General features: G+C 39.5%; 2 protein-coding genes across 3 annotated transcripts; one reads left to right on the forward strand and one right to left on the reverse strand.

Moving 5' to 3' along the window:
- The first annotated feature begins 28,424 nt into the window (after positions 1-28,424).
- Positions 28,425-93,664, forward strand: Smarcad1 (SWI/SNF-related, matrix-associated actin-dependent regulator of chromatin, subfamily a, containing DEAD/H box 1). Of its 2 annotated transcripts, none has more exons than XM_041640575.1 (24): positions 28,425-28,549; positions 29,028-29,266; positions 45,705-45,879; positions 46,857-47,022; positions 48,155-48,221; positions 52,868-52,968; positions 57,037-57,138; positions 58,672-58,753; positions 60,212-60,600; positions 68,908-69,107; positions 74,842-74,932; positions 77,168-77,267; positions 78,104-78,163; positions 78,262-78,337; positions 79,969-80,104; positions 80,619-80,756; positions 83,269-83,364; positions 83,469-83,586; positions 83,951-84,072; positions 85,241-85,429; positions 86,094-86,212; positions 87,219-87,401; positions 88,596-88,705; positions 91,995-93,664. In XM_041640575.1, exons 2-24 carry the CDS (start codon positions 29,077-29,079, stop codon positions 92,054-92,056), a joined length of 3,072 nt encoding a protein of 1,023 aa, XP_041496509.1. In that variant the 5' UTR covers positions 28,425-28,549; positions 29,028-29,076; the 3' UTR covers positions 92,057-93,664. The 2 variants fall into 2 exon arrangements, with proteins under 2 accessions (XP_041496509.1, XP_041496502.1); XM_041640568.1 differs by lacking the exon at positions 28,425-28,549 and adding an exon at positions 28,645-28,780.
- Positions 93,665-97,260: 3,596 nt separating this feature from the next.
- Positions 97,261-139,051, reverse strand: Hpgds (hematopoietic prostaglandin D synthase). Its single transcript, XM_041644918.1, has 6 exons — positions 139,003-139,051; positions 124,257-124,398; positions 120,171-120,263; positions 108,320-108,429; positions 100,981-101,079; positions 97,261-97,484 (listed from the first exon to the last, which is right to left on the reverse strand). Exons 2-6 carry the CDS (start codon positions 124,387-124,389, stop codon positions 97,320-97,322), a joined length of 600 nt encoding a protein of 199 aa, XP_041500852.1. The 5' UTR covers positions 124,390-124,398; positions 139,003-139,051; the 3' UTR covers positions 97,261-97,319.
- Positions 139,052-144,179: the final 5,128 nt, after the last annotated feature.

A 144,179-nucleotide genomic window follows, 5' to 3' on the forward strand; every position in this document is an offset into this window, starting at 1 on the left:
TGCACCTCCTAAGTAACTGCTCTACCACTTAAGATGTACCCTAGCCCTTGACAGTTTACGTATCCCAAAAGGCATCCTTCCTGAGCATCCCTTAAGATTGTCATTATAAACCACCATTGTGGGATAGCAACAGTTCACCTGGAAATACCACATGCTCTAAGAACACTGAGAATGACTAAAATAAGTCATCAATTTCTTCACTAGTGGACTGACATCACCAGAAGTTATGGAACAGTGTTCAGGGAGTGGGGGTGGGGAGCAGCATGGGTAAGGGCTAGAAAGGGAAAGGGAACAGAGAAGGAAAACGACAGATGAGTAAGTATGGTTGGTGAAAGGGTCCTCACTGAACATGAGATTGGAAAGGAACCAGGTATTTTCTCCAGTAAGAAAACCATGGCCTGAATTATTTGTGAATAACTCCAATTCAACTAAATTCTTCAATGGCTTTTTGATTTAAACTCAGATCTTTGATTGTGATTTAAAGTCTAGCTTAAACTACAAAGGTCCAAAGCAGAAAGAGCCAGCAATGTAAATTCAAAATGTGAATGGTTTTTTTTTTCTTTTGCTCAGGTACCCAGAAAACCAAGCCCTACATACTTAAAATTAGGGGAACAAATGCATGAGGACAGAATAATGAGTTTCCTTTATTGCCAATTTAAAAAGAGATTTATTTTTATGCATTCATCATTTCTTGTTTGTTTGAGTGATTTTTTTTTTCCTGCTGTTTTGAAGCAGTATCTCACTATGCAGCCCTGCAGCCTTAGGTGACTCAGAACTGGCTATGTTTCCCATGCTGGCCTGAAGTTCATGGCAGTCCTCCAGATTAAGCCTCCAGAGGCGTGGGATTACAGGAGTGCAACTCCTGCTGTTATTTCTTTCTCCACCTCCTCTCTCTCTCTGTCTTTCTTCCTTCCTTTCCTCCTTTCTTTTTAAAATATTTATCTTGTGGTAACATTTTGTTGTCAAGCCTGCCTCTACTACTTAACAAGTTCCCCATCCACAGGGTCTACATCCTAACGTCCCTGTATCCAAGCACTATGACTACCCTGCGAGATGCACTGAACTGAGTCAGAAGCTGGGCATGGTGGCACACAGCTGAAAGATGGCCACTTGAATGCATAAAAACAAAATAAAATATTTACCATAAGCTTCACTTTCCCTAGGTGATGTGGGATTCGCTCTGTATGCTGTGAATATTATTGGTTAATAAAGGAACTGCTTTGAGCCTATAGCAGAGGTGGGAAAATTAAACTCAATGCTGGGAGGAAGGAAGCAGAGTCAGAGAGAAGCCATGTAGTCCCCACTGGACACGGACACCAGAACTTTATCTGGTAAGCCACAGCCTCACAGTGATACACAGATTACTAGAATTGTTTTAAATTAAGATGTAAGAGTTAACTAATAAGAAGCTAGAGCTAATGGGTCAAGAAGTGATTGAATGAATACAATTTCTGTGTGATTATTTTGGGGCTAAGTGGCTGGGAACAAACAAGTAGCCCTCCTTCAACACCTAGGACCTTAGGAATGATTGTTGTCTTTATTATTAAGACAGGTCTCACTATGTAGCCCTGATAGTCTTGAAGCTCACTATGTTAACAGGCTGACCTCAAATTTGCAACAATCCTCTTGTTCTGACTTCTAGTGGGATTACATATGGGCCTTGCCTTGCTTTGTTTGTTATAGAAGCCTAGATTGACCTCGAACTCTCTAAGTAGTTTAGGCTAGTCCTAAACTCCTGACCCTCCTATTTCCTTCTTCTATGTATTGGAGTTACAGGAATTTGCCAACATACCCAGTGTCTTAGTCATTATTCATTGTTGTGAAGAGAAATCATGATCTAGGTAACTCTTATGACAGAAAGCATTAAATCCAGGGCTTGCTTACAGTTTCCAAGACTTAGTCCATTACCATCATGGCAGAAAGCATGACAATAACGAGAAATAGCTGAAAGATATATTCTAACCTACAAATAGAGAAAGAGACTCTGAACTTGGCATGATCCTTTGAAAGGTCTAAGTTCACCTCCATGACACACTTTCTCCATCAAGGCCATACCTTTTAATCCTTCTAATCATTTCAAATAGTGCCACTCCCTGATGACTAAGCATTCAAATATATGAGCTTATAGGAGCCATCCTCATTAAAACAACCACACACTGGTGTTTTTTTTTTTTTTTCGAGACAGGGTTTCTCTGTGGCTTTGGAGCCTGTCCTGGAACTAGCTCTTGTAGACCAGGCTGGTCTCGAACTCACAGAGATCCACCTGCCTCTGCCTCCCGACTGCTGGGATTAAAGGCGTGTGCCACCATTGCCCGGCTTTGTTTTGGTTTTTCGAGATAGGGTTTTTCTGTAGCTTTGGAAACTGTTCTGGAACTAGCTCTTGTAGACCAGGCTGGCCTCAAACTCATAGTGATTTGATGGAGGAGTTACTTTCATTTAATAAAGAAACTACCTTGGCCCATGTGATAGGCCAACCCTTAGGTGGGCGGAGTAAACAGAACAGAATCCTGGGAAGCCGAGTCAGGCAGTCACCATGATTCTCCCACTCCAGACAGACGCAGGTTAAGATCTTCCCTGGTAAGCCACCTCGTGGGCTACACAGATTATTGAAATGGGTTAGATCAATATGTAAGAGCTAGTCAATAAGAGGCTAGAACTAATGGGCCAAGCAGTGTTTAAATGAATACAGTTTCCGTGTAATTATTTCGGGTATAAAGCTAGCCGTGCGGGCGGCTGGGGTGGCCTGAACGCAGCCCCACCACCACTTCAATAAAGATTTGTCTGCCTGTGCCTCCCAAACTCTGGGATTAAAGGCATGCACTACTATTGCCCATCCCACATACAGGTTTACTGACTTTTTGTTTGTTTTTGTTTTATAAAACAGGGTTTCTTGGAAACTGTCCTGACACTTGCTTTGTAGACCAGATTGGCCTCAAACTCACAGAGATGCTCCTGCTTATGTCTCCTGAGTACTGGGGTTAAAAGTGTGAGCCACTGGTGTGAGAAGTACTTCTGTATATGTGTTGCTTCTATTGGTTAATGAATAACCAATGAATAAAGCTGCTTTGGCCTATGGAAGGACAGAATGTAGCTAGGTGGGAAAACTAAACTGAATTCTGGGGGAAAGTAGGCAGAGTCAGAGAGATGCCATATAGCTGCCAATGGAGGCAGACACCCTAGAACCTTACCAGTAAACCACGAGCCTTCCATGAGCCTTGTGGTAAAACACAAAATTACTAGGAATGGGTTAATTTAAGATGTAAGAGTTACTTAATAAGAAGCCTAAACTAATAAGCTAAGCAGTGCTTTAATTAACACAATTTCTCTGTGATTATTTCAGGCCTGAGCAGTGGGAAATGAGTGAGCAGCCTCTACCTACAAGTCACCACTTCCTGGCTCTGTCTATTTTTGGGAACAAATTTTTTTCATGCAATATATTCTGATTACAATTTATTCTCTCCCAACTCCTCCCACATTCTCCCCACCCACCTGAATCCTCATTCTTTCTAGCTGTCTCTCTTTATGAAACAAACATGGAAAGAAAGAAAGAAAGAAGAAAGAGGGGGAGAAAGGAAGGGCTGGATGAAGGAAGGAAGGGAGAAAGAAAGGAAGTGAATAGAAGAGAGAAATGACTAGGGTCCCTATATAACTTCAAGGGGACATCTAACTGACCTAACCTTTTTCAACAGGCCCTAATTGTGGGTTATATCTTGATGTATATTTCCTATAAATCAAAATTATACTGATTACTGACAATTCATCTTACCACCCACAGATATATATATAACTGGTAGATAAAATACTTTCATGAGATAAACACACAAGCAGTGGGAATACACCCTAGGGATCCTTAGGGAATAAATGAAGTGACTCAAGAGAAAAAATACAGATAGAGACAAGCAGTTATCTACAGCCAATGACCTTACGGCCACATCAAGTGAAGCTCACCATCAGAGAATGTCTTGGACAGGGGTTTAAGGCAGTAGAAAATCTTTACTTGTTGGTCAATGACTACACTAAATGTTTGGTATCCCTGAGCCTTCTCAGTGTGAACTTTTAAGCACAAAAACCATGCCCTGCATTGACATACCTTAGATAACAAGAACGGTTATCCCGAAGCAGAATTACAGAGGCCATAAAGCAAGGTTAGTACATTGGAGACTTTCTCATTACTATGGACTTTGGTGAATTGGGTCTTTGTTTTATTTTTGGCAGATAGTACTGTCTATATGATGAGTTTTACAGCTTGGGTGGTACTTCCATCATGGAGTCAGTTGTGCTAAGGTCTCTGGGCCTACTAAGGTCTGGGGCCCTGCTATAGCCTATATATTATGGCTTCCACTAACTCCAAACAGATCCATTGACCAAAGCTTTCATAGGTGGGCTTTTGGTGGATATTTTAGATCCAAACTAGAGCAGGCACATAAAATAATTAATTCCCTAAGTTATTACAATTTGTCAAAATGGAAAAGTTACTGGTCCAGGCCAGTTGCTTTAAGAAAACTACATTGCTAAAATAAAATAAAATAAAATAAAAATAAAAAAGAAAACTACATTGCCCCCAATACAGAACAAGCCATTTTTAAATCACAAAACAAGTCAGCTTTCCTGGAAGTGATCAGTTTCCCAGGTTCAAAAGTATTTTCTTTCAGGAACAAGGAAATTCCAGTATGTTATGAAAAATTTCAGTGGAGTTCTGAGTACACAGAACCAATAAGGTATTTCACACACACAATGTTTAATGGCTATAGGCCAATGGTTTTACTTTTTCTAAAATTTTATTTTATTTTTTATTATACACATGTGGGGAGGGTTGCATGCACATGTGAATGAGAGTGAAATCTATAAGACAGCTGCAGATCCTCTGGGGTTGTAGTTACAGTGAGTTTTCCTACTAAGTGCTACAAACTGAATTCTGGCCCTCTACAAAAGAAGTATGTGTTCTTAACCACTGATCCATTGTTGATCTTTTTATATGTCTATTTCTTAGAATTTTATTGCTGTGAAGAGATACCATGACCATAGCAAGTCTTATAAAGGAAATACATTTGCTTGGGGTCCCTTACATTTTCAGAGGTTTCGTCCATTATTATCATGGTGTGGCATGGTAGCATGCAGACAGACATGGTGTTGGTGAAGGATCTGAGAGTCTTACATCTTGACCTATAGGCAACAGGAAGTGGTCTGAGTATCACACAGAGTAGAGCTTGAGCATAGAAGACCTCAAAGCTCACTCCCTACAGTGATACACACCCTCCAACAAAACCACATCTCTTAATAGTGCCACTCCCTGAGTTTATGGGGGCCAATTATATTCAAACTACCATAGTCTATTAAGGCAATCTGTTGAAGTTCCCTAAAATATTTTTAATATTGTGACCATCTGGCAACATATTAAACAGACAACTCTATACTTACAATAAAGCTTCTTCCCTCTGTATAATGGCTTAGGCTTGGATTTGTCTTAGGACATAAATTTAAATACTTATTACTTCTTAGGTTTCCAGAGAAACGTGTTATGTTGATGTGGGATTCCCCCCTGTATGCTGTGACTATGTTTTATTACCATTGGTTAATAAAGAAGCTGCTTTGGCCAGGCAGGGGTGACACACACCTTTAATCCCAGCACTTGAGAGGCAGAGGCAGGCAGATCTCTGTGAGTTCGAGGCCAGCCTGATCTATGAGAGCTAGTTCCAGGACAAGCTCCAAAGCTACACAGAAACCCTATCTTATTTTTTATTGGGTGTTATGAATCTATAGTCTAAGTTTTCTATAAAGCAGCTTTGTAGCACTGGATAATCTCAAACTCCTGGTCATCCTTCTGCCTCAACCTGATTAGTGTTAGATTGTAGGTGTGCCACCATCACTCCTGACTCATGGAAAGTTTTTAAAGTCAATTTTACAATTATTCATTTTTGTAACACTGGCAACTGAATCTAAAGCTTCATACTTGAAAGGCACATGCTCTAACATTAAGCTGTACTCTTTTTCTCTCTTTCTTTCCTTCCTTCTTTTACCTTTTATCTTTGTTTTAAAACAGTTTCACTGTATCTCAGCAGCCCTGAAAGTCATTATATAGTCCATGCTATCCTCAAATTTGTGATTCTCCTGTTTCATCATCGTGCATACTAGAATTATAGGAGTGTACCACTATGCCCAGTTACATGGTAAATTTTTGCTTGAGTTTTTAAATGATCAATTGAATAATTTTTTTCAACAGAATTTCATTAGTTCTGACTAGTTCAAACTTGTGGAAACCCTCTAACTTCTTCCTCATGAATTCTGGGAATACAGATGTGTCCTACTGTGCCCAGATTAAATTCAGCACTATCTTTTTTTCAATTGTTTTAGTTTTTGAGATTATAATAACATCACTTTCAACTTTACCTTCCTCCCTTCATTACTTCCTTTATGCCCACTCATTTGCTTTCTTTCAAATTCACAGCCTCTGTTTCTTTAGTTGTTGCATTTATATGTGAAAAGTGTGTGTGTTCCTAAATACAACCTGCTCAGATTCACCATTGAGTATTGGATAGCCAAATGTTACATTCTTCTCTATGGAAGTGTATTTCACCCAATCTCAGCTTTCCTTGATTGCCTGTGTTCTTGGTGTAGAGTTGAGGCCTCATGAGCTTCCACCTGAGTATGTCTATTAATAGCTTCCTTGTTTGGGTTACATTTAGGCAGCTATGTTGGTAAGACATCACAGGTGTAGTTTCTGACATTTCTAGGAGACAGTTTCATAGAAAATTCCCTCATACTTTGACTCTTACAATCTTTCTGCCTCCTCTTCCACAACAATCCCTGTGTCTTAGGTACCGGAATTGTATTGTAGATGCATCAGTTGGGATTGGGCTCCATAACTCTGTTGTGGTTTTCTCTAAACATCTCAGGCTGTTGCTGCAAAGAGAACTTTCCTTGACTAGGGTCCTAATGGGTATAATTATTAATATTTAGGTAGCATTATCTGTACTTTTTATTAGCCTTGATGAGTATGTGCATGATAGGTATGGGGGGCATGAACATGCCACAGTGCTTGTGTGGACATCAGAATACAACTTTGTGAAGTTGGAGAGGTTCTTTTCTGACAGAGACTGTGGGAGTACACAGCAGGTGATAACTCGTATTCAACAGGTCAACCTACCAGACAAAGAACTCTCTGATGGGGAGCCCCACTTGGAAAAGACTGTGGGGTCACTGACCGTAAATGATTGGTTGTCTCTAATTTTTCCATATGCATACATTCTTTTCCTAATTACAGCTATGGGTATTTTTCCCACTGCTTGCATATTAGCTCAGGAAAATAATTCATATACTGGCACACAAATAGCTGTGGATGGCCAGGAAAATGATTTCTGCTTATGTATAATTCTGATGCATAGAAATAATACTAGGATTTTTTTTTTTCATTACTTAGACTGACATTGAAAAGAAATAGCATTCTCAATCACAAAGACAGCTAATTTTAGACTTCAGAACAAATTCAAAACAAAATGTTTGCTCCTGGAGACAAAACACAAGGACAAATTCCCAGTTGTTTATTGCTGGTTCAAGGTCAGGTATAAAGCAACTTTGGTAGATATAACTCCCTGCTCTGCAGTAATGGACTTTCTCCATGTATTCCTAACCTTAAGGTTCAGCCCACTAACTGTTTATTATTTAAGTCCTGATTTCAATGTCACTTTCTATGTGGGAACCCTGACCACTTAGAGCTTTGTGTATGGCCAAGTGTTACTCACAGGCTGGTCAGTGTGACATTCCTATCCTGAGAGATACTGTGAGATCAGAATGGCTCTGTTTCTTAGTGTTTCCTCAAGAAGTACTGTATGACCCTGCGAAGGTGATTCATATTTGCCAGAGGCTTTGCTCTAGGATGAGAAGCATAAGAGATGGAGATGGAGAGAGAAGTGTTATGTATGTATATGGTAGATGTATGGAGGAGGAGAGATTTTTCAGAAAGGGATAATTTCAAGATAAAGTAAAAGAGGTTACCATCAGGAAAGTCTGTGCTTGCTCCTTGTTTTTGATTTTTATGTCACCATCTGAAATTATCTCAGGCTGTGGGTTCTTTTTATATCCACTGAGCTATCTTTCTGTTCTCAATCTAGCATTATTTACAACCGCAGCAGGGTAAATTTCCAGTATTAGCTCTGTCTTCTGTAACTAAAACATGGAATACGTCATTGGCATTTACTGCTTCCAAGAGTCAGTTGCTTCATTCAGAATATATAGAAATACTATCTCCAATGAGTCTTACCTGAATTAACTGAAATGATGTGTGCCAGTTTTAATTTTAATATTCTTTAATATTAAAGGTTTTTTTTTACTCTCTGAAAATGCAATATATATCTACTCAACTTCCCCCTCCTACATCTCCTGAATCTCCCTCCCCTAACAAAACTACTTCTCACCTTTACATGTCCCATCATCTTAAAAAAATAACCCACTGAATCCATTTAGTATTGCCAGAACACATATGGGTATGGGGCCATCTACCAGAGCCTGAACAACCTTCCAGCATACTCCAATGAAAATGACTCCATTTCCCCACAGATATTATTTGCTAATAGATCCTCAGCTAGAGGTGGGAATCTCACGAGCCCTTTCTCCAACCTTGTTAGAATGTTGACTTGCTTAAACTTAAGCAAGTCATATGAAGGTAACCACAACTGCAGTAGGTTCATATCCAGAAGAGAGCATTTTATTGCAATTCTCATCCTTCTCTTTTTGCATTGTCTCTACTCCCTCTTCCATGCTGTGTCAGAGGCCATGGGAGTATACAGCATGTGACAACTAGTGTTCAACAGGCCAACCTACCAGGTGATAGATTCTTTGATGGGGAGCTACTTGGTATGGCCATAGGGTCACTGACTGTAATATTTTGGGAATCAAACCTGAGTCCTCTGGAAGAACAGTCAGGGCTCTTAATTGCTGAGCCATCTCTCCAGCCCTCCCACTTAAGGGTTTATGACCTCCCCAGCCACTTAGAGTTTATGTTCAGGTTTTCAGTACCAGGCATGAATTCTTTTCTGTAGAGCAAGTCCCATATTAAACCAGAAAACAGTCAATTGCCCTATAACTTTCATGCCAATTGTGTCGGTGGCCACATCTTGCCTAGCAGGTCAGTATTGTAGTATGCAAGATTCACTGCTGGATAAGGGGATAGATGACTTTCTCTCTGAGTGTCATTCCATCAGTGGAATATATAAGGGTAACATTTATACAGTTATTCACTTTTTTATTTTTTATTTATTTTCTTCTTCCTTTGGTTTGATTGAGACAGAATATCACACCATAGCTAGGGTTGTATTCTTATTCTGTTCATGATTTCTCTGATTGATTGGGGTTGATTGCTTTAGCAGATCAAGATGTTTTATTTCTCTGAAAGAGGAATGGGGGGGTAATTTTATAGGTAAGGACAGGGTGGAGGTGGCAAAGCATTGTTTGACACTGAAATCACTTTCTGGATGCTTGAACTGAGGTAATATTGGATTATGTCAACCCCTTCTCACTCATCTTATGATAGGTAGTCAAGAGTTAGTCTTTGGATCAGAGGCTAGTATCTATAGTTATGCATCAGGAAGACTGTGGTTATTTGAATGTAATTGGCCCCTATGAGCTCATGAGGAGTGGCATTATTAGGAGGGGAGGATTTGTTGGATTAGGTGTAGTCTTGTTGGAAGAAGTGTGTCCTTGTGGGGGCAGGCTTTGAGGTCTCATATGCTCAAGATACTGCTCAGTGTCTCAGACCACTTCCTGTTGCCTTCTGACCAAGATGTAGTCAGCACCATGTCTGCCTGCATGCCACCACATTGAACTCTGTAGTGATAGGAGCGGTGGGCCGCTTCCCGCTGCCCGGGAGGGCTCCTGGCCACCGGCTAGCTTTATACCCGAAATAACAACACACAAATTGTATTCATTTAAATACTGCTTGACCCATTAGTTCTAGCACCTTAATGGCTAATTCTCACATCTTGCCTAACCCATATTTAGTAATCTGTATAGCACCAGTCTTACCAGGAAAGATTCAGCATGTCTGACCTGGAGGCTTGCTTCATTGCATCTGCCCTGGAGAGGGGCGGCATGGCATCTTCCTCACTTGCTCTTCCTCCCAGCATTCTGTTCTGTTTACTCCACCCACCTATGTTCTAACCTATCAGGTCAAGCAATTTCTTTATTAATTAACCAATGACCTTCCTCCATCATTTCCCCTTTTTCTGTTTAAACAAAAAAGGAAGGCTTTAACATAGCAAAATTACATATAACAAAGCAGTTATAAAGCAAGAATTACAGTTACAATATTTACATCTACTTTATCTTTTATCATAACTAAGGAAAACTATAACTAACCATTCTTCAACTCCATCAAAGACTCCAGAAGGATATAATATTACCTAAATAAACAAGAAATAAGCAACTTCCAAACTCTAGAAATGACAGAGACATCTTGCTGCCTCTACAGTCACCCAAAGTTCCTCTGTACCATTGGGGCATCTATCTTCTGCCTTCAGGCCCATAGTATCCAGCAGACATTTCAATGAAGCAGGAAAATTTTAAGACAGTTCAGTCACTATCTGCTGTGTCCTGCAGAATGTCTCAGACTCTTTCATGAGTCAGGAACCCTGAAAGATCATCTCACCTTTAGGCAAGTTTAGCAGTCCTCTCTCTGAGGGTTCTCTGTGTCCAGTTTATGCAATTGTCCAGGCAAGAGCAGTTTCTTGCACAAATGGCTATCCAACTCCATAAGGATCCTCTTTGATACCCATCTTCCTCTTGAAGTAAATTGGTGCTGCTAGGAGCAGACATGTCTCATTGTCATGAAAAGCCCTAAGTTATTAAAACATTACATAGCATATTCTGTAGTCTTTGAAAGATATGGAGAATGTCTATCTAAAATATATCTATGTATATCTAGAAAATCTAACTAGCATAACTACAAACTTGATTATTACTAATGATTATCCATTAACAACCTATATATATATATTACATTTTTAAATGAACTACACAATCACAATACCTTAATCAAGATCATAAATACATATACATATAATGAAATCAACCTTAACTTTATACCAATAAAGCAAAATTTATACCAATGTAAATTATTCATATCTATATCATATCCCCCTTTAAATGTAAAAGAACATTTATAAGCAATATTTTGGAACATGGGCGCAGTTTTTTCTCTCCAAACTGCTTCCTGCTGTATGGGTCGCTGTTAATCAGGTCTTTCATGGTATAACCTGTCTGCTAGGTTCATCTCAGTTGGCAATTGAATGAAGTAATTTTCTGAAGGTGTTCACAGCAACCTTTCAGGAGGGGGTGGTCTATCATACCATATTGGGATAGAAGCAATCCAGAGTCTCATCCTCTGTGAAAACAAAAAAAAGAAACTCCTTTCCAAAGCATCATGTCCTTAGATCCAAATTTTAAAGTCAAGGTATTTTCAAAATATCTATGTTGGATTAGCTCAGCAGCATTTATAAACAAATATCTTTTAGCAGCTGTTGCTCCTTCCTCAGCATTCAAACAATTCACAGAGAGCATAATAGCATACAGTATTAAGATTCTCTGTGTATTTTCCATCTTTGTGCAGCTTTGTTTTAACCTCTATTTCATTTATTTTTACTTTTAACTTTTTGCTTTTTGAGACAGGTTCTCTGTATATCTTTGACCTGGAATAACTCTGTAGACCAGGCTGTCCTTGAACTCTCAGAGATCCTTCTGTCTTTGCCTCCCAGGCATTGGAATTAAAGGTGTGTCCTACCACACCTTGAAGCCACAGAGGTCAATCTACCTCTGCCTCCCAAGTGTTGGGATTAAAGGTGTGTACCACCACACCCAACTACTCTCTTTCTTCCTTTTTTACTTTTAAGAACTTTAACTTTTAGCCTGCATATATTCTTAACACACTGTAAAACATTTAGAGATTTTTTTCGTTTTTGAATCTCTCTTCACTGTATATCTCTCTCTTTTTCTGACCACATGAGCCTTTAAATTACTGAGCAATATGGGTAGGATTAAAGGTGTGGCTTTGGCGGCTGGATCCAGCCCATTCCTTAGTTTTTCATCCTCAGGGCAGAGGTACCAGCTGTAGCCATTTTTATTGCCACAACTCTACGGCATTTCAAGGTCCTTGCCAGCAAGCAAGCTACAACACTCAAATGTTTTCTCTGAAGTTGGATCGCCTGCCTGAAAGAGTCAAAGTTTGCCCTGGCAAGACGGCCCAGAAAGCCAGCATTTTAAAATGGCAGCACAGCTTTTTTCCTGCTACGGCTGAAAACAAACAAGCATGCTTTCAGCTTTTCATCAACACCGTTTAAGTGTTGCGTGGCAGAACCTCTTAAAAGAGCTGCAAGGTTTGCAGCTAAAGCTGAGTCAGGAAGCCTCTCTTAAATGAGAGCACTTGCTTACCTCTAGCAAGCAGAGCAGACCCGAGAAATTGCTGCTACCAAGAAACCATGCACAACGCTTTCATTTTGTTCTAGAATTACTTCCCAAGCTGTCTCAGGCTTTATGTGGAAGCAGCTGTCCACGTGGCTACCCACTCACGGCCACCATCTAGCGTTATACCCAAAATAACAACACACAAATTGTATTCATTTAAACACCATTTGGCCCATTAGTTCTAGCCTTTTAATGGCTAATTCTCACATCTTGCCTAACCCATATTTAGTAATCTGTGTAGCACCAGTCTTACCAGGAAAGATTCAGCATGTCTGACCTGGCGGCTTGCTTCATCGCGTCTGCCCTGGAGAGGAGCGGCATGGCGTCTGCCTCACTTCCTTTTTCTCCCAGCATTCTGTCCTGTTTACTCCACCCACCTATGTTCTAACCTATCAGGCCAAGCAATTTCTTTATTAATTAACCAATGACCTTCCTTCATCAGAACACTGAATCTTTAAACCTTTGAAACTGCAAGTCACCATCTCAATTATTCCTTAATAAGAATTGCCATGGTCATGGTGTTTCTTCAGAGGACTAGAAACCCTAACTAAGACAAAGGTTTTTGTTTCTTTTATTTTTCTCTGAGATAGGTGTATTACTATGTAGTCCATGTTGGCCTTAAGTTTACTATAGTCCACAATAACCTTGAATTCTTAATTCTCCTGCCTCAGCTTCCTGAATACTGAGATTATAATTATTTATTGTTATGCATGCCCAACTTGAAAGATATTTTTTTGACAGAATTTTTAGAACTTGGACTAGTTTCAAACACATTATGTGGTTTAGGATGACCTTCACTATTTGAGGTTCCTACCTAAATCAAACATGCAGCCATAGTGATTTTATGAGGTTCTGGAGATCAAATCTAGGTCTTCACATATGCTAAGCAGGCACTAGCAACTGAGTTACACGTCCAGTCTATAATACCTGTTTTATTTATTTTTATTTTTTTTTAAGATTTATTTATTATGTATACAACTTTCTGCTTCCATTAATACCCATACGCCAGAGAAGGACGCCAGATCTCATTACAGATGGTTTGGAGCCACCATGTGGTTGCTGGGAATTGAACTCAGGACCTCTGGAAGAACAGACAGTGCTCTTAACCACTGAGCCATCTCTCCAGTCCCCTATAATACCTGTTTTAAATTCTTGTAATTAAATAAGATTCTTCAGGAGTTGCTTGTTTGTAGAGTTCTGGTATGCTAACCATGTACTCTTCCACTGAGCTGCACTCCTGACAGTCCAGAACGTTTGCTGTCTGTTTTTTCTATTTCTTTCTTTCTGTTTGTTTGTGCATTTTTTGTTTTTCATTTGTTTCTTTGTTTTTGTTTTGTTTATCCATGCTATGTATTCTCTGCATAGTCCTGGCTGTCCTGATACTCAGAGATCCTCCTGCTCCTGTTTCCCGGGTGCTGGAAAAGCCATGCACCACTACTGCCTAGAGGTTGTTTTTGCTAATGTTTTGAGACAGGATCTCAACATGCAGCACTGGTTGGAATTCACTATGTAACTAAGATTGCTGTACACTCAAAGATCTGCCTGACTCCCCTTCATGAGTTCTGGATTAAAGGCATGTGTCACCAAGCCTGGCATTTCCAGGGTGTTTTTAATGTGTTGTTTCAATCGATTTTTGCCCTAAACTCGTGTCTTTATGTCTTTCCCTTGCTGGTGAGTGAAAGCTCATAAACATTTTCTGTTTTTCTTTCTTCCCTCCCTCTCTCCCTCCCTCCCTCCCTCTCTCCCTCCTTCCCTCCCTCCATCTCTTTATTTTTTTTCTTCCTTTCTGCTTTGCATGTGTAAAATAACTCACACAAGTAACCCCAAAATAACTGTTCTGTCATGGCTCTGATGTTTCTTCTTCAAATCTGCCTGATTTTATCTTAGCCTATTTCCTCTCTTCTGGGGAAACCACATGAATGGTGAGTGTGTGTGTGTGTGTGTGTGTGTGTGTGTGTGTGTGTGTGTGTATGTGTGTGTGTGTTGGTTCAACTTGTCCTAAGGGCCTTATGAACATTAGGCTACCATTATATTAATGAAATATATCCTCAGATCTATAGAAATGATTAAAATATACTCATTTAAGTTTATTGATCTTATTTTGTGTGACTGACTTTTTTACCTGCCAAGTATATATGTAAAACATACATCTTGGAACCACAGAGTACAGAAGAAAGTGACAGATTCCCTGGAACTGAAGTTATCAAAGTTGAGCAATCTGCAAGAGCAATAGGTACTACTGAGCCACCTCTCAAGCCAGAGACCAAAGATTTTTATATTAAGAAATTTGTTAGATCTGCCGAAAGTATATTATATATTCACTTAGAAATAGGGATTTACAATGAAGCTCTGAATGTCCTGCATCTTTAAGGGATGCCCCTGCCTCTGCTTCGTGGGTGCTGGAATTCAGGGTGTGTACCATCACACCAGGCCTGAAATAAATATAAACAGTGAGCATCATCCTTTTTTTTCTCCCCCTAGTCTTCTGGTTCTTCATGGTGCTTTGTTTCTGATCCTGCCCCCTTTGGAAACAAGCTTCTACTAGCCTAAATGACATCTATATGAGAAATAGCAGACTCTGGGAGAGAAGCAAGTAGTCGAACTGTAGCTCATCACCTCTCCTTCACTCTCAATTCCAGCTCTGTAGTAGAGCACCTGCTTCAGTCACTTATGTTATGACTTACGTTCAGCCTGCTTTCTTATAGAGTCCAGGCCTGCCAGCCAAGGGTTGGCACTACTTACAATGGACTGTGTCATCAATTACCCATCAGTCACTAGGAACATGCTCTAAAGGCTGGCCCATAGCCCATTCTTATGGAGCTCTTTTCTTTCGTTTTTTTGAAACAAAGTTTCTCTTTGTATCAGTCTTGACTGTCCTGAAACTCCCTCTGTAGACCACGTTGGCCTCAAACACACTGAGATCCGCTTGTCTCTGCCTCCCAAGGGCTGAGACTAAAGGTAAGAGCTACCACCAGCTGGCTATTTGCATTTTCCTCCTCTTGGATGACTATAGTTTGTATCAAGTTGACATAAGTCTAGGCAGGACAGTATATATAAGTGCCTCTAAAATTCTACCAGAGAACATCTGCAGCTAATGAACAATTTCAGCAAAGTAACTGCCTACAAAAGTAACTTACAAAAATCAGTAGTCTTCATATAGACAAATAATAAACTGAGAAAGAAATCAGGGAAACAGCACCTTTCACAATAGCCTTAAATAATACAAAATATCTTGGGGTAGCTCTCTCTAAGCAAGTGAAAGACTTGTATGATAAAAACTTTGAGATATTGAAGAAAAAAACAGGAGAAGATATCAGATGATAGAAGAGTCTCCCATGCTCATGTATCAAGAGGATTAGTATATATTCCATACTTTCTTCATCCATTCTTCCTTTGAAGGGCATCTAGGTTGTTTCCAGGTTCTGGCTATTACAAATAATATTGCTATGAACATAGTTGAACAAATGCTCTTGTCATATGATAGGGCATCTCTTGGGTATATTCCCAGGAGTGGTATTGCTGGGTCCAGGGGTAGGTTGATCCCGAATTTCCTGAGAAACCGAAGCACCGATTTCCAAAGTGGTTGCACAAGATTGCATTCCCACCAGCAATGGATGAGGGTTCCCCTTCCTCCACAGCCTCTCCAGCAAAGGCTATCATTGGAGTTTTTGATTTTAGCCATTCTGACAGGTGTAAGATGATATCTCAAAGTTGTTTTGATTTGCATTTCCCTGATCGCTAAGGAGGTTGAGCATGACCTTAAGTGTCTTTTGGCCATTTGAACTTCCTCTGCTGAGAATTCTCTGTTCAGTTCAGTGCCCCATTTTTTAATTGGGTTAATTAGCATTTTAGAGCACTACGCTGCGGTAAAAAACAATGACTTCTCAAATTTTGCATGCAAATGGATGGAAATAGAAAACACTATCCTGAGTGAGGTAACCCAGACCCAAAAAGATGAATATGGGATGTACTCACTCATAATTGGTTTCTAGCCATAAACAAGGGTCACGGAGTCTACAATTGGTGATCCCAAAGAAGCTAAGTAAGAAGGTGAACCAAAGGAAAAACATATAGTTGTCCTCTTGACTATGGGAAGTAGACAAAATGGCCGGGGAGAAAATCGAGATCTTGGGGGTGGGGTGGGATGGTGGTAAGGGGAGATGGGGAGAGTAAAGGGAGAAGGGGAGAATGGGGGGAACTTGGGGAAAAAGGATGATTGGGATAAAGGAAGGTAGGATAGGGGAGCACGGAAGCACAATTCTTAGTTAAGGAAGCCACCTTAGAGTTGGCAAGAGACTTGAACCTAGAGTGGCTCCCAGATGCCCAAGTCAAGGTCCCCAGTTAGTTCCTTGGGCAGCTGAGGATAGGGAACCTGAAATGACCCTATCCTATAGCAATACTGACGAATATCTTGCATATCATCATAGAACCTTCATCTGGTGATGGATGGAGATAGAGACAGAGACCCACACAGGAGCACTGGACTGAGCTCCCAAGGTCCCAATGAGGAGCAGAAGGAGGGAGAACATGAGCAAAGAAGTCGGGACCATGAGGGGTGCACCCACCCACTGAGACAGTGGAGCTGATCTATTGGGAGCTTACCAAGGCCAGCTGGACTGTGACTGAAAAAGCATGGGATAAAACTAGACTCTCTGAGCATGGCAAACAATGAGGGCTGATGAGAAGCCAAGGACAATGGCATGGGGTTTTGAACCTACGTAATGTGCTGGCTTTGTGGGAGCCTAGCCAGTTTGGATGTTCACCTTTCTAGAAATGGATGGAGAGGGGAGGACATAGGACTTACCACAGGGCAGGGAACCCTGACTGCTCTTTGGACTGGAAAGGGATGGGGAGAGGAGTGGGGGGAGGGGGAGAAGGGTGGGAGGAGGGGGAGAAGGGTGGGAGGAGGGGGAGGGAAATGGGAGGCTGGGAGGAGGTGGAAACTTGTTTTTTTTTCTCCTTTTCTCAATAAAAAAATGGAAAAAAAAAGAGGATTAGTATAGTAAAAATAGCCATTTTACCAAAAGAAATACAAACATTAAATGTAATACACATCAAAACCACAATGTAATTCTTCACAAATCTTGAAAGGACAAATCTCAACTTCAATCATTTTTTATTAATAATTTTTTTTAAAAAAACTATCATATACACTAAACCTGATAGAATCATTAGTGGGGAATAGTTTTGGATTCATTGGCATAGGAAAAGGCTTTCTGAACAAAATACTGCTAGTATAGGCACTAAGTCCAATAATTAACAAATAGGACATCATGAAACTGAGAAGGTGAGGTTTTTTTTCCAATATAGGGGTTTTCTGTGTAGTCCTGGATGCCCTGGAACTCATTCTGTAAATAAGGCTGACCTTGCACTCAGAGATCTGCCTGCCTCTGCCTCCCTAGTGCTGGGATTAAAGTAGTGTGCCACTCCATCCCCCAGCTAAAACTCAGAAGCTTTTGCATGCAAAAGGACACTGTCATTTGGACAAAGTGGAAGCCTACACAAAGGGAAAAGAGATTTTTTTTTTGCCAATTCCACATTTTATAGATGTCTAATATCAAAAAATATAAAGAATTCAAAAAATAGATATCAAGCAAACAAAGAATACAATTTAAAAATGGAATATACATCAAAACTGAGAGTTCTCAACAGATGAAACTCAAATGACTGAGAAACTCTCAAAGAAATGCTTAACATCCATCAGGGAAATGCAAATCAAAACTACTTTGATATTTCATCTTATACCTGTCAGATCAGCAAATAAAGTAAGTGACAGCTCGTGTTGATGAGGATGTGGAGTAAAGGGAACACTGATCCATTGCTGGTGGGAGTTCATGCTTGTACATACACTATGGAAATCAGTGTGGTATTTCTGCAGGAAATGTGAATAGATATACCTGAAGATCCAGCTATACCACTTGTGAGTATATATTCAAAGAATGCTTCATCCTACCACAAGGACACTTGCTCAGTCATATTCATTGCTGCATTTATTCATGATAGCCAGAAACTGCAAACAAACTAGATGTTACCATGACCATAGCAACTTTCATAAAAGAAAGCATTTAATTAGGGCTTGCTTACAGCTACATAGGCTTAGTCCCTTATTACCTTGGAAGGGAGCATGGTTGCATGCAAGCAGACATGGTGCTAGAGAAGTACCTTAGAGTTCTACATCCATATCTTTAGGCAGCAGGAAGAGAGTCACTGGGTCTGACTTGGACTTTCGAAATGTCAAAACCCCTTCCAGTGATGCACTTGCTCCAACAAGACCACACTACTCCAGCAGGTCCATACCTCCTAATTCTTCTCAAGTAGTCCCATTCACTGATCACCAAAAATTAAAATTTATGGGGCCTATGGAGGCCATTCTTTGTTTGTGTGTGTTTGTGTTTTTTTGAGACAGGATTTCCCTGTAGCTTTGGAGCCTGTCCTGGAACTAGCTCTTGTAGAGCAGGCTGGCCTCGAACTCACAGAGATCTGCCTGCCTCTGCCTCCCTAATGCTGGGATTAAAGGCGTGCACAACCACCGCCCAACACTATGGGGGCCATTCTTATTCTCACAACCACAATGCTCCTCAACAGAAGAATGGATAAAGAAAATGTACATTTACACAATGGAATATCACTCATCCAATAAAACAGTGAAATCTTGAAATCCATAGTAATAGGTTTTCTGTATATTCTGATAATAGGTTTCTTTACTCACCCAATGAGCCTGAACAAGGTTAACTGAAAAGGTAAGAAAAGAGGTTTATTTGAGTAAAGCAACTCCCAGGTGAGTTCTCTAGTCCCAGAGATGAAGGCAGGATAAATCATACACCTGAACAAAAGCAGGGAGCTTATATAGCTTGGAGGCAAGGGTGATGATGTGTCTAATACCATCTGGGTTTGTTCTCAGGCGTGGTTAAAAGCTGAGCACTAGGGTGGAGACTTGGACTGCTGGCAACTTCAGCAGAGGGCGTACAGTAGCCATCAAGAATGCGGAACTGGGTGGTTTTTTTGTTTGTTTGTTTGTTTTTTTGTGCCTTTCCTTTGCTGGAGATTCTCAGAGAGGGCTGAGTTTGGAGTGAGGGGTTGGGGGAGAAAGGGGCTTTATGGATCAAGCAGGAGTGAGCTGGAGGTTCCAACTGAACACATAGGTAAAAATGGATGAAACCAGAAGAAACAAATTATCCTGAGGTATCCCAGTCCCAGAAAGACAAATATGGTCTGCATTTGCTTATTTGTAGATAGTATGTATTAAGTCAATTATAACCAAGCTACAATACGTAGATCACAAAGATTTATTAGAGAGTAAGGGACTAAGGTAGACAGATAGACCTCCCTAGGAAAGGGAAATAGAGTACATAATTACAGCTGAATAAGGGAGGGAATGGAAGGGAAAGATTTGCTGAAGACCTGCTTTGGCAGGGGGGTGGGGGTGGGATTTCAAGTCCCAAAGAGGAAGTGGGGATTTGGAGGGGGAGTGGAGCAGGGTGAATCAGGTTGGCTGTCAACATGTTTAATTGAGAAAAGATTACACCTTTTAAACTGTTTAGTTGCCTGTAGGATGAAATGGGAAACAGGAGCAGTGTGAGCTGGGCTGTGACTTGGAGGTCAGGGGTTGAGGCCTCAAGCATTAACCTTGACAAAAAGCACCAGTCTTAAGCTAATGGAAGGACCACAAGTTCCTTTTGCTAGAGATAAGAATGACTGCTTTATCGAGCAGGAATTTTCTTTAAGCCCCAAGGGAATGGAGATCCTTATCCAAATGCCTGACCTTGGGCAAAGGACTTCTTTTGGGGAACAGACACTGTGGTACAATTTCCTAGTCTTACTACTTGGGCCTGTTCCCCTATAATGCTCCTAAAAGGGAAGGTTTTATTATTTCCCCATTAAACTGTACTCTATTTATTAACTGAACTCTTGATCTTAGTGGCCGCAGGCTCTAGATCTGAGTTGTAGACATTTTATCCTTAGACTCAAGTATGTAGTAAATCTCTAACTTTTCTCTCCTTGGTGTAATTAGGAGGGCACAATGGAATTTCTTGTTTCCCTAGTGGCGGGATTTTTCCCCAAGAATTATTTTGCTTAGAGAAGTTACCAAAGTACACATTTTTATCTTTTACCAAAATCCACACAAAATTTCCCAAAGGGAAAGGCATTAATATTGAGAATCATTAAAAATGGAAGTAAAAAGTTGCTGGAGAGCCAGGCGGTGGTGGCGCACGCCTTTAATCCCAGCATTCGGGAGGCAGAGGCAGGCGGATCTCTGTGAGTTCGAGACCAGCCTGGTCTACAGAGCTAGTTCCAGGACAGGCTCCAAAGCCACAGAGAAACCCTGTCTCGAAAAACCAAAAAATAAAAAAAATAATAAAAAAAAGTTGCTGGAGAAGTGTGGTCTGCAATTTTGAAAAGCTGGAATTTTGTCAAGTGTCAACAGTCACCGTGTGATCCATGCCAAAGATCAAGTGGGTAGAGGGGGAGTACAAGGGGATGAAGGGGATTAAGGAACGGATATAGGGAGTGAGAGCTAAAATTAAGAACCATTTGAGGGACAGTATGGAAACCTAATACAGCAGAATCTTACACACACACACACACACACACACACACACACACACACACACAATCCAAATGAAATCACCAAATAATGGAGGAGACAGAGCCCCAACTGGCCATTCCTTTTCACCAAATAAAACTTCCAGAGAGCAGAGGAAATGGTTCTAAACGAAACACCCACCAAGTGGTGGCAATGAGACCAGTATCAAACTTTGGAATGCAAGGGTCCCCCCCACCCCCAAACACAAATAACTTTTTAAAAATACAAACAAGAAAAACCGCGACAAACGGGGCTGAAGGCTACTCGTTTCAAGGCATGTTCCTGGCATTACACACTGAGTCTAGACTCTTAGAGTTGAGGGAGGTGGCCACCCATTGAGACAGTGGAGCTGATCTACTGGGAGCTCACCAAGGCCAGCTGGACTGTGACTGAAAAAGCATGGGTTAAAACTGGACTCTCTGAACATGGCGAACAATGAGGGCTAATGAGAAGCCAAGGACAATGGCACTGGGTTTTGATCCTACGCAATGTGCTGGGAGCCTAGCCAGTTTGGATGTTCACCTTCCTAGATATGGACAGAGGGGGGAGGACCTAGGACTTACCACAGGGCAGGGAACCCTGACTGCACTTTGGACTGGAGAGGGAGGGGGAGAGGAGTGGGAGGAGGGGGAGAAGGATGGGAGGAGGGGGAGAAGGGTGGGAGGAGGGGGAGGGAAATGGGAGGCTGGGAGGAGGTGGAAACTTGTTTTTTTTTTCTTCCTTTTCTCAATAAAAAAAAAATAAAAAACAAACAAACAAAAAAAAAAGAAACTTCCAGTATTTGGTTTGGGCCACATCTAACTGAGTTGTTGCTTCAAATGGCCCAAGAGGACCCCCCCCAAAAAAAACCCAGTCCATTGCTAAGCCTGCAGGTTGTTCTCTACAGATAGTAAGGTCTGATTGCTGAAGACAACACCTACACAACTCACTGAACACCGAGTTGAGCTGGGGCCTACATAGAGCCTTCACCCCCACGTTTTAGTTTCTTTGATACAGGAAGATATGCTGCATGAAATGTAAACACTAAACCAGTCACAGACCCTTTGATCTCCTATGGTTTCCTGACAGATTTGCTAGTGCTATGGCGGAAAAAAGCCTGTGAGGGTTGCCATCCGATATCTGATCTGACTTAAGGCCTCCTCCAGGAGATGGAACCCATGCCCAATAATGCCTGTGTGACCAGACAGGGTAAAACCAAGTACTAATGTGCTCAAAAACTAAACAAACATACAGAAAAAAAACCCTGTGGCAATAACATAACTCCTAATGGCATTCCGATAAACTCATAGATCAGTGCCTTGTTCCACCATCATTCTTCTTCCTACAGTACATGGGAACAAATATGGAGACCCACAGCCAGCCATTATGCTGCCAAAGACCTTGGCACACTCAGCCCTAAAGGAGAAATCTTCATCATATCCCTTCCTCAGGGTTCAGGCAAACCTTCTGAAGAGGAGGCATAATGAATGTAAGACCCAAAGGGGATGGATGATACCAATAAAAGAAGACCCTCTAAGCTAACAGGACCAGAGCTCATTTGAACCTACAGAGACTGAGACAGAATGCACAGAGCTGGTACAGGTCTGTACCAGATGTGGTCCTAGAGCTGAACGGAGAGGTGGCCCCATCCCTAGCCCAAAAGCTATCTCTAAATAATATCTACTTGTAACCGGTCTCACTGAGGAAACAAACTACTTGTAAGGTCGACTGCATGCCCAGTCATGGATGCCAGTAGCAAACATACTCAACGGCACCTTTGGAAATTTCTTGTCTCATAGTATTGTGCCAGGGCTGCTGTATTTATTTATGTATTATTATGTTTTATGTCATCCTTAAGAATATTTATTATTTATTATTTGTATTTTTTATTTTTCTCTATTTCCATAAAGGTTCTTTGGGTATATATTATAGATTCCGTTTTTTTTTGTTTGTTTGTTTTTGTGGGATTTTCGAGTGTGAGAATGAGTGGGTCTCTGTCAATGTTCTTATATACCTTTTCATGAGCTCTTTCCCTTTCTCCCACTATACTCACATACTTGTTTTATTTTTACTATCTTTTATTATTATCCCTTGGAAGTCTGTTTTCTAATAGTAACAGAAAGGAGGTGGATCCAAATGGAAGGGGAGGTGGCTGGGGACTGGGAAGTGTAGAGGGAAGTGTTGCAGGATATTTTTATCACATCATGAACTCAGGGATTGTTTTATTTGCTGAAAAAAAAAACAACAACTGTTTTTAGTTGTGGTATGGCTCAGCCCTAGCACATAACTTTCATCCAAGAACTTTCTGTTTGACTATTGTAAACAGCATTAAATAAAGTCAAGAATAGGTTGAGAAGCAGACCAAGCAACCAGTTGACAGGAAGTAAACGTAGGATTATTAAGATAAATCACAGAGAGTAAGAGGGAATCAGGAAGATGGACAGAGACACACACAGGAAGTAGAAGGGAAGGACATCCCATTTGATGGTCTTGTTTGAGATGGTATAGAAAAAAAAAGGGCTTTGAAGATGTCACCTGAAGAGGAAGGTCAGCTGGGTGCTTTCTTGCCTCTCTCAGCTAGCAGGCTGTCATTCCAGCATCTGGCTCCCTAGTCTTCATTGGTAAAATCAAATGGTTGAGATTTTGTTAAAAACAACAGTGGGTGTTCCAATGTGTGACATGACCACACAGAGAAATCACACCAGTTGCGGGCAAACTGAGAAACCCACATTTAGTAAGACAGGTGGGAAGTCCTCAAGGAGAGAGTTAAGTAACACTAAAAGGAAAATTCATTCCCCCACTAAGAATGGGAAATACATTAGGACCCTGTATAGTGCTACTTTAGATGGTTTGAAAATAAAAGTAGAAAGTGAGTCGGGTGGTAGTGGTGCATGCCTTTAATCCCAGCACTAGGGAGGCAGCAGCTGGTGAATCTCTGTGAGTTTGAAGTCAGCCTGGTCTACAGAGTGAGTTCCAAGACAGACAGGGGCTACACAGAGAAACTCTGTCTCAAAAAAAAAAAAAAACAAAAACAAAAACACAAACAAAAAACAAACAAACCAAAGAAAAAGAAGAAAATAGAAGCAGAAAATGAAAATAAATGACTTAACTATGATTTAAATGAGACTGACATAATACTAATTATAATTACTATCAGCCTTATAATTCATACTTTATTCTTAATAGCCATAGTGGTATTTTGTGCCAAATATAAGAAGTGGTTTGATAATTGTGCCAAGTATGAAAGACAGAATGATAAGATACAAGCGTTAGATAGATCTATAAATGAATATAAGTAAAATACTCTGCAAATCAAAACAACTCTGAGATTCCATTTTACACCTGTAAGAATGGCCAAGATCAAAAACACTGATGACAACTTATGCTGGAGAGGTTGTGGGGAAAAGGGAACACTCCTCCATTGCTGGTGGGAGTGCAAGCCAGTACAACCCCTTTGGATGTCAGTGTGATGATTTCTCAGAAAATTAGGAAACAACCTTCCTCAAGACCCAATAATACTACTTTTGGGTATATATCCAAAGGACACTCAGTCATGCCACAAGGACATGTGCTCAACTATGTTCATAGCAGCATTGTTTGTCATAGCCAGAACCTGGAAACAACCTAAATGACCCTCGATCGAAGAATGGATGAGGAAAATGTGGTACATTTATACAATGGAGTACTACACAGCAGAAAAAAATAACAACAGCTTGAATTTTGCAGGAAAATTGATGGAGCTAGAAAACATTATTTTGAGTGAGGTCACCCAGACACAGAAAGACAATTATCACATGTAACCACTCATAGGTGGTTTTTAAACATAAAGCAAAGAAAACCAGCCTACAAACCACAATCCCAGAGAACTAAGACAACAATGTGGACACTAAGAGATACTTACATAGATAAAATAATCTACATGGGAAGTAGAAAGTAGAAAAAGACAAGATCTCCTGAGTAAATTGGGAGCATAGGGACCTTGGGGGAGCAGAGAAAAATGTAGAGCTCAATAAATATCAATAAAAATAGAAAAATGTAGAGCTCAATAAATTTTAATAAAATAAAAAAGAAAGAAGGAACTAAAGAAAATCTTGGAGCTTGATATGGTGTGGCACACCTTTAACCCCAGCACTGTGAAGGCAGAGGCTGATGGATCTCTGAGTCTGAGGTCAGCCAGAGAAAGATTTGCGACAGCCAAGCTTACACGGTGAAGGAAACTATGGAAACAAGAAAGCTGGAGAAGATGTGATTGAATGAGAGGCCATATTCCAGCCCCAGTATGCAGCAGAACTTGACAGCTTTGGACATGTTGTTAGTATTCAGGCATCTGTCCTCGCCTGCCCTTGGGTTTCTGACAGGCTATGTCCTCAGCTGCAGTCACTAAGAACATCTCCTGTGCACACTCTCTACATTTCCTTTTAAAAGGTGGGCCTTGCCGGGAGGTGGTGGCGCACGCCTTTAATCCCAGCACACGGGAGGCAGAGGCAGGCGGATCTCTGTGAGTTCGAGACCAGCCTGGTCTACAAGAGCTAGTTCCAGGACAGGCTCCAAAGCTACAGAGAAACCCAGTCTCGAAAAACCAAATAAATAAATAAATAAATAAATAAAAAAAAGGTGGGCCTTGTCCACCTCCTATCTCTTTTTTCCTCTGTCTGTTCCTATCTATCTATCTATCTATCTATCCGCCCCACTTCTCTGCCTGTCTCTGTCTCTTACCCCCTCTCCTTGCCTGTCTCTTCTCTTCTGCTACTCCTGTCCCCAGAGGCCAGTCTTCCCTCTCTCCTTCCCCTTTTTCCAATTCCCTTTCCTTTAATAAAGAGACAGATGGGAGGTGGGCAAGGGAACATAGTGAATGTACACAGGAGGTGCTATTAGTTGCTGTAGTTGAGGATATATCCTGTCAGGACCCCAAGGGCAGGCCAGTGCAGATGCCTGAATACAAACACATGTGGTCCAAGATTTAGAGTTAAGGACAGAAGAAAGGAGTTATGGAATAAAGACATTGAAGCCAGGCATTTGTCAGGGGTGTACCTGAACAGAGGCCTAGTTTAAAGGTCATTGCATGAAGCTATGAAATTGAAGCTTGGATTGCCTTGGAGAACCCAAGATGTTATATATGGCAGAGTTGTGGGAAACCTGCTGAGGAGAGCTGCTAACAGGTAGTGGAACCAGCCCAAGAGAAAGAAGTTTGTTTTAAGTCAAACAAAGCTGAACACAGTTGAGGATCTGAAGAGTGTTTTGACATCAGACACAAAGATGAAAAGTTTGGAGTTTGCCCAGCTGGTTTCCAGTCATGCTTTGGTCCAGCATTTCCTCACTATGCTCCTTTCCCTGTGTTTTGTAATGGTAATGTATATCCTGTGCCATTGTATGTTGAAAGTATGTGATCTGTTGTTTTATTTTGTTTTTTTAATATTTTTATGGTTTATTTAACTTTATTTTATGTGCATTGGTGTGAAGTGTCAGATTCCCTGGAACTGATCATCAGACAGTTGTGAGCTGCCATGTGGGTGCTGGGAATTGAACCCGGGTCCTCTGGAAGAGCAGTCAGTGCTCTTAACCACTGAGCCATCTCTCCAGCCCCTGCTTTTTTATTTTGATTTTACAGGGATTACAGTTAAGAGGTTGCATGAGTCTTAGAAGAGACTTTGGACTTTGAAACAAGTTTGAGACTGTTATATACTACAGGGACTTTGGAAATTAGACTGTGTTCATTTTTGCATTTTGTTATGGCTATAAGCCTTTGGGGTCCAGGGAGTGGAATGTGGTGGTTTGAAAGAAAATGACCCCCAAAGGGAGTTGCACTATTAGGAGGTGTGGCCTTGTTGGAAGAATTATGTCACTGTGGGGTCAGATTTTGAGATCTCTTTGCTCAAGTTTCCCTCAGTGTGACTGTCAGTCAACTTCCTGCTGCCTTCTGGTCAAGATACATAGCACTCTCAGCTCCAGCATCAGATAATCAGATATGCATGCATGCCTCCATGTTCTCCCCATCATGATGATAATGGATTGAACCTCTGAAACTGTAAACAAATCACTCCAATTAAATGTTCTTTCTTTTTAAAAAAGATTTATTACACACACACACACACACACACACACACACACACACACATTTCTGCCTGCATGTATGCCTGCAGACCAGAAGAGGGCACCAGATCTCATTACAGATGGTTGTGAGCTACCATGTGGTTACTGGGTATTGAACCTTGGTCCTCTGGAAGAACAGCTAATGCTCTTAACCATTAAGCCACCTCCCCAGCCCTTAAATGTTTTCTTTGTAAGAGTTGCCATGGTCATGGTGTCTCTTCACAACGATACAAACCTTAACTAAGACACGTGTCTTCGTTACTTTTCTATTGCTGTGAAGAGACACCATGACCAAGGTAATTTAGAAAGCATTTAATTGGGGGTTTGCTTACAGTTTCATGGGTGAATTCATGACCTTCATGGTGGGGAACGAGGCAGGCAATGGTGCTACAGCAGCAGCGTAGAGCCTTTATCTATTCCACAACCATTAGACAGTGTGTGCACAAACACAGGGTGGGGGGAGGGGAATGGTGAGGGCTTTTGAAGTCTCAAAGCCCACCCCCAATGCCACACCATCTCCAACAGTGCCACACCTCTTAATTCTTCTGCAACCCTGTCCACCAACATAGATCTATTAGCCCCCAACCCTCTATCATTCCAGAAGATTTTATGGAGAGACTCTCACAGAATTCTCCTTTCTTGCTATGTGTCACAAACAGAAGAGAAAATGCCAACAAAAACAAGGAAAATCATGTCAGCAGTGGGGAAGCGGCTCAAGCAAAGTCTTGAAGTCCAAAAGTATCAGATATTTGTCTCTTGCTCATGACTTAGCATTTGCAGGCCCCGGTATGTATGCATGAATATGCATGTGTGTGGGTGCGCTGTGTCACGGAGCACATGTGGAAGTCAGAGGATACCTTTCGCAACTGGTTCTTTCCTTTCACTAAAGGGCCTAGGTGATCAAACTCAGGTTCATCAGACTTAGCAGCAAGCACCTTTACTGGCTTAGCCGCCTCGCTAGCCAGGCCTTGGTTTTTTTTTTTTTTGATAAAACTATCTTGTAATGATTGAGGGTACCCAATTAAAACACTGTCAGGTCCAAAATGACAAACACAATTATAGTGAAAAATTATATTTCACATCTGACATTGTGGAACACAGGATACAAACTACGTATTAATTATACATTACGACGCCATTTGTTATCATTGTGTTGTTATTGTTCGATTAGCTCTGTAGCTAGCGTAAAGAAATGGAACCACGGAACAATCAGACCCCTAGAACCTAGCAGAGGTAGATACAAGTTACCATGACAACGGCGCGCTCAGACATTTTCTGACCACGCTCTGCTAGGAAGTACAAGGCCCCGGCGTGTTGCGTCATCACTGCGCGCTCGGTGGCTTGCTCGGCGCTGTCTGGGAAGGTCCCGGCCGGGCTACCGTCGCCGCACGCCAGGAATTATTTTGTTCTTTTTCACCTTTGTTACAACGCGGAGCTCACGAGGCCGTAAGTGTAGGCGGCAAGGCCGCCGGGCGGGCTCCCTTCGGTGGCGCGCCGGCCCGTCCGCTTCCTCCTCACTCGGGCCTCTCCGCGTCTACTTCCGGGCGGAGCACCGCTCCCCGCTCGGCCCTTTGTGTCCCTGCGGCGGAGGCGCGGGCCTGGCGGGCTGTGTGGAGGCGGCGGGCACTGGGTCCGGGCGACGCGGCGGGAAGGCGGGCGCGCGCCTCTGCGGCCCGGGTGAGGACCGCCGGGGTCGGGTCGTGGGACTGCGCGGGCCAGGGCGACGCCGCGAGGGCGAGACGAGCATTGGGCAGGGACGCCTTTCCGCCCGCCTCCGTGTGGCCTAACAAAGCGCAGCCGGAACCGGGCCTCGGCTTATGTGCGGACCCCCTTTCTCTCGGAGCCAAGTGTGGTGGCTTTGTGTTGTTTCTAGTTTTCACGGCCTCATACCCCCCTTTTTTTCTTTTTTGTTCCCTCCCTGCAGCTAGTTCATTGAAAGCTGTCAGCCCCTCAGGGAGCTGGTTTCTATCAATATGAATCTTTTCAACTTGGACCGTTTTCGCTTTGAGAAAAGGAATAAGATTGAGGAAGCTCCCGAAGCAGCCCCTCAGACCTCCCAGCCCGCTCCTTCATCACCAATTTCTCTTAGTGCTGAAGAGGAGAATGCTGAAGGGGAAGTTAGCAGGGCAAACACCCCAGACTCAGATATAACTGAAAAAACAGGTGAGTTACAATGTGACAAACTGGATAGAGCATCCAGAGGTGACAGAAAAGAGGAAGTGGTGGTGCTACCCAGACTGATAGATTATCTCTGGTTTTGCCCTTTGAAACACAGCCGGCGTTGGTACTGCCATAGGCACCAAGTACCTGCCAACCGAGCACATCTCCATTGTTATTTCACACGTAAGAGCTCTTGGGATACCGCAGCACAACGATGGACGCCGAAAGCCTAGTTTACAGGAGTCTTAGGTCAAAATGGCTACTCAGAGAGCGATGTAGGCAGTCCTGTTATGGGGTAGACCTTGGGGCTGTTCACTTGATTACAGGTTTTCATTCATTCTAATATTCCTTTAGATTTTTTTCCTACCTCTTTTTGCTTGAGGCAGGATCTGATTGTGTAGCTTTGGGCTGCTGTGAAACTCACATTGTAGACTGGGTGACTTTGAAATTGTGATCCTCCGGTCTCTGCCTCCCTAGGGCTGGGATTACAGCCACGTGTCAGCACACCTGGCATCCTTTTCCTGGCTTTTTGAAACTGGGTGCTTGCTGTGTATTCCAGTGCAGCTTGCTGTTCACTGTGTAGCCCGATAAGGCAGGGAACTCAAACAGTACCCCTGCCTCACTCGCTTCAGTGCTGGGATTTCAGCCATGGTTACAGGCTTGACCCACCTCAATCACCTCAGTAGTTTTTGTTACTCTTGGTGAGTAAAGCATTTTAAATGAGTGTCACAGGTTGTTAGGGACCATCAGCTGAGGAGAGTGAGTCCCAGATGAGGATTTGGGAACAAGGATGTAACCCACACAGCATGTTGTGGAGGTCAGAGAACAGTTTGAGGCATCGGCTTTCTCTGCATCGTGGTTCTCTGGGTGGAACTGAGGGTGCCAGTTTTGTGGGGCAAGCACTTTGTTTGCCGACCCAGCTCACTGGCCTCAAAATATTATGAACATTAATTTTTTTAGGTATAGTTAGTGGTGTTTCTCATTATGTCATTTAATAATCCTGTAAGGTAAATAGTCAGATTTTTGGAAAGGAGACCCAGGGAGGTTAAGTTTTAAGAGACTTAGTAGACTCTTACAAATTTACACGTTTGCATTGCTGAGAGTGAGCCACAAATCATATTAGGTACCTACCTTCCTTCCTCCGTCCATCCCTCCCTTTCGTTTTTTTTTTTTTTTTATGTTTGTTTTTTTGTTTTTGTTTGAGACAGGCTTTCTCTGTAGCGTGGCTGTCTTAGAACTTCCTCTGTAGATCAGGCTGTCTGGAACTCAGAGATCTGCCTGCCTCTGCCTCCCAAGGCGTGTGCCACCACTACCTGTTTCTTTTTCTTTTTTTGCCCAAGACAGTATTTCTCCTTTTAACAGTCCTGGCTGTCCTGAAATTCTCTTTTTAAACCAGGTTGGCCTTGAATTTACTAAGACCCACCCGCCTCTCCCTTCGCCTGCTGGGATTAAAGGCGGCACTGCCTGCTGCCACCACCACCCAGCTAGACAGTTTCTTAGGAATGTGATGGTAATCTTGGAAGTTTTAGTTTCTGTTTCAATTTCTGATGGCAGGCAGTATATCAAAAACTTTTAAATTAGTATGACCAGAAAGAGTGTTAGCATGCATTTTTACCCATTGTACTGGATGGTTTTATGCCAACTGGACACAAGCTAAAGTCGAGTGAGAGAAAAGAAGGAACTTCAGTTAAGAAAAATGCTGTAGATCAGGCTGTAGCTAAGCCTGTAGGGCATTTTTTAAATTTAGTGATTTATGAGGGAAAGGCCCAGTCCATTGTGTATCATACCACCCCTGGGCAGGTGGTCCTGGAATCTATAAGAAAAGAGGTGAGCAAGCCGTGAAGAGCACCCCTCCATGGTCTCTGCATTAACTCCTATCTCAAGTTCCCTGCCCTGTTGGAGTTCCTAGCCTGGCTTCCTTTAACGAAGAGTAATGTGGAGTATTGACCAAATAAACCATGTCCTCCCCAGCTTGCTTTTTGGTCTTGGTGTTTCATCGCAGCAAGAGAAATCCTAAGACACCCATGTATCTTTTTGTTTGCTAATCTTTCACTGGAATGGAACATTAATGACTGATTACAATTATTAAAATAACCTTTTCTTTTCTTTTTCTTTTTAAGACAGGGTCTTAGGCAGCACCTGTAGCCTTGAATTTGATAGGTAGTGGAAACTAGCCTTTCCGTGCTTTAGCCTCCCTGGTCTTGGGACTACAGGTGTGTTGGGCAACCCTCCCATGAAGCTTAGGAGAACATTTTAAAAGACTTGGATGTAATTGAAACTCGGTGGATTAAGAGTCAGATTTCTAAAGGCTTTGATTTATTTAACTGGAAGGATTTTAAGCCCAGAATTGGCAATTTTTCTTTTCTATTTTCTATCTGAATTGCATGAAAATGGCTGTATGTATGTATGTATGTATCTAATGTCTGATGTTCAGGTAATTTTCCAGTAGTTATGCCTTTTTTGTTTGTTTTTGTTTTTTTCTGGACAGGTTTTCTCTGTGTAACCCTGGCTGTCCTGGAACTCAGACCTAACTGCCTCTGGCTCTCTAGTACTGGGATTAAAGTAGTGCACAACCACTCAGGTATACTCAGTTTTTAAAGAAATAGCCCAGGCTGGCTTTGAACATATTTCCCTTACTATTATATTTATTTATTCATATACGTGTTTATTTTTTGAGACAGGGTTTCTTAGTGTAGGCGTGGCTGGTCTGAAACTCACTGTGCAGAACAGGCTGGCCACACAGATCTGCTTGCCTCTTTTGGAATTAAAGGTGTGTTTTAATTCCAAAACCCCATTTTGCTGTTTATTATTTATTTTTGAGACAACATCCTTTGTGTAGATGAGATTGAGCTTGTGTGTGTGGTGTTCTTGCTTCTGACATACATGCTTCCTGGATGCTTGGAGAACTGTGGGCCCGCCAGGGTTTAGGTTTCAGACTTTAGTGGGTCAAGAAAGAATTGGGTGTAAGTAGGACATTTTGTGCGCCTCTGCTTCATTTTAATTAAGTGGGCATTGGGTGAGAATTTTTAAGTCTCATCTCTGAAAGTAAACGTGCTTTGTAAACAAGATTTCAGTGCAGTGTTTTAGTTACTTATCAATACTGTTATATGTATGTATTTTGTGCTTTGCTTCCTTAAAACACTATTTATTTATTTATTTATTTATTCCCGAGACAGGGTTTCTCTGTAGCTTTGGAGCCTGTCTTTGGACAAGCCCTTGTAGACCAGGCTGACCTCGAATTCTCAGAGATCCTCCTTGCTCAGTCTCCCAAGTGCTGGGATTAAAGGCGTGCGGTACTACTGCCTGTGGTTTTGTTAAACTTTTATTTTATTGTTGGGGACTGTTTGGAGGTGAGAGTACAGTTTGCTGGGGTCAGTGCTCTTCTTCCATGTGTGTCTTGAGGATTGAAATTTGCTCCTTCATTTGCTAAGCTGTCTCACCACCCTCTTTAAAAAGGATTTATTTTTTTTGTTTTGGCTGCATATATATGTGTGCATCATGAGTGTCCCTAATGTCTACAGAAGCCAGAAGACGGCACGGCTCAGCAGGAACTGCAGTTACATGCGTGTTAGCCTCTTCTGAGGGGGAACTGAAAGAACAGCATGGCCTTCTAACATCTGAGCCATCGCCCTATCTCGCTCTTTTTTATTAATATATGAAAAATTTAATTTTTTTAAAATTTAATTGCTTCTTCCAGGGGTGAGGATGAAGCTTACTATTAACATACTTTATTTTATGTGAATTGGTATGAAGGTATCAGATCTTCTAGAACTGGAGTTACAGACAGTTGTAAGCTGCCATGTAGGTGCTAGGAATTGAACCCAGGTCCTCTGGAAGAACAGTGCTCTTAACCGCTGAGCCATTTCTCTAGCCTCCAGACCTTTGTTTCTTGATCTTCCTTGCCTCCACCTCCCAAATGCTGGGATTACAGACCTTTTATCATTCCTTATCTTTTAAAAACATTTATATATTTATTTGTATGTATAAACATGCTCTCTTCCCCTTCTCTCCCTTTTCCACTGTTTTTTCCTCCCCTTGGCCTTATGCTTGCTATGCAAGCACTCAGCACTGAGCTGCATTGCCTCATAAACTTTCTTTAGCATTCTTAGCTTTTGGGTGTGAAAGTGTTAATTAGTGGGTCTTGATTTCATTTATTTAATTTATTGTGCAGAATGAGCCCAGAACTTAAGAAATGCTAGGCAAATGCTTAACCATGACCTACAACCTTAGCCCTCAGGCTGATTTTACTGAGTGTCTAAGTTATTAATACTTAAACTTTTTTTTTTAACCTTTGGCTTTTATGAGCACAATGGGTTTGGTGGTATTAAAATAGTGGTAGATAAATTAAAAGAACTTGTTGTGTTCTATTTATATGCTAGAGTAAAATGAGTGGATTGCAGTCCTTGGGGAGTAGCTGGGAGAAAGGATGCTTAAATGTGTGCATTAAGCAAGTGCAATGTGATAATCATGATAGGGAAAAAACTAAGGAAAGTAAGCTGAAATCTGAACCATAGTTTCATAGCTATTAGTGTTGCAGTGTTGAGTAGTGTTTATGTTGATAGAGGGAGGAATTGAGAGGAATACAGTAAGCTCTTACATATTACTGAGAAGGTTCATGAAATGTCTCAGAAGAAATAACCTTTGGAGTAGACTAAACAGTCATCATGGAATCATTGTTGGATGAAAAAATGGATGAAAGTGTTGAAAATACATGTTGCCTTGAAACAGTTGTGATATGTTTTGTTACCTGTTAAAGAGGGTTAGGTAGCCTGAAGTAAAGAATGTAGTACAGAAGTCAGAAATGGTTGCACACATTCTTAATTCTAACTCTTCAGAGGTGGAGATGGGAAGATCAGGAAGGAGTCAGAGTCATTCTCAGTTATGCAACGAGTTTGAGGCCAGTCTAGGATACTTGAGAAACCAAAGAAATGTACATATACTAAAAAAGGCTATATAGTCTCTCGCCCATACTGTCATAGACTAGTTCTAAATAGCAGGAATTTAATCCTCATGTTGAAGATTGGAAATTCAGTTTATGATACCAGAAGACTCTGAAGTGGACCCACATCCTAGATGTCTTTTGGCTGGACATTCAATTGACGCAGGATGAGTCTGCCTGTTTGTTTTTTTTTTTTCTTTTTTCTGTTTTCTTTTTAAAAATCACTAATTTCATTTGTGATGGCTTTGAACTCACAGTTCAATGGCTGAGTCTCCAGATGCCGTCACCTCAGGTGTTAATTTTTTGTACATTAGCCAGATGTGATATCTGCCTGTTATCTTAGCACTGTGGAAGCTGACACAGGGCTTCGTAAGTTGGAGGCAGTGTGGCCTGTGCATTGGGACTGTTCCAAATACAACAGATTTCAGCGCGTGAGTGCTGGTGGGAGCACAAACATTTAGAACATAATCCTACTTGTGTACTATAGAAATTTGTTTTGTTTTGTTTTTCAAGACAGGGTTTCTCTGTAGCTTTGGAGCCCGTCCTGAAACTAGCTCTTGTGACCAGGCTGGCCTCGAACTCACAGAGATCCACCTGCTTCTGCCTCCCCAGTGCTGGGATTAAAGTGTGTGCCACCACTGCCTGGCTACTACAGAAAAGTTTCCTCTTGTGTCTAGGCTGAGCAAGGTTTCTCTTTATAGGAAATGGGCTCCAAAAAGCCAGGTCACAGAATCTCACTAATTTTTAAATAATCTATTTTTATTTTATGTGTCTGGGTGTTTTGCCGGCATGTATATCTGCACCATGTGCATGCTGTTTCTGAGTAGGTCAGAAAAGAGTGTCATTCCCTGGACCTGGAGTTATGGACAGTTGTGAGGTATGGGGTGAGTACTGGGACTCAAACTGATCCTTTGGAAGAGCAGCCAGTGCTCTTAACTGCTTAGCAATCTCTCCAGCCCCAGAGTTTCTTAGTTTTATGGCAAAATCATAATCCAGTGTATTCTGTATTTTTCTTCCCTTCCCTTCCCTTCCCTTCCCTTCCCTTCCCTTCCCTTCCCTTCCCTTCCCTTCCCTTCCCTTCCTTCCCGACAGGGTTTCTTTGTGTAACAGCCCTGACTGTCCTGGACCTAGCTCTTTTTTTCTATTTATTATGTATAAAATATTCTTTCTGCATGTATGCCTGCAGGCCAGAAGAGGGCACCATACCTCATTACAGATGGTTGTGAGTCACCATGTGATTGCTGGGAATTGAACTCAGGACTTTTGGAAGAACAGGCAATACTCTTAACTGCTGAGCCATCTATCCAGCCCCGGAACTAGCTCTTGTAAACCAGGCTGGCCTCAAACTCACAGAGATCTGCCTACTTCCTCCCCAGTGCTGGGATTAAAGGTGTGTGTTACCACCACCACCCTGTGTGCATATCTGTTTTTTTGCATATCATTGCTTTTTGAGGAACTGCTATATTATTCCCTTGTTTGTTTGCTGGCCGCCCAGCAACTCAGACCCTAAATAACTACATAGAAGCTGTATCAAATCACTGCTTGACCCATTAGCTCTAGCTTCTTTTTGGCTAGCTCTTACGTATTAATTTAACCCATTTCTAGTAATCTGTGTATTGCCACGTGGTTGTGGCTTACCTGGTGAAGTTCTGGCGGCTGTCTCCCCCCTGGGGCTACATGGCTTCTCTTTGACTTTGCCTCCTTTCTGCTAGCATTCAGTTTAGTCCACCGCCCCCCAACTCTCTACCTAGCTCTGCTCTACCCTTTCACAGGCCCCAAACAGCTTATTTATTACACAGCATACAGAGGGGACTCCCATATCACATAGTGGTTGTTCCACTTAACATTTCTACCTCTAGTACATGGATTTCAGTTTTTTCTGCTTTCAGGGGCTTTAAAAGTTTTACTCATTTTGTGTGTGCCGCTAGAAATTGAACCCAGAGTTTATGTGGGTTTACTTCATACACTACTACTGAGCTGCAACATGAGTTATTTTCTATTCTGGTGCAGTTTGTTTTGGGGGAAGAAAAATGGTTTTAAGTTTTGTTTTTGAGAGCTTCGTAGCTCAGGCTGGCCTTATTACGATCTTGCCTCAGCCTTCTCAGTACTGAAGTCACAGGCATGAATCAATAACATCTTGTGGATTTGGTTAGTTTTTGATAATAGCCAGCCTATGGAGTATGAATTGGTATATTTTGATTTTAATTTTAAATCTCATCCAGAAATAAAGGGTGATGACTTTCTCCTCAGCTCAGGATTTACCAGTTAGCAGCCACTTATTAACATAGCATCCTCACGTCTAAGGTCATGTTTGTTTGTGTCTGGGGTCAGTAGTCTTGTTTTTCTAATGTATCAGTTCCCTAGTATTTATGTTAACACACACATATATTCTAGAAGTGAATGTGTTTCTTTCCCTCTCCCACTTGAAAGTTGTTAAAAAGTGATTTATTTTGTTTCCTAATTAAAATTTCCAAGTGTCTGAAATTGTGTTTGCATTTTAGAAATACTTGCTACAATTAAATGTAGTTGATAGAACCGTACAAGTGAGGTTTGCTATAACATTTTTTATGAATATGTTATGTATTAATTGTGTCAATCCACTAATATTATTGAGATTTTCTTTGTAGCCTTAAAATATAATTACTTTTTACCAAAACTATAGGAGCTTGAGGAGAAGAAAATATTTAATTTTATGTTAACTAATATGTATTACCTCTTTTAACTCTGGAAAGCAAAAAGCTGAATATAATTTACAGAGGCTTAAAATAGTCACCAAACATTTTCTTTTCACAACATTGACAAGTGGTTTGTGGACAAAGGATGAAGGTTAGACTTAGGTCACTGCTGTGGAGTGAGGCGATCTAACACACAGACCTAGAATTCCTAACAGTGGAATTGTATGTACTGTACTAAATAAAACAAACTGAATGTACTCAAAACTATTTGTTCATCATTATTGTTGTTTTAACTCAGTGTGTACAACAGCACAGCAAGATGGCATAAATGATTTCAAGTCACAGTTTCATCTTTTTGTGACCTTTTTTTTTCTATTTTAGGTACTAGGGATAAAAAGTCCAAGGGCTGGAGTGATCACTCAGTGGTTAAGAGCATGATGCTCTCGCAGAGAACCTGGGTTCAGTTTTAAGCACCCAAATATGGACCAGTTCAAGAGATTGGACACCCTCTTCTGGCCTCTCAGTACCAGGCACACACATGCTATACATATGTACATGTAGGCAAACACCCATACACATTAAAAGAAAAATCTAAAACATAAGAAAGTCCAGGACCTTTTGTATCCACTAATCATTTTTCTTTTCCATCTACAACACACACAAAAAACCTTAACTGTTTCTTTTTTTATAATTAAAATTTATTGTATGTGTATGGGTGTTTTGCCTATATGTATGCCTGTGCACCACATGTGTCTGGTGCTGTAGAGGCCAGAAGCAGGCATCGGATACCCTGCAGTTGTGGTTCTAGTAGTGAGGTGCTTTGTTGGTGCTGGGAATTGAACTTTGGCCCTCTGTTAAGAGTAGCCAGTGCTTTTAATTGCTGAGCCATCTCTCTAGCTCGTTTGTTTTGTTTTTGGCATTTGGCTCATGATTTTATGCTACCCAGGTTAGCATAAACACATATAAATAAGATTGTCTTTGAATTACTGATCCTCCTGTATCCTCTTCGCTAGTTTTGATATTAAAAGCATGTGTCACCAAACTGGTACATGCCTAACTTCTGTTTGTCTCCCCCTCAAATACGTAATTTCATTCATTCTTTTTTTTTTCCATGTATAGTACTTCCAGGTAATATTTTATTTAGATCATGTAGGTATTGTCTCTATATTTCTGGATACTGGAGTTAGGGTTTTCTATGTGGCATTAAGTGCATTGATCTAAAGCTCTTAAGATATGACTAATATAAATGTATAAGCAAAATACTGGCTAAAATAAAAAACTTGAGTATAAACATTTCTTTTTTTATCTTCAAATACCTTGAGGATTTTTTATTTTATTTTTAAATTTATTTATTTATTAAAGATTTCTGCCTCCTCCCTGCCGCCTCCCATTTCCCTCCCCTTCCCCCAAACAAGTCCCCCTCCCTCGTCAGCCCAAAGAGCAATCAGGGTTCCCTGCCCTGTGGGAAGTCCAAGGACCACCCACCTCCATCCAGGTCTAGTAAGGTGAGCATCCAAACTGCCTAGGCTCTCATTCATTTATTCAGTCAGTCAGTCAGTCAGTCAGTCAGTCAGTCAGTCAGTCAGTCCTTTGTATGGTGGAGAAAGGAAGAATTGCACACGTGGTGCCACTGTGTACACGTGTCAGTCAGAAGACAATTTTGTGGACTTGTTTCTCATTGCCCTTTAGTGTGGGTTCTACCTCATGCCACCAGTCTGCAGCAGCAAATACTGCCCACCACCAGTCCTGTTTGTTCTTTTAGAAGGACGAATATGTAGTTTAATTGATATCCCAGGAAATTGTCTTATAAATAAATTGTTATGTTAGAGCAATATATGTAATTATACATTGAGAATTGGCCAGCTTTCATAAATCTACCTCATGGATGTAAAGGCTTGTTTCCGTTCTATGTTGAGAGAAGCTTTACTTATGGATTACTAGGAAATTTGAATTAGCTCTATGGATATTTAATCTTCCAGTAGTAATTTTTTGTTTTTGCCTGAGCCTTGGTGTTGGGCCACTTAAAAAGACAAATCAAAGTCAGGCTTGGTGTTAGGCACCTGTAATCCCAGCCTTTGGGAGGCCGATTCAGTCAGTCTGTGCTATACACATAAGACCCTCTCTAGCCGGGTGGTGATGGCACATATCTTTAATCCCAGCACTCAGGAGGCAGAAGCGGGCGGATCTCTGAGAGTTCGAGGCCAGCTTGGTCTATGAGAGCTAGTTCCAGGACAGGCCCCAAGCTACAGAGAAACCGTGTCTCAAAAAACAAAAAAGAACAAACAAACAAACAAAAAAAAAACCAACCAAAAAAAAAAAAGACACTCTCTCAACCTCCCCACTCTTCAACAAAAGAAAAAGACCAAACCAATGTGACCATGAACCTTTCTAGGCAGGGTCTCCTGTTTTTCTGGCTGACTATAAACCCACTATACATAGCTGATGATGCCCTTGAACTTCCTATCCGCTTGTTTCTACTCTATCCCCACCATGCTCTGTTTCACCTCAACTCTGAACTCTTACTTTGGTTCGTTATTCAGATACGAGAATGGGCATAAAAGAGTTTAAAATTTGCTTATAACTCTGCTTGTGGGAGACTTTCATAAGCATATGTTATAGGCTCCTATTTTGGTAATGATAAAAAGAGGTCTTGTTTAAAAAGCCATTTTATTTTATTTTTAGATGGAAAAAAGCAGGCTGTCCTCCCTTACTAATTTAGCATTTGGTTGAGTCTTTTATTACGTTTAATTGTAATTCGTGTATATGATGCTTTTTTATTTTTTTTATTTTTTATTTATTTTTTTTAAATTTATTTATTTATTATGTATACAACATTCTGCTTCACACACACCAGAAGAGGGCACCAGATCTTATTACAGATGGTCGTGAGCCATCATGTGGTTGCTGGGAATTGAACTCATGACCTCTGGAAGAGCAGTCAGTGCTCTTAACCTCTGAGCCATCTCTCCAGCCCCCTATGATGCTTTTTTAAAAATTGTTTTTATTGAGCTATATATTTTTCTCCGCTCCCTTTCCTTCTCCCCTCCCTTTCTGCTGTCTCCAAAGATCTCCATGTTCCCAATTTACTCAGGAGATCTTGTCTTTTTCTACTATTTGTATATGATTCTTGTGCCTTTTTTTTTTCAGGGCAAGTTGAACAATAACTTACCTTCTGTCCAGAACCTTTTGCATTCTCTATCTACTGCTATGGCGCCTTGAACACATTCAGGCATTCAGCTGTGAGTCAGTGCAAGGCTTCAGACTTGTATGCCTTCCCAGGATTTTGTAAATGCACGGCTCACTTAATATATCTTTAAAGAAACAATAAAAATATGCATTTAATTAAGTCTTGCCATAGTACGGTGACTATCTCTGAGAAAAGCAGTGGGAAATTTGTTTTCAGTTAACTTTTATAGGGCACAATATTATTTGGCTTTTTGAGGCATGGTATCACTTTTTTAAAAAAAAATTTTGTATGACCTTAAAAACATAACTGGCATGACTATAAGTTTATTAAGGTTACTATTAATCTGTATTTCTTTTTTTTTCCTTTTTTTTCCAAGATAGGGTTTCTCAGCTATGGAGCCAGTCCTAGAAATCACTCTGCAGACCAGGCTTGGCCTTGAACTCACAGAGATCTGCCTGCCTGTGCCTCCAGAGTGCTGGACAAAGATGTGTGCTACCACTGCCTGGCTAATTTGTATTTCTTCATTATACATTACATTTTTAAGTGAGTTGCATAAGCACAATACCCCAACAAGAGTAGAAATACATATACAGAATAACAAAATTAAATTTGCATTAATAAATCAAAATCCATACCACTATAAAATATTTAAGATTAATGATTGTTTTTTTGATTACAGTAGAATCAATAATTTACACTTTTACATAATATCTGTATCTCCTCCCCTTTTCTTTTTAGAATGAGATCCCTGAATCTAATCTCTTTTTTTCAGCTTTTTTTTCCTGACCATTACTAATAGTAACTTGTAATCAAACCTGCTTAAATGGTAATAAATATCCATGACTCATTTTTTGGGAATGGGGGTATAGTTTCCTAGATTGCTTCCTGTTGATTGGGTGTGCTGGTAATCAACCATGAGAAAATCAGGATAATTATTAGGTCTTGGCTGTAGTATTCTGTGAGGCTGGATCATCTTAGTCAGCAATCTGGGAGCTGTTTTGGATGCTGGATCACCTGGGCCATCCATTTTCATTGGCTTCTGGTCCTCTTGCTCTGAAAGCATATAAACTTTTAAAGGTAACTTACATATGTTCATTAATTAGTACAAGTATAGATTGTACGCAATTGTACACAAGTCAGTTAAAGATTATTTTTTTGTTTTATGTGTTTGAGCAGGTAAAATATCCATTATGTGTCTTGTAGTTCTTTTAGAATTCTTTTTTTTTTTCCTGGTATTTTTTTTTTTTTGAGACAAGATTTCTCTGTAGCTTTGGTGCCTGTCCTGGAACTAGCTCTTGTAGACCAGACCTCGAATCTGGCCTCGAATTCACAGAGATCCACCTGCCTCTGCCTCCTGAGTTCTGAGATTAAAGGCATGTGCACCACCACCTCCTGTTTTTAGGATTATTTCTTTATGTTTGTAGACAGGATTTTTAGATGGTCTTTCTCTACCAAACTTGATCATCTTTAATTTTGAATGAATCCACAATCTTTCACTTCCTGTGGAAATAAAAACAAAACCTCCTCCCCAAAGTAACATACCTTTTTACTTAAAATATTTTTAAAATATATAGGCTGGTTGAATCTAGGAGTTTTCACAATCCAGTGTCTCTTAGTAACCAAAAAATTCAAAGACAACACAGTAACATGCAGGATCCAGACTCTCTGCATATTTCTCATTTTTACATGGCTTTTTTCTCTTATATTACTTTACTCACTTTTTAAGGACTTTAATTTTTTAAAAAAAAACTATACTTTTAGTCTATGACTGTATATGCTCTTTCTTTTCTCTCTCCCAAGGCTATGTATGTTTATGAACATACTGTTATCAGTTTACAGGTTTTTTTCATCTGAATCTGTATTTACTATATTTCTATCTTTTTCTGATCATATGAGCCTTTAGACTGCTAAGCAGCATAGCTAGGACCAAGGGCATGGGGGTTGGGGGGGAGGGCTTTGGCAGCTGGCAATACCCTGCTAGGCTTCATGAGAGCCTAGCTTTATGGCCACGGTACCAGCAAGAGTCATGGCTACCTCTCCAACTCTGGTACTGTTGGGTTTATGCTACCAAGTAGTATGCCTCCTGCTGCCCATAAACAATATATAAGTATTGGGCAGCTGGGCCTCTTAAACAAGCCACCCATTTTTGCTGCTAGTACCAAGCCAGGAACCCATCTTTTAAAGGAGCTGCTCCTTTTCTTGCCGCCAGCAGACAAGTTAACCTGAGAAAAAAAACTGTTACCAAGAAGTCATGCTTGACTCCATTCTTGTGTGTCTAGAATCCCTTTTTAAGCTTTTGTCAGGTTTTACATGGAAATTCTGGTCCCACATTGGAACACCATATATATTTGGATGTTTTTCTCCAGCCTGTCAGTTTCCAAATAGCCACTCAGAGGCTTAATATTAGAAATGCTCGGCCAATAGCTCAGGCTTGTTGCTAGCTAACTTTTACACTTAAGTTATCCCCTATTTCTTATCTGTGCTTGACCTCATGGCTCATGACTTATTACCTAATTTTCTACCCATCCTACTTCTCGGTGGCTGGCTGGCATCTTCCTGTGACTCTGCCCTTTACTTCAGTATCCTCAGTTCATTGTCCCACCTAACCTTTGTCCTGCCTTGCTGTATAGGCCAATCAGCTTCTTTATTAACCAATGAGAGTAATATTCACAGTGTACAGAAAGATTATTCCACAGCACAAACAAGCTCTCTATAGAACTTTATAGAAACTTCTATAACATGTCAACATTAGGATGATGTACATTAATCAGCAAGTATATTCTAAATGACCATATGTTACAGAATAATACATAGATTAAATGAGTGATTGAAATGCAGAATGGGCCAGTGGTTTTAATGCTACATAATGCAGTGTTTTTGTTAGACATTCAGATTCCATACAGCATCTAGCCTTTTAGGTCAGACTGTTAAGCCAACACGATTGCTCAGAAGATGAAGAAAATTGCTGCCAAGACTGCCCTGGGTTCACCAGGACCCACATGATAGGAGGATAAAAAGACTCCCAAATGTTTTCTTCCACTGACCTCCACATATATGCTTTAATAAAATTGAGAAAGAAAGTATGGATTTAATAACAAGAACTACTCACAGAAATCAAAGAAGGTTGGAAAAATATTTCTATTTCTGCCTATACAACTGAAGCATGACTTTTTCCACAGAAAAATGAAGTATTTGGTTAACTTGTTTACATGGGGCTAAGATAGGGCTCCAAGGTTGTTTTCCTGTGTGAGGCACTGCCTTCAGTTCCTGACACTGCGTGGGGAATAAAGGAATGATTATAATGGTGGTTACCGGGATTCTAGAGTTTTAGAATATTCTAATTTAGACTTCCAGAATAAGGGGTAGAGTTGCTCTCTTAGCATGTAGGAAGAGATGCGTTTTTATTCTCCACTTTAGTTTCATTTACAAAATAGTGATAAACTCTGTGTCCTCAGGGTTATTGTTTATTATGGTTGAGGGCTTGATAAGGACTTAGGAAGTAGTTAATCCAATTACTAAATTTTTTAAAAACTGATTTTTCTATTTGATGATTTCATACATGTATATATTCTGATTACTCTCTTCTGCCTTCTCACCTGCCTCTCAGCCTTATCAACCGCTACCCACTCATCCCTACCAAATTTTTCCCAGATTCATGACTGTTGGTTGTGCTCTGTGACCCGTTTAGTTTAGCTAGGATCATCTGTATGACCCTTTGATTAGAACTCTCCACTGGAGGCGAGTGGGGTCATACGGTGGGGTATGTGGAGGCTCTGGGATCGCACATCTCTTCCCGAGTCTATCAGTAGTGAGGGGTAGTGATTCTTAGTTAAAAATAATTTTTAATTATGTGTATGTATGTTTCACTGGGAGTATGTACACATGAGTGCAGGTGCCTGCAAAGGTGAGTGCTACTGATCCCATGGAACTGGAGTTAAAGAAGGTTTCAAGCCACATGATCTGGATGCCGGGAATCAAACTGGTCCTCTGCAAGAATAGTATATGCTCTTAATGGCTGAGCCATTTTTCCAATACTAAGGTTTTTTTTTTTTTTTTGAATATTTAGATCTGCTTCACTAAAACCCCCAAAGCCAGTATCACCATGGTGTTCAATAACAGGAGAAATGATCAATATGAAATATAAAACTTATTTGCAATAACAGGAGAAATGATCAATATGAAATATAAAACTCTTTTGCGAGCTAGGAGGTGGTGCACATCTTTAATCTCTGCCTTCGGGAGGCAGAGGCAGGCAGATCTCTGAGTTCGAGCCCGGCCTGGTCTACAAGAGCTAGTTCCAGGAAGGCTCCAAAGCTACAGAGAAACAAAAAAAAAAAAAAAAAAAAATTAAAACTGTTTTGGGAATTCTTTGGAGTTCTTGCTAACCTTTGAGGCAGTCATTTTATATTAGCCCTAATTGACTAATTTTTTTTTTTTATTTTCTTGATAGTGACAAGAGAGCCTTACTACTCTGAGAGTATATTATGTAGTCAATGATTGATAGAGGAGGGGCAACAATTTCTTCTATGGAGTAGTGTCTAGTAAGGTACCTGTGCTAAGTGTAAACAAACCCGTCAGGCATGTGCCTATAAATAATCCTATTGAAAATCAGAATCTTCAAAAACACATGGTACTAGAAATGTGCCTGCTGGGGAGGAGGAAAGGAATCAGTGGGAGTGGAATGGTAAGGGAGGGATGGTGCTGGTGGATATAGTTGAAAACATGTATATGTGAAAACATCATGATGAAGACATTATTATGTATGGTTAATAATGATTAAAAAGACCACTTAAAAAGTTGTAGGAGAGCTGGGTCTTGTAGGAGAGGCTTATTTCTTCTTATCCCAGCCAGCACTTAGGTAACTAAAGCATGTAGATCTAGGGAGATTGTGAGTTTTGAGTTTGAGAACACCTTTTCTCAATGAAAAATAATGTCAGCAATGGTGGGTGCAGAGGCACAGCTTCAGGCTGTCACTGCTAGCAGTCTGAGGAGTTCCTGTAATGTTTTGGTGTCTTGATTCAGGTAAAACTGCATTCTTGTATTCCTGCCGAGAATAATTTCAGGATGAACCTGGGAGAAGCAGATTGAGGTTTGTTAAGTATGAGGGCTAAGGAAAAGTGAGTTGCTTGGGTAGAAACTGAGTCATCCCCAAAAGATGATGGTGGGTTAATAACAATGTAGGATTTTGGAAGCTTTGGTAATTAATTTCATTGTTCTGTGGATTTTTTTAGGCATTCTTCCCTTTCTTTATTCCTCTTTTGATAATTGAGATTATCAAATGTCTATACCAGTCGGCTAAGATAAAACTAAGCCACTAAATTTTCACAAGGGAGTTAAACCTTTTACTGTAAATCTCTGGTGAATTATTTAGAAAACTTCAGGTGTACAGTTGGGAAGAGAGGAAAATTTAAGCAAATACTGGTTGTTTTATGATTCTTGTTTCTCAGCTAGGAAGAGGCTCAGCCAGATTAGGGCTCTTTTCATGTCTTCATAGTTTTCCTGTTCCATTTCATGAGGGGAAAGCTTCTTGGTTTTAAAGCAGAAACAATGTACAAAATTGGTGATTTTCATATTAGCACATGAATGTAATTAATAAAAATTTACTTTAGGCTTGCTCAGAATATCTTTTTTCTTTTGCAGAAGATTCTAGTGTTCCAGAACCTCCAGACAATGAAAGTAAAGCAAGTTTATCGTGTTTCCAAAGTCAAAGAGGAATACAGTATATTGATTTATCTTCTGATAGTGAAGATGTTGCTCCAAATTGTTCCAGTACAATTCAAGAGAAAAAATTCAACAAAGACACAGTGATTATAGTGTAAGATACTTAACAGTTGTCAACTATGTTTGCACCTGTTACAGTTTTCAGAAATGATAAAAGTAGTTTGAAATATTTGAGTGATTATTTTTGACTTTATTCATCTGCATCTATTGTTTTTCCTAACTCTGCCTTCTGTTTTCTAGAATATGATTTTTATTAAAAGATTTAGTAAGAAAAATTTGATATTATTAGCTATCTATAGTGTAAAAACTCTTGACATCTGTAGAGATGTCAGTGAGGTAGTTAACTTGTGATATTCAAGATTTGAAAAGTCTAGGTTGTATATCCAAATTCTAGAGTCTAAAGTACACTCTGTCTACCTACTTACATCTCTATCTTTATTTGGTGTTGGGGATCAAACTGAGGACCTTGCCCATGTTAGGCAAGTGTTCAGTCAAATTTTACACTATATATTTAACATGTCAAGTATAGCAGAGTGGAATAAGATTAAAACTGTTTGTTATAGAGTAAACCTTCTTTGTGTAGTAAATCCTTTGTTTGCTTCGGTTTTGTTCCTGACAGTCAGTTGTACCTCTCTGATTTTATCACTATAATCCTGATAACCTAGCTACTTAGAGAAATATTTTGTACCTTTGTGTCAGTGTAGGTTTCATGCTGCCTCAGGAGCAGATGATCAGTATCATTCAGGATGCTGAGCATTAGCAAAATTTAGGAAGGGGAAGGTAGGAAGTCGGTAAATATGTATAGATATATCAGTGAGCGACAGGGAGTTTTCTTTGTTTTTTTTTCCTTTGTGGTCAGATTAATCTGAGAGCTCTTTCAGTGTGTTCTTGTATTAATAATATAGATTTTATACTTGACAACATTAATATGGCAAAAGTTCTTTTCCTTTGACAAATATTGATTACATTCCTATAAATGTTCTATTGTGTCATGTGTTTGCATACAGACAGCATGACAGAAAGCATTAGTGGGATGCATTAATAAGACTTTTCATGTGATAATATTTGTAGTTCAGAGCCATCTGAAGATGAAGAGTCTCATGACCTTCCTTCTGTAACACAAAGAAATGACGTTGCAGAACTGGAAGACCTTTCAGAATTGGAAGATCTTAAAGATGCTAAGCTTCAGACACTGAAGGAACTTTTCCCACAAAGAAATGACAATGATCTCCTAAAGGTTGTACTTTTTTAAAAAATTTCTTAAAGACTTTTTAAAAAAATTTATGTATATGCATGTTTGCTTGCATGTATGCACATTCACTGCTTGCATGCCTGGTACTGACGGAGACCAGAAGAAGGTGCCAGATCCCCTTACACTGGATCATGAACCATTGTATGCTGTCACATGAGTTCTGGGAATTGAACCTGAGTACTCTGCAAAAGCAGCTACTTACTGCTCTCAACCACCTCTCTCAACTGCTGTGTATGGTTTGCGTGTTGTCACACACACACACACACACACCCCAGTGCATACCTGTGCAGTCAGAGCCCTGGTTGTCTGAGCCAGTTTTCCCCTTTTACCGTGGTATCTGGGGAGTCATCTTCAGTCATACAGTGTGTGTGGCAAACGCTGTGCCTGTGTCCCCTGATGTATATAGTTACTTGCATCTGTAATGATAAAAAGAAATCTCTCCTGAGTTGGGTACTGTAGTTATAATACACAACCATTTATTTTGACACCTGCTGAGGCCTGCTGGGAACAGGACCTCTAAAAGGCAAGTTTATCTGGAGGATAGTGCTGCAAGCCCTTTATTGCTGGCTATAAGTGAGGCCCTCACAACCAGAGAGAGCAAATAGCTCTTCTTAAAAATTGAGGTGCTTATGCTGGAGGTGAAACTGAATTCTACTTAGGCAAGAGGTGTGCTTACGTGTGTAAAGCAAAAATCAACTTGGCAGCTCCTGGGGATAAACCACACAAAAGCAGAATATTTTGGGGAAATGTAACTCAGGCGCATGGAAAGAGTAGCATGGTTCATGCTATATTCCTAAATAACCTTCCTGCAAAACTGTTGGATACCGCGTCTGTGTAATGTTGTGTCCCTCATGGCTCACATGATAATGAAAAGTAAATAAATAAGAATGGATTGTGCTCTTTTAGTTTTTTTATTTATTTATTTTAAAGATATCTTATGTTGGAATTTTCAGTAACAAGTGTAAGCTCTCAAAATAAAATTTTACCATAGGGCGTAGACACTGATCACGTGCCCCCTTCTAGATGATGTTTCCTATGTTTGTTTATGATAGTGAGATCTTTGTGAAATAATTCTTCAGGGGTTCATTTTTAAACGTCTGCCTTTTCTTCTTGTTAGTTGATTGAATCAACAAGCACTATGGATGGAGCCATTGCTGCTGCCTTGCTGATGTTTGGTGATGCAGGTATGCTTTCTTTAGACTTAAGTTATCATAGATACCATCTATTAATGTTTGCTTAACATTTACTACCAACTTTGTGAGGTGTCAGAAGCTTCAGTTTCAGGTAGAAGAAACCAGCTTAGAAAGGTTAGGTAAATTAATGGATATCGTCCAGTTGTTTGGTGATTTTGCTTGGTTTTTGCAGATTAAATTCTATTGAAACTTTTGGAAGTCATATTTACTCAAATCTCCTTTCTGGTTGTGTGGTGATTTTGTTTATAAGTTTACAAACCTGAGTTAATAAAATAAATACATACTTGATGTCTTGTGGAAAATCCTATCTGGATTCTTTCATTGTGTAAATATTTCAGACTTCTGAGAGAAAACCAAATGAATTTGAAGGAGCTTACAATAGAAATGATCTTCAGTTGTTTAGCAGTTATGAGTTTCCTTTAATTTATACATATCAATATATATATATATATATATATATATAGCACCTGTAAACCTACTAAAAAGCATAAAAATTGATAAAATTTAGACTCTATTAACTACTTTTTAAAAAATGATTTGTTTTTATTTTGTGTACATTGGTGTTTAGTCTGCATGTATGTCTGTGTAAGAGTGTCGAATCCTTTGGTGCTGGAGTTACAGACAATTGTGAGCTGCCATGTGGGTGCTGGGAATTGAATCTGGGTTCTTGGAAGAGCAGCCAGTGCTCCTAACCACTGAGCTATCTCTCTTGCCACCTATTAACCACTTAAAATGTTAGGTTTGTGAGTGATTGTGTTTTGAGATAGGGCTTTACTTTGTAGCCTCCACGTTGGCTTTGAACTTTCAGTCTTCTGCCTCAGTTTCCAGAGTGCTAAAATTACAGGTGTTTCTTCCCCACTTCACCCAACACATGTTAGATTACAAAATATAAACTATTAGCTTACATTTATATATAGCATGATTTGCTTTATCACAAATAGCTACTCAATTCATCTAGGTTTTTTAATTTTAAAAAGGACTTCATGGTTTTTTATAGGATTGGTTCATTTATTTTTTTCCATTATATTTATTACTTATTATACCAGTAAAATATATCCTATATAAATCTTAGGTTATTCCTCAAGGATTAATTTTAGATTATGTTACTTAATCAAAAAGTATGCACTATTTTAATTGTTGTATGTACTTCTGTGTTACTTTTACTAGAAGTTGTACAAGTTTATGATTTTTCAACAATGCATGCCCATTTTTCTATTAAGTTTATCTATTTATATATGTGTGTTTGTGTGTGTATACACTTAAGTTTATATATAATATTTAAATATATATAAATTTTATGTAAGTGTATATATAAATTGTATGTATGTATGTATCTATATCTATCTATCTATCTATCTATCATTTTTTTTTATCCGAGATAGGATTTTTCTGTGTTACAGTTCTGGCTGTTCTGGAACTCAATTAATAGACCAGGCTGGCCTTGAACTGAATCTGTTCAAGAGACTGATCAAGGTATCATTCTGCTTCTGCCTCCCAAGTGCTGCAACAACTGTAGGTGTTTGCCACAATGCCTGGCTTTTTGATTGTTTGTTTTTTGAGAGAGTGTAGCTCTGGCTGGCCTGGAACTCACTTTAGTAGACCAGGATGGCCTTGAACTCACCTTTGTTTCCTGGGTGCTGGGATTAAAGGTGTGCACCACCACTGCCTGACAAATAAAAACTAATTTTTTTTTTAATCTTAAAGTACATACCAAGAACAGCCTGGTCTACAAGAGCTAGTGCCAGGACAGGCTCCAAAGCTACAGAGAAACCCTGTCTCGAAAAACTAAAAAAAAAAAAAAAAAAGTACATACCAAGAAAAAAACAACCAATGTAGTTTTTTCCCATCCCACAGACCTGTCATCACAGATTCAATAGATTTTCTCTTTCTTTCTCTCTCTCTCTCTCTCTTTCTTTCTTTCTTTCTTTCTTTTTTGACACAGGGTTTCTCTATCCTTTCACTGGAATGACTGGAGAGGATTCTAAGTATGATACCATTTCCTCCCCATTAAATACTTGTATGCCTGTTTGGACAAGGGCACAGTATTATGTGGGTGCCCTGTGCATAGAATATTGAGGATATTTTTGTAACCATATCTTTGGTGACCTGGAATAGTCCTGCCAACTCCTGGTCTTGGACTCCTTGGCAGTGAAGAGTGTAAATAATAGTGTGGAACTCCTTTTGTCTTAAGTAACATCTCAATTGATGTATTAATTTAACAGGTGGTGTTGTTATCTACTATTCAACTAATAGGTAGCACCTGCTATTTTAGGTACTGAGGATTTATAAAGAAACCAGATACCTACCCCTGCCTGGTGAAGTTTCTAATTACACTGAATCTTAACCATCTAGCTTGTTCCTTTTATCTTTGCCTGGTTTTTATTGTCACTTAATCATTAAGTGGCAAATTACAAATAAACAGGAAATTGGGACTTTCTTGTTCTTTAAATAACTTTCGTTTCTAAATCTTGGGCTGAACAAAGCAGTATATCAGACATTTTTACTTTTCATAGAATGCACTTTGAGATGCTGTGTAGAATGACAGATTTGTGTAAGCTGAAGATAAGCTTCAATATACTACCTGTCATTAAGACAACATTATTTTGGATATTTTGGGATATTTTTCTAACAAAAGGCTTTTCAGGTGCCTGTGAGTAATCTTAGATAGGTATACCAATCATGACTTTGAATACTTGGCTTTGGCACAAATTACAGTCTATAGATAGTATCACCCTTGGCCAATAAACAGAGGTAGTTTTTAAACTTAAAAAGTTTTAGTTATTCATACTGAGTTGTTTTTTTTTTTTTTTTTTTGTATGGCTGTTTTGCCTGCATGTGTGTCTGTGTACCACTTGTGTACCTGGTGCTCATGGGCCAGAAGAGGGCACTGGGTCCCCTGGAACTGGAACTAAAAGTGCTTATGAGTCATTTGGGATGCTAGGAGTTGAAGCAAGGCCCTCTGGAAGAGGGGCATTGCGCCTAACCACTGAACAATCTATCTAGCCTCTACAACTGAGTTTAAAAGACTATGCATAATCTCTACTTTTTTTTTTTTTATAAAGTTTTTTTAAGACAGGGTTTCTCTAGCTTGGAAGCCTGTCCTGGAACTCCCTCTGAAGACCAGGTTGGCCTCAAATTCACAGAGATCTGCCTTTCTCTGTTTCCTGCGTGCTGGGATTAAAGTCGTGCACCCCGACCACCTGACTATATCTTTACTTTTTACTTTATGGCATTTTAAAAAATAAGATTTTGTTGATGTTATCAGTGTTATCAGAGAGAAGACTCCAATTCTGTCTCTTTTTAGACAATAATTAAGCATTTTATGTTACATAGCAGAAACTATATTGAAACTTTTTGTAGTGGGATTTAATTTGTATTTTAATAAACAAAACTTGCCCGGGGATGAGAAAAGTAAAACAGCCACACTAGACAGCCTTACAGACCAGGCAGCCATAGTGCACACCTTTAATCACAGTGGTGCATGCCCTTAATCCCAGCCCTAGAGAGGAATATAAAATGGGACGAAATAGCTCACAGACACAGTCTCATTCTGAAGTTTCCTAGAGGCAGGAATACCATTTTCGGACTGAGGTTGAGGTGAGACCCAGTGGTAGGCTCCTTTGCTTTTCTGGTCTTTAGTTTGAACCTCACTATCTGTCTGAGTTTTTATTAATCATGCTTCAGCTTTCTTTTAATGAGTAAAATATTTACTATCGATACTTACATCTACTATATGTATGATGATGAAGTGGTTTTACTCTTTCCTTTTAAGAGTAGATGCTGAAAGTCAGTTGTATGTGCAGAAGGGGTATATTATGAAATGAAACAGAACACTTTGAGTATTAGTACTAGCATGATTGTTAGTTTATAGTAAACTAGGATTCATTTTTCTCTTGGAACCATCATATTGGGAAGTTTTAAACTTGAAACTCTAAAGCTGTCAAGTATATACTCACCTTGAATGAGTTAAAAACATGGGCCTTCATCCTAGGAGGTCCTGGGAGATGGCTCGGCGGTTAAGAGGCTGCTCTTACAGAGGTACTGAGTTCAATTCCCAACAACCATATGATGGCTCACAACCATCTGTAATGATATCTGGTGCTTTCTGGTGTAGGCAGACATACAGGCAGAACACTGTTTACATAAGAGAGAGAGAGAGACAGAGACAGATTATCCTCCCTCCAGTGCATCCTCATTCCTTCTGATTTGTGAAATAGAAATGTAACCCTTTTGTAGATTTGTTCTGAAAGTAAATGAAAAATAGTTTATACAAGGCCTTGCGTAAAGCCTACTGTGCAGTAGGTGCTTATTTACTGTTATCAGTGATGCTGTTCTGATAGCTTACTTTTGATGAGTAACATTTTTTACTTCTCAGCGGTTTGTCATTTGTGAGAACCCATAGTCTCAATATTATCTTGTTGTAGAATTACTTGGTGATTTAATATTTTATGAATGAAGTGTAACAGTGACTTCTTTGAAAAGTTGCAGTCTTTTTTTTCTTTAATTTACTTATGTAGCTGTAGAAGAATCATAGCCCCTTTGTCAAGTAACAATATTGGTATAATTAATACTTTTGATTTAAATTGATTCTTGTTATTTTTTGTGAAAATTCTGAGTGTGTTTTTCTCTTTTAAAAGGTGGTGGACCCAGAAAAAGAAAATTATCTTCTTCTTCTGAGGCATATGAGGAGGATGAATTGAATGACGATCAGTCTCTAAAGAAGCCACGAGTGGAACGTGTAAGTGCATTTGAATTGCTATATCAGAGTTAGAGTATGTTGAGTGTAGGACTAGTTTGATGGCTCAGAAGTTAAGAGCACTAACTGCTTTTCCAGAGGTCTTAGACTCAATTTTTAGCATGTTGTTCACAATCTTCTATAACTCCAGTCTCAAGGATCCAACGCTGTCTTCTGGCCACTGTAGGTACTGCAGCTGCAGGCATATGGTTCATACATGCAGGTGAAAAACCCATCATTCACATCAAATAAAAATAAATAAAATCTTTGGGCGGTGGGTGGCTCATGCTTTTAATTACAGCACTTGGGAGGTAGAGGCGGATGGATCTCTGAGTTCAAGGCCAGCCTGGTCTACAGAGCAAGTTCCAGGACAGGCTCCAAAGCTACAGAGAAACCCTGTCTCGAAAAACCAAAATAAATACATAAATATAGAATTTCAAAAGGAAGAAAAAAGACTGTGCTGAATGTGTAGATATTATACCAGAAAGTTCACCCAAGTAAATCAGTCTTCTGTTTTTGCAGCTCATAAGTGATTCTGCATCATAGTAGTTGTTTATGTTGTGCTGCTAGATGGTTCTAGTAATTAAGCCAGAGTTCTATAAACCATGTGTAAAGTTTTTTGTTTCTTTTATGTGGTCATAAACTACTTCCCATAGTGCTGTAAATACTGGTTGAAGAATTATGTGTTAAAGCCTGGGCCTGGACAACCCTAAGAAGCTAAACTCAGCCCTATCTTCAGTAGACCAACTGACTAAATAAAGACAGTAGAAACCTACAAACATGGCTTACAGAGCTTTTGCATAATCATTAGACCCATCCAGTGGTAAACTCCTGCTGTAAATAGCCCCACTAAAGCATGTTGCAGCTGGGTTGTAGAGTGTCCGTACAGTGCTTGCCTACCAGCACAAAACACTTGACTTTGATCCCAGTACTACATAAAGCTAGGTGTAGAGACTTAGGCCTGTAATGTCAGTATTCTAAAAGTAGAGGCAAGATGACCAGAAGTTCAAGGTCATCCTTAGCTACATGATTGGTTCAGTACTAGCTTGGACTGTGTGAGACTCTGTCTAAAAATAAAAGGCATTTGAAGAGAAAAAGGTTTCAATAAAGTCAAGGCATAACAAATAGCATTGAGACCATAGCTCAGTGGTAGAATGTTTATCACCCTATCCATGGCCATGAGTTTAAGCCCCAGTACCACCAAAATGTGTGGCTAGAGCACACACTTACCAGCAGCAGAAAGCAGACATTGGTCTTGTAAGTCATGAAGTATGGACCCACTCTATAGTTTAAAAAAATATATACTATATAATAAGTGTCTCTAATCCCAGTACTTGGGAGGCTAAGACAAGTTTCAGTTAAAACCTCAAATTTGGAATAGCAACTGTAGTTGGAATTATCTGATTTCTTTATATTGCTCTGAATAAATTCTCCAAAACCCATCCAGTTTTGCCGTGAGCCAAGTAGGTGTATTACTTTGGGCTGGAATGATAATTTGTTTTCTGCAATTCCCTCAGGAAAGTGATTGTGATTACTGCTTGAGTGAGAACGGCAATTCTTGGCACTTTAATGTGGTATTTCCTACATAATGGTCCATACTTCATGATTGACAGCCTAATGTGTGCTTTCTGCCATTGGTAAGCATGTTGTGTTCTAGTGCTGGAACCATAGGATTAATCATAACTTCTAGACCCACTCAGACAGATTTGGGTTCAGCTTCATATGGCTCTGTGGACAAGTGCCACTGACCCCTGGGGGTACTTTTCAGCTGACATTGACTACAGCTGATAAAAGAATGGGATCCTAAAGGTTGATAGCAAATGATAGGCACGTCAGCCACTGAATGCTGAGTCTTTCATTTGTGATGTCGTATGTTTCATTCCAAAAAACCATTTTCCAGAAACCTGTTTGTGGAGGTGCTTTCATTGCTATTGTTGGGTCTTAGAGATGTGATCCAAAGCCTTGTACATGTTAAGCTTATATTCACCCCAGCTCCATATTTTATTGAAGAGAAATGCACACAGCATAAAATTACCATTTTGGCATGGGCAGTTTAATACATTTAGGACAGCCCCAGTTTTGGGTATTGTGACCATGTATATCTAGTTCCGAATGTTTCAGATTCCATTATGTCAGGCTATGCACAAAAGGAGGGTCTCCTTGTTTCTTCATTTCCCCGGCCCATGGCAATCAGGAGTCTACCTTCTTTCTCTCTGGATTTGCATATTCTGGGATTTCTTTTATAAATAATACAGCCATTATATCCTCTGTGAAAGTTTATCCAAGATGTAGCACATATTTTTTGTTTATCTTTTGAAAGTTACACTGTAGTTAGTCTAGGCTCACATTGAATTCATGGAGTCCTTGTCGCTCAGCCCTCTTAGTGCTGGAATTAAATATTCTGTTTAGTGGCTCTCTCTCTTTCTCTCTCTCTCTCTCTCTCTCTCTCTCTCTCTCTCTCTCACACACACACACACACACACATGCACACCATGGTTTGTTTTTCCATTCTTTGTTGATAGGCATTTGAAATATTTTTAAGACAAAACTGAAATAAACGGAATTGTGGCTGCTAGAGCCTTTATTTCTATAGCTTTTGGGAGGTGGAGACAGAATAATCAGGAGTTAAAGGTCATCCTGGTGGTATAGCAAATCCAAGGCTAACCTGAGCTACAAAGACCCTATCTCAAGAATGGTTCAGTGCTTTATAGCAGATGATGCTATGAACTGTAATCTTTTAAAGAACCCAAGTTTGGTTCCCAGCAGTCATGTTGGGTGGGTCTCAACTGCCTATAATTTCAATTCCTAAGGATCTGACACCTCTTCTGACTTCCACAAGCAATCACACACATACAGCAGACACACTATACATAAATAAAAGTAATACAATTTGTTTGATTTTTGGTTTTCCAGGACAGGGTTTTTCTATGTAGCCTTGGCTGTCCAGGAACTAGCTCTGTAGACTATGCTGGTCTTGAACTCAGATCTAACTGTATCTCCCTTCCAAGTGCTGGGATTAAAGGCATGTGCCACCATGTCAGGCCTAATGCAGATCTTTTTTTAACAGATAAACCAGGGTGCTCTGAGAAAATGGCCAGATTGGTACAGCACTAATGCTTTCTACAAAAGCATTAGAAACTGAATTTTGATTTCTAGCATCCACATAAAAACTGTGCAGTGGTGAGCCTGTATAAACCCAGTAGCAAAGATTGAAACAGGCTAATCTTTGGAGCTTGGTGTCCAGCCAGTTCACTAAGAGCACCTTTGTGAACATAGGGTGCCTGAGGAGAACACTGCTGTCAGCCTGTGGCCTCCACGTGCACATGGCCGTCGGCATCCACATGTACCTCCATGAACACATAGCCTCTGGTATGACGGAGGTCTAGGAATGTGTTGTGGGAAAACACCTGTTTATTTGCCCTGTCACTTGTTTATGTTTCACTGTAGTCTTCAGAGTGCTTGTCTTAGAGACTTCGGTGTCCTCATGGAATGCGATGTTTCAGTTCCTTAATGGCCCATCAATTTTGTTTTGTTTCTCAGATGGTATGGCTATGTTCAGGGTCAGTAATGCTAAATGAAGCTGTTGGTATGAGTTTAATTTCTGAGGATTTTGAAATATTTTCTCCAAATACTATTGTTCCTCTGTTCAAAATCCTATTCTTCTGATGTTTCATAATGGAGACTTGTAGTCTGTGACGCTCACTGTACTCCAGCCCACTGCATCACATTTGGTATGAAATGCTTGCAGCTTTCTTCTTTCTATCCATATAGATAGATATGCTTATAGTTTGCTTTTACATTGTTGGTTACTCAACCCTGGCCTTGTGCAGCTCAGGTATGAACAGCCCCATACATAGGCTTTATGCCCCAAATAGGACTTGATTTGCACCTGTCTTTATAGAGTGTCAACTTGTCCCTCTGTGCCAGGGAGTAACAATCACAGCTAGTTATTTCTTTTTCGGCTATTAAAAGAGAACTGTAGCAGCTCAATTGCTAGATAATACAGATAAAGGAGAGTGGGGAAGACTTGATCTTGTCTGTTTTCCTCTCTCCCCCCCCTTCACCCCTCAGGGAGAAGAATCAAATGAGTCTGCAGAAGCCAGCAGCAGCTGGGAGAAGCAGGAAAGTATTGTATTGAAATTGCAAAAGGAATTTCCAAATTTTGATAAACAGGTAAGAAAGGTAGAAGTGTTGAAAAATGTAGTGTGTGCTACGTTTGTCTTACAAAGTAGTGTTTGAGTTAAACCATGTGCAAGCTCTGTATTATATAAATATTTTAAATTGTCTGTTGATTAGTTAATTTTCTGTGTTTACTAATTGTGGTGTCAGCATTATAAATGAAACCATAATAAACATAATTGTGAATCCTTAAGTGCAAAAGGCTGTCTTGTCTCCATCATGTTCATTCTTCAACTCTTTCATGAAAGTTTTAAATTGCAGTGCTAATTTCAGTGTCTTCATACTCTGTAGAGGTCATTCTCCTCCCTTGTTAATATAAAAATGGTCAGTGTCACTAATGTCTCATGTCAAACATGTCACTGTTTTAAAGATGCCTCTGCACTATCTCATTACTGCATATTGAAGAACATACTTGGTTTAACATTTGGAAAATGTTTACATTGTATGTATTCCATTTTGTGCTCAGTCAATCCATCTCAACTGGTGAACTGAATGCACAGTCTTGTTATTCTTGTTCTTTACATGTATTACATCTGCATGTTTTCTAGCTGGGGATATAGTATAGGTGGTAGTACACTCGCCATATTTACACAGAGACTAGGCTTCATTCCTAGAAACATGTATACTGCATGCCTGTTATCCAAGCACCAAAGAGGTAGGGCAGGAGGATCGGAAGTTCAAGGACATCTATGGCTGCATAGCAGACTGGACTACATGAGACCTTTTCTTACATTAAAAAAAAAAAAATGAATTACATGTTTTATACCAGTGTGGCAGTGAATTAATTTATAATTTTAGTAGGCAGGAGGATCAGTTGTTCAAGGCCATCTCTGGCTACATAATTCCTGTCTCAAACAACAGAAAACCCAGCAACAACAAAAGTTGAACCTCGTAGTTAATGAATGTTTAGCTCTACAATGAAATACCTGTTTTGGGGGGCTGGAGAGATGGCTCAGTGGTTAAGAGCATTGCCTGCTCTTCCAAAGGTCCTGAGTTCAATTCCCGGCAACCACATGGTGGCTCACAACCATCTGGAATGAGGTCTGGTGCCCTCTTCTGGCCTGCAGACATACACACAGACAGAATATTGTATACATAATAAATAAATAAATATTTAAAAAAAAAAGAAATACCTGTTTTGGTTACTTTAGTAGATTTTGATTTTTAGTGTTTAAAATACTTTAAAGAGAGCTAGAAAGTAAAAAAAAAAGTCACATGCCGATCCCTTTTGAAGACTGTATTTGTGAAGTTAAATTAGACAGAAAGGATTTATAGAGTAGCACTAAAACAATGACAGTACCAGGCGAGGTGGTGCACACCTTTAATCCTGGGACTTAGGAGGCAAAAGCTGATGGATCTCTATGAGGTCAAAGACAGCCAATGCAACATAGTGAGACCTTGTCACAAAAGACAGTGGTAATGATGATGAATTCTTTACTTTTTTGGTGATTGCATTTTAAAAGAGCACAAATATTTTTCCATATGCTAATTTTACATTTTTAATGGAAAAAAATAACTTAATTTCAGGAACTAAGAGAAGTGCTCAAGGAACATGAGTGGATGTACACAGAAGCCTTGGAGTCTCTCAAAGTGTTTGCAGAAGATCAAGGTAATCAGTAATGGGCAATGTGCATACCTCCCTGAGCCCTGTGTCTTCGGTAGAGGAGCAGAGGTGCTGACTTGCACGTGATGCTGGGAGTAATGATGTGAAATGTTCTACATAACAAATTCTCATATATTTTGACCTGTTCTTCACCATAATAAAAGTCAAAATAGTACATGACTTTTACACAATCTTTCTTGATTGTTAGGCAACCTTTAAGTTGTGTTATTTACATTTTGACATGTGTCAGGATGAATCTTGCAATTTATTAGCTTATTTATTAGCCTGTATTTGCATGAAGTTGGAAAGCATTGGCCTTAAGAACTCAAGACTATTATCACCCTGGAGGAGCAGATTCTCAGTCCATATGGAGCTCTGAACTGCAGAAGATGATGGAGGAGAGAGGTGCTCACACAAAGTTAGGTTGTACATATTTAGTAATGTTTCCACCCAAGAATCAAATAGACTCAGCATTACATAATTGTAAAGATGACTTCTAAAGTCTTTGATTTTCATTTTATTTAATTCATTTAATTAAGTTTTTATATGGACAAAAGCATGAACATATAATAACATAACTCTGGAAACTCTTTGAATAAATAGAAAATAAAAATTTTAAGTAGAATATGCTCCCTTCTTATTATCTGTGGATTTTTTTTTTAAGGACCTAGACTGATACTAACAATCAACTGGCACTCAGGCACTCAATTCCTTTAATGTGAAGTGGTGAGATATTTGCATATGACCTACACATTTTTCCATATGCTTCCAATCATTTTAAGATTACTTACAATACTGTGCAAGTTGCTTTTATCTTATGTAGGGAATAATTACACATATTCCATGTAGGTCCAATTCTTTTTCTAATATATTTTTATTGGCTTGTTGGATCCATAAATTTGGAACTCACAGATTCAGAAGGTCAGGGCAGATTTACAGATTAATTAGTGCCTATTTTATTATGAAAATCATGTAAGAGAAACTATACCTTTATTCACAGGAAGCTTAGAATTCATTGAGATACAGAGTAGTGGCACATTGAAGTGATGTATTTAGATAATGCATAAATGATGGTAAACTAATTAGGAGGCATAGTGACAGTGCTCTACTGCTTCCATCAGGGTGCGACGAGGCCTGGGCTCCTGTATGCTTTGGGGGCAGTTTGGGCACATGCAGGTCTCATCTGTATCCTAGCACCTTGGATAGAAAGCAGATGGATGTCTAAAAGGAAGTTATCACCTACTTTTGAAACAAGTCTATCTTATTGTTATCTTCACATTCTGTTTTATTGCTCCTAATATATGTTAAGATTTGACAGTAGGTTGTGGTTGAATTCTTCAGTGTTCACAAGGAAAGTGTAATGTTTATATGCTATACTTTCCTTATTTGAAGTCTTATGTTTTATATTTTTTAATTTATATATTTCTAAGTTAGTTACGATGTTTGTATTTTTTTTGTTCACAGATGCACAGTGTGCTTCACAAAGTGAGGTTACAAATGGAAAAGAAGTTGCAAAGAATCAAAATTATTCTAAAAACACAACTAAAACTAAAATGAAACAGAAAATTTCTATGAAACCACAAAATGGTTTTAACAAGAAACGTAAGAAAAATGTGTTTAATCCTAAGAAAGCTGGAGAAGATTCCGAGTACGATTCAGGTTCTGATGCTGGGAGTTCCCTGGACGAGGACTATAGCAGCGGTGAAGAAGTGATGGAGGATGGCTATAAAGGCAAAATTCTCCACTTCCTTCAAGATGCTTCAATTGCTGAACTGACTCTAATTCCTCAGTGTTCTCAGAAGAAGGCTCAGAAAATAATAGAACTCCGGCCCTTTAATAGTTGGGAAGCTCTGGTAAGGCGTGTGTGTGTGTGTGTGTGTGTGTGTGTGTGTGTGTGTGTTTGATTTACAGTACCGATTACAGTCAGATTGTCTTCAGCCCAGGGAAGCATAGATGGGTGGCCTTATCCTGTGTAGAGTCAAACATTACTTTCATTGTAAGCCAATAGTATTTCAAATAGTGTCTGTCATATGACCTAATTTTGAATGAATTAAGGGGTGATTTTCCTGAAAAACCCAAGCTGATTGGCTGGGTGTGCTGTCACTCATCCTTTTGCATAGAAACTTGGTTCATTTCACTGCAGAAGAAGAAATTAGAGCTTACTTTCAGGAAGCAGTTCTGATCTGTTACTGCTGAGACACCATACAGAACGGAGGAATGTGGCAGACATTTGACTACAAGACTGGAAGAGCAGTAGCAGCGGCCAGAGGCATTGCATGGCCCACATACCGGCCTAAGTGCTTTATGCTTCCCCACAAAGAAGCCGTTGTTTATTTTCTTTTTCTTCTAAATGTGACAGCTCAGTTTCTAACATGTTTCTCCTGGTTAAAGAACGTGGCCATTTGATGGAGTATAGCAGGCTGCAGCATTTTTAATTGGAAAAGTAGCAAAGTTGTGGAAGCATAGAATTCAAGTGTAGGAGAAAGAAGGGATGAGCTCTGGTGAGTACACTTTGCACGATCATGTTGTGGTGTTTGACTTCCTGTGAACGAGTGTTATCCAAAATACCTGTTTTTTGAGTTTTATGAATCAGTTCTCAAATCTTATTACTATTGATACTCTTCTGTTTTAGATTTTACTTCAACTTTTTTGAAAACGTGGGGCTTTATTCATGAGTTATGTGTAGGCCCTCCAAGCAAAGCAATATGGATGGTTGTTTATGGCTGTGAGAGATGAGGCGGCTCTTGCTGCTTTGTGGAGGTTTCAGAGTTTTTAATCCTTGTGCTGTGGAGTGGAGATGCATGTGTTTGTGACTAATTTTGTACCTATAACAAATCTAAATAAACTTGAGTGACTTCGGTAAATGTCTTGAAGTATTGATTAGGGAGGCTTCTGCACAACAGTTTTTAAAAGCTTTTTTGTAAACTAAGGTATTTCAGCATATAGAAAACTTAGTCCATTGCAACTTTAAGCACGTGCGCGTGTGTGTGTGCGCGCGCGCGCGCACACACACACACACACACACAAAACCAGACAAAATCTTTCGTTTTGCCCCAAGCGTATGCTTTTCCAGAGAACATCTGTCAAAGCAGATCCCTTTCAAAACTTGTTTGACTTTGCCTGAGTGATTATTTGTTGAGGTATTTGCTGAAGGGCTTTCTCGTTCTTTTCTCCCTTTTTATTTTTCTTTTAATCTTTAATGGTCTCCTGTGTTATGGGGTTGGATTGCTCAGGCTTGTTAGGATTCTAATTTATTTAATAAGGGATGTAGTTATCTGTACCAGTCTGTGTAGTCACTGTAAGCACTTGCCCAGATAGCTTATAATAAAAGCAGATTATACAGTTTTACCAAGGTATATGTGCCAGATGTTTAAAAAAATATTCAGGAACTTAACTTGGAGAAGACATATCTTCTTAATTAATTGGCAGAGTTTCTATCAGTCTTGACATGAATTTGGAGATTATGCACTACTTACTTAAGTCTCTTGACTTTTTTCCTTTCAAGAAGTGGAACATAAGGACTGTAGTGTTTGTCCTAGCCAACCCATCTTAATGCTGAACGTTTTATAAGATAGTGTAAAGGTACCTGAACAGTAGACAGTTTATTTCATTTCACTGAGTACAGTGTTTTGCTATCCTGAACAAAGTGTATAAATAAGCTTTTGCAAATCAATAATTAGACAAGTAAATCTGTAAGCCTAAAATTTATTTTTTTTCAAGCTTTTAGCTTCTACTTTCCAGGACCAGCATTTTGAATGTGACTATAAAGTAATTTATTACACTAGTGAAATTATCAGTGGAAAAATTAATATTATACACATTCCTATAAAAACTATCTAATTTACTCTATAAAAACCATCTAATTAGTGTGATATATCCAGCGTTGTTAATAACAAAAATATTTATCCTCCCAAACTTTTATTTTGATACCTGCTGCACTAAGAAATTACTATGGCAGTTGAAGTTTTAATTGTGTTACACAAAGCTTATTGAACTTAAAAGATATTACAGATTCAGGACAGTCTTTTTAAATCCTTTAATCCCTAAAATGATTATTGAAGTTTTGTCTTAAAGTTTATAAGACTGTTTACCAATGTTTGAATAAACTGTAAATTCATAAATATTTTATAGAAAATACAGCTTTTGTACTTGGAAACTTTAAACCAAACTTTGAAAAGTTCTAGAGGATGGGTTTTCTTTAAAGCATTAGATATTTAATGTACTATTAATCTGATTCACATACTATATAACATATTTGCTCAATATTAACCTTTTAATAGTATATCATAATAATTCCAAGTCCTGCAGTTTTCTGTGTTGCTCTAATTTTCTTTCCAGAGGATTTCTTTCCCTCCTTTCCCTCCTTAAGTTAAAATGTTTTTCAGTTCTCATCACCTTCATTTTATTTGAGGGGGGAAAAGGTTACTTAAAAGATGTAAATTGAGAATAATATTTCTATCTGTAGCTTTATTCATTCCTTTCTTTTTCCTTGTATTGTGATTTAAATAATGTTAGATTTCTTTTATGGTTTTTCTCTTTTACCCAAAGTCTTTTTTTTTTTTTTTTTGGTTTTAGAATCGCAATACTTTACATGCTAATATAAGGAAACAAGTATTAAGTGTATCAGTCTTTGAAATGTAGTGAGCCAAAAATGACATTTGTTTAAGTCAGTATTGTTACAGTGGTAAAAATGGAGTTTTTATTGGCAAAGTTCACTTTTGATGCCATCAGTTCACCAATTACTTGCTGAACTTTGGTCTTTCTAGCCTAGTATAAAATAGATTAAGGGTACTATTATGTCTGTATTGTGATTTTAATTTCACTATTATCTGCAAATTAGAATGTGCATTTATGGGGCTGGAGATATATATAACTCAATTGCCATAGGACCTGTGCAGCATAGGTTCAATCCATGGCACAAAATAAATCAGGCATGGTCGCATATATCTATAATCATAGCACTTGGGATCTAGAAACAGGGTAATCAGAAGTTCAAGATTCTTCTTGGCCATGGAACAAATTTTAGGCCATATTAGGCTATAGGAGACCCTGTCTGAAATAAAATAAAATACACTTTGTTCAAAAAGCATGTGTATTTATACGACTTAATATAGTATTTATGAATAGCTTACTTCATGAATGTTTACCTACCATCTTCAGATCTGTATCTTTTTTATGAATGCTGTGTTCCGTGTAGATGTGATTTAACATTGCCTGAGCAGGTTCAGCTCCTGTCCAAGGCTTTGTTCTGTCACTGTTGCTTTGTCTCAGTGAGTCATAGACTGGTGCCTGGCTTTCCCTTGTTTGACTCTATAAAATGCCCATCTGCCTTCCACTTAAAACACTGAAATAGTTATTTCTTCTTTGTGATAGAGTGGCTTCATTGATTTTATGATTGCTCTACTGGGGCTTTGTTTTAATTTGTACAAGTTAGATAAATTTCTACTTAAATTACAAAAATTACTTACTGCCAGATATATGGAATAATGAATAATAAATAATACTGCTCAAGCTACTTTTTCAGTAGGAATGAAGTCATTTTAGCAATTTGCTTTTAAACAGTTTTTCTCTTATAAAAATTCAAAAGTATTTGTTTTGCAAGAGTGACACGCTGTGGCAGGAGAGAGGTACTTCAGCTCCACTAGGCAGGTCTTCCATTCTCTTCTGTTCTCAGTACCAGACCTCAAGCTCATGCAGGTCCCTGCTCAGTCAGACTGTGCCTTTCAGAGAAGAAAGTTCTTGGGATGCTGCTTGAGTTTTAATGAAAGGTGCTAATCAGTGGCATGTGGAGAATCTTTTTACATGGAACTGTCCATTAAGTAGGAATTGTGGGTGTTCTTTATTGCCCCTAAATAAATATTGATTTTGAAGATGATTTTATTGTGTAAAGTTGAAGCACTATAGGAATGAAAAATGTACTTTTAAGAAATAATTCTATCAAAGGTACCCAGTACTTGAAAGTTTTAGCGTCAAACATTTTATTGATACATTTCATGCCATATAAACAAGATTCTATTTTCTTGGCTTATCTGTGACCTAGGTTTACTAAAAATTCTATTTATAGGGTGACTTTGTACTGCTTAAATTTGGATTTAAAATCTCTAGTAGTTGTTTTAACTGTTGGCTTTTGCTCTTTTGTTCAACTTTTCTGCATTATAAGTACCATGTTCTTTTGTTTTTTATATTTCCATACTCGGGACTAGAATTGAGAATTTCACACTAAGAATTTCAGCAGTCACCCTTCTAGTACATAGAATTATTTGAATTAAACTTTTTTTTTTTGCTTAATTCTTTTATGTGTATGGATGTTTTGCCTGCATGTATGTTTGTGCACCTTATGTGTACTTGGTGCCCATGGAAGCCAGAAGAGAAAGTGTTGGATTCCCTGGAGGTGGAGTTTCAATTGTGACTATTAACTGTCCCCTGCAGGTTCTGGGAATTAAACCTAGGTCCTTTGGAAGAATAGTGAGGGAATGCTCCTAACTGCTGAGCCATCTCATGAATCCCTTTTATTTTAATTTTTATTGTTTTAGACAAGGCTGTATGACCTCACTTGACATCAAGTTTTTGATCTTTTTGCTTTGGCCTCCTGATTGCAGGGATTGAAAATATGTATAGGGTCATTTGTAGCCAGTGCTGACCTTGGCGTATAGTCATAGTTGAAACTGGCTTCAAAGTCTTGATCTTTCTGTTTCCATCTCCCAAGGGCAGGATTTACAAGCATGTGCCACAATACCTCGTATTAAGTAATTTTTGGAAACACAAGAAACTTAGCAGGCTTAAAGCTTCTTGTGGTCCAGTTTTCACAGTGTTTTAAAATAAGAAATAAGAAATCTTAATCTTTTTGATTTAAAACTTTTCAATTGCTTTACAGTGTTCATCAGAATTGTCCTTTGTCCTATTCTACTCTCTTGTTGGAAACCATCTAGGCTCTTCTAGGCTCTGACATGTTGATCTTGTAGTTAAAACAGTTCTTTTTTTACATCTGGGCTTACTGCACTGAAAGGGCTTTCTAGATTTTAGTAGCCTGCTTGTGATACAGGCTTGCAAAATTCATCCTTTCTTCTTAGCACTTAGATTGTCTTTCCTAATAGCAGTAAACCCTGTGAGGAAGGAACTGTTTCTTTATAGCAGATACTTTGAGAGTTAGAGTCATGTTTGCTAAAGAACAAAACAAACAAAACCTGCTAAAATTTATGTAGTGGTAGTTGACTACAAAAAGGAATATCAAATCACATTAATGAAAAGAATATTACTTCTTTGAGCTTAAAAATTTTTTTACCTTTTTTTTCATGTGCATGCATTTATGACTTTTTGTATGTACATGTGTATGGATGCCTGCAGAGGTGAGAAGATGATGTTGGGTACTCTGGAGCTGGAGTTATAGGTGGGTTGAGTTAACCTGATGTGGGTGCTGAAAACCAAACAAAGCAGCAGTACTCTTAACTCTCAGCCATCTCTCCAGCCCTGGCTCCAGGTCTTAAAGTTATTTGAGCGAAGATTGTTTCCATTGAAAAAAAGCACAGACTTTGGACTTTTATGCAGCTTTATGATATTATAAATTTTATGGATCTGGAATTGTTGGATTTAATAAGTTGAGTAGAATGCACTATGTATTTTCTTGCACACAGTGTCTGTTCTATCTTAACCTCTTTCATATGCAAACTTCCAACAACCTGCACAGTAGACATGATGAGGGTTTTTTTGCTCTATTTTTTCATGATTTACTCTTATTATTGTTATTATGATGTCTTTTTACATCGTGGCTGCAGTTTCCCCTCCCTCCTGTCCTCCCAGCCCTTGTCTCTTTGTTTTCAGAAAAGGCCAGGCCCCCATGGATAGAACTAAATTTGGCATATCAAGTTGCAGTAAGACCAGGCACCTCTCCTTGTATTAAGGCTGGACAAGGCAACCCACTATAAGAAATAGGTTCCCAAAAGGCAGCCAAGGCATTATGGACAGCTTCTGCTCCCAGTGTAAAGAGCCCACAAGAAGACCAAGCCGCACAACTATAACATGTAGGTAGGCCTAGGTCAGTCCCATGCAAATTTTTTCTCTCTTTTTATTCTTTTGAAAAATTGGTGTTTTAATGAAAAAATTCCAGTAGAAACTCTTTACCTAATGATTGTGGACAATTTCCCCCTGAATGAACCAAGAGGGCAAGGGCTCACTGAGAGTATTTGCTTGACTATTGTTCCTGTAGAAATGTAATATGCAAACATCAGTATTTTGAATCATGGGACAGACATCTGAATGTTCAAGAACATTTGTGGCTCTTGTAAAAGATCTAGTTTTGATTCCCAGCATTAATATGGAATGTCACTGCTGTCTGTAACTCCAGTCCCAGGTTATATGATGCCATCTTCTGCTCTCTGTGGGCACTGTGCAAATGCAGGGCGCATACGTGAAGGATAAACACTCATAAACATAAAATAAAATCAAACATTTTAAAAATAAAGGACAAATGTATCAATGTTTCACAGTTACGTTTTGTGACATACTGGGCATGGTGGCACATGCCTTTAATCCCTCCACTGGGCAGCCAGTGGTAGGCTGATGTTTGTTTAAGGATCCAAGGTCTATATAGTGAGTTCTAGGCCATCCAGTTATACGTTGTGAGACTTGTCAACAACAAAATTCCAGTAGAATAGATGAGAGAGTTTGTCTCCTACCAACTTACTCTAGTATAGAAATGAAAATGTATTTTGTTACAAATTGCATTCTTTGCAAAAATAGCATATTTCAGAAATGTTAAATTTCTATTTGTGTGGGTTTCTTATTGAATTTAGAAATTCTGTAACCACAAAGATGACTTATGGTAACTTTGAAGTATATGGTAAATATTGCATGGTGATATGAAACAAAATGATCTGTTTTTAATCTAGCAGATGGCTGTGTGTTAGCTTTCTCTCTTCAGTTCTGGGCTGTGAGCTTTTCTACTTTTCTTCTCAGCAGGCTGTCAAGTGGTTTCTGAGCTTTTTCATCCTTTGCACAAGATAATTCAGCTTTGTTCTTCAGGGTGTGGGCTGTCAGCTATCTGTATGAAAAATTCAGTTCATGCTTTCCTTGGGAAGACATTCTTTAAAAATTTCACACAAAATCATTTACATAGGTGCTATATTATAGTTGGTCTTAATGAATTTTTGGTAATTATTAAATTGGTCATAATTAGCTTGTGTGTGTGCTGCTGTGATCAAGCCCAGGGTCTTCTACATGCTGCCAAATGCTGTACCACTGAGGCATATACTTAGATCCATAAAGTTATCTTTTGATTTGTGATACTTTTCTAATTAATACTCTCAGTTTAAAAGTAAGATAATAGGCGAGTGTGATAGGGAGGAAGATGGAAGGAATGGGAGGAGGGGAGGGAGTGGGATCTGGGATTGGTATGTAAAATGAAAAAAGTTTGTTTTCTTTTTAAAAAAAATAATATTAAAAAAAAGTAAGATAATAACCTGTGTCGTGATGCATGCCTTTAATGCCATCACTAAGGAGGCAGAGTCAGGCAGATCTGGATGAGTTCCAAGCCTAGGCCATATAATGAGAGCCTGCCTCAAAAACAAGCAAACAAACTGTTTGGTATGTTGAATGATAAATAACTGTTTTTGATACTTGTAGGGTTGTAGTTCTTATATATCTTAATATTCAATATTCTTAATATTCAGTAGTCACAGAAAATAGTATAAATGGAAGAGAGTGTAGACCCACAGTACATTTTGCTATTTACTAATGGTGTGAAGCTGTGCTTTGGTGGAAAAAATTAGTGGATAGGAAATATAAAAACAATATTTCTAATATAAGGAAACAGTTGCTACCACTATCAAATTGAAAATTGGAGATTATGTATTTTGTGTGGAAAGTGGCAGGATACCAGAGTGAACCACATAGGAATTGAGATGTGGATAAGAAAAACCAGTTCACTCAGTACTTCAGTAATAAGACTTTACAGACTTTTCTCCCTGTAAAGAAAGAAGCTGGCTGTCCATCATGGTTGTGCACTCTTGCACAGTGTTTGGAAGGCACAAGTGAGACTGTTACAGTTTTGAAGCTAGTCTAAGTCATGGGTGAAATCTTAAATAAACTAATTAGGTAAGTAGAAAAGAAATAGCATTCTGTTATTAGATTTGAACTGTTAAACTATTTTTCTTTTTATGTCGTAGTTTACAAAGATGTCCAAAATCAATGGCCTATCTGAAGATTTGATATGGAATTGTAAAACACTAATTCAAGAAAGGGATGTAGTTATAAGACTTATGAACAAATGTGAAGACATTTCAAATAAATTGACCAAACAAGTAACCATGCTCACCGGAAATGGAGGCGGATGGAACATAGAGCAGCCCTCCATTCTAAACCAAAGGTATCATTAATTAAACACATTTCTTTTGATCTTGTATAAAGTATCTGAATATTTTTTTGCATTGTGGCTAGAGAAATTAATTGTTATTCAGCAACTAGGGTTAGAAGAAAGCTCCCTGAGTTTTCTCAGTGGCATACAAGTCTATTTTCATTGATTGTCCCTTCCCCAGCAGGATATTTTATTCTGTTGTGTCATGTAGTCTTATATAACCTTTGTCTTCCTTATCTAGTAATAGATAGTTTTATGTATATTCTCGGAAGCTATAAGGATGGTTTTAGCCATGCTTGTGTAAACCAAGTGTTTTGCTCTTTGTGTTTCTTAACTAGTTTGAAAAGCCCAGATATTTCAGTCTCCTTGGGGATAGAAACACCTTACAGAGGACATGGCAGATAGTAACTCTACACAGTCTTCCAGATGCTACTCAATAAAATACCGTGCCAGAGCCCTGACAAAAGCTAAACCCACAGAACCATCCAACAATCAGTGAATACTCAAGTGGCATTTCGTAATTGTGAACTGCTTTTGTGGTATTGGAGGATTGTGGTAGGAAAAAGTACATTTTTAATTTCTTCTAATAGCTTACTTAATTTTAAGTAGTTTGGAAATGTAGAGTTGTTCAGAATACTTCCTTTTTGGGAAACATATGCAATTGCTTATTTGAATGCTTTCTTGGGCTTTATTTATTTATTTATTTTGGTTATTGAGACAGCCTTAGCTGGCTTAGTGCTCACTCTGAAGCCTAAGCTGGTCTCAAATTCATGGCAATCCTCCTGACTCACTTAGTGCTAAGTTTATAGTTGTATTCCACTATACAACTACCGTTGGCTTGTGATACTTTTTGTGGTGGCAGAACCATGAAAATAGCCCAGCTTCCTCAAACCAGGGAATAGTTGAAATAGATTATAGTAAATCAGTACAATGCAGTGTTACACAACCTTAAAAGCAAGTTAAAAAAAAAAAACAAGCATGATGCCTCCCTTATCCCTGGAATCCCAGCAGGGAGGCCAAGAAGGGAGGATCAACATGAGTTTTAGGGCAGCATTGGCCAAATTGTGAGTTCTAGGCTAGTTTGGACCATGGGGGGGGGGAGGGGGGCGGGACCTAACAATCAGAGACAGAGGAGGGAGGGAGGGGGAAGAGACACAGAGAGAAAGAGAGAGAGACAGAGAGAGACAGGGATTGTTTGTACTTTTATGGTTATGGAAAATATTTCTTACTTGTTTTTATTTTAGCACTAGGGTTTTGGCAAAATGTTTACCTTAGTTGTTGATTTTAGTTAGATCTGATACTTTTCTAATTTAATGATCAAAGCATGTTTGCTGATGATCATTTGTTAATAGTTCAAAATCATAGTATGAAACAAGCAGTAAAAGATGTGGTTATTGGCCTTTAATAGTAAGCTCGAATCTTTTCTGTACCCTTCTAGGGTGCTTTGTGGTGGTGTAGGGAAACGAGATGCAGCTTCCACAAAAGAAGCCCTTTGTGTGTTGCGTAGACAGAACTATGTCAGCAAAGTCATCTCCTAAGTATAGTTGGAGCTGCTGCTGCTGCTTGTTCTTCATCGTGGACGTGGGGAATTCTTCACTCTGCCAGACTTTCCCAGTTGAGTCCACTTTATCATAACTTGGAGTTCAAATTGAGTACTTGACCGCATCACTCACAAACTTTCAACCCACGTTCACAATTCCTCTTCTAAATAGTGTGGTCAGGTATTACTCTCCTTCCCTTAGACTAAGGAATTAAAGCCATAGTTTAATATAAATAGTAATGGGTTTCATTTTGATATTTTTATTTTTAATGAAATACTTAATAGATGAGAAATTAATTTTTAAGTTCTCGTTAGATCAAAGTCTTAGGTGAACCCTCCCTCCCACCATTTTTGCTCAGACTGTCCAACCTTTGTGGCTGCCAGTGTAGAAACATTTGGAGTTAATCCTTGCAGTTAATCGTGTCTAAACAGCAACTATCACACTTGCATCTTTATTTAGCTTTGATAGTTAGTGCTAGGGATAGAACCCAGCTGTTCCCCATTGAGTACAGTCCTGTGTTAACAGAACATGGCCTTTGTGTCATAGTATACAGAGAAGCAATCCTAAAGCTAAGTGTTTAGTTTCCAGTGCAAACTATTATGAACTGTAATAGGAAAAAATTTGCCTTTGGAGATACAGACATTTCAGAACTTCGTGTTATAAATGACATCAAGTATAGAGATGGCTCATCTGTTAAGAGTGCTTACTGCTGCTCCTCAGGACTTGAGTTCAGTTCCCAGCACCCACATCTGGCAGCTTACAAATGCCTGGAAATCCATTTTGTTCCTGTGGTTTGGTGCCTTTTTCTGGCCTCTGTGGGCATTCACATACCCCTCTCTTCCCATGCACATAAATAATAACAACAAATCATTTAAAAAATAAAATCTTTGTAGAGAAAAATAAAAATTGTCATGTGTATTTTAAAACTATTACATATTCAAACTCATTATTTTACAGTGTCAAACTTGTTTAAAGGTAAAATGTAATGATGCAAGGTGCAGTGGCATCAAATTTCACCTTAATTAGCTTAAATTTTAGAGTAAGCATGTTGGATATTGTTCCATGGCTTTTTCTTACTGTAGCTGTAGCCATCTCAAAGGCTTCAGTAGTTGATATGGAATTGACCGGTTTTAAATTCTCACTGAAAAGATTTCTAACTTGTTCAGCATATAGTATGTTGTCTGTCTTTTCCAAGCTAAATCTATAAAAATTCTTTAGCTTATTTGACAGGAGAAGCCTTCTGTCCTGTTTTTAAGTAGGAGTTGGGACCTTTGACAATAATATTAAAAAGAAAAATATCATGGTATGGTATCATTGACTAATATAGTAATATTTTTAGGAGCCATGACATGCTTAAATGATCATGAACTTTTGGTTGGATGGCAGATCTTGTCTTTGTATGGAACACTGTTTAAACAAGCTTCTCCAGCTCCACATTTTGAATTTCTCACTAATTATATGCAGTTCTGGCATCTCAGCTTCTGTCCTTTCTCTCCTTTGGAAATTATGTTGAAACTAGTTTTTCTCACAGCAGATGTAGACCTTACTTCATTTCACACTGAAGAATCATAATGATCAGGAGTGTTCTCCCCCCTCCCCCCCAAAGCAGAAAAGCTACTTCCAAATAATCCATTTCTTCAGGAGATCTTAAAGTAGCATTTTCCTTCATGGCAGGCAAGAGAATCTCCAGCCTAGAGATGTTTATCAGATTGTACATTTAGAGTTCTGAATACTTTCTACATTTTTATTAGTAAATGCATGGTTGGTATTGACATAGTCATTCAGATTCTTAGGAATGTGTCAAAATAAGTAGGAGGGAGTTTGAATATATAACATCTAAATAACAGGACATGCTAGAGAAAGAATGTACCTATTTCAATACTTTGTCATATTAAATAGAGTTTCTTCTTTCTTTTTAAAAAGTGGTATTGGGGATTTGACCCAGGGCTTCATCCATGCTAGGTAAGCGCTCTTAACAATTGAGCTATATCCACATCCAGTAAATATAGTTTAAATTTTTTTTTTTAACCTACCAAGGTCTTCGTTGATCTTTTTATGTGGGTCTGTTGGTGTTTTGGAGAAAGGATCTGTACCAGACAGCAATTTTGTCATACTAAGTAACACAGCCAAGTAGCACATGCATAAATATATATCCACACATACCTATATGCACACTTATATATGAGTACGTATTTGTGAAACAAATATTTCAATTTAATAAAACTATTTAGTCAAATAGCTAATCCTTAGCTAGGCTTCCTTGTGATTGAAAATAAATCAATCTTCCTTGAATGTGTATTTCCAAATAGTTGGTGCTATTCATTTACTACATTTAAACATTTGTGTGTAGGCATTTTTGACAGATCTTTTAAACCTATATTAGTGATGAAAACTTTTGTAATTTTGGTTGAAGAATATTCCTTGTTTTTTATGTGATAGATTGTGTGTTGGAGGGTTATGGCAGCCCTCAAATGCATTTATAAATGTTATAATCTCCTCTTTTACCAAAATCTTGTTTTCATAAAATGCCAACTTTATATAATGACTAAAGAAAGCATTGGTAAGGACTCAGTAATATTTAATAGAGAATTAGTTATTGACTTGACCATGGCATAGGTCAGCAAAAGCTTTTGGGTTTTGTTATTTTGTGGTTAAAGGGTAGGCTTTGAGATAGAGAAGTGGCTCAGAACTTAGAAGCACATGCTGCTTTTGCAGAATATCTGACTTCAGTTTCCAGCTTTTGAGCAACTCACAAACCACTTATAACTTGAGTTCTGGTCTCTAGGCATCAGGAGTGCATGTAGTGCAAAGATGGCCAAACATTTGTACACATAATTTTTTTTTTTTAAGATAGGTTTTAGAGTATGCCTCATTGAATCAAGTCTTTTCCCATTTCTCAAGGCAATGGTGTTGCATGGATAGGCTCATTGCCTTTGTAGGAGCACAGAAATAACATTGGAAACAGCATTCTCTTTTTTTTTTGAAAGAAGGGCAAATCACTATGATGACTTTAGAAATGTTGATATTTTTCTTCTTTGTATTGTTGTTACTTTTTAGTGAGAAATGTTTTTATGTATGGCAATCACCAAGGCTGAAACACAGATTCATGTTTAAGGTGGAGGACTTTCAACCCCACCTCACTGGAATGAAGATGCTTTGGTTTCAGAGTTGAACCCCATAGTCACTTACATTCATCAGCTTATGTCCAGACCTCTTTTCTGTATGTATGTAACTGAATGTATGTAGGAGAAACTAAGGGGGCAGAGTAAAAGCTGGGGAATATTATAGGCTTCCACATTTATGTGTGGTGAGTGCTGTCCTCCTAAATGTGAGAATAGGCTTTGGATTGAGTGTGACTTCCCAAATTAAAATCTGAGACTACATTTTGTAGTTGTAAAACCCAGATTACTGAATCTCATTTTTTCATCTGTAAAGCCATGACAATAGCTACTTTATAGTATTCTTAAAAAGTTAATAAAGTAATATCTGAAAAATGACATGTGTTCTTATTAGGTTTTCAGTAAAACGGTTGTTAATAATTTTAGTTTTAAACATTTAGGAAAATGTTTTCATCCATTATAACTCTCTAAGTTGTTCTTAGAGATTGATTTATTTACGCATTTCCAAGTTAAAAAGTTAAAAACACTTGCATATTACTTTGGTATTGATCAGTACCTAACAAATTTATATATGTAAATATATGCATATATGTGCATATATGTAATTCTAGAGCTACACAAAGCCATTATTAAGCAACCTGGCAAAAGAACAAAAATTTTTGTGGGTTTAGTTTTATAACTTTTAAGTTCTTTAGTCAATATAATCTAATCTACTTTCATCAAATATGTATGAATTTAATATTTATCATAATTAATATTGGATCATTTATGGAATTCGGCAACTTGGTCATCCGATGCGACCAAATATAAAAATGTTTTATGTAATTTGTGCTGCCAAAGGAAATGTCAGAACTTTGAGTACATTTTTATGAGATTTTAAAATTATTATGGATTATGTTTTAGATTTTCTTTCTTAAAATGTAAGCGTCAGGCTAAAAGGTAAGGCTCATCTAGATAGTTCTAGGTATTTTTGTGTGTGTGTTTATTATAACCCAAATGTCAGAAAGTTATATAGTCCAGAAAATTTCTGTATTAGTGTAGAAAATTAATAAAAGTATAAATCTGTGATATTTGTTTCTTTATCAGTTTATCACTCAAGCCCTATCAGAAGGTTGGTTTGAATTGGCTGGCACTGGTGCATAAACATGGACTTAATGGCATTTTGGCAGATGAAATGGTAAGTGTATACCGTTAATAGAATTTGTGATTCAGCATGTCATTTAAAGGTATGTTGTCATTTAAAGCATGGTATTTTCTCTTGCTGTTGTGGTTTTTGTTGTTCTTTGGTTATGTATTAGATTTGTTCAGAAATGAACAAATGTAATGCTGTTTCTGCATATTCACACTGTCACTTTAAACTTACTAAACATGCTATTTATTCAATATAAAAGTAAGTAATGTTTGAGGCATTTCAAAATGCTCACAAACATCAGTTGTAAAGCGCATGACAGTTGTATAAATGAACTTTGGAATCAGACCTGAACTTTGAATGTCAGCCTTACCTTTCATGGGCTATTAAGTTCTTACCAGATGACATAATCTCTCAGAACTAATATTAATAAAAATATAATTTTTATACTTAGATTATATTTGGTATTAGAAAGAATATATGGTGTGACCAGGTGGTGGTGACACAAACTTTTAATCTCAGCACTTACTTGCGAGGCAGATCTCTGTGAGTTCAGCCTGGTTTACAGAGTAAGTTCCAGAGCAGGCTCCAATGCTATATAGAGAAACCCAGTCTCAAAAAACAACCAAACAAAAACAAATAGACAAACAAAAAGAATATGTGATGTGAAGTTTATCCATAAAGTTCAAATTTGTAAGTTGTCTTAAATTTAAGTTTGCCAGGACAAAAATACAATGATCATACCCTACAAGTTTGTTTCCTGTGGTTCTGGAGGCTAAAAGACCAAGCTGGACATGCTAGCAAGCTTGACTTCTTTTAAGGCCTCTCTTCTTAATTTTGCAAGCAGTGACGTTGTTTCTGTATCCTCAGTTGTCATTGCCTCTTTGTGCCAATCATTGGTCTCTCTCTTCTTGAAAGGACATCAGTTTGAGTAAATTAGAACATCACCTTCAAGACTGCATTGACTTTAAGTTTCTTCCTTGTGGCCAGTCCTTTAACTACTGTATCCTTAAGTGTTAGGACTTTAGCATATGTATTTTGAGGGAAGGACACATTCAGTTCCTAATGGTTGGTGCTACTTAGCTCTCTTAAAGTGCTAGTTCTTTGACCCTTTGTGTTGTGCCTTGTTTTTGTTTGGAAGTAGGGTTTCATATTATTTTGGCTAAGACCAGCTTTGACAAAACTCATACGTTCCAGGGTGAGGGTTAGAATTATGAAGCAGAAGGAAAAGAGATATAAGAGAAATAAGAGACAGAAACACAAAACAGCATCGGAAGGGGCATTCACCTCGTTTATTCTCCATATACTTATATACTTCGCTCCAGAAGGTGAGAGGAGATGCAACAGACTTCATTAACATGATATAAGGAATCAACATGATATAAGGAATTAACATGATATAAACTAATTAACTACAACCTAGGCCAGAATCTCTTGATTGTAGCCACACCTGTTGTCAACAACTTTGAGAGAGCAAAAATAAGCTCAAACTCTCTGACCTCCAGTCAAGGTGGAAATGGCTCACAACTGTGGGTCCCCACACTAATTTCCAAGCCATCCTGGGACTTTCTGTACTGTAACCCAAGCTTTTGTAGTTAAACTGACATAGATCATCCTGCCTCAGCCATTCAGTTGTCTGGGATTACAAATGTGATCCCCCAAGCCTTGCTCTGTACCTCATTTCTGACATCTATCACCAGAGGCTGACCTCAGGCTACACTGTACAGTTTATTCCATCTGGCTCATTCAGTACAACATGATGCTACTGGGGTTCATCTACTGTCATTGTATTAGAGTTTGTTTTCTTTTTAATTGCCATGTGATCTTATCTTCTTATCTGTCCGTAAGAGTGAAATTGCAGAGTAATAGAGTTGGGTATATGTTTTGTTCTAGTTATGAAATATAGTTCCCAGTTTATCTAGGCTACAGTAGGTCCTGGGCCTATAATAACCAGAATTAGTCTCCTTCTAATACAATGCAAAAGTCTTTCCTGTATAAATGTGTGTCATATATAAACCAACTGTTAAGATTCATCACCCATGCCGCTCATTGAAATAAGTTATAGGTCATTTGTAGATTCTACATTTGAAGCCTACATTTGAAGGCTAAAAATGTAGACATTCTCAAAAGTGGAGTATGGAAAATGTAAAAATCAGTCCTGTCCAGAAATACTCCTTTTTTCTTTTCTGCTTCCACCTGTCTATCTGTCTGTCTGTCTGTCTATCTGTTTGTTTGCATTCATTTTAAATTTTCATATATTGTCTTTTAAACTTTTATTTTTAGGGTCTAGGAAAAACCATCCAAGCCATTGCATTCCTGGCATACCTCTTTCAGGAGGGTAATAAAGGGCCTCATTTGATTGTTGTTCCAGCATCAACCATAGGTTTGTAATACTGGGGACAACTCTTTCTGTGTTTGTGATGTTTTATATTGGTTTCTTATGTGGTGATGAATATTAATTTTTTGGCCTATTGTCTCTTTTGTGTAAGTGTATGTGTGCCGGGGGGAAGTTCATTGACAATATTTTCAAAGACATTGACATGGTCATGTCTTTTGGCTTCACAATTCTTAGAAATTACTTGTTAGAGTCAGAGGAGCTGGGTGTGGTGGCACACACCTGTAATATTAAGTACTTGTAGGAGGAAGTTAGGAGGATTGGAGTTCAAAGTCATCTTCATATGTGTAGTGAGTTTGAGGTCAGCCTGGGCTATACAAGGTCTCTGTGGGGGAAAAATATAGCTGAATACAAAAGATAAACAAAAGAATATGATGGGGTATTGAGAAAAGGTTTTTCTGTGTTGTCTATCCATGCTTCCATGAACTTTTAGACTTGGGTGATCCTCCTGCCTCAGCTCCTGAGTAGCTAGCTGGCATTACTACCCTGCCTATCTTAAAAAACAAAACAAAACAAAACTTTGAATCTAAAAGTATGTAAATTATTCCCTGCTTAAATCATTAATCCATCCTTTCTGAATTAATTGAATGGACAAGTTGGGGTGAGAGTTTTGTGCATAAAAAATAAAAACTGTCTCTCCTTGGGTTAGAATTATCACTTAAATAAAGTTGTCTTCTACCCCTTTCCCCTGACCTTGATGCCATTTCAGATCCTCTCATTTTAATCATGAGGGATAATATTCATAGTGCTGTTTTCAAAGCAAAATTGACTTAATTAACATAAATCCTGCAATAACAGATTTAAATAATCTCCGTGTTTTGTAGATAACTGGCTAAGAGAAGTTAACTTATGGTGTCCTACTTTAAATGTGCTCTGTTACTATGGTAAGTCATTTGGTTTTCATCTTCAGATTCTTCACATTTGAAATATATAATTAAATACAATAAATACAATCGATGTGTGCTTCCTTTTTAAATTCTAGGTTCTCAAGAAGAGCGTAAACAAATTAGATTCAACATCCATAATAAATATGAAGATTACAATGTAATTGTTACAACGTGAGTATTAAGAAAATTTGGAAGGAGGTAGAGTGAATTTGCATGGTCTTTTTTTTTTTTAAGGGTTGTCTTATATAGTCTGGCTGATGGAACTCTATATAGACCAAGTTGAATTCGAACTTGCCTGCCCCTGCTTCCCAAGTACTGGGATTAAAGGCATGTGCCACCATGCTCAGCTCGAAAACTGTCTTATAGTAGTAATGTGCAGGGGAGTTTATGCTGGGACTGTGCAACAGAAGTGATGGTGTGATTTATGCTGACAGTGAAGGCGTTTCTTTTTAAATTTTTTTGTATAAGGCTTTTTGTTTGAGTTTGTTTTATCAGCTCACTAAAAATGGGGGTGAAATTTTTGTTCAGTTGATAGCATAACAAAACTCAGTTAAGCTTAAGATAAAATTTGAGGTTCTACACCAGTAATTTATATTTCTAATTTGCAAGTAAATATTAATAACAAATATAATGAAATCTCAAAAACAGTCTCGATTAGGGCAGAGTAAGGATGATAAAGAAACTAATTCTTTTGGTTTCATTCACTTTTTTGACTTGGGGTCTCATTTAAGTGGGCTGGTCTTTAATTCACTTAACTGAGTACTTCCTTGAACTCTTAATCCTTTTGTCTACTCCAAGGTGCTGAAATGTTATGCTAGCACCACACCCAGTTTCAGTATAGCTTTGAATAGCCACTACGTGTTTGAAACTATTGAGTGTAAATATGTGGAGGAAAGCTTAATATTTTTATAGTGTATTTAAATTTTTATTACTGCCGTCTTCTATAGGAGTCCATTCTTGACAGTATTTATCCAAAACTTCCTTTTTCCTTTTAAGGATTTAAGATATTTCGTGTAATAAGCTTTTGTGCCTTAGTGTGTATATGCACCATTTGCCTATAGTTGCCAGCAGAGACCAGAGAGGGTTTCATATCCCCTGGATATGCGAATAGTTACATACAGCTATGAGCTGCCAGTATGGTAGTATGCCAGCTGGAATGGAACCTAGGTCCTCTGGTCAAGAGCAAGAAGTGCTCTTAACTGCTGAGCCATCGCTGCACCCCACTCCCTTTAAACAGATTTATTATTTTTTTCTTAAGTAAACATATCTAGTCTTGAACTCTTGGGTGAACCTGGTAGTTCTTTGACCTACTGTTCTGTTTCACTATTCTATTCTTAGAAAAATGTATGGGGCAAAGTATATAGCAGTGCTAGATTATCTCTAAATCATTCTCAAATTGACAGCTTCCCAAGTATGTCAGGGTTGTCTAATATTGTAACGTTTAAATTTCCTTTTGGTTAATACTGCATAATTTGGTTACATGTATGTAAATATTCAATAAAAATACACTAGTAATTGAGAGTTGACTGTTTAGTGCTCTCTCATTAGAGCCATTCGAAATGTAAAAAGAGAAATAATTGAGAGGCCAGTGAGATGGTTCAGTAGGTAAAGCAGTTGCCCCTGTTCTGACAGCCTGAGCAGGAAAGAACATGACCTTTGGTATCACACATGTACTTAAACAAGTAATAAATGTAATTAAATACATTTTTAAGAAAAATAATTTGGAAACCCACATTGTGTTCTAATAAGCTCTAAGCCCCTAAATAGCACAATCTGAAATAATTCATTTTCTTTGGCAACAGGTATAATTGTGCAATCAGCAGCTCTGATGATCGCAGTCTCTTTCGACGGCTGAAACTGAATTATGCAATTTTTGATGAAGGCCATATGCTGAAGAATATGGGCTCTATCCGCTACCAGCACTTAATGACAATTAATGTAAGAATGTGTTTTATAAATGGTTATGAAAAAATTTACACAAACACACACACACACACACACACACACACACACACATACATCAAGGAGCCAGTCTTTTTCTTTAAGGGTCTTTTTGCTTGGTGGACCCTGTTGCCATTGTCATGTACTTCTTGTTTTGTTTTTTGTTTCTTTTTCATCACTAATTTTTTAAAAATGTAAAAAAAAATACTCTTAGTACTGTGTTGCACATGACCTTCAATTTATATGGCATGCTGTTTATATCAAGTATAGTTTATCTTTTGCCATCTCATAGAAGTTAATTGAGGATACAATTACTACTTTCAAAATGTGACCAACAGTTTCACTTTCTGCCTGAAATATAATAAATGACAGTAACTGACATCAAATTTTTCAGCTTCTCTCCTATCACAAAATGATACAATGTTCTTGTATCCTTTACTGGAAACAGTAGACAAGAAGACAGGGAGAGACGCTTAAAGAAAACTAATCTAAGTTTTGTCTTCACTCTCAGGCCAATAACCGTTTACTGCTCACGGGCACACCTGTGCAGAATAATCTGCTAGAGCTCATGTCATTGTTGAATTTTGTTATGCCACACATGTTTAGTAGTAGCACCAGTGAAATCCGAAGGATGTTTTCTTCTAAAACGGTAAGCATGCATGTTTGTTTTCCCCAGATGTGAAGTTGTGCTAGACGCTTTGCTCTTTCCACTTTGACTGTTGTTTTCATGGTACATGCTCTTTCAAGTGAGCTTACATATTTGGTATACTATATGTAAAGATATCAGCCACAGTATGGAGGAAAATAACAAGCAGTTCTAGTGCTAGTATTCAGTAGTTTTGAGTTTTCAGTATTCCTATGAGAGCTAAATAATAGTTTAAAAGTGTTTGAGAGCTCAGAAATCTTGGGTTATATGTATATTTTTTTAAATGCATTCTTTTTTCCCCTTGTATATCCTTTATTCAGCCTCCACTAATTTTAATACGTTATGCAATTATCATTATCAAAATACCATTAGCAAGAGAAAACTTGTATAACACTGTCAACTCAAAAACAGGGACTGAAAACTAGTACTTAATACCCAGCTATTAAGGTCCTCCGTTTTGGAGATGGTGACTAGCCTTTCCAAAGGTAGAACTAGAGTCTTAGAGTTTAGGATTTCCAGATACCCAGTGGGTATGTCTTGTCTGCATAGTCACTGTCTTGGGAAGCTAGAGGCTTCTGGGGGTAGAGCTTAGAGGTCTTACCCAGAAGCATGATATTAACCCAGTGACTTTGTGACCTCTGCTTACATCTATGAATCTACCATGTATAATCTGATGAGAGAGAAAATAGTGTGTTCTCGGACTTCGATGCATTTCATAAGAATCTCTTGTGGTCCATGACTACAGAAACTATGGTTATTAAATTGTTATTTTAGTAGACATTATGAGCATGTGAAGATGCCCAGTGCTTTATGTAGCAAACTACATTTTACTACTTTATTCCATGGCTCTTCTTCTTCTCCACCTGCTGGAGAGGAAAGAGAGTTGACTGGACTCAGGGGTTTCTAGTTCTTAGCTGAGCGACCTTATCTAAGCAGCTTAATTCAAGTGTCTTGCTTGAAACTTGGGAGAACACCCACCCCTGAGATCTTTAAGATGGCCTTTACCTTTGTCTTTTCTTTTTGTGTATGTACTCAAGGTGCATGTGCACGTTCAGGCCAGAGGTTGACATGAGGTATCTTCTGTTGTTCTCCACCTTACTGTTTTACTATTATTAATTTAATCTCTGATAATTTCATACATGTTTATAATGCATTCTGGTCATATTCGGCCCTCTCTTAACCTCTTGCTATCTTCACCTACTTTCGTCTCACCAAGTGTCAGTCTCACTTTCATATACACTGGCAACCCACTGGTCCTAACCAAAGCTGCCATCCACTGGAGCCTATATAGGTAACTCACCAGTGATATTCATGATACCATGAATACAGTGACTTTGATTTACCTAGTAGCTCCCACTACTATTAGCTCCTCTGGACCAGGTTTAATGACTCCTGCTCCTATCTGTGACTAAATGTTTAGGTGCTCTGTCTCATGCATACCTGTAGGCAGCCTCCATCGCTGTAAGTTCCTGAGTGCCATGACATGTTCTACCCATTGGACAGCATTTTGTGGCCCTCTTTTCCATCATCTGACTCTTAAACTCTTTCTGTTCCCTTTTCCAAGATGGCCTGTCAGCCTTTCAGGGGGTGATGTGAGTGTCTTGTTTAAAGCTGAGCGTCACACTAATCTGCTGTCCACTGGGATGTACACTAAACACTGCTAGGTATCTGGGGCTCTATGAGTTTGTTCTGTAAACCTGGTTCATCTCTAGACCACTGGTCCAAGTGTTCACTAGCACTTGGTACCTCTCCACTGAGTACTATTTCTGCTAGACTGGAAATCTCTATTTTTTTAAAGATCGTTTCTCTGAATTGTTTTATTGCACATCATCTGTCTTTTTGATGTTTGCTGATTAATTGCTCCCACTTGATGTGTAACTATAGAAATAGACTGGGAGATTTTATGAACTACTCTTCCATCTCTAGTTTATGGGTCCAGAGGACCTGTTATGTAAAACTTTACAGTGTAATTCTTCAAATGCAGCAGCTTTGACTTGGTCAAATTACCAGCAGCTTTGACTTGCATCAAATTACATTGACTTTGGGGAAGACTTTTTTTTTTTTTTTTAACAAAGACATGGGTTTGTTGTTCTTTCTACCCTCTTACTGTCTCTTTAAACATGTGCACACATTTTTAATCCATGTGATTTATTCAGTCAGTAACTAAATTGGTTGGGTCTAAATACCAACTAGTCTGGTTCAGATTTATTACTTAAGTAAAATACATGATAATATATATACCATGAAACCTCAAAATATATATGAAACTTCAAATAGATTACAGCTCAGAATTTAAAAGTGATGTTCTGGGCCCGTAATTTAGTCTAAAGCATCTATCTGTCATATCTAAGGTCTTGAGTTTGACTCACTCCACTATGTATTGGAAAAGCCCAAACAGTCCAATGTATTTTCATCTGTGAATCGAGGGTCTGCAGATAGTGCATTTTGTAACATGGGATTGTTGTGATGATTTAAAAACATGATTTCTAAAGGGTTGTGTTTTTATTTTGCTTAGAAACCAGCAGATGAGCAGAGCATATATGAAAAGGAGAGAATAGCACACGCAAAGCAAATAATAAAGCCTTTTATTCTCAGAAGAGTCAAAGAGGAGGTAATTCTTAATTTAGGTATTTTTGGTTGCAGATTTTTTTCTTAAAAATTCTGTTTTCTTAGAATATTCTTAGAAAAATCATGAAGTGATTTTTTCTTCCTAAGGTTCTCAAGCAGCTGCCTCCTAAGAAGGATCAGATTGAGCTGTGTGCAATGTCAGAGAAGCAGGAGCAACTCTACTTGGGCCTTTTCAACAGACTTAAAAAGTCCATCAACAATCTGGGTAACATCGGACTTGCACAGTTTATGGAAAAATGAACTTAGACTAGAGCATATGATAATTAGGGGTTATTCTTTTTGAAGAGTTAGCTGGGATTTGAAGAATTTTTGTTTTGTTTTGTTTTTCAAGACAGGGTTTCTTTGGGTAGCCCTGGCTGTCCTGGAACCAGCTCTATAGACCAGGGTGGCCTTGTCCTCACAGACATAGGCCTGCTTCTGCCTCCTGAGTGCTGGGATTAAAGGTGTCCACTATCACCATCTGACTTTAAGACATATTTTTAAGTGTTAAAAATTGAGGTAGACTTTAATAAATAGCTCTGTTTCACCTTGATTATTTTTTTTAAAAATGTATACTCTTTGGATTACAGAAAAAAACACAGAAATGTGCAATGTCATGATGCAGTTGAGAAAAATGGCCAACCACCCTTTGTTACATCGCCAGTATTACACACCCGAGAAGCTGAGGGAGATGTCTCAGCTAATGCTGAAGGTAAGGGCTTGTTCTGTACTCTTCTGAGCTTTGCTAATAACACTGGGAAATGATTCAGGTGGTCTTAGGCTGAAAGTCAGGCAGCTAAAACATTGGGCATATTCATCTTTGAACCACTGCAGGCCTCGCGTATGCTATCCAAGCTCTCCGTCATCCATGCTGCAGCCCTGACCTGAAATACACTTTATAGGCAAAGATATTTGAGGGACAAACAAGAAAGGAAAGATGATTAGACCTAGCATCAGCAGACTGGGCCAATAACTCTTTTCTTGTTAGAAAACAAACACGCCCATTCATCTGTGTTTTTCTCTTAGGGTTTCTCACTGTGGGTGGAGCTGAGTAAGTACAGTATACTCCACTTTAACTACTGAGCTAAAAGAACTGTTAGTCAGTTGGTCCCTGGCTCTTTATGAGAAGAGTTTGCTAATTTCTCAGCTAGACTTTCATAATACAAATTTTTAAGTTTAAAAAAAAAAACTAAACCAAACTAAAAGATCCCTTATATTTGTGTCCTTGCTAATGGGACAGTTTTGTTTTGTTTTTTTTTTTCCCATTTTTTTTTTCAGTTTGTTTTTTGTTGTAATTTTCTCTTTGTCAGTTTAGTCTTTATTTTTGACTCATTCTTTCTTAACTCCTTATTCTTTTTGTAGATAAATCTGTGTTGAATGCAGTGAGTTATCTTTTAATTATTTTGGAATATTTTAAACACATAAAAATACAAAGAATTCCTATAACGGACCGCCTGTGCATGTTACTTGGACCCATTTTTACTTAGAATTCAGAATGATACTGCTCTTGTTTCCTATAAACCCCTAAATAGTTTTGCCAGGATTATTTTGAATTTTTTTATTCACATTTTTATTCAATTTTAAATTTCCAATTTGTGGAATAATTATTTATGTAGCGGGGTAAAGGATATTTTATATGTTAGTAATGGCAATCATAAAAAGAAATGTTCAGACAAAATAAGAGGAAAATGTGCTATTGAGAAGAGTTAAAAATCCCCCTTTTCTTATGATACCCCAAATTACTACTTATTTCTTATCCTTAATTTATAATACTAAAATGTCTGGTTTGAGTATTTTGCAAATGTGTAATGGTTTTATTAAATTATTCTCATCCTATTATAAATTGTGTATTATGTTTTATTGTGTTTCATTTTAAAAAGGAACCTACACATTGTGAGGCTAACCCTGACCTGATCTTTGAAGACATGGAAGTTATGACAGACTTTGAACTACATATACTTTGTAAACAGTATCGACACATTAATAATTACCAGTTAGACATGGATTTGATTTTAGATTCTGGGAAATTCCGAGCCTTAGGATGCATCTTGTCTGAATTGAAACAGAAGGTATTTAAAAGGATGACTGTCTTTGTATCTGCCTGGTTGAGTTTCTGAAACAGAAGATATTAGAAAGAATAACTCTGGTTTTGTTGTTGTCCCAGTCCAATTTTCTAAAGTTTAGTTTATGTTCTACGTTTTTCTAGAACCTAGTGTTTTGAATATTTGCTTCACATAATTTTCTTTATGTAGAATTTCAAAGAGAATATAAAAGTTAGATAAGATTGCATATGTTAGTTTTTAAGTATTATCATTTTGAAGGTGACTGATTTCTTCAAATGATACTGTGATTTGTATGAAATAACATAAATTTTCAGCATTAATGTCCAAATAGTGATTATGAAGCTGTTCCCATTAAATGATGCTCTTTTATTATGAAAAGGAAATAATAGTAAACTGTCTTTAACTTAATAACTGAGTTAAACTTCTGTTACTGAAGTCTAGAAATTAAGGTAATTTATCCATATATAAGAAAAAATAAATTTATCCTCAGTACTGTTACTTGATTTTTACTATAAAAATATTTATGGACACTACATAATTTTATCATGGGGAATTTTCTGCAAAGTTGCCAAAGGCTCTTTAAAGTGCTCCTTATTTTGTAGGCCTCATGGCTTTGGGTAGTGTAATGGTTTTACTTTCCTGTTTCTAATTCATGAATGTATTTCCACAGGGTGATAGAGTTGTATTATTCAGCCAGTTTACCATGATGCTGGATATATTAGAGGTTCTCTTAAAGCATCATCAACATAGGTACCTACGATTAGATGGAAAGACTCAGATTTCAGAAAGGTTGGTATTAGCTGCCAGACAGTACTCATTTGTGCATCTGCTAGCATTTTAAATGTAAGGAACATTTTATAGAAATTCCTTGTTTTAACACTTAGCCTATGTTATTTCAGATTATTTCCTGGGGGAGAAGAGGAGAATTTGTTTTACTTTCTTTTTCCCAGAGTTGTATACAAATATATTCTGGAAAAATTTGAGAATTGTATGCTTTTCATAATTTTGCCTTTTATTTCATGTTTTTATTTTTTCAGTATTAAGGATTAAACCCAGTGCTTTTCACATGCTAGGCAAGGACTCTATAACCATGCTATAGCCCCAACCCTGAAACTTTTTCTTTTTAAAAACTATTCAGTGTTTAAAGCATTTTAAGATTTTAGTCAACATTGTTTTTAGGTCAGATGTTCATATTTTGAAGGTTAATTGAACTTTTAGGAAAAAAAAAGTTCTTGTTTGGCAGGAAGATCTAACATTTGAGGCAAACCTAGGCTATTCAGTGAGACATTCCCTGTGCCAACCTTCTCTTTTCCAAATAGAAACAACCCTAAAACCAGTCTTTACAGGTTTTTGAAAAATTATTTACTTTTCTAAGTAATTGTTCTGGTCTGTTTGTATCTTGGTTTATTTTTATCAGCTAGGGTGATTTTTCCCCCCCACTGTATTAGTGTTAAGGGTCAAAGTCATGACAAACAAATCCTGGGATGTGATTAGATCATGCAGTTCTTGGTTCATCTGATGTGCTGCTGTCTACTGGTATAGCTTTTAAACTGGATAAGTATTATTTAGCTAAATCCAAAGTACCCAAGAAATAAAATACTACTTCAAAGATTAATCAAATGGAATGATTGAATTGAATTGAGGGTGTCCTTCAGACATAGGAGAGAAAAAAGTAGGTGTAGTGGGAAGAGCATGTATGTGTAGCACCTAGGTTTGCTTTCCATGTGAAGTTGTTGTTTTCAGTTCTATGTGTTTATCATTTAGTGAAATTGAACCTAATCCATTTGTCTTATAGGATTCATCTAATTGATGAGTTTAATACAGATATGGATATCTTTGTATTTCTCTTGTCAACCAAAGCTGGTGGATTAGGAATAAATCTGACTTCAGCAAATGTTGTTATACTTCATGACATTGATTGCAATCCATACAATGACAAACAAGCAGAAGACAGGTGCCATAGAGTTGGTCAGACTAAGTAAGTATTGTCAGTTGAAATCTAGTTTTTATCAAGTTCTGGCTTGATTAGTATAGAATAGTAAAGAAGGTGTGCTGGATACTCTGTTAGCTTTTACTTCTTCAACAATGTGTAGCTGCTGGTTTTTTTTTTTTTATCAGTGTACATTGATGTTGTCTAAAGTTCTTTGTTCTCACTTATTTTCTAGTAATTAAACTCCAACTTCCATAGCAAGTAGTTCTATAGTTTATGAGACATATATATTATCAGTAATGGTAGTTCATGCCTATAATTGCATCACTTGAGAGGCTCAATCAGAATACTACAAGGCTCAGGCCAGCCATCTTGACCCAACAGAGCAAGTTCTACGTCAGCCTGGGCTCTATAGAGACCTGGGCTACAAAGAAACAGGAAAATATTGTATTAAGGCAATCATGCTTGTCTAGCAAATACTTCATCACCATACTCTATCTCTCCACTGTAATGAGGTTTTATCAGTAATTTTCAAAGCACACATATTTTTCTGTTCTCTTGGATCACTAGGAAAGGATGGATATCTGAATGTTTTAATACTTCTAAATGCCAATCTCAAGTAGTTTGAATGCTTGGGAGGCAGAGGCAGGCGGATCTCTGGGAGTTCGAGGCCAGCCTGGTCTACAAGAGCTAGTTCCAGGACAAGAACCAAAAGCTACGGAGAAACCCTGTCTCGAAAATCAAAAAAAAAAAAAAAAAAAAAAGAAGAAGTTAATTATGGGTTTGTCTTAGTCACTGGTCTATTGCTGTGAAGAGACACCATGACCAAGGCAATTCTTGTAAAAGAAAGCATTTAATTGGGGTCTTGCTTACAGTTTCAGAGACTTAGTCCATTGTCATGATGGTGGGAGCATAGTGTTAGAGCAGTAGTTGAAAGGTCTTTATTCTGATTCATAGGCAGAGAGACACTAGGCCTGTGTGGGCTTTTGAAACCCCAAAGCCATCCCCGTGACACATTTCCTCCAAGTATACTTGTACTTACAAGGAGTAAGACTATACTCCTTAGGCCTTCTAATCTTTTTCTGGTGGTGACTTAGCATTCAAATATATGAGCATATGGGGGCCATTCTTATTCTAACCACTTGAATCATTTACTTACTTTGCCTATTATTCATATTGAAGTGTTAGAAATATGTATCTAAATTACTTTAGTGACTTGTGGACTTGTGTGTTTATTTTTAGAGAAGTATTAGTTATTAAATTAATAAGCCAAGGAACCATTGAAGAGTCCATGCTAAAAATTAACCAACAGAAGCTGAAACTAGAACAAGATATGACCACAATAGATGAAGGTAAGCTGTTTGTAAACAGAAATTCTGAAATTTATTAAAGTACAGATTACCAGAGTTCTTAACTAGTGTGTTTAGTATGGAGGACAAACCAGTTTGTAAAGCTATGCATACTTAATGTCACATACAACAGTAAGATTTTTTTGCCAGATTGATAAAAAACACCTAGATTTTGAAAATATCTCTTCTATCTATTATAGTGGACTCTAGAATATCGCCAAAATAAAATCAAGTTTGAATCAATACCTTCATTCACAATTTCATGATTTGTTCTCTAAATGAGTAACACTATCAACTCAAAAAATTGAAAACGTATTTTATGGTGTAAATAATTTTTTTTTCCTGGTTGCCCTGCTCATATCTGCTGACTTGCTACTGGCCAATCAGTATTTTAGTAAACCAATATGAGTATTTTATTAAACCAAAATGAGTGACAAATCTTTAAAGTGTAGGAGATTATTTCCCACAGCAGTGTTGTATGTGTAGTATATATGCATATGTGTGATGTGTGTGATTGCAGGTTAGAAGTTGAAATCAGGTCTCTTCCTCGGGGTTTTTTTTTTTTCTTCTTCTTTTTTTTTTTTTTTGAGTTTAATTTTTCCCTGCTCCCCTCCCTCTCTCTCCCCTCTTCCCTTCAATCTTCCCCAAAGTCCCCATGCTCCCAATTTACTCAGGAGATCTCGTCTTTTTCTATTTTTTACTTCCCGTGTAGATTAGATCTATGTAAGTCTCCCTTAGTGTCCTCATTATTGTCTGAGTTCTCTGGGATTGTGGTTTGTAGGCTGGTTTTCTTTGCTTTTATGTTTAAAAATCACCTATGAATGAGTACATGTGATAATTGTCTTTCTGTGTCTGGGTTACCTCACTCAAAATAATGTTTTCTAGCTCCACCCGTTTGTATACAAAATTCAAGATGTTATTTTTTTCTGCTGTGAAGTACTGTATTGTATAAATGTACCACATTTTCTTTATCCATTCTTCGGTCAAGGGGCATTTATGTTGTTTCCAGGTTCTGGCTATGACAAACAAAGCTGCTATGAACATAGTTGAACACATGTCCTTGTGGCATGATTGAGCATCCTTTGGATATATACCCAAAAGTAGTATTATTGGGTCTTGAGGAAGGTTGTTTCCTAATTTTCTGAGAAATCACCACACTGACATTCAAAGGGATTGTACCAACTTGCATTCCCACCAACAATGCAGTAGTGTAAATAACTTTCAGAGCTCTAATACTTACATAATTTTATTTTTAATAGTAAATATCAAAATAAAATACAGTAAAATACACTTAAATTTTTTAATGTCAGTGTTTCAGATCGAATTACTTGTGCCTTAGAAATCTTAAGTAAATAGTTCCTTTCTACCTCTGTTGGAGAAGATAGTTAAGTTTAATAAGTTTAAATGATTTATTTATGTGTATAATTTTTAGCAAGTAGTATATTCACATAATTTAAAACAGGGGCCTGGAAAGGTGACTCAATTGTTAAGAGTGCTTCTTAAACTCAGGAGTCCCTCCAAGCACAGCCCTTTTCTTCATCCTCCCTTGGTTCTGTTTGTTGTTGCTTGCCCAATAAAGATCACTGTTCTTCATTGAAGCAAATCAGGAAAAGAACTCAAATAGGACAGGAACCTAGAGGCAGGAGCTTATACAGAGACCTTGAAGGGATACTGCTTACTGGGTTGCTCAACCTGCTTTCTTTTAGAATCTAGAATGTCATGGTCTTAAACTAGGCCTTTCTACTTCAATGGCTAATCTTGCCTGATTTTATGGAGGCATTTCCTTTCTTCCCTTCTTTTCTTTTCCCAAGGTCTCAACATTAAAAGCATAAATAACGTTAAAGTCCCAGTCTTTACAACTTGAGTTCAGTACAAATTCTTGAAGTAAGAACGTATTTAACTTTATTTTGACTTGTACAGAAGCCCACAGTTGAGATTTTTTACTACAAAGAAGGATTCTTTCTTAAAGTAACTGGTTACTTACTCTATTGAACTTTTACTACAGAAATTTTGATATAAAAATGTTGAAAACAAAAAACAACAAAAAAAAAAAAAGAAGAAAGAAAGAAAAAAAGCCGGGCGATGGTGGTGTACGCCTTTAATCTTAGCACTCGGGAGGCAGAGGTAGGCGGATCTCTGTGAGTTCAAGACCTGCCTGGTCTACAGAGCTAGTTCCAGGACAGGCTCCAAAGCCACAGAGAAACCCTGTCTCGAAAAACCAAAAACAAAAAACAAAAAAACAAAACAACAACAACAAAAAATGTTGAAAACATGGTATGAAGGAAAGCTTTGATGGGTACAGTCTCTGTTTACCTTTGCTCTCCCAGCACCGGTGCGAAGTTAGTTTCAAGAATGACAGTTCACACTCAAGGATTTTAGATAAATATTTTCTGAGTTGCTGCAAACAAGTGACTTTCATATATGATCACATTTCCTACTCAGATTTCTCCCTGTTGTCCTTTTAATATTTTTTTAAATGAGATTCATTTATTTTGTTACCTGTGTAGGTATTTTGCCTGCATGTGTTATGCACAGTGTTGTGCACTTTACACCGAGGCCAGAAGAGGGCATCAGATCCTCTGGAGATGGTTGTAAGGCATCATGTGGGTGCTTGGAATTGAACCCAGGTCCTTTGGAAGAGCAGCCAGTGCTCGCAAATGCTGAGCCATTTCTATCTCTAGCACCCTTTTGAAACTAGGGTCCTATTAAAGTTTACACTTTAGATTTTATTTTGTTGTCTGTAGTATCTTTAAATTGAAAAGACTCTATTCTTTGTTCTCCTTGCATTTTTTTTAATGTGTTACTAGTTAGTTTAGTTTAGGACATGTGTTAATTTGGTACCATGGACTGTCTTCAGGTCTGTTGAATAAGCTTGGAGGGAGAGGTATCTGGGTACCTCTTAAGGGTTAGCCAGAGTTCTATGTCCTGTCCATGTGACTTTTACCAGAGAATACAGCAGGTGAGAGTGTTCTTATAGTTTCGATTATGTCTGAGTATTTGTGAGAGAGATAATTTGTTGTGCTTCATTTTGGCTGTATACCTCAGAAAGCTGTTTGTAATTGATGGCTGAACACATCAGAAATGCTTGTGACTTTACAGCTATGCCGTTGCCACTGCCTGAGAAATTAATAACTCAGTTGCTTATGTTAGGGCAGTTTGTTGATGACAATGAAGCAAACTGGGAATGAGTTATAGGTAGGAATTCACCAAAAAAAGAAAATGTTGAGAGAAAATATGTCTCAGAAGCCCAGATATTTCTGCTTAACATTTCATATTATTTTCTGACCTGCAGCTGATGAAGGAAGTATGCCAGCAGATATAGCCACATTACTAAAAACATCGATGGGCCTGTGAGAGGAGAAATCCGAATTCCTGACTAATGAGGAAATTCAACTTGGTGCATTCAAGGACATTCACATCATAGTGACCATGGGGTTTATGAGCATTTGTAACTTTTTATAATTTCATGTTGCATTTCTCATAGTATGGACAACTTTTTGCCACTAACTGGATTCTCCATATATTCACATCCTGAAGATGTTGAATAATCATTTTACAAAGCAGTTTTCTGAATGGGGATTAGTTGGTGATTGTTTGTAACAAATATGCTAATGCTTTAGAAATGTCAGTATTTTTGTAATTATTTCTACCTCCAAATATATATATATATATTGTCTTTCACTGGATAATGTGTGTAGATTTACATGTGCCTTATTTGACAATGCTTATGTCTTGTTTTTACCTGTCTCATTTGAAGTTTTTATTTTGTTAAAGAATGAAGCAGTATAGGTTTTTTAGCCTTCATTTTATTGCTATTTGAAGCAGATGTTCACCAATGTCAGTAAGAACTCAGCCTGAATCGAAAGGTGGCTTTCCATCTACTAACATCCCCAGGTCCTCTTCCTACTTCTGTTAAAATACATTTGTTTGGCTAGGCACTAAGTTGTTTTCCAGTGAGTAGTAACTTAAGTCTTTCTCCTGCTCTGTGGCTCAGTTCCCTTTTTCATTTTCTTACTGAACTTCTGTGCTCATTAAATCTGCCTATTCTTGTGTGTGTTACCATCAGTCTCCTCTCCCGCTTCTCTTCTCTGAACTGGTTGTCCAGTCCCTTCTGCTCCAGTTCTCTCGTATATGTCCTACAACCATACCACAGATCAGCAGAGGCTGGTGACGTGTCTCTAGGCCAGCAGAACAGATTAACTTAAAGCTACTTCACTTCAAAGGAGACTGGATGTGACTCCATACGAAGGCAGCATCAGGTACTGCATGGAAATAAGTCACTAACTTTAAATTCTTACCAAAACATAATTATCAGTTCCCAGGATTTCCAATACAAGACCACCTGAAGAGAAGCCATTGTTCAATTCCAGTTCAGTGTGGGTGACAAAGTGAAATTTAGAAGTAAAATTGTCTTTGAAATTTCAGTCTTTATTAACTGTTCCTTTAAATTTTGCCTGTCAGTCTATATTGCTGTTTTTATTATACGCCAGATTCTTTGTACAACTTGTGAGTTTTGTGTTTTGTTTTTATTATGTAAATATCATTATAAATAAACTTATTTATAAATGAGAGGTTTGTTAATTATTGGAGCTCATACTTTTCGAGACATCCTGACTACGAAGGTGCTAGGTAAGCTATTAGAAGGTTGATATGCTCTCACAACTCCAGACTCAGTAGTATAGTTTGCTGCTAAATGAATATATTAGACAGACAGCAGCAGTACAGAGCTACCAGGAATCTGCAGGTGACAGTGCTACCTCCTCCTGATCACAGTACCCAGGTCACTTAGCAAGTTGTTGGGAAGCGTACCTCTTAAAGCCACAGTAAACTTCTCTTAACTTTTCTGTATGAATGTATCTCCCACATAAGGCATTTTTGTTGTGTTGTTAATATTTCTTCTAATGAAATGTAGTTGGATTCTCCCTGTAATAGTCTATTATTATGTCTTGGGCTTAATAAAAATATTTGCGATCATTAAGTTGTATTTCACACCCTTTGTAATAGATTCTAACTCTCTTTCAATCCTTTCCCATAGAAGTAGATAGTATTAAGCAGAAATGGGGTTGTCTTGTGCTCAAGAAATTATTTGGCAATTAATTGGCAGTTAATTGTGATTTGTTACTTAGAATGAATCCTCACTTGTGCCTTCATTGGGTTGGTGCCATTAAACATTACAAGTCATTAGCAGAAAGCATACAAAAGCTACAAGTTGTTAAGAATAATTGATGCAGGTGTTTTGTTTCTTTGTTTTTGGTTTTTTTTAGACAGGGTTTCTTTGTGTAGCCCTGACAGTTCTGGAACTCACTCTCTATTGACCAGACTGGCTTTGACCTTGGGGATCTGCCTGCCTCTTTCTCTGGAGTGCTGGGTTTAAAGGTGTGTGCCACCAATGCCCAGCATAATGTAAGTCTTATTTTTCATTTTCTTACTACAAGTCACACATGGATAATAAGTGTGCTTTATATGTGTAGGACAGGCAGCTCTGGCCAGTAGGAATTCCAGAGTAGAGGTGTGGATAGGTCAGAAGATGCTTTCCATTGGTACAGCTCTTAAGCAGCCATAAAGGAGAGATCTAACTTCACTGCTCTTCTTGACATTTAAAATATGTTAAATATTGTCCTATAGAACATGCAGTGGTTACATTTTACACTTGAATCATAGAAGTATGTAAGACTATCTTGCTAAGAGTTGTATCCATTGCTTTTCCTAAATTTTATTTTCATTAAAGACTAGCTTTATGGAGTGGAATATGGAGGGAAATACCTAGACAGAAGCACTACCACCTGCATTAAAGCATTGCTTGAAGATTTTTTCTTTTACTGTAGATTGTTTCAGTCACATGATAGCTACCTGTGCAATGAGATTCTGTTTTGTTTCATTAGCAGCCACCAATAACAAAATTTTACCCAAAAGATCAAGTTCCTTAGTTTTTGTGTATAACATACATAATAACATACAAGCCCCCCCTCCCCCCCCCCACATACAGAAATCAGAGAACACTTCTAAGGAAAGAACACACCTAGCTAAATGAGCACACCTAGCTAGACATGTATTTCTTTTTTCACTTTACTCTCCCTCCCCACCCCTCTATTTTGCCCGTTAGCAATGAAGTTCTCTCTCCTCTGAACCTCATAGAGAACATAAGACCATCTGCTTCATTAGTATTTCCATGTATGCTGCGAAATACCAAGTAAACATTTGTCATGCCAGGGTATAAAACAAAAGTCTGCTTTCCAACAATTTAGTTTAAAATAGGAATTGAGGCATGGCAGCAGAAAAACAGGAGGCTTGCAATGAGTTTCAAGGCAGTTTGGGCCAGATAGTGCATTCTAGCCAGCTTTGAGATACCGAATGAGACCCTGTCTCAAAGCAATACAAAATAAACAGTCCTCAAGGATAATTTAAAGGTTCTTTTAAGGAAGGTTACTGACTTTGGTTTTTTAAGATGTGTGTGAGTGCACAGGCCACAGTGCCTGAGGGTAGGTCAACAGGTACTAGGTAGAAGTCAGTCTTTTGCTTCCCTTATGTAGGTGCCAGGGGTTGATCTCAGGTTTTCAGGGTTGGCTGCAAGTGTCTTTATCTGTGGAGCTATCTCACTGGCCCACAGAGGATTGTGCAGGGAATTACTTTCCATGTTTTGTCTCTTGCTTCCCAGCCACCATGAGGTAAGTAAGCAGTCATTTTGCTACACACTGCCCACCATGATATTTTACTTCTCTACAGATCTAATTCAAAGGAGTCAGCCAATCATTGGGCTGGTCTATGAGATGGAGCCACATAAATCTTCCTTCCCTATAAGCTGTGTGAATCTATTATAGTTTGTCAGTGACAAAAAGCTAACTAACACAGATTTTGTTTTGTTTTGTTTTGTTATTTTTTTCCAAAGAAGTTTCATGTTCACGGCAGCACCAAGGAACAGTCTGGTATCACTTATCAACGTCTGGTCTCCTTTAAGTCACAGTTTGCTTTGCAGCTGACTTTTGGTGTCCTGTGTTCTTAGTTTATAAATGTAAGAGCATGCACCTGCCATGACAGACAGCATCACACAGAACTGTCCATCTGCCACCAGTTTTGTCAATGTCACCAGTGCCATGGGCAGTTTCTCAACCTCAGCTGTCCTCATCATCTTGCTTTTTCCAGCATTATATGTAGTTGGATCCTTTCTGTGTAGGCTCTTTCTCTTTAGCTGTATCTGTTCATGGCTCTTCCATATTCTGTTCATGGCTTATTAGCCCTGAGTAGCCATCCCTGATCTGTATGCACCAAAATTTCTCTCTCTCTCTCTCTCTCTCTCTCTCTCTCTCTCTCTCTCTCCATTTTTGGAGGTAGTTTCCGAGACAAGGTTTCTATGTATAACCATCTTGGTTGTCCTGGAATTTGCTCTGTAGACCAGGCCGGCCTTGAACTCACAGAGATCTGCCTGCCTCTGTCTCCTAAGTACTGGGATTAAAGACATGCACTGCAACCTGCTGAACAGTTTTTAAGTTTTGATAGCTCTATGGAACACTCAGCATGTATGTTCAAGCTTAATGTGGGCATGCTTTTGGGTCATTTGGGTGAAAACCACAGAGTAAGACATTTTGTTTTGTGGAAAACTAGGCCACATAGTGCTAACTTGTGCATTCTGCTAACAGTTATTCCTACTTCCCATTGCTTCACTGCCTCTCCAGTGTTTCTTTGATGTCTGTGCTGCTATTCTAATTCCATGAGGCTGTTGTATTGGTGCCTCTTCACATGCTCGTGGCCACCTGTATATATTCTTAGGTGCCAGATTCTTGGCTGACATTGTAACCAGGATATTTATTTCCTTACTATTAACTTTTCACAGGTCTTCGTTTTCAGGAACAATCCTTTATTAGTTGAATGTCCTGCACACACTTCCTCCCAGTCTGTGAGTTACCTTCTCATTCCACTGATGCTCATTTTTGTAACCCACTGTCCCTTGTCTCGGCCACCAAACTTTCTATGTCACATCCTGTGTATTTGCCAGTGAGCTGATAAAGCCCCTTTGTCTACAGCCTCCTGAATTGTGGCAGTGCTGAATTCACAGTCAGCGTTCATTTTCTGTAACTCTGCTTCTGTTGGATTTGAATTAAACTCTAATGTCTGTACTTAAATCTTTAGGAATTCTCTTTTTTTAGTACCCAATTTGTGGCATGTCAGACACGTGTATTTTGGGGAAGCAACCTATACATTTTGGTGTATACCTGAATAACACAGTGGTGACCAGTGACATGGTTGGCCACTGAGCATTATCGGCATTGGTTTTTAGTGTAGCGATTTGTTGATTGAAGATCTACCTTCAAAATCTTTATTTCACCTCATTTCTTGTAGTTAAAATGATATTCTAATTGACACACTAGCCAGAAAAGTAGTATTTTTACTAAAGCATCCATGCATGTTGATAATCAATACAAAAGAATATGTATTATGAACTATTTCCAATTATAAAAAGTACAAAGTTCTGAAAAGAGTAAAATACTGTAAGCTGAATGCCTACAGGAACAAAAACAAAATAATCATAGCAAGCAGACTACAACAAAAAGTCCAGTTGGTAGTAAGAAGTGTGGATCGTCTGGCAGGCTGTTGTCGCTCTCATCTGGTGCTGGGGCCTGTGTCAGAACTTGGTCTGGGGCCTCTTTTGTACCCAGGCAGCAATGGCAGGGATAGCTTGGACTTTCTTCCTCAATGATGCCAGCCTGGGGTGGATGTCCAACAAGTCAGGCTTTAAGACCAACAGCGTGGTGCTGCAGATATCCCAGTAGAAGTCTGCCCAAGTTACCTGTTTCAAAGAAAAACAAGACTTGCTATTGAATATAAAAAGCTGTGAGCATTCCAAAAGTAAGCTTAAATTCTTACTCTAAAAAATGTTTCAATTTAAAAACAACTCTCTGTTAGTACAGAGCTGAGTGTGTGATAAAATTAGGAAGTGACAAGCAACACTGTGCCCGAGGGACACGGGGATACTGTCTGTGACTTGGTAGTGGTGCCTGAGATAGGTGATTGGCAGCATACAGTCCAGTGCTGTACCGTCTTGAAGCCAGGTCCAATTTGACAATACATTTTCAAAGGGTGTAACGCACAGATTTCCATCTGTTCCCAAAGCCCTTTGTACGAAAAAGCAAAGCAGGCTCGTTCCAGGTGTATATATGTCAGAGTACATACTTTAACTCTTGTGATTAAGAATAATGTCCTCTTTGGTATGCCACAGTGATTTCACACCTGTCCTGCAGGTGTCCTGCTGGGGGTCTGAGATTATTCTTATGTTATCTACCTTGTTTCTTTGTGGTGTAAGGTATAGAGCAATAAACAGTGTATGAGTTATCCCTTCAGGGTCTATAATTCCAAGGAAAAGATTTTGGGTAAAATCCATTATCTTTGCAACATATAAAGACAAGTAACTATATAGGTAGTTGGCCCTAAATGGAATATTGAAGTTGGCCAAGGTGAAGGGTACAGCCAGCCTTAAACCTTGGTCAGCTGAGTGTTCTCTATTGTTAGTTGAACTTTATCTGTGGAGTATTACATTGGTTCTATGATCACATTAGCAGAGTGAGTTTTTGCTGTTGGAGACAATCTGACACTGTAGCATGTTTTTCTGGAACTCCCTCTGGATATGGGGCTGCCTGAAGTGGTAGAATGTTTCCACAAGGCTGGCTACAAAGTGTAATTTAAGTATGGACTAAGCTTGCTTGTGTGTGCATATTTTATGCATGTGTGCACAGTTTGTGTGTGGCTGCTGTCATCTAAGAGAGATTGCTGTTCAGAGGATTTACACTTCAACTAAGAAATCTTCATCAAGTACCTATTGTGCGTCGTGCCCACATCTATGTGTTAGGGACGGTAGAGAGCAAGCTGGAATGCAATGACCTCCCCTGATGTTTGTAGTTCTGTGTATCAAAATCAGGGCCTTCAAATGCCACTGAAGCTCATCCCCAGTCTGGAATTTTGTTTTAGCAGAGAGTAAACAGTGAGATGGCTGATGAAGGGAAAGTGGAATGACTAACGTGTGCAGGGGAACTTTCTAAGAGCTGGTGTGTATTAACCAAGGGTCCAGACATGCCAGTCTTAGCAGGTTTTAGCTGGAAGTGTGACATGCCTAGTTAGGAACAGTGAAGAACAGAGAGAGAGAGAGAGAGAGAGAGAGAGAACGAGAATGCTCAGGAATGGGAATGGAGTGGTTACAAAGGGATTTTTATAGGAATTTTTAAAAAATCAGTTATTAGAAATATTCATGACATAGGGAAGGGAAAGGGCAATTTAGAAAAGGAAAGTGGGAGGAAGTGAGGGTCTGTGCAGTGTACTGGAAAGCTGTGGAGGTGTAGGGGCAAGGTCGGCTGATCAGAGCCACCCAAGCCACAGACAGAACCCTTTCTCTTATCTTCACACACAGTAGCCCCAAAGGCTGAGAAACCCCACCTACACCAGCACTGAGGTCAGTCAGATTTGATTTTGGTGGGTATGTCCCTGCTCCAAAAGCAAGCCTGTAGCATCTGCCCATTGTCCCTCTGTGATATGGGTGTTTTCTGGCATCTGCTAGCTGGACCCATTGCTTCTCTGGGGTTGGAAAGTGATGACGTTGATTCTAATTCTGTATTTATGACTAGGGTACTTCTCTGACAAGAAATGTGTACTGCCTGCAGGAAAAGGCAGAAGACCAAGTCTCTCACATTAGTGTCTGTTCTTGAGAGGTTTCTGTCTTTACAGCAAACATGGAACTGGGTTGGGGGCTGTGTTGTATGTTTGGATATAGCAGAAGTTATCATAAGCTCCTCTATTTTGTTTTGAGTTGTTTGAATTTGCTGCTGTTAATATTCTCATTGAAGCCTGTATTGCTCCATCTCTAGCCATTCTTGGGCTGACTTCTGAATCATTTGATACCCAAAACAACAACAACAACAACAAAAATGGAAATTTATTTACTTTTAGTAGGAAAAAGTATATTTCTTTTCTCAAATTGGGCATAAGTCATTTGTTCACTGGTGTGGGATGCCCTTCTGTATGCTGTGTTTTATTACCATTGGCTAATAAAAAGAAGCCGATTTGGCCAATAGCCAGGCAGAATAGAGCCAGGTCAGAAATCCAAACAGAGATAGAGGGAGAATATGGAGTCGGAGAGATGCCAGCAGATGCCAGGAAGCAAGATGTGAGCTAGCAAGCTAGGAGCCTCATGGTAAAATACAGAATAATAGAAATGGGTTAATTTAATTTTTAAGAGCTAGCTAATAATAAGCTTGAGCTGTTAGGCCAAACAGTTTGTAATTAATATTAAGCTTCAGAGTGGCTATTTGGGCACTGCTGGGCAGGAGAGAAACATCCAACTAGTCTACAAATCCCCAGTTACTTATTTAGGAGACAAGAATCTGGATATAAGGAATACTCATGATAGCTGGATTATTTTTGTCTCCTCCTCTCCCACTCCAAAGACCCTGCTTCTTAGTAACTTCAGATGTGATTCTCGATTACTGCACTTCCCTATGTACAAATCATAATGTCATTAAAACAATACCAACAGTGCCCAGAACTGCTAATAGTTCTACTGACAATGGCATGTGGGTTTGTTTTTCTGAGGATCCTATCATGGGTCTGATTGTAGTGAACTGATATGAAAGGTGTTTCCTGGGACTGGGGAGATAGTTTGGTCGGTAAAGTGCTTCCCGTGCCAGCATTGTGAGGAGCTGGGTTTGAGCCATAGAACCCATGTACAAAAGCTGGATGTCATGGCGTAGTCTTGTGATCTCTGCACTGGGAAGGCAGAGGCAGGAACAGCCTTGGGGCTCAGGCTAGCTGGCCTTGCCTGACTGGTGAGCTCCAGGCCAGCAAGGGATCCTGTCCCACTAAACTGAGGAATAATGTCTGAAGTCAACCTGTGGCCTCCACATGACTCCCCACAGGTTCCACACACATGCCCTAAGTAGTTCTTAGGTTAACTTTTTAAAATTATTGTATATAAAGTGTTCCATGACTTCAGATCAGGTCTGTGTAGAGAGTAAGTTTAGGGAAGTTTAGTTTTTTTTTTCTCTTTCTCCCTCTTTCTATTTTAGTTTCTGAGTAATATTTGCCACCCCATTCTTTTTTCTTTTTTTTTTTTTTTTTTGAGACAGGGCTCAGGTCACCCAGGCTGGCCCTGACTTGCTGTGCAACCTCTCACGTGCTGGAATGACAGACAGATAGACATGACCATGCCTGGCTAGAACAACATTTTGCTCTGTAAGGTTTTAGTTTTATCATCTTATCTAAATACAAGTGCTGGTATTTTTAAACATGCATGTACTCACATAATCACCAATAAACCACTCTCTGTCCCCTAAGTATGTGTCCAAATCTTTCAGAAGAGGAGGCGCATGACATGTGAGCAAGTCCTTGAAGGTCCGTTCCTAGGAGAGAGCACATATCCTCATAAATGATGGGAAGAATCAGTGGAGTCTGAACAGCAGCTCAGAAGGGATGAGAGTAGATAGGCATTGTTCTTCCTCAGTACAACTGCAGAGAGACCCTGTCATCTATTACTCAGGTTTTTAAAGTACATTTATTTTGTGTGTAGGGTGTGTGTGTGCACATATATGTGCCACAGTGCCTGTGTGGAAACCAGAAGGCAGCTTTCAGGAGTTAGTTCTCTCCACCAAGTGAGTCCCAGGGATCAAACCCAGGTCCTCAGGCATAGCAGCAAGCTGAGCCATCTCGCCCACGCTATTACTCATTTTAAAATATTTTTGATACCAGTTTCATTATGTAGCTTCATCACCTGTGGTATTTCAAACACTTTATATACATATATATTTACACAACACATAGGTCATATTTCCTGCATTCATTCCAGTATTTTAGACTGGTAGTTTCTGTCATTTGTCTACTGTGAACAGTGCCACCATAAACAATGGTGCACAATTGTCTCTGTGGTGTGCTGATACGGTGGCCTTGAAATATAAGAATTACCTCTGTCCTGTATGAAGCATGACACCCATGGGGCCCTAGCATGAGTGCTGTCTGCCTTGCGTATCATACATAGGACACACCAACCCTGCCCTTTTGGTAAGTTCACTGCTATAAGCAAATATTATCCTGAGAAAGGAAGAGAAGGTCAAGACAGGTGTATGTTTTATTGAATTGGAAGGCCAAAGTTCAGCGCCTCTTTCTTAGTGAGAAGTGGTTGCACCTGCTGGCCACTGTGGTACAACCTGCGAACTCATCTTCCTGGAAGGCTGAGGACTGTAAGACCTGGACACCATAGCAAGACTCCCTCTGACAAGATAAACACCAGCAACAACAAAGAACTGTCCTGAAAATAACACTTTTTGGGTTACTTTGCATCAGATATGAACATTAATTAGTCGAGGCTAGCCTGGATCTCTTGGACAGCTGTACACAGTGGGGACCTGATGTGGCTTTGCAAAGGTCCTGTGTGCTTTCTAATGGTCACATCTACATTGTTAGGTGTAATATACAAAGTAGTGATCACTCCTTTAGCTCAGATTTTCTTTATAAATTGTTGAATTATTTCCAACTAATAAAATTTAAATTATTACAGATAGCATAATCATTTCTTAAGGTTCATTTTTAAGTAACATGAGGTTTAATAGTTATATCCTTTGTTTTAAGTGTGTGTGTGTGTGGGGGGGGTCTTGTGCATGCTAGATAAACACACCATTACTGAACTATACATCCTCCTCCCCATATGTATTTTCTGTTCGTTCTAGATGGCTATTCTTTTACTTGCAGGACTAAGAAAGCACCCAAAAGGATGTAAAAGGTTGTCTGTTTCTCACTATTTCCAAATTCTCACTACCAGTGAGTGCTATTCTGTGTTGAAACTGAAATATAAGAATTACCTCTGTCCTGTATGTCTTCTATCTCTACTCTGATCGCCAGGCAGGGAAATGAATATAGACAGACACATTGGGTCGCCAAATAATAAATGCCCGCAATAATTTCAAAAGCTGTGCTAGTGACCAATATTCAGAGACACATTTCATTTAATCCTTTAAGATCGGAAATGGGCCTTGAGCGACAAATACAGAAATATCTCCTGCATTTTTTTCGAGCAGATATAATGACTATTTTCAGTGAGACTTGTGTGGTGGCCCACACCTGTATTCCCAGCACTCTGGTGCAGGGACAGGAGGGCAGCAAAGGCAACAAGGCCAGGCCTCACCCCACAGAATGTTTGTACTCCCATCTTACTGCAGTTACTTTGAGTTTGAAATTTCCACTTGACCACAAGGTGGCAGCAACTGACCTTGTTGCCTAAGCAGCTCAAAACAAACTTTTCATTGATGGCATACTCCGTAGCTATTGTCAATGCCTCTGCTACATTTTCCTTTGCATAATTTGGACCTGAATCTGGGTTTCTGTGTCTTCTGAACATGGTTCGAGATATGGAAAAGCCTCGACTACTGTGTTCCTCACAAAGCTAGAGTATTAGTTCTATCACCAATGGCCAGAGACGCTCTCCTCCGGGAGAGTATCCATGTCCTCTGTCATGGCTCCTCAGTCACAGAAAGACAGAAAACAGAGAAAGGCCAGCTGAGAAGGTGGCAGACTGCCTAGCAGAGAGGTCTTTGGCATACTGGACTAAAACCTTTATATACTTTCTTTTTATATTGGAGAGCATGACATATTTGTCCATGTGTTTATAATGATATGTAAAATAGGTGTCACAGCTGACAAATAAAAGGGCAAATTAACACAACGTTGTAACATATTAATAATAGCTGATGCTTAGTAAACACTTTCCACCTTATATATATATATACACTGCCATTGAATGCTCTCAACGTGCTTCAAAGGAGAGTCCATACCTATACTTCACACTCAAAGAGATTGACTGTGAAAAGGGAAATAAATGTCAGTGGGAAGAAGGCAATGTGATTCGCCCAGTGTAAGACCCCAGAGCCCAAATACATTATGTCAAAAAGTTGTTTTACATTTATGTCATCAAAGCTGAGCTTTTCAAGTCTTTGTGTGTGCGTCACTCTCTCTCCTCTCTGTTCATATTCCTAACACACCTTATTTATATAAATAGTAAATTTATGTCCAAATATCTCCAATCAGAAGCTCCTAACCATGGAGATAGTGTTTATAATGCAGGGGTTTAAGGAAAATTATGAAAGTCACATTGGTTGTTCTGGGCTGTGACGTTGGGCTTGGGCTGTCTCTTTCATTCATAATTCTTATTTGTGCCAAGAGTTTAGGGCAGCTTCTGGTACATCACATCCATCTAGGAGTTAAGACCATGCAGTCTGAGAGTGGCCACCGTTTTCCTTTCACAGTATTTCCCATCTAAACATCTGAACCCAAGGTATTTACACCTGTGAGGCCCCCATGCCTCGCCTGGGAAATAAGCCCTGTGGCAGTTCCCACAGACTTAACTACTGTTGAAGCAGTCAAACTTCGTGTGATCAGACCATAGGTTCTAGAGCTTTTCCAGGTGAACTCAAGTCACATTCTTACCCTTGTTTGACTCTGAGAACCTTCCAAACTACCCTGGTTGCTTCTTTGTCTGGAAAGATAGCTTGACAATGACAGCTTTGCACTGGAGATAGCATGTCAAGGGAATGAGAGCATCCCCTGGCGGTAGGATCTGGTAAGGCAGAATTCTGGCAACGAGTCAATGAACAGTTTTGGCCATTAGAGGGCACTAAGACAATTGGTTGGTTAAATAATAAACCTATTACTTGTCATGGTGATGCTTTCTGTTAAAGAAGTCATGTGCCAACTACATTTCTAAGATGAGATTGTGGCAAGTATCCCAGAGGAAGCCAGTAGAGGACTGGAATAAAAAAAATTGTATAAAGGTGATGTGTTTGACAGTTGTATATGTTTATTTCCATCCTAATTCAATACTAGTGCACATGCTTTATAAGATGAAACCTATATGGAGGTGGAAAAGCGGAGTGAGGACCAGAGCAAAAGGTGGCAACTAACCCTGTGTATAGTCAGAATACAGCCTGGAACTGAGGGGTCGTGAAGCTGAGGCTGGTGGGAACTGCCAGAGAAGCAGCTTCAAGAGGCTTCTCCTTCATTTCAGGCTAATGGACATGATCTCATCATTCTCTCCAGGAGGCTAGAGGGGCTAAATAGCTTCCGGGACAGAGGGTATCGTAGAAAGTGTATTAAGAATAGAAGATTGGTGTGCACATATCCACACTGGATGGTAAATTCCAAAGCCACTGTTTGCCTCTTCTCACTATGTCTAGATGGCAGTGTTCTCCGGGCTCTCTTCCCATCACAACAGCAGACACTGGGAGCCACACATACGTACAACTTCCCATGAACCACAATACCGCAGCCCACCGTGGATTCCAGAGGGTTGCCGAACCCTGACAGGAACTATAGCAAACTGGAAGGAAAGGAATTTGGCACAGACAAGCAATGGTAGGGCAGATGACAGTATATTCATAAAATAATCATAAAATATCCTCACAAGCAAAACAAAGCACTACATAAAAAGAATCTAGAGATATCTCAAGCAGTGCCCAGTGAGGTGGGAGGCAGTATATATGATCAAAATACATATAACATACATGTATGAAATTGTCAAGAAATAAAAGATTTTCTACTTTAAAACTTGATAAGTATTTTTTTAATTTTATTGATTTTTATTGAGCTCTACATTTTTCTCTGCTCCCCTTCCTGCCTCTCCCCTCCCCTCCCCTCCCCTTCAACCCTCTCCTAAGAGGTGGAAATTTAGAACTCTAGTTGGGGGTTTCTTTCAGAAAGTACAAAAGTGAAAAGAATGGGAGATATAAAAGATCTCAGCCTCTCAACAACAGGCATTCTGTGTGAGAAAAATAAGATAAATTAATGGAGAGAGGCTAGTGACGGAATTTTAAAAGAATTTAAGGGTATTTCTTTGACTTTTTCAAACATCTCAGGCTGAATGGACCCAAACAAGACGATGCTAGGCTGTGAGGAAGGCTCGGTTGATAAGATGCTTGATGCTGAAGACTGGAGAGTTGAACTTGGATCCTGTCTTCATAGGGTTTCTACTGCTGTGAAGAGACACCATGACCATGGCAACTCTCATAAAGGATTCATTTAAAGGATTCATTTAGCGGAGGCTGGCTTACAGTTTCAGAGGTGGTTTATTATTATTATTATTTTACTATTGTCATGGCAAGAAGTGTGGCAATATATAGGTAACTATGGTGCTGGAGAATGAGCTGAGAATTCTCCATATTGATCCACGGGCACAGAAGGAGACTATGTGCCACACTGGGCATAGCTTGACCATATGAGACCTCAGAGCCTGCTTCCAGGGTCACATTTCCCCCAGGAAGGCCACACTTCCTAATAGTGCCACTCCCTGTGGACCAAGTACGCAATCACGTTAGTCTGTGGGAGCCATTCCTACTCAACCACCACAGGTCCCGGATGCCCATGGAGAAACCAGGTTCTCTAATACACAGCTATTGCCCCAGCACTGCAGAGCAGAAATGGAAGGGTGTGTGGGTTTGTAGGCCTGTCGCTCTAGCTGAATTGGTGAGTTTCAGATTCTCTCACTGAGGGAACACAGAGCAGAAACTCAAGGCAGGATCTGGTAGTAGGCACTATAGCGGGAACTCAGCGAGGGGAGGAATGCCGCTTCCTAGCTCACTCCTATGGTTTTCTCAGCATTGTCTTCCTATAGCATCCAGGGCCACCTGCTCAGGAATAGCCCTAGCCACAACCAGCTGGGCCCTCCCCATCAATCACTAATTTAAATGATCCACAGCATTGCCTACAATCCAATTTTATCTAGGCAGCATTTTCTCAATTGTGGTTCCTTCTCAGATGACTCTAACTTGTATAAGGTTGACAAAACTAACCAAAAACTAACCCAAAAAATAACCAAAGCATCAACCAAACTATGAAACCGGATAAAAATTCAATTGAAGAAGTTGCAAACTAATAAAGCATCAAACTTTTGATTTTCTGTAATCATTAAAGCTATTGAAGATGGTTTTCACAAACACAAGAGCACAGAACAGGAGGCTGAACATGGATAGGGCCGAAAGAAACACTCAGGATGGTAATAAGTGTGCACCGTGTGCGCAGGGAAACCAAAGCAGGGACACAAGATGGAGAAGCCTGTGTATCTTGTTACCATCACACCTTCTCTTAATGATGTGATCTTTGAAATCCTAGAGGACCTGCTCAAAAAAAAAAAAAAAACCAATGACATACACAAGAAAGTGGGCATCACCCTAGAAACAAGACTCAGTCCTAGAAGGAAGGCCTGGCAGGGATGGTGTCACAGGAAGGCCCGAGACAAAGGTTCTGTAGACCCACAGGGATGCAGGGCAGGGAAGGCCTTGAGTACAGAAAGCTCAACAGAGTGTCAGAGAGGCAGCTGCACCCAGAAACTCTGGAAAGAGAAGGCAGGCTGATATCATTGACTTTGAGGGAAATGTCTACCAGACAGTGTAGAAAGTTTCTAGGAAAAAAAAAAAGTAAAATGAATTAGGCAAAGGTAAAAACCTGACTTTGAGGAGAAAAAGTAAGAAAGAAAGTATTACTGAAACACTACCATGCACAGTCTGTATTTGCATATACAAAGCTATGTAATCCTAAAAGATTATTTTAGCTCAAAGATTTTTATTATCACCATATAGAAAGCTTAGGGAAAAAGGGGCAGAGAAGATGACAAAGGAAGAGATAAATTCCCAGCTGGATGTGGTGCTGTACTCCTGTAATTCCAGCACTTGGGAGGACCAGGAGTGAAGGTCATCCTCAGCTAGATAGTGAGTTAGGGGCTAGCCTCAGCTATAAAAACTGTCTAATAAAAAGAAAAAAAAGAGACAAATTCTTACCGATTCCTTAAGAAGTCTATAAGAACTTTCTACAATTGGTAAATCAAATTATATTTGTGTATGCTACAGAGATATAATGACACACATTATGTAGTCTACATAATGAACTATTTCAAAGAAAGAGAGAGAGAAAGAGAGAGAGAGCATTAACTGGTGACATGATTTAGTAGGTAAAAACACTTGCCACCAGATGCGATGATCTGAGTTCAGTCCTGGAGACCTACATGGTGGAAAGAGAGAGCTGGCTCCTGAAGGTTATCCTCTGACCTCACATCCATGATGTGAATTGTGTGGGTATGTACAGCAATACACATGTGCGTACACACACACACACACACACTCACAAACTTTTAAAAAGAGAAGAAAAGGAAGAATGGAGAAAGGAAGGTGTGTAAATAGCAGAGAATAGCAGAAAGTATTAAAAGCTGGATCTGTGGGCTGGAGGGATGGCTCCTGGGTTAACCAGTTACTGCTTCTGCACAGGACCTAGGTTTGCTTCCCAGCACACACAGGACTGCCTCAGCCATCTGGAACTCTGGTTCCAGGGACTCCCTCTTGTGGCCTGGGCAGGATCCAGCATGCACATGGCATACATGCATTCCCAAAGGTTCACATGCACAGACATTTTTAAAGAGTGTTTGAAGCAGGGTTAGCACAAAGAACAGCAGGAAATCATTGACCTTGCCTTCATTTATAAAGGTATATATTCCATATATATAATATTTCATATTACATGAATTAAAAATAACTTTATAAAGCCCTGTAAGCAATTTCAAGCAGTGATACATGGTTAGCCCCAGTTACAATAGTAAGTTTATCACATTACTTTTACATCCTGATTTTTCTCTGCCCAAGGAAAAAGCGACATGAAATCGTCCAGTGTGTCCACGACAGCATCTGCTTGGCATTGCTCCAATTCTGTCTTCCCAGCCAGATCTATGGGATAGAAAGAGGCCATTTTGGCCAAAAGACACTTAAGGTCATGCTCAACTTCCTTAGCAATAAGGGAAATGCAAATCAAGACAACTTTAAGATACCATCTTACACCTGTCAGAATGGCTAAAATAAAAAACACCAATGATAGCCTTTGCTGGAGAGGTTGTGGAGAAAGGGGTACACTCATCCATTGCTGGTGGGAATGCAAACTTGTGCAACCACTTTGGAAAGCAGTGTGGCGGTTTCTCAGGAAATTCGGCATCAACCTACCCCTGGACCCAGCAATACCACTCTTGGGAATATACCCAAGAGAGGACTTATCATACAACAATGTACGATGCTCTACGATGTTCATAGCAGCATTGTTTGTAATAGCCAGAACCTGGAAACAACCTAGATGCCCTTCAATGGAAGAATGGATGAAGAAAGTATGGAATATATACATATCAGAGTACTACTCAGCAGTAAAAAACAAGGACTTCTTGAATTTTTGCATGCAAATGGATGGAAATAGAAAACACTATCCTGCCATAGCCTGCCTGCAGCTAGAAGGGTGGGCCCTTTGATTGCGAGCTACCCAAGCAGCATGGAGTTTCGATCTGGGCACCGGGAGAGCCATCATTGGGGTGAGTGAGTGCAGCAGCAGCAGGGATCAGGGAACTCAGACTTTCCTCATCCCTCCTCCATTTCCTGGTCATCCTGCAGGGGCTATACTGCCCGATCCCACCGAGCTTACATCCAGAACCCCCTACCCCCTGTCTCCCTGTCTCCCTCCCTCCCCTCTTTGGTGGCATAGCACCTCCCAGCTCAGCCTGCTAAGGTGCTGGAACCGAACCCGATTCGGGAGGGCAAAAGGGAGGGCAGTAGTTCCTTTGTCTCCATAGCCTGCCTGCAGCAAGCAGGGTGGGCGCTTGTTTTGCGAGATCCGATCTGGACACCAGGAGAACCATCACTGGGGAGTGACATCATTGGGAAGGTACATCAGTGGGCAAGAAGACCTGATCCTGTAAAAGAAGATCCATAGGGGAATATTCAAAGGAAGCGATGGGCTGGTGCCAATGCAAGAATTCACCCAACAATCTGAAAAACAACACGAAACCACCAGAACCCAGCGACCTCACAACAGGAGGACATGAACACCTTAATCAAGAAGAAGTAGAAAAAACTGACTCTATGAAAGTGATAGAGTCCCTTAAACAGCATATAAAAAATGCCCTTATAGAAATGGATGAGAAGAATAACAGAAAGTTTGAGGAATTGAGTAAATCAGTGAATGATACCCTAGGAAACCAAGGAAAAACAATCAAGCAGATAATGGAAACAGTTCATGACTTGAAAACTGAAATGGAAGCAAAGAAGAAAACACAAACAGAGGGCCAGCTGGACATGGAAAATCTAGGTAAATGAATAGAGACTACAGAAACAAGCATAACCAGCAGAATACAAGAGATAGAGGAAAGAATCTCAGATTCTGAAGATACCATAGAGAAAATAAACACTCTGATCAAAGAAAACAGCAAGTCCAACAAACTCTCATCACAAAACATTCAGGAAATATGGGACACAATAAAAAGACCAAACCTAAGAATAATTGGAGTAGAAGAAGTGCAGCTCAATGGTCCAGAAAATATTCTTAATAAAATTATAGAAGAAAACTTTCCCAACCTGAAGAAAGATGTACCTATGAAGGTTCAAGAAGCATATAGAACACCGAGTAGGCTGGATCAAAAAAAAAATCACCTCGCCATATAATAATCAAAACACAAAGCATACAGAATAAAGAAAGAATATTAAGAGCCGCAAAGGAAAAAGGCCAAGTTACTTATAAAGGTAAACCTATCAGACTTACACCTGACTTCTCTATGGAAACCATGAAAGCCAGAAGGTCCTGGATAGATGTACTGCAAAAACTAAGAGACCATGGATGCAAGCCCAGATTACTATACCCAGCCAAGCTTTCGTTCACTATAAATGGAGAAAACAAAATTTTCCAGGATAAAAACAAATTTAAACAATGCGTAGCCACAAATCCAGCCTTACAGAAAATAATAGAAGGAAAATCACTAACCAAGGAGTCCAACAATGACCACAATAACTCAGACATCTAGAGACCCTTCACTATCGCAACTCAAAGAAGGGAAACACACAAACTCTACTACTAAAAAAGTGACCGGAGTTAACAACCACTGGTCATTAATATCACTTAATGTCAATGGGCTCAAATCACCTATAAAAAAGGCACAGGCTAAGAGATTGGATGTGAAAACAGGATCCAACATTCTGCTGTTTACAAGAAACACACCTCAACCACAAAGACAGGCACCTACTCAGAGTAAAGGGCTGGGAAAAGGCTTATCAAGCAAATGGACCTAAGAAACAATCAGGTGTTGCCATACTAATTTCTAACAAAGTTGACTTCAAACTTAAATCAATCAGAAGAGATGGAGAGGGACATTTTATACTCATAACAGGAACAATTCATCAGGAAGAAGTCTCAATCCTGAATATCTATGCCCTTAATATAAAAGCACCCACGTATGTAAAAGAAACATTACTAAAACTCAACGCAGCCATCAAACCGCACACACTAATAGTAGGAAACTTCAACACTCCTCTCTCACCAATGGACAGGTCAATCAGACAGAAACCTAACAGAGAAATTAGAGAATTAATGGAGGTAATGAAGCAAATGGACTTAACAGACATCTATAGATTATTCCACCCAAAGAGGAAAGAATATACCTTCTTCTCTGCAGCTCATGGAACCTTCTTGAAAATTGACCACATACTCGGTAACAAAGCTAACATACACAGTTACAAAAAAATATTAATAACCACCTGTGTCTTATCAGATCACCATGGATTAAAGTTAGAATTCAACAACAATGCTACCCCCAGAAAGCCTACAAAATTATGGAAACTGAACAATCAACTACTGAATCATACCTGGATTAAGGAAGAAATAAAGAAAGAAATTAAAGTCTCCTTGAATTCAATGAAAATAAAGAAACAACATACTCGAACTAATGGGACACTATGAAAGCAGTCCTAAGAGGAAAGTTCATAGCAATAAGTGCCCACTTAAAGAAAACAGAGAAAGCACATATTGGAGACTTAACAGTCGACCTGAAAGCTGTTGAAAAAAAAGAAACAGACTCACCTAGGAGGAGCAAAAGACTGGAAATAATCAAACTGAGGGCTGAAATCAACAAAATAGAAACACAGAAAACAATCCCAAGAATCAATGAAACAAAGAGACGGTTCCTGGAGAAAATCAACAAGATTGATAAACCCCTATCCAAACTAATCAAACGGCAGAGAGAGAATATGCAAATTAATAAGATCAGAAATGAAAAGGGGGACATAACCACAGACACAGAGGAAATTCAGAGAATCATTAGATCTTACTACAAAAGCCTGTATACCACAAAACTGGAAAATGTAAAAGAAATGGACACTTTTTTAGATAAATACCATATACCAAAGTTAAACCAGGACCAGGTGAACAATCTAAACAGACCTGTTAGTCGCGAAGAATTAGAAGCTGTTATCAAAAACCTCCCTACCAAAAAAAGCCCAGTACCAGATGGTTTTAATGCGGAATTCTACCAGAACTTCCAAGAAGACCTAATACCTATACTCCTTAATGTATTTTACAATATAGAAACAGAAGAGTCCTTGCCAAATTCCTTTTATGAAGCTACAGTCACTCTGATACCAAAACCACACGAAGACTCAACCAAGAAAGAGAAGTATAGGCCAATCTCACTCATGAACATTGAGGCAAAAATCCTCAACAAAATACTGGCAAACCGAATCCAGGAACACATTAGAAAAATTATCCATTATGATCAAGTAGGCTTCATCCCAGGGATGCAGGGCTGGTTCAACATACGAAAATCTATCAATGTAATCCATCATATAAATAAACTGAAAGAAAAAAACCATATGATCAACTCATTAGATGCTGAAAAAGCATTTGACAAAATTCAACATCCCTTTATGATAAAAGTATTGGAGCGATTAGGGATACACGGGTCATACCTAAATATAATAAAAGCTATACACAGCAGGCCGACAGCTAACATCAAATTAAACGGAGAGAAACTCAAAGACATCCCGCTAAACTCAGGAACACGACAAGGCTGTCCACTCTCTACATACCTATTCAATATAGTGCTTGAAGTTCTAGCAATAGCAATAAGACAACATAATGGGATCAAGGGGATTCGAATTGGAAAGGAAGAAGTTAAACTTTCGTTATTTGCAGATGATATGATAGTGTACATAAGCCACCTCCAAAACTCCACCAAAGAACTTTTACAGCTGATAAACAGCTTTAGCAATGTGGCAGGATACAAGATCAACTCCAAAAAATCAGTTGCCCTCTTATACACAAAGGATATGGTAGCAGATAGGGAAATCAGAGAAGCTTCACCTTTCATGATAGCCACAAACAGCATAAAATATCTTGGGGTAACTCTAACCAAGGTAGTTAAAGATCTATTTGACAAGAACTTTAAGGCATCGAAGAAAGAAATTTAAGAGGATACCAGAAAATGGAAGGACCTCCCTTGCTCTTGGATCAGGAGGATCAACATGTAAAAATGGCAATTCTACCTAAGGCAATTTATAGATTCAATGCAATCCCCATCAAGGTCCCATCAAAATTCTTCACAGATCTTGAAGAGACAATGATCAACTTTATATGGAAAAACAAAAAACCCAGGATAGCCAAAACAATCCTATACAATAAAGGATCTGCTGGAGGCATTATCATCCCTGACTTCAAACTCTATTACAGAGCTACAGTGATGAAAACAGTGTGGTACTGGCATAAAAACAGAGAATTCGACCAATGGAATTGTATAGAAAACCTGGATTTTAATCCACAAACCTATGAGCACCTCATTTTCGATAAAGGAGCTAAAAGTATACAATGGAAGAAAGAAAGCATCTTCAACAAATTGTGCTGGCACAATTGGATGTCAACCTGTAGAAGAATGAAAATAGACCCATATCTATCACCATGCACAAAACTCAAGTCCAAATGGATTGAAGACCTCAATATCAGCCCAAACACACTGAACCTGATAGAAGAAAAAGTGGGACGTACCCTACAACAGATGGGCACAGTAGATCGCTTCCTATGTATAACCCCAGAAGCACAGACATTAAGGGCAACATTGAATAAATGGGACCTACTAAAACTGAGAAGCTTCTGTAAAGCAAAGGACACTGTCACTAAGACAAAAAGGCAGCCTACTGACTGGGAGAAGATCTTCACCAACCCCACAACAGACAAAGGTCTGATCTCCAAAATATATAAAGAACTCAAGAAACTAGACTTTAAAATGCTAATTAACCCAATTAAAAAATGGGGCACTGAACTGAACAGAGAATTCTCAACAGAAGAAGTTCAAATGGCCAAAAGACAATTAAGGTTATGCTCAACCTCCTTAACAATCAGGGAAATGCAAATCAAAACAACTTTGAGATATCATCTTACACCTGTCAGAATGGCTAAAGTCAAAAACACCAAGGATAGCCTTTGTTGGAAAGGCTGTGGAGGAGGGGGTACCCTCATCCATTGCTGCTGGGAATGCAATCTTGTGCAACCTCTGTGGAAATCAGTGTTTCAGTTTCTCAGGAAATTCGGGATCAACCTACCCCTGGACCCAGCAATACCACTCTTGGGAATATACCCAAGAGATGCCCTATCATATGACAAAAGCATTTGTTCAACTATGTTCATAGCAGTATTATTTATAATAGCCAGAACCTGGAAACAACCTAGATGCCCTTCAATGAAAGAATGGATGAAGAAAGTATGGAATATATACACATTAGAGTACTACCCTGCAGTAAAAAACAATGACTTCTAGAATTTTGCATGCAAATGGATGGAAATAGAAAACACTATACTGCGTGAGGTATCCCAGACCCAAAAAAGATGAACATGGGATGTACTCACTCATAATTGGTTTCTAGCCATAAATAAGGGTCATGGAGACTACAATTGGTGAACCTAAAGAAGCTAAATAAGAAGTTGAACCCAAGGAAAAACATACAGTTATCTTCTTGGCTGTGGGAAGTAGACAAAATTGCCCGGGAGAAAATTGGGATCTTGGGGGTGGGGTGGGTTGGGGTAAGGGGAGATGGGGAGAGAAAAGTGAGAAGGGAAGGAGGGGGGGAACTTGGGGAAACAGGAGGATTGGGACAAAGGAAGGTTGGACAGGGGAGCACGGAAGCACAATTCTTAGTTAAGGGATCCACCTTAGGGTTGGCAAGAGACTTGACCTTAGAGTGGCTCCCAGGAGCCCATGGTGATGTCCCCAGTTAATCCTTGGGCAGCTGAGGATAGGGAACCTGAAATGACCCTATCCTATAGCAATACTGACGAATATCTTGCATATCACCATAAAACCTTCATCTGGTGATGGATGGAGATAGAGACAGAGACCCACACTGGAGCACTGGACTGAGCTCCCAAGATCCCAATGAGGAGCGGAAGGAGGGAGAACATGAGCAAGGAAGTCAGGACCACGAGGGGTGCACCCACCCACTGAGACACTGGGGCTGATCTATTGGGAGCTCACCAAGGCCAGCTGGACTGTGACTGAAAAAGCATGGGATAAAACCAGACTCTCTGAACATGGCGAGCAATGAGGACTGATGAGAAGCCAAGGACAATGGCACGGGGTTTTGACCCTACTTCATGTTCTGGCTTTGTGGGAGCCTAGCCAGTTTGGATGTTCACCTTCGTAGACATGGACGGAGGGGAACGGACCTTGGACTTTCCACAGGGCAGGGAACCCTGACTGCTCTTTGGACTGGAGAGGGAGGGGGAGAGGAGTTTGGGGTAGGGGGAGAAGGGTGGGAGGAGGGGGAGAAGGGTGGGAGGAGGGGGAGGGAAATAGGAGGCTGGGAGGAGGCGGATGCTTTTTTTTCCTTTTCTCAATAAAAAAAAAATTAAATTATATATATATATATAAAGAAAACACTATCCTGAGTGAGGTAAACCAGACCCAAAAAGAGGAACATGGGATGTACTCACTCATATTTGGTTTCTAGCCATAAACAAAGAACATTGAGCCTATAATTAGTGATCCTAGAGAAGCTAAATAAGGAGAACCCAAAGAAAAACATATAGTCATCCTCCTGAATATTAACCTTCATCAGGCAATGAAAGGAGACAGAGACAGAGAACCACGTTGGAGCACCGGACTGAAATCTCAAGGTCCAAAGCAGGAGCAGAAGGAGAGAGAGCACGAGCAAGGAACTCAGGACTGCGTCTAAGTTGCCCAGTCACTGAGACAATGAGGATGTTCTATTGGGAACTCACCAAGGCCAGCTGGCCTGGGTCTGAAAAAGCCTGGGATAAAACCTGAGTCGCTGAACATAGCCGACAATGAGGACTACTGGGAACTCAAGAACAATGGCAATGGGTTTTTAATCCTACTACACGTACTGGCTTTGTAGGAGCCTAGGCAGTTTGGATGCTCACCTTACTAGACCTGGATGGAGGTGGGGGTTCCTTGGACTTCCCACAGGGCAGGGAACCCTGATTGCTCTTTGGGCTGACGAGGGAGGGGGAGTTGATTGGGAGAGGGGGAGGGAAATGGGAGGCGGTGGCGGGGAAGAGACAGAAATCTTTAATAAATAAATAAATTAGAAAAAAAAAGAAAGAGGCCATTTTGCATCTACGAGCATACTCACTTTAATTTACTATTAACATGTCAAATAGGCAGCATAGCCATACTTTAGAAAGCGAAGCTGTGTAAAACAGCTGTAAGGCAGAAGACAGAGGCTGGAGGTGGAACTGGAAAAAATTCTAGAAGTCTATGCCCCATTATTCTTTGCACAGTGTGAAAAAGCCTGGAGAAAATCTGACCCCATATTGCACCATAAAATTTCAACTTTAAGCTGGGCAGTGGTAGAGCATGCCTTTAAACCCAGCACTCAGGAGTCAGGGGCAGGCAGATCTCTGTGAGTTCGAGGCCAACCTGGTCTACAAGAGCTAGTTCCAGGATAGGTTCCAAATCTACAGAGAAACCTTGTCTCAAAAAACAAAACAAAACAACAATAACACCAACAAAAAAAACCCCCAAAAAACAAAAAAAAAAGAGAAAGAAAGAAAAGAAATCAACTTTAAAAATGATAGAATATCTTAATCCTGGGATTACAAAATGCTTGAGTCAAACAGAACTCAGTCATGCGACTGTAAGCATTTCAACACAAAGATGATAACCATGGCAACTGCAGCTGCATCCTGGGATCTGGGGCTACTCATGGTCAGATACCTACTGTGCTGCCATACATTGTTTCTGTGTTTTTGATGGCATATTTTTTTCCAATTATTCCCTTCAAACTAAAACATTTCCTTCAGGAAAAGAGCCGAGGTTCAAGAGCCCCCATAGCTTAAAAGAAATTGGGAAGAAAAAGAAAAAGAAAGGTCACAAAAGCTCGCAGAATTCTTAAAACTTTTTCTTTTTAATTTTAATTTTTATGTGCCTGAGTGTTTTGTCTGCTTGTGTGCAAGTGCCCCACATGCTAGCAGTTCAGAAGAGGGCATGGAATCCCTGGAACTAGAGTTACAAACAGTTTTGAGCTGCCTTGTTAGTATAGGAACCCAGTCTGGGTTTTCTGGAAGAGTAGTCAGTGCTCTTAATTGCTGAACCATCTCTCCAGCGCCAGTGTACAAGATCTTGAAGGCATTCGATAGAAAAAGAGTGAACAGTGGCTGGCAACTGTTTTTCACTCACTTGTTTATTTTTTTCTAATAATTTCTAAATAATTTTTCCTAAGTCATTGATCTTTCTAAACTCTTCTTCACGGGCGTCAGTTTAAATGATTTGGCATGAAAGTCTTGTAAACCGATTGCTCTTATTTTTTTGTATAACTGTATTAAATTACTAAGCATAAGGCATTCCGTGCTCACAATGCACGGCTCGTATAAAGAAAGCCTGAGTGGAGCTGTTCAGGGTGAAGGAACATGCTTGCTTCACATACTTGTAACTTCACATGTGATTTCCAAGAACTGGTTTTCCTCACCAGCCTGAAAAAGTGTGTCACAGGTCCCTCACTTTCTCTCAGCCCTGGTTTGACTTCTGTGGTGCAGGCTTTAGCTGTTACTTCCGGGGAGCTAATGCCTCTCTGGACAATCCTCGTTCTTTTTTTTTTTTTTTTTTTTTTTTTTTTTTTTTTTTTTTTTTGGTTTTTCGAGACAGGGTTTCTCTGTGGCTTTGGAGCCTGTCCTGGAAACAATCCTCGTTCTTAATCCAGGCATCTCTCAGGCCTCTTGGCAAATATTTGGAGCTGTTTTCCCTCCCGAACTTCCGGCATCAAATTACCACATACCACACCTCAAACCAACTGTTCTTTTTTTCATTCCAGGAGTGCAAGGCTCCTGCTTTGAGCTGGTCCCACAGTAGCTCCAGCTGTATTGAACGAGAGAGACTCCTTGCGTGCCTGGCTCCTCTGGTTGGCAAACCTGATAGGGCAAGGGGTATTGGCAACTGAGGAAAGTAGTTACAAAGAACAGAGAGGGCAAAGACGGGGTGGTAGTGGGTGTCCCCAGTGCTCTGGCAATAACAAAGCCTGACAACTGTGCCCTCGTGCCCTTACCTGTGGCCCAGTCCTACAAAGGTTCTGTAAACTTTCTCATAGTATCCACACTCCTCTTTCTGATGACATCTGGACTACTTCAAAAACCTCTAGTGTGTGACCAACAGTCTGGACAATCAAGAACAAACTATTGCCACAATAATTGTCCTGTAGTGGTGCCTCCGAGTGTGCCACCTTTCTGGGTAACAACGTACACCTGTTAGGGAGGTCCATTCCCTGGACTTTCTAACCGGGTCCAGTGTATTTTGCTAAACAACCCTCTTTCTCTACCCTGCAAATATGAAGGTTCTTGTTTGTTTGTTTCTCTTGTGCCTTTTCCTCTCTACTTGTAATGCTGTAGTCCGGTGAGTCTGAGTGAGGTCCATTTGCCTTCTCAGCACTATCTGGAAAATCCTTAATAATGCAAACTTTTCAGGGTCCTCCTCCAGCCTCCTGAATCAAATCTGGAAGCAAGGAAGATGTGTTCAGAAGCCCCGAGGAGACTTTGATGCACACAAGAGTGGAGGACTTGGAACCCTAGGTATCCTCTGATGCTTGACTCCATTGCCCTTTTCTCTTCTAAGCCCAACTTCCAGGACATATTCCATATCCTTTGACTTTTCACTACACAGTTTTTTTTTTTGTGTGTGTGCTTATTTTTTTAAAAAATTTATTTTATCTTATGTGCATTAGTGTTTTGTTCTCATGTATGAAAGGGTGCTTATTATGTGTTGAGCCTGGTACCCACAGAGGTCAAAGGTCATTTGTCAGATCCCCTGGAACTGGAGTTACAGATAGTTGTGAACCACCTTGTGAATGCTGAGAACTGAACCAGGTCCTCTGCAAGAGCAACGAGTATCTGTTGTGGGAGGCCTCTTGTTCATTTCCTGGCTACCGGGCAGCTCAGACCCAAAATAATCACACAGAAACTATATTATTTAAAAACACTGCTTGGCCCATTAGCTTTAGCTTCTTATTGGCTGACTCTTACATCTTAATTTAACCCATTTCTGTTAATCTGTGTATCGCCATGTGGCTGTGGCTTACCTGGTAATGCTCCAGTGTCTGTCTCCAGTGGGGCTACATGGCTTCTCTCTGACTCTGCCTTCTTTTTCCCAGCATTCAGTTTAATTTTTCCCTCCCATCTCTGTTCTGCTCTGCTCTGCTATAAGCTCAAAGCAGTTCTTTATTAACCAGTGGTATCCACAGCTTACAGAGGGGAATCCCATACCAAGTATTCTTAATACTGAGCCAAGATCCAGCCCCTTTTATGTCTTTAAAATAAACACATTTGTTCCTAAGATGGGAATCTAATCCCAGCATGCTTGGATCAAAAGGTGGTAGCAGTGCGGTGAAATGGAAAGGCTGAAAGTGGAAAATAGTGATCCTAGCATGCTAATTAAAAAGAAAAAGGCTTACAAAAATCCAAAGTACTTGCTTTTTTACTAAAAAAATAAAGTGGGAAGAGCAGGAGAGGGGAAGTAGGAAGTGGAGCATAATGAGAGAAAGGCAGGGGCCGTCTCTGTTACTTCTGCTCATTTCACGGTGCGTGAGCTAAGAAGATCCATGATAGCCAGTAGAGGCAAGGATGCTATTTTTCTAGTTTTCTGAGCATGCTCAGAATGAAAGACACTGAATTATGATTACAATAGTCCAACAAGTTCCATCCTTCATGTGCTGTATGTATTTCTGCATAATCATAACACTCAAAACTAGCTTGACATACCAACCCAATTTTCTAGCTAGATTTTTAGAATGACATAATGGCAATATCAAGAGATACAAAAGGGGGAGGGTCTGATGTGGCAGCACAAGCTGTATTCCAAGCATGTAGTAGGCTGCTACAGAACGATCAAGGGTTTAAGGCCACTGTGGGTTATGTAGCAAATAGCAGGTAAGCTAAGACAACACAGTAAAACCCTACATATGAAAATCTGCAATAACAAAATAAAATAGCTGTCTACAGTATTCATAGAAAGTTCTACTAATGTAGATGGTACATTTATAATGTTCTAATCTTCAGAGCCATTCCTAATTGCACCATAGTTAAATAATACAGTTATTAAATAAATATCAAAGAAACATCACATTTTTTTTTCAGTTAATCAAAGTCTTAACTACAATAAGTACATTACCTGTGTTTTTGATCAAGTATCTTGCTATTGCAAGACTCTGATGAAGCGTCAGTCCTCCCACCTTCAAAACAGGGATTTTGCCAAATGGAAGAGCTAAAACAGAACAAGCCAAGGGTCATCTTCTGAGCAGAACCGGGAGGGCTGAGAGAAGCCAAAACAATAGAAGCAAGGTATCATATACATCATGAAAGTCTTAAATATAGAATATACACATGACATATATTTACAAGCGTCGAAGTATTTTAAGAAGCACTATACTGTTGCCCTGTGTCATGGAGATCGTCTCTTCATGCACGTGAGCAGGTCATAGATGGGATAGTTGTTAGGGTGGGTGTATTGGGTGGTTCTGTGTGTCAACTTGACATAAGCTAGAGTCATCAGAGGAAAGAGCCTCAGCTGAGGAAATGCCCCTTTGAAATACAGCTGTAAATATTTTCTCATTTAGTGGTCAGTGGGAGAGGGCACAGCCCATGTAGGGTGGTGCCATCCCCTGGCTGCTAGTCCTGGATTCTATAAGAAGGTAGGCTGAACAAGCCAGGGGATGCAAGACAGTAAACAGCTCCCCTCCATGGCCTCTGCATTAGCTCCTGTCTCTGGGATCCTTCCCTGTTTGAGTTCCTGTCCTGACTTCCTTCAGTGATGAACAGAAATGATGAAGTGTAAACCTAATAAACCCTTTCCTTCCCAACTTGCCTTTTGGTTATGGTGTTTTTGTCACATCAATAGAAACCCTAACTAAGGCAGTGGACTAACCGAAAGGCCCAGGATGTGGGTCTGGATGGTAGCTGAGCAGGTAAGTCTAGGCTACTGGGACCACACCCCGCAAGTGAGGGGCAGAGTCAGCTCTCTTAGGCCCATGACACCTGGGCCAGCTCTTCCAAGCTGATGGTGAGGGGTCGCGCCAACTCTCTCCATGCAAGGGCCAGTGTGGGGGATCAGCCCTCCTCCTGCTGTGAGGGGCAGGGTCAGACATCCCAGGGCCAGTGAAGGGCAGGGCCAGCTCAGCAAGTCCTCAGATTTCAACTGTAGGATTTCCATGACTGGGGCAACAGCAGGATCCCTGAGGGGACTTTTGGTGATGGTCCAGTGATGATGGTGCACTAGAAGCCTTGACAACCAGACCAAAGACTCCCTGAAATGAACATTTTTTTGGGTGGGGCTAACTGGACAAAAGGCATGGTGCAAGGCACATTGATGCCCCTGATGCCACTAGGATGCATGAAGAGGCAATAGAGAGGTGGGAAAGACAGAAGACTAAGATAGATTTTTATTGTTGTTGTTGTTTATTTTGTTTGCTTTTAATAATTTTGAAGGCAGTTCTTTTGGAGGGCATGCTGTAGGGATGAAGGGCAGATATGGAGGGCCTGGGCAGTGAGTGACATTTGGGTACATGGTATGAAATTTCCAAAGAATCAACAAAAATTTATGGTTAAAAACAAAAGCACTATGCTGCTTGAGCTCTAAGCAAGCCCCTCAAAACATTTCTTCTTAAAAGAGACAATTTCACATTCTTTAGTGCAGTCTTTACCTTTCAGTAGATTTAAAAATTGGATATAAAGTCAGTTAAAGAACTAGTGATAAAAATCGTGTATGCATGGTCCATGTAGCTCCATTGGTAGGGTGTCTGCTGATATGCACAAGGTCTCACACAAGCCTCTAGGTTTGATCCCCAACACTGCATAAACTGGGTGTGCTGGCTTATGCCTGTAACCTTAGCCCTTGTGAGATGAAGGTAGGTAGATCGTGGGTTCTAGCTCATTTTAGATACTGAGTTTGGATAATGTCTCAACATAAAAACAATCAATATCAAAATTGTTTACAGGGATACCACATGCTACACTCCTGAATTGTCTCATTATAGATTTATCTATAAACTTAGTACTCTTTAAAAGGCTTACTCAATGTGTATGTCCTTTGCTGGCATGTTTGTAAATGTGCCATGTGTCTGGAGTGCCTTTGGAGGCCAGAAGAGAGCACTGGATCCCCTGGAACTGAAGTTACAAATGGTTCTGAGGCACTATGTGGGTGCTGGAAACTGAACCCCAGTCCTCTGCAAGAGTAGTAACTGTAGTAGTATGAGCGGCGGGGCTGTGTTCCTGGCACCCGGCCGCCCGCACGGCTAGTTTTATACCAGAAATAATCACATGGAAACTGTATTCATTTAAACACTGATTGGCCCATTAGTTCTAGCCTCTTATTGGCTAGCTCTTACATATCGATCTAACCCATTTCTAATATCCCTGTAACACCACGGGGTGTCTTACCAGGGAAGATCTTAACCTGCGTCTGTGTCTGGTAGGTGAATCATGGCGACTCCTTGATCCAGCTTCTTTCTCCCAGCATTCTGTTCTGTTTTCTCCGCCTACCTAAGGGTTGGCCTATCAAATGGGTCTAGGCAGTTTCTTTATTAATAAAAAATCACTCCCACATCAAGTAACTGCTCTTGATCAGTGAGCCATCTCTTCATCCAGATATTTCACTTTTATAAATACCTGCTTTAAAGCTATATTAATTTTACTGTCTCAAAATAGATCACATCAGTTACTTTAAAACATTCCAGCAATTATAGATTTTGACTTACACATGAGCTAAGGAAGTTTTATCCTACTCTTATTTTGATGAAGAGCATTGTGAGGTATATAGTAAAAGGCAGAAGCATAAGACCATAGTAGGTAACATTCATAGTAATCAGTAACTTCCACCTTTTTCTTACTTGAACTTTTTACCTTTGTGAGAAAGCAATATACCTTTATTATAGAAAATTCATAAAATTTAAAAATATTTCTACCAGGTAGTTATAGTGATTGTAGCATTCTAATTAACTTTCTATTTTGTATTAGTTAATCATGTCAACTTGATTGGGTTGAGGGATGCCTGCATCAGCACCCACACCTTGACTGGTTGAGGGTATGCCTGCATCAGCACTCACACCTTTCTCTGAAGGTCGTTCCACAGACATCAGATCATGCATCTCTGATCCAGTAAACAGTTTATTCTATTGACCAATTCTAGTTTCAGATGCATGCTATGAGTGGCCCTGTGGGAGGTAGGACCTTACTGGAGGAAGTGGGCTGCTGGGGACTTGCCTTCCATTTCAGTAGTAACCTCCCCGTTGCTTTCTCTCTGCTCCCAGCTCTCACATAATGGGCAGCTCTGTTCCATCACGACCTTCCCACCATGGCGTTTCTTTCCTCAGGCCCTAAGCAGTGAGCAGACTACACTGAAACCTCTGAATACATCCTTTCTTCTCTATGTTCTTCCCCCATTTCTGTCACAGCCATGAAAAACTAAATATTAAAAAAGTACAGTGCATGGGATATTATTATACAGAGTCCCCTTTTCACTTGATGCTATCTTTGAAACCTTTCTGAATCAACGGACTCAATGATCATGCAGGGCTTTAGCATGTGAATTGACTACAACTTAGTATCTTAGGTTTGGGCACGTAACTATTTTGGTTAAGAAGAAAAAGAATGAAGTATAGATTCTACGTCACGTAGGACTCACACAAGGACTGAGACCAAACCTCCATGCATACACCAAGTGAGCACAAAGTCAACTCCTTTCACTTTGGGGGAAAAGCACAACTTTGATGACCAGCCCAGTGAGTAAAGCAAGCGCTGTTCAAGGCCCTGAAGGGCTGTGAGCAGGACAGAACTCCAAATACAATGGATGTGAACTGATGGGCTTCATCTCAAGCACACAGGGGAGAGGTGGCATGTGGAGCTTGAAAGGGAATGCAGGACGAAACTGTCACATGCACATCAGTCTCCAAGCCCTCAGCCCTTAGAGATGGTGTTAACTGTGGTCTCCTCAATAAGGAAATGATGTCTGCTCTCGGTAGAGGCAATATTCAAGCTGACCTCAGCTGCCCAGCTCTTTCTATAGTTCTGAGTCATCTATTGAGAAAGAAGATGATAAAATCCTGAGCAAGCTTAGAGAGCAGTATGCATCTGCTTGGTTTACCTGAATTGATGTTTCTCAGTGTGAAGCTCTATAGGATAGGGCTTGCATTTCCTGCAGGAAGGATGAAAACCCCTGAAATACATTCTCCCTACATTAATCTGAATGATTTATGGTACTTACTTGGTTTGATTTTGGGCCAGTCAACTTGTTCTATTCTGTGATCTTCATACTTTATGTCCAAATAAGCAAATATATAACGAATAATTTCTGCTCTCCCCCTTATATTAAAATAAATCAGTTTGTATTTTGACATGATGTAATTCTGGAAAGACAAAAAAGAGACATAACATTTTTTTTTCATTTTTTAATTTTTTGATAGTTTCATGTTTGCATGTGTATATAATATCTTTTAGTCATTCCTGCCAGGGACACTCTTCCATGCCCCCCTTCTTCCTCTCCCACTAAAACTGCTCTTCCCAGCAAAGCTTAACATCATTGATTGCTTTTTGTGGGGGAGGGGCAGCCCCAACAGTGAGTGGGCTCCTGAGAGGACAGAAGAAATAGATGAGGGGAAGGTTGAGTCAGATGCCCAGATTGGAAGACTTTGCAAGTCTGACTGACTAGCAGTCAGAAAATTTATTTATACAGAGTTCAAAAACATTCATGATTTTTCAAGAGATACAGATCACATCATTTTGTCCTGAGCACACTTCTCTAGTATACCTGGGATTATAGGTTTAGCCCAGATGAAAAAGATTTTCTTATCAACCCCATATCCCTATTCCTAGAATAGAAATATTCTACAGATTATTTCAGCTTAAGCAAGCATAACATAGCAGCAGTTCTCAGGCTGGCAGCAGTTCGTGATTTCAGGATGTTTTAGATAATACCTGAGACAGTGCAGGCAAATCACCGTGTGTTCAGCATTTTATTATTAACTTTTAATGGTCAGTCATATTACTTGCAAATTAGACTGAGTCTGAAATCTTTTTCAGGCTTAGGAACTGCTGGAGCTATTGTTCAATTCTTAGTATTATGCATATTTATAATTTTTTAAATTTATTTATTTATTAAAGATTTCTGTCTCTTCCCCGCCACCGCCTCCCATTTCCCTCCCCTTCCCCCAATCAAGTCCCCCTCCCTTTTCAACCCAAAGAGCAATCAGGGTTCCCTGCCCTGTGGGAAATCCAAGGAACCCCCACCTCCATCCAGGTCTTGTAAGGTGAGCATCCAAACGGCCTAGGCTCCTACAAAGCCAATACGTGCAGTAGGATCAAAAACCCATTGCCATTGTTCTTGAGTTCTCAGTAGTCCTCATTGTCGGCTATGTTCAGCGAGTCAGGTTTTATCCCAGGCTTTTTCAGATCCAGGCCAGCTGGCCTTGGTGAGTTCCCAATAGAACATCCCCATTGTCTCAGTGTGTGGGTGCACCCCTCGCAGTCCTGAGTTCCTTGCTCGTGCTCTCTATAAAAATTTGTTAAATAAAAGAATTCTTTTGTCTCTAAATGAGGTAACATCACAGCAACCTGATGTCAATCAATCCTTTTAGAAATGACAAACCTTAATACCTTGCCCTTCTTTATTCTTCTGTGACATTCATACATCACCTATATATACTGTTTTGTAAGTCTAGTCATTCTAGCTCTTATTGCTAGATTCATTTGAGAGGCTTAATGTATATGTGGTCCTCTATCTTGTAGGTTATATTTCTAAGAAATTCTAAGTACACTGTAAAGGAGTTCTGTGCTCTGATCTGCTGCTAATTCTCCTAGCCTACTAAACCTAGTTAGCCTCTTCTGAATTCACAGGGTTTTAATGATTTTGTTCTTGAGTTTGTGTAGGGGCAGATAACAATCTCCAAGGCAGAGAGAAGACCCCCAAGTAGGGTCAACTAAGGTCACTTCCCTGAAAGCAGGGGTAGTACGTTGAAGACTTCTTCAGGGGTATACAGAAATGATTTCCTCAGAAAGGACATGGATAAATCATTATACTAATAGCCCTCCCAGGGTGTAACACACAGAGATTCAAAGTGAGAGTAAAGGTCATCACAGACCATATAGCCTGTGACTCAGTTTTGCTGGAATTTGTCAAGCAGCTATGCTGGCTCCATGACCTTCACTGTTCTCCTAGGAGATGGCTGGGTCAGCTTGTAAACGCTCAGACTGACACACACTGCAGAAAACTCACATCATTTTAATGACTGACTTCAACAGATACAGCTGTGGAATGTACGCAGTGATATAACGACTGGGCAACTTACAGGCGTTTTCACTTGCAATTGAATTCTACTGTTACTCTGCGTCTTCGGGCTAGTTTACAGAGGTTCCCTGAATTTCAGAGTCTATTTAAAAATGTAGATATTAATATAGGCTTGGACAGTAAGAATTGCATTAGTAATTGTTACTAGCATTAATAACTACTTACTCACATTGCAGATAAGAATAATCGTTAGTTACCACATACTGATGCAATAATTGCAGCAGGTACTTGAAAATTGTTCATTTAAAGTGATGGATTACGCTGAGGGTCCAGTGTATGGTGTGCCAGAGGTTTTTAACCAGACCAATGAGAATTTTGTGGGTGGGGCTGATTGGGCAAAGGGTGTACTGAGTGATGTCCTGCAGTTCCTGATGTCATGAGGATGAGTGAAGAGCTTTTGGAAAGATGGAGAAGTGAGGTGCTCTGTGTTTGTTTGTTTTGCTCTGAATCAATCTTTTTTTTTTTTTTGGCTGGGGGGAGGGGAATGCTGCAGAGGTGGGGGTGATTATGGCAGGATTAGAAGGTGAGTGGGTTTGGAGTGCTTTATGTGAAATTTCCAAAGAATTGATAAAGAATTATGTTATTAAAAAAATAAAGTGATGAATTAAAAAGTTTCTTTTCTGGGTTGGTGAAATGCAGTGGGTAAAGACACATGCTGTGTAGACCAGATGACCTGAGTTCAACACTGGGAACCGATGATGTGGCGTCTTATGTCTGCAATTCTAGCACCAGCACTGCTGTGATATGGTGGGCACAGAGACAAGAGAACGAGCCTAATGCTCAGTGAAAGCTGCACACGGGTAGAAATAACAAGAGAAATCCTGCCTCAAAAACAAGATGGAGAGAGAGATAATCCCCCGAAGGTCAGTAAACTTGCTTGCCTGCTAAGCCTGGCCACCTGCAGTCTATCTGTGGGAGAGTCATACATGTGAAAGGAGAGAGCTGACTTTATTTTATAGTGATCTGTTCTAATTTTCACATGTGCACCATGGCACACATGCTTCATACACACACACACACACACACACACACACACACACACACACACACACGCATGCACACATGCACACACGTGCACACACATATACATGCAAACAGTCAATAACTAGTTAATTAAACATGTAAGGTAATAAAGATCCTTTAGAAATATATATTACAAAATTATAATTTTTACTAAAAAGTGAAAATATTTGTTATGATTCCTTATTGTGTTTATTTTAAATATTAAAAGAACACACTAGCCCGCAGAGTGTGAAATTGCTATTCCTAGTTGTCGTTTTCTCTGAAGAGCTTTTCGTAAAATTTGATTATCATATATAAGCTTCTACAGTACAAAAATAATGTATTTATCCTAACATACCTTGGCTATATATGCAGATACATATGTCCACTACATTAAGAAATAAATATATAACTTTTTTTCAGTCAAATATCCACAAATATTCGTGACCACTGTGTGAATTCTGGATAAAGGGGTTGTTTTATTATCAGTATGAGGTTATGCTACTTTATATTGTAGCTTACTCAAAGGAGACTTTTAAATTTTTTGTCTATCTGTATTTCTCTGCAAACATATTATTCAGTACGAGACTTGGAGATATAAGCACATCTGACAAAGCTTATCTTTTCCTCTAGAACATTCTTTCAACAGTTGCGACATTAAAGAAACTGTTCTTACATGTTTCTCAGGTCCTGGGTAATTTCATTCCACTGTAAGGCAAAACTTCTAATTCTACAGGTGCAAAATTCCTGACTGGAAGGCTCGTACTTGTCAGGTTAGATACGTGTATTTTGGCAACATTAAAAAACAGGTCAAGATAAATGCGACTGGAAATAATTACTGACTCTAAAATATTTAATATATTTAAAAAGGCTTTGCACAAAAATAAGGAATTCGAAGTAAATGTGTCTATGATCAACAAAATACAGAAAGAAATTCCACAATAATCCCTAGGAGAAGTTTTAGTGCCCTATCTAAACATTTTTGTTTTTTTGCCTCCCTTCACTAAGCAGTTCATGTCTGTGGCCATAACCCCACTCTATTAAAGCAACCCTGCTTCGAAGGGCAAAAGTAGACCTGTCTGACCTGATAAATTCAGGTGCAAGGCCAGTAGTGAGAGAGCAGGAGACAGTGTGTGGGGGGGTCATCCCTACCACCTACTATCTCAGTGAGCTTGGGCACGTCTCTCTTCTGGCTTTAGATTAGATTCTTTACCTTTACATTACCTAAAAAGCCCCATCCATCCGAACTCAAGGAGCCTAGCCCCCCTCCTTGAGCTGATGGTTGCTGTAAAGGCAGTCATTGTCTTCAGTGGTGTGCCCACATGTTCAAGTGGATAGCTCCACTTCCATGTCTGTGCGACACCCAGGTTGACTTCAGTGAGTCACAGAATGAGGACAAAGTGAAACAAAGATTTAGGAGCATGGAAGCCTGTTCCCAGGAAGGGGTTTGGTGGGGCAGATGAAAGAGGCGGAGGGAGCATGGCTCATTATTATATACATAATTGTCAAAGGATGCATTGGTTTAAACAAAAGTCCCCAGACAGTGTGTAACATACTCTGTGAGCTCAGAAGACATGAATGAATGGGAGGGAGGGGACAGCACCGTTCTTCCCCAAAGTGAAGGGAATGATCCAAGTTTAGATGATTTCATTGGACTCGCATCCTCAAGATCATGTTATTTGAGAAATCATCCTACTGCTAGCACCAAGAAATGACAAGTTGAAATAGAAAAAGAAAAACTAAAAAATAAATTGTTAAGCTAAAAAAAAAAAGACAAACCACAGCAAAAAATATTGGCAACCAAAGGATCATACTGGTAGTAAAACAGTTCAAAAACCTCAAGTTAAACTACAGTCCAACACTTAACGGGAAAACTTTAGACCTGTGTAATGGAACCAACCAAAACAAGACAGTAGAAATGAATACTGACTTGGCAATAAGTTACTGCCGTGGTTTCCCAGGTAGAGTTTCCTTAGCCACGAAGGTAAAAGTAATCCTTACCTTCCAGTAGCTTCAGAGAAAAAAACATTGGGGAAAAGACAGAAATTTAAAAAAATAATTCTAGATAATTTTACTAGCATGTATTTAAACATCATAAATACTAGTTACTCAGAATTAGTTGTATATGAATAGACAGAAATGCAGGGACAAAAGGATTGATGTCACTGTGTTCTAGTAAATGTCCTTCTATGTGACAGACTGCTCTGACAAACAAAAACAAGCCATGCTGTAACCTCAACAAAGGCTAAGTAATGTTTCTCAAAGGCATTTATGGGCTGGAGGGGTCTCTGGGCTAAACATGCGACTCTTGCAGAGGACCTGGGTTCAGCTCCCTCATCTACATTGTGTGACTCACAATAGCAGCTAGGGGAGCTGATGCTTTTGGCCTGAGGACACCTGTATTCCTGTGCACAAACATACACATAATTACAAATAATAAAAATAAATCATCTAAAAGACATTAAGCATTACCATTCTGTTGTGATCAAAACTCTGAAGAAAAAAAAAATAAAAACCCCTTAAGCAACTAGGAATTGGGACTTCATGAAAAGACTGAACAGTTAGAAAATTTTTCTTTCTTTCTTCCTTCTCTCCCTTCCTCCTGCCCTCCCTCCTTCTTTCCTTCCTTGAAACACAATTAATAAAAACTCAGGATCAGACACTGGTTCAACCTGAAGATCCAAAAAGCAAAACAGTCAGCCACTGGCTCTTACCTTGACCTCTGTCTAAAATTAGCAATCCTGCCTCCTGGAATCTCAGAAGGAGACTGTTCTGAGAGCTGTTTCCTCCTGTTTTATATTCCTCTCTAGGGCTGGGATTAAAGGCATGCACCACCATCACTAAAGGCATGCGTCGTCCAGTTTCTATGGCAACTAGTGTGGCTACCTGGATTAAAGGTGCATGTCATCGTGGTTACTGGGGTTAAAGGTGCATGTCATCATGGTTACTGGGATTAAAGGTGCATGTCATTGTGATTACTGGGATTAAAGGTGTGTGTTACCATAATCTGGCCTGTAACACAGACCAGTGGAACTGTTTTAAGTCTCAGATCTTCAGGCAGTCTTTATTTATTAAAATACATTTGAAATGTCACTACATAGTCCTTCCTTTCCCTCCTTTGCTGTTTTATTCTAGATTTTTCTTCCAACATAATATTTTTGTTGATTACTGGGGAATTTCACATAATGTACCCAGATCACATTCACTTCCCAGTCCTCCTAGGTTGCCCCCTAACCTTGTGACCTCTCCCACAAAAAAGAAGAAAGAAGCAAAAAAAAGAAAAACAAACAAACAAACTAACTAACTCAGTTTATTTAATGTCAAGAATAACCATACTTATTACATCCCAAATCCTGAGCAGACCAGTTAATTTAGTAAAATAAGATGGCAATAAATAACGTGAGAAATATCAAGGAGAAGAAGACTGTTATCTACATTCAAAAGTCAAGACAAGTCTGACATCAACTTAGCTGTGAATTTCAAATGGTAGGTCAAGGAAAAGAGAAGAACTGAGGGGAGAAGCTCACACTGCAGGCAGCAAGGCTTATGGAAAACACCTTGTAAATAAGGAAATATAGTGTTTGTTCAAGTCTAGGTTTCCCTGCTGGCCAAGGGCTCCGCTTACAAAATGCCCTCACTCTCTTTCGTGGTTCCTGCTGCAGGCCAAGAACCCTCTCACCCCTCTGAAGGATCTTCAGGACAGGAGCAGGCTCCCCTTGTGCCAGTGACCTGGCCAACCAAAGGCCTACCTCTTTGATTCAATTGTAGTAGGGCAATCTGCTCTCCTTATTGCACGCCTGTCCCTGCCGCTTGGGTCTGCCACTGCGCCAGACGCACAGAGGCGGAGCGGCGGCGGCGCCAGACGCACAGAGGCGGAGCGGCGGCAGCGGTGGCGCCAGACGCACAGAGGCGGAGCGGCGGCGGCGCCAGACGCACAGAGGCGGAGCGGCGGCGGCGGCGCCAGACGCACAGAGGCGGAGCGGCGGCGGCGGCGCCAGACGCACAGAGGCGGAGCGGCGGCAGCGGTGGCGCCAGACGCACAGAGGCGGAGCGGCGGCGGCGGCGCCAGACGCACAGAGGTGGAGCGGCGGCGGCGGCGCCAGACGCGGCAGAGCAGTGGCGGCCAGACCCAAGCGGCCGGGACAGGCCTGCAATAAGGAGAGCTGATCGCCCTACTACAATTGAATCAAAGAGGTAGGCCTTTGGTTGGCCAGGTCACTGGCACAAGGGGAGCCTGGTCCTGTCCTGAAGATCCTTCAGAGGGGTGAGAGGGTTCTTGGCCTGCAGCAGGAACTACGAAAGAGAGTGAGGGCATTTTGTAAGCGGAGCCCTTGGCCAGCAGGGAAACCTGATCCGGTTTCTAAAGGACCCATTGGATAGGATCAATAGGAGGAGATGGGCAGGCGCCAAGGCAAGAACTCACCCAATAATCCGAAAAACAACATGAAAACATCAGAACCCAATGATCTTACAACAGAAGTATTTGAACAACCTAACACAGAAGAAGTGGAAAAAATCGACTTTATGAAGATAATAGAGTCCCTTAAACAACATGTAAAAAATGCCCTTATAGAAATGGATGAGAAGTATAACAAAAAGTTTGAAGAAGTGAGTAAATACGTACATGATACCCTGGGAAACCAAGAAAAAACCATCAAACAGGTAATGGAAACAGTTCAAGAATTGAAAACTGAAATGAAGGCAAAGAAGAAAATACAAACTGAAGACCAGCTGGATATGGAAAATCTAGGCCAACGAGCAGAGTCTACAGAAATAAGCATAATCAATAGAATACAAGAGCTAGAAGAAAGACTCTCAGATGCTGAGGACACCATAGAGAAAATAAACGAACAGATCAAAGAAAACAGCAAAGCCAACAAATTCTCAACACAAAACATTCAGGAACTATGGGACACAATAAAAAAACCAAACCTAAGAATAATAGGAATAGAAGAAGGAGAAGAGTCACAGCTCAAAGGCCCAGAAAATATTTTCAACAAAATTATGGAAGAAAACTTTCCCAACTTAAAGAAAGATATTCATTTAAATATTCAAGAAGCATACAGAACACCAAACAGACTGGATCAAAGAAAAACATCTCCTCGCCATATAATAATCAAAACACAAAATATACAGGTTAAAGAAAGAATATTAAGAGCTGCAAAAGAAAAAGGGCAAGTAACTTATGAAGGTAAACCGATCAGACTTACACCTGACTTCTCGATGGAAACTATGAAAGCCAGAAGGTCCTGGATAGAGGTTCTGCAGAAGCTAAGAGACCATGGATGCAAACCCAAACTACTATACCCAGCCAAGCTATCGTTCATTATCAATGGCGAAAACAAGACATTCCAGGATAAGAACAAATTTAAACAATACGTAGCCACAAATCCAGCCCTACAGAAAGTAATAGAAGGAAAATGGCAACCCAAGGAATCCAACACTGCCAACACTGCCTACAATAACCCAGGCATCTAATGACCCTTCACGAGCACAACTCAAAGAAGGGAGACACACAATCTCTACTACCAAAAGCAATAAGAATAACCGGAGTAAACAACCACTGGTCATTAATATCACTTAATATTAATGGGCTCAATTCACCTATAAAAAGGCACAGGCTAAAAGATTGGATACGAAAACAGGATCCAACATTCTGCTGTTTGCAAGAAACACATCTCAACCACAAAGACAGGCACCTACTCAGAGTAAAGGGTTGGGAAAAGGTGCTTCAAGCAAATGGTCCTAAGAAAAAAGCAGGTGTGGCCATACTAATTTCTAACAAAACTGACTTCAGACTAAAATCAATCAGAAGAGACCGAGACGGTCACTTTATTCTCATAACAGGAACAATTCATCAGGAGGACGTTTCAATCCTGAATATATACGCCCCCAATATAAAAGCACCCACTTATGTAAAAGAAATATTACTAGAACTCAAGGCAGACATCAAACCACACACACTAGTAGTAGGAGACTTCAACACACCTCTCTCTCCAAGGGACAGGTCAATCAGACAGAAACCTAATAGAGGATTAAGAGAATTAATGGAGATAATGAAGCAAATGGACTTAACAGACATCTATTGAACATTCCACGCAAAGAGGAAAGAATATACCTTCTTCTCTGCAGCTCATGGAACCTTCTCAAAAATTGACCACATACTCGGAAACAAAGGAAACCTCCACAGATACAAAAAAATATCAGTGTCCACCTGTGTCTTATCAGATCATCACGGATTAAAGTTAGAAGGCAACAACCACGCTGCCCCCAAAAAACCGACAAACTCATGGAAACTGAACAGTCAACTACTGAACCACACCTGGGTCAAGGAAGAAATCAAGAAAGAAATTAAAGTCTTCCTTGAATTTAATGAAAATAAAGGGACAACATACTCAAACCTATGGGACACAATGAAAGCAGTGCTAAGAGGAAAGTTCATAGCACTAAGTGCCCACTTAAAGAAAACGGAGAATGCATACATTGGGGACTTAACAACACACCTGAAAGCCCAAGAAAAAAAAGAAGCAGACACGCCCAGGAGAAGTAGAAGACTGGAAATAATAAAACAGAGGGTTGAAATCAACAAAATAGAAACACAGAAAACAGTCCAAAGAATCAATGAAACAAAAAGCTGGTTCTTGGAGAAAATCAACAAGATCGACAAACCCCTATCCAAACTAATTAAACGACAGAGAGAGAACATGCAAATAAATAAGATCAGAAATGAAAAGGGGGACATAACCACAGACACAGAGGAAATTCAGAGAATCATTAGATCTTACTACAAAAGCCTGTATGCCACAAAACTGGAAAATACAAAAGAAATGGACATTTTTTTTTAAATAAGTACCATATACCAAAGCTAAACCAATACCAGGTGAATGATCTAAATAGACCGGTTACTCGCGAAGAATTATAAATGGTTATCAAAAATCTCCCTTCGAAAAAAAGCCCAGGACCATATGGTTTCAATGCAGAATTCTACCAGAACTTCCAAGAAGAACTAATACCTATACTCCTTAATGTATTTCACAATATAGAAACAGAAGAGTCATTGCCAAATTCCTTTTATGAAGCTACAGTTACCCTGATACCAAAACCACAAAAAGACCCAACCAAGAAAGAGAATTACAGGCCAATTTCACTCATGAATATCGACGCAAAAATCCTCAACAAAATACTGGCAAACCGTATCCAAGAACACATAAGAAAAATTATCCATTATGATCAAGTAGGCTTCATCCCAGAGATGCAGGGCTGGTTCAACATACGCAAATCTATCAATGTAATCCACCATATAAATAAACTGAAAGAAAAAAACCATATGATCATTTCATTAGATGCTGAAAAAGCATTCGACAAAATTCAACACCCCTTTATGATAAAGGTCTTGGAGAGAATAGGGATACAAGGGTCCTACCTAAATATAATAAAAGCTATTTACAGCAAGCCGTCGGCTAACATTAAATTAAATGGAGAAAAACTCAAAGCCATCCCACTAAAATCAGGAACACGACAAGGATGTCCACTCTCTCCATACCTCTTCAATATAGTGCTTGAAATTCTAGCAATAGCAATAAGACAACATAAGGAGATCAAGGGGATTCGTATTGGAAAGGGAGAAGTTAAGCTTTCGTTATTTGCAGATGATATGATAGTATACATAAGCGACCCCAAAAATTCTACCAAAGAACTCCTACAGCTGATAAACACCTTTAGTAATGTGGCAGGATACAAGATCAACTCCAAAAAATCAGTTGCCTTCCTATACACTAAGGATAAGGAAACAGAGAGGGAAATCAGAGAAGCATCACCTTTCACGATAGCCACAAATAGCATAAAATATCTTGGGGTAACCCCTACCAAGGAAGTGAAAGATCTACTTGACAAGAACTATAAGTCTTTGAAGAAAGAAATTGAAGAAGACACCAGAAAATGGAAAGACCTCCCTTGCTCTTGGATTGGGAGGATCAACATAGTAAAAATGGCAATTCTACCAAAAGCAATCTATAGATTCAATGCAATCCCCATCAAAATCCCATCAAAATTCTTCACAGATCTGGAGAAGACAATAATCAACTTTATATGGAAAAACAAAAAACCCAGGATAGCCAAAACAATCTTATACAATAAAGGATTGTCTGGAGGCATTACCATCCCTGACTTCAAACTCTATTACAGAGCTACAGTATTGAAAACAGCTTGGTATTGGCATAAAAACAGAGAAGTCGACCAATGGAATCGAATAGAAGACCCTGACATTAACCCACAAACCTATGAACACCTGATTTTCGATAAAGGAGCTAAAAGTATACAATGGAAAAAAGAGAGCATCTTCAACAAATTGTGCTGGCAAAACTGGATGTCAATCTGTAGAAGAATGAAAATAGATCCATATCTATCACCATGCACAAAACTCAAGTCCAAATGGATTAAAGACCTCAATATCAGTCTGAACACACTGAACCTGATAGAAGAGAAAGTGGGAAGTACTCTACAGCACATGGGCACAGGAGACCACTTCCTATGTACAACCCCAGCAGCACAGACACTAAGGACCTCATTGAATAAATGGGACTTCCTGAGGCTGAGAAGCTTCTGTAAAGCAAAGGACACTGTCACTAAGACAAAAAGGCAACCCACTGACTGGGAGAAGATCTTCACCAACCCTGCAACTGACAAAGGTTTGATCTCCAAAATATATAAAGAACTCAAGAAACTAGACCGTAAAAGGCTAATCAACCCAATTATAAAATGGGGCACTGATCTGAACAGAGAATTCTCAACAGAAGAACTTCAAATGGCCAAAAGACACTTAAGGTCATGCTCAACTTCCTTAGCGATCAGGGAAATGCAAATCAAGACAACTTTAAGATACCACCTTACACCTGTCAGAATGGCTAAAATCAAAAACACCAATGATAGCCTTTGCTGCAGAGGTTGTGGAGAAAGGGGTACACTCACCCATTGCTGGTGGGAATGCAAACTTGTGCCACCACTCTGGAAAGCAGTGTTTCGGTTTCTCAGGAAATTCGGGATCAACCTACCCCTGGATCCAGCAATACCACTCTTGGGAATATACCCAAGAGAGGCCTTATCATACAACAAAAGTATATGCTCAACTATGTTCATGGCAGCATTGTTTGTAATAGCCAGAACCTGGAAACATCCTAGATGCCCTTCAACGGAAGAATGGATGAAGAAAGTATGGAATATATACATATTAGAGTATTACTCAGCAGTAAAAAACAAGGACTTCTTGAATTTTGCATACAAATGGATGGAAATAGAAAACACTATCCTGAGTGAGGTAAGCCAGACCCAAAAAAAGGAACATGGGATGTACTCACTCATATTTGGTTTCTAGGCATAAATAAAGGACATTGAGCTTATAATTCATGTTCCTAGAGAAGCTAAATAAGAAGGTGAATCCAAAGACAAACACATAGGCATCCTCATGAATATTAACCTTCATCAGGCGATGAAAGGAGACAGAGACAGAGACCCACATGGGAGCACCAGACAGAAATCTCAAGGTCCAAATCAGGAGCAGAAGGAGACGGAGCACGAGCAAGGAACTCAGGACCACGAGGGGTGCACCCACACACTAAGACTATGGGGATGTTCTATTGGGATCTCACCAAGGCCAGCTGGCCTAGGTCTGAGAAGGCATGGGATAAATCCGGACTAGCTGAACATAGTGGACAATGAGGAATACTGAGAATTCAAGAACAATTGCAGTGGGTTTTTGATCCTACTGCACGTACTGGCTTTGTGGGAGCCTAGGCAGTTTGGATGCTCACCTTACGAGACCTGGATAGAGGTGGGCAGTCCTTGGGCTTCCCACAGGTCAGGGAACCCTGAGTGCTCTTCGAGCGATGAGGGAGGGGGACTTGATCGGGGGAGGGGGAGGGAAATGGGAAGCGGTTGTGGGGACGAGGCAGAAATCCTTAATAAATAAATAAATTTAAATTAAAAAAGATAAAAGCCCTACTCGATATCTAAAAAAAAAAAGAAACATTAAATAATTTTCTTCCAGTTCCTATCTTTTTTCCTATCAGTCTTCCAGTTTGCTGAAGCAGGCAGTGAGACAGCACTGGCCACAGTGATGGCTGCCAAAGACGCTGGCCATGGAGACTCCAGCCCCGCATTCATCTCTTGACACAGGTGACTGATTTTGCCTTTTTCATTCCCATTCCGGTATTTCATGACAATCAACTTAACCTTCTTTGTCTTATGCTTGCTCTTCTTGGGAGTGGTGCGAGACTTCCTGCATGTCTTGATCAGAAGTCTCACCGCAAGACAAAGGGTGGGTTGTTTTTGAGTGTTGTAGTCTTGCAACACCCCACTATCTTCATCAGGTCACAAGAACCTTTGCTGATTGCTGATGGCCTTCCTTTCCCTGGATCCTGGCCTTTTCACCTTCAGTTTGTCTGTGGTTTGAGCCTGAGCATGCTAGCCTTCTCCAGAAGGGTCGTTACAACATTCTACATCTCAGTCATGATTCGACCACAGATGATCAATTACAAGATCAATTTTATAATATACTTAACAACCATGTCTTAGCTGAGCTCTTACATTTCAATAAAAGACATTTGTAACTCAAAGACACTTGGGGCTTCCTACCAGGTCCTTTTCACATGTCCAGCAATCCTGCACTAGCTTGGGTGTGAAGCACGCATCCGAAAGCATCCGTGGTCTTGCCAGTAGTCCCTTTGCAGTGTTCCTTAGCCCCACACACAGCAGATCTAGTGCAGTGGTACAACGCTTGGCCCTCGCTGCATAGACTCTGTCATTTTAAAATGCAGAAGCTGGATGCAGAGAACCACTAAGGGGGCTATTTTCCACAGGAAACCAACTTCTGATACACTTTGGCATCTAGTAATAGCAGCCTTTGCTCCCTAAAAGCTAAGGGAATGGAGAGTACACCAACTTCCCTCATTTCATAGTGCCCCCGGGGGGACATTTTTAGTTCAGATCTGGAATATGTACCAGACTGGAGTGAAAAGCTTAGATCAAGAGAGGAATAGAAGCTTTAACTAAGTTGCCGATTTCAAACACTGAAGTTTTAATTATGAGCCAGTAAGTGGAGATCTCTATTTTTTTTAATAAAAAAGCAACTAAATACCATTTTAGAGGCTTGTCTTCCATTAACATCTGCACACAAGAAATAACTAAACTGCTCTTTAGAGTTTCTAGCTCGAACTTCTGAACTGAGGCAAAAGTCTTGAGTTATCATTAAAGCTGAATGGTGACAGAAAATAGTTCCTGGACAAGCATGCACAAATTTCAACAAAATATGCCTTAAAATGATAGAATGAGATGTAAATCAAACCTCTGGACTTAAAAGAAAAAAAATGACCATAAATTAAATTTTGTATTGTTTTATGCACCAAGGAAAATCATCCGGGAGAGTTCCTAAGAAGTTGGAAAGTCTAATGCAGACAGGATATTTTTTCCTCCAATAGTGATGGTATTTTAGGAATTTTTAAAACCTTTTGATCTGTGTCTCTTTTACAGATGGTCATTTGGTTTCCACATAATCATGAACATACGCAAGCTAAGCATGAGCTGTTGCTATAAGGTGGAGCATACAGATCCTACCACAGTCCCAAGCTGGGGAAGACCAAAATTGAAAGAACGAAGAAATCTCACCACTTACCTATGAAGACAACAGTGTCACTGTCTTGTGCCCTGTCTGTGTCTTCGTGTCTGTGCTGTGGTTTCTATGATGAATAATTGAGAGTCACAAGATAACAAGAGGCCACTTCCTCCACCTAAAGCCTTCCTTCATTTCTCACATGAAATGCACGTGTCCAACAGCTCGGCTGCAAAGGCTTCAGTGTGGCTTTTACCGTCATTTTATAAACTCCGTGTGAATAATCCAGCATATTTGCATAAAGAGTAAAGTCACAGTCGCAGGTGCTTGTGTGTACAGATTGCTACATGTTCTTTATGCTTAGTCTTACACCACAGGCTTCTGGGGAATGAGAGAACAAGTTCAGTCACATTCTTTCAAATGTCTTCCTCCTTCATTTCACAGTCTCCCTGGATGGAGAATCCTTTGCTCTGGGCCTTCTCAGCAGTGCCCACCTCCAACAAACTCACCCCTTGCTCCCCATATCCTCTTCATCATGTTTTCTGACAGAGTGGTGCCTTTTATCTGTTTGCCCACCCCTGCCGTAAAGATAGTGTCTGTGACATTTAGTGCCTGGCAGTTTCCTCTTTTGCTAGTTTCCATTTCTACAGGATTGTTGGGCATGGTATAGACACTAATCATGCTCTGATCACTGAATGCTCTTAATTTCTGCATGTCACACTTTCACAAGTACTCCGTTTGCATGGCTGCCTGAGTTCTGTTTACACTTGTTTCTGAAAAGAGCTCCATTGTTTGAAGGAATTGTAGCGTGCAAGATTCAAACACTCTGGGAGAATGCCTATGTCTACCAGTAACACATACCTGTCGGCTTTAAAATTTAATACAAATTTAACTTCAGTGATAATGCTAGCACAGTTCAGTGAAAATGCCCAATAAAAGATCTGTCTGTGCACTATGGAGTCTACAAATTACCAGATTATCCATGAAACATTGTAATGACAACCTGGTCTTTGCTTTGCAGAAAAATCATCATTTCAAGAGTGTCTTTTACTTTGGGGAAAAACAAAAACAATAGCAAAACTCTAACAACAAATAAATGAGACTAATATAAATATTAATTTGTAAAAAGATGAAGAAGACACAAGCGCAGCCTCCTTTTCCCCATTACAAACAGCTAAATCGACACTGGGGTGAGGCTAATGGACACTGTGATAAAGGCTCCCACTGCAAAATGAATGGCAGCAAAATTGTGGCTGGACAAGACCAGCATGCAGACTGGATTGTTTTCACCAATGTTTTGTGGGGGGTTGTCTCTTACTGAGTCTTTTTAAAAATTATTCCACACATTAGTTCCCCTTTATTTTGATAAAGAGGAAGTGCTTAAATCCACCTGTTCCTCTATTCGTGGCTACTGAGTTGCTGGGAAAGGAAGTTCAGGAAGCTTCCTTCACCAGCTTTGGTATCTTTATTCAGATTCTTACCATGATCAGTTACATAGGAAACTAAAAATCTGCCTAATGAAGTATTTAAATTTGGGTTGGAACAGCAACCGTGTTTCTCATATTTCTAAACTCTCTGAGTGGCCAAATGCATGGAAAAAGATCCAGTGTCTATTTTTCCAGGTTTCAATAGTGATAATACTATTTTCTTGCCTGCCTCTTCATATACTGCAAAGACTGATGTAAGTCCTTTTTTTTTTCTTTTTTCTTTTTTGGGTAATTTTAAAAATTGTTTTTATTGAGTTATATATTTTTTCTCCACTCCCTTCCCTTCCTTCCCCCTCCTCTTCTACCCTTTTCCATGATCCTCATGCTCCCAATTTACTCAGGAGATCTTGCCTTTTTCTACATCCCATGTAGATTAGATCCATGTATCTCTCTCTCTGGTCCTCTTTGTTGTCTATGTTCTCTGAGATTGTGAATTGAAGGCTGGTTTTGCTTTGGTTTATGTCTAAAAGTCACTTAGGAGAGAGTACATATGATATTTGTCTTTCTGGGTCTGAGTCACCTCACTTGATATGTTTTCTAGATCCATCCATTTGCCTGCAAATTTCAAGATGTCATTATTTTTTTCTGTTATGTAGTACTTCAATGTATGAATGTATCACATCTTCTTTATTCATTCTTCAGTCGATGGGGCATTTAGGTTGTTTCCATGTTCTGGCTATGACAAGCAAAGCTGATATGAACACAGCTGAGCACATGCCCTTGTGGTATGATTGAGCATCCTTTGAGTATATACCTAGAAGTGGTATTACTGGGTCTTGAGGAAGGTTGTTTCCTAATTTTCTGAGAAATTGCCTTACTGATTTCCAAAGCTGCTGTACCAGTTTGCACACCCATCAGCAATGCAGGGGTGTTCCCTTTACCCCACATTCTCTCCAGCATAAGTTGTCATCAGTGTTTTTGATCTTGACCATTCTTACAGGTGTAAGATGGAATCTGAGTTGTTTTGATTTGCATTTTTCTAATGGCTAAGGATGTTAGCAAAAGAGTGATATAAGCCTTAAGACTGTGTAACTGATTTGTTCCCCAGTCTTTCAGCTAAAAGAGGATTCACAAATGTCAGCAAATAGAAGTCCTATAAATTTCCTGAAGTATTGAGTATACCCTGTGGGCCAGGGATGGAACACTGTTCTGGCCTGTGTTAGCCTATAATCTCCATGGAGCCTCATGTACATTCTTGAGTATGGTACACAACTGACCAGAGCTTGTTAAAGCATCTTTATAGATGAGAAATCACCCAAACTCTTCATTCTAACTTATAATATTTCATGTTGATTCCTTTCTAAGGATAGGAAAATATAAACACTGAAATAGAATGTTAACTTATGTTTCAAGATTGTACTAGGATCAATTCATGTCACTTCTGTATCACTTCATCATGCTCTAGGGGAGGAAAGGCCAGTCAATAAGTATAATATCTGCCTTAACCCTGTCATGGGACCCTCAAAGACATGATTCTGAAAATCGAAGACTTGGCCTTCTGACATCCGATGTCACTAGCTGCGGTATTACTCAGACAGTTTCCAGAAAACGTCCCTCTCCTACAAAATAGTGAATGAGAACCAATGAAAAGAGGCACAGGCTCTTGAGACTGAGAGAACAGTCCCTCAAGCTGTCTTTAGCCTAAAGTTAACTTAAGTGACCAAGACAAAATCCTCAAATCAAAGGATGAATATTCACCTTGATAATCCCCAGGATAGTGTTCATTTATCACCTAAAAGTATTGTGGTTATTCAGTTATAAATTTTAAAATGGATTTTGGAAAGCTTCAAGTATTGTAGCACGATTGATCAAAACCCAGAGACAGAAACTGGGGTTCAACCTGAAGGTCAGAAAAACAAAGCAACCACCCACTAACTCTTACCTCTCCCTCAGACTGAAATAGTGATCCTGCCTCCATGAATCCTCAGAATGATACTGTGTCTAAGAGCTGTCTTCTCCCATCTTATATTTCTCTCTTGGGCTGGGATTAAAGGCGCACATCACTACCATCTGATTTCTACAGCAACCAGTGTGGCTACTGGGATTAAAGGTGTCACCCCTGCCCGTTCCATAAGGCTGACCAGTGTGGTTGTTTTACTCTCTGAATGTCAGGCAAGCTTTATTTATTAAAAAAGAAATGAAATATCACAATGAAGTATTTCCCCAGAATTTACTATAAAGTATATTTTTATTAGTCCTTTGACAATTTTATACATTATATTTCAAACCTACTCAGCTATTCCTCAGCTCCTCCCGGATCCCCCCTGCATTCCACACTCACGGGGCTTTGTGTCCTTGTTTGTTTTGAAACCATCCAGTCCAAGGAGCGCTGCCCATATTTCCTTGTCAGTGTGGCCATTCACTGGCGCATGCTTATCTGCCAGGAGCCTCACCCTTAAAGAAATCTGACTGTTTTCCTAGCAGCTAGCAGTCACCAATAGCTCCTTAGCCAGGAATAGAACTTTGTGACTCCCTCTCCCTGTGGTGCTAGGATCTTGTCTCTTCTGAGCTTACTCAGATCCTGTGTATGCCCCCACAATCACTGTGAGTAAACTTTGTGACTCCTCCCTGTGATGCTAGGATTTTGCTCTTCTGAGGTTACTCAAATCCTGTGTATGCCCTCACAATCACTGTGAGTGCATGAGAGCAACTGTCCTTTTACATCCAGAGAACACTGCTGAAGTCATCTACCACCTCAGGCTCTCAAATCTTTCTGCCTCTTCTTTCTTGAACCTTGGGAGAAGCAGTGTGAGATACATGCCCTGTTTAGGGTTGAGTACTCCACAGTTTCTTCTCTGAACCTTAACAAGTTGTGGGTCTCTGTGTGACTCATTACTGCAAAAAGAAGCTTCTCTGATGGGGTTGGAGAGATGCCTGAATCTGTGGCTGTCACAGTAAGTCATTAGGAGTCTGTTTGATTATATGCCCCTTTAACAAAGTAATAGGTTTCCCACTAGGGCTGATCACCCATCTAGCTATGGATTCTTTGATAATGGTGCAAGTTACAGGTTCCATATTGTGCAGCAGGCCTTAAATCCAGTCAGAAGATGGTTGGTTACTCGCATAACTCTTCTGATAGTGTGTGTAGTACGTTCCAGTACCATGAAGCTAGCCCATAAGGATGAAGCTTGGAGGGTAGTTTCAGCTTGACTTCTCCATGTCCTGTGACTCAAGTGTGCAATATCTTCAGCAATAGAGTCTTACCTTCAAGTTCTGGAGGCAACCAGGAGAAAAGGCAACAGTCTGTAATGTGTGGGGGTCTGTGGAACCTCACTGGCCATCACATAAAAGAGAAACAACCCATTCCTGACACTGGGATTTTTATTTGTTAGCTGATGATGTCTAGTAGAGGCATTGCTGTCCAGATACAGAGTAACTCTATTGAAATGTGTTTTGTATGTGTTTATGTAAGAGGATATCTGCAATAGTAGTATTTCATGTGACTTTTATCAGAAGGGCTTTACTGTTTGTTATCTGTCCTTCCCCACACTCCTATCTATATTTTTTTTCCTTCCATTTCCCCACCCCATCTTATCCTTTCTGCTCCATCATTTTTATGTTTCCCTTTATACCAATGTGGTGTATCTTCTTTCCTTGGAAACACCCTTACCTGGACCTTTAATAATTTCCTGACCTCTATGAGGATCTAAAATCAAAATTTAAAGATTCAAAGATAACATCTGTGTATAACAGAAAACATGTGATATTTATCTTTTAGATCTGGATTACTTCACTCAGAATAACTATTTCTAA

Source organism: Microtus oregoni, unplaced genomic scaffold, assembly GCF_018167655.1.
Source record: "Microtus oregoni isolate MIOR12 unplaced genomic scaffold, Mior012 000002F_ref0000024, whole genome shotgun sequence".
NCBI lineage: Eukaryota > Metazoa > Chordata > Mammalia > Rodentia > Cricetidae > Microtus > Microtus oregoni.

Excerpts from the sequence above, each read along its gene's own strand:
- Smarcad1 (XM_041640575.1), top strand. The coding sequence starts at position 29,077 with ATGAATCTTTTCAACTTGGACCGTTTTCGCTTTGAGAAAAGGAATAAG. Across the intron at positions 80,105-80,618 it reads AGCACTTAATGACAATTAAT|GCCAATAACCGTTTACTGCT; the intron begins GTAAGAATGTGT and ends CTTCACTCTCAG. Across the intron at positions 87,402-88,595 it reads CATAGAGTTGGTCAGACTAA|AGAAGTATTAGTTATTAAAT; the intron begins GTAAGTATTGTC and ends GTTTATTTTTAG.
- Hpgds (XM_041644918.1), bottom strand. The coding sequence starts at position 124,389 with ATGTCAAAATACAAACTGATTTATTTTAATATAAGGGGGAGAGCAGAA. Across the intron at positions 120,264-124,256 it reads CTGGCCCAAAATCAAACCAA|CTCTTCCATTTGGCAAAATC; the intron begins GTAAGTACCATA and ends GTTCTGTTTTAG. Across the intron at positions 108,430-120,170 it reads ATACTTGATCAAAAACACAG|ATCTGGCTGGGAAGACAGAA; the intron begins GTAATGTACTTA and ends TCTATCCCATAG.